Raw genomic sequence first — 116,396 nt, forward strand, 5'->3', positions numbered from 1 at the left:
TTCTCTTGGGTGGTTCTCAGTATAGGGAGAGCTGGGGCAGAGTTCTCTCCTGCCCAAGGCATTTAGCCATGTGTGGGGCCAGGGACAGGAAATGTCCTCCTCTGCAAAGGCGGACTCCCAATGCAGAACCAGTGGCACCCAAAGTCCTCAGAGAAACTCCAGGTGGCAGGAGAGGCTCATGGCTCTACCCTTCCACAGCAGGATGGGGAAGCCAGAGGAAGACCTGGGAGAGCTTCCCTGTCACTGAGGCCAAGGCTCACCAGCGAAGCAACTCCCTCTGCCTTGCAGGCCTATCCAAGCATGCCAGCCTAGCTCCTAAGTCCAGTGTCCTGGGTCCCTCAGGGTATGAAGGTGGTGGTCACAGGGAAAATGACCTTTAGAGGATTCTTGGGGGGCCTCAGATCAGCCCCTATATTCCCCATTACCACCCACCTTACCCCAGAGCCAGCTGAGTATGACCACTGCTAGTCACGTCTGCTTCTGGTGATGCCCTAGCACACAGGAGATGGTGACTCACTCAACAGGGCTCTGGATTCTGCTGAGGGTGTGATGGAAACACTTCTCTTTCTGTGTTTAGTTGAGCAAGTATTTATTGAGCACCGACTCTGCCAGGCACTGTGCTAGGTGCCCTCACTACCTGCTGTTCTCACAACGCAGTATCTGTTCAGAAATGAAAACCAAGAAGAGGAACGTTGTTGCAACCATACAAACAGAAGAACTGGGCACAGCCATGCTAGTGCCTGCCAGGACAGAAACTACCAGAAACTAGTTTCCTTCTCCTAGAGCCTCTGCTGAGAGGTCACTTAAGAGCCCTCAGTGTTTACCGACAGAAGTGGCTGTCTCCCTGCCCTCCTTGATTGAGCTGATGCTATTCAATGAAAGGAAAATGGCTGTTGTACACAGGATATTAATATTTGGATAAGAAAATAATTTTTCCTCCAGTTCATAGGGTTGCAACAGCCCTTAAGGAAGGAAAATACAAACATCCCTGCCCTGACTGCATGAGCGCTTAAGGTAGACTAGTTCTAGATTCCTGAGTCAGAGTCCTCCAGTTGTCCACAACCTCACAAGGCCAGAGAAGCAAGAGATTTCTATGCTGGAGAGGAGTGGGTGGACGGCACAACTGGTTTGGAAACACAAAAAACTGCACCTGAATTTACAGAAACAATGCAAACGGGAGTATGTCTGGTCCTGGCAGTGTCACACACACTTGGGACTCACGGTCTGATGGATGGAGCAGACCCTAGTTGTCAGAGCCCAGCTTGGAGAGCCCCCTCCGGAAGTCGTGGAGGTCGTCGATCTTCCCATCCAGCGCCTCCAGGAAGCTCTTCAGCTCCCCTTTCAGGTGACGCTGTCTGTGTTTACTCTCCTCCATGTCCGTCTTCAGAGACCGCACTTTGTCTTCCAGGGTTTGATTGTCTCTCTCTGCTGCCTACAGGACATGGGAAATGTGACTCGTCGGGGAGGGGCAGGCGCAAGCGGGGGCAGGGCGGAAAGGGTGGCTGGCTGGTCAAGAAGCCCCGGACACACGAAGCTGTGACCCCTTGAGCACCATTTGAAGAAGGGTCTGGAAAAAAGGAGAGTGTGGAGCAGAGCCATCCACTGGAACCTGCCAGAGCCAGACCAATCATTCACCATCAAACCTGTGGGTCTGGGCAGGGACCTCAGACCTCGGCGGCAGCCTGTGGCTGCTAGGTCAGTAGGGAGGAGCAGACATTGGTGGCAGAAGGCTCCTTTATCCTGCTGGTAGACGCAGTGGGTGGGTGACAAAGTCCCACTTTGGAACACGGAATACAGAGTCCTGCCCAAGAACCATCACCAAGGGCCCAGCAGAGAAGCTTTGACATCCGGGTCAAGACATTCAGCCCCACCCCAGCTGGTCGGCAGTCCCGCCCCGAGAGGAACAGGCAGTCTGTGCATTCTGACGCCCTCACCAGGCATTCTGCAGCGCTGGATCCCACAGCCCAATCAAGGCTCGCGGTACACAGGGCTCCAGCTACCAAAGGCAGGACAGCTGCGAGTCCTTAGAGAGCCTTAGCCTCTATGTCACATGGAGCTGTATTTGGTGTGTATAAACTGGGATTTTCTTGAAATGCACCCAGGAATCATTCACCAATACAGTCCTGGTGCTGGGCACCTCAGTAAAGCACTCATTGTATTTGTACTGGAGCCTGAAGTGGGGAGATCCTGGGAGTAAAGGAGGGCCTGAAAAGCCTTGTTTTGTGGATCAGCAAGCCAAGGCCAGAGAGGAAGGCCTCCTCAACAGATAATTGTCCACACTACGATTATGCACAGGACTTCTTTGTACCAGCACTGTTGAGCTACCCCCTGGGGCAGGGATGGCATGCAATTACTGCTGTCCTTGTATATTAGAAAATAGCTCTTTGCCGTCCCAGGTGAGAAGGGAGAGGGAGGGCAGTAGCCGGTAGCATGCCAACTGACACCTCACTGGCCCAGGACAGGTGCCCACCCCTTACCTCTAACTTCTCAGACACATATTCACACTCTGACATGAGCTGAGGTATAATTTCACTTTGCTTCCGGAGATCTTTCAACTCCTATGGGAGACAGAGATTTGAAAAAGAACATACATGGAAATCAGGTGTGATGTATCAAGCCTGGCCAGGGAAGAAGAGTTTGTGGGACAACTTGTCAACCAATGTCTGGAAACAGAGAGGCACACTTGTCATCCTTGGGACAGGGGGAAACACAAGCCTGGCCAGAGCATAAAACAAGACCCCGCCCTTGGCAAACGGGGTTGACAGTGTGACTTAAGTAAGAGTGCCTGTCTGGAAAGCATGAAGCTCTAGTTCAATCATGAGTACCATCAAAAAGAGAGAAAAGATGTGTTCTTGAAGACCGTCAACTTGTACATATACTGACCGAGGACACTGCTAGAAGATGTCCTGTCTGCATGAACAGGAATGATGACAGCACTATTCTGAAACTTCAGGTGGCTCCAAGGGCTTGATGACCACATGAGGTCTGCAGAGTACCTGAGGTTGTAGTTCTTGTTTACAGAGGGAAAATTGAGGCCCAGAGTGGTTTGGTAACTTGCCCATGGTCTCCACTGTGTGTGGAGTTAACTGCTCTACCTCCCAGAATATGATGACATATCAACTGTTCTCCATTCTAGAATATACAGAACGACTGTATCACAGCTATTGCTCTAGCTGCATTAATTTGATAACAGAACTCAAATTCTGATGACTGTAAGCATTACCCAACGGTTGTGTGAAGTTGGACTCACTCCTGGGTCTGAGAGGAGAGTGCAGTATCCATGCATCATGCTATGATCTTGACCTGGTGTCCAGGTAGCTGTTGGGGCCAGGGCCACACCACAGACCACCTGCCATGGGTGGAGGTCACCCCAAAGGCCCCGAAAAGCCTGTTCGCTCTGTTACTCACCGTCTCCTTCTCTCCGAGTTCTGATTCCAGCTCCTCGATTCTCCTCTTCAGCTGGGCATTCTTCTCCTTCTCTCTGTTTATCTCACTGCACTGCTCTTCTAGCTCATCGATCTTTAATAAAGCACAGACATTAAGGCAAGGAAGCTGGGCTACTTCAGTCATTAAAGAGCTCACTACCATCTCTCTCTCTCTTTCCTTTCTCTCTCTCTCTCTCTCTTTCTTTCTTCTTTTTTGCTGGTCCTGGGGTTTGAACTCAGGGCCTGGGCACTGTCCCTGAGATTCTTTTGGTCAAGGCTAGTGCTCTGCCACTTGAGGCACAGCTCCACTGCCAGGTTTTTTGAATAGTTAACTGGAGATAAGAGTCTCACAGACTTTCCTGTCCAGAGTGGCTTCTAACCATGATCCTCAGATCTCAGCCTCCTGAGTAGCTAGGATTACAGGTGTGAGCCACTCACACCCAGCTGCTTTCTTTTAAAATATAAAATTTTGCTTCTGCCGCAGCAGCCATTGGAAAATGGCAGCCACGGCTATGCGCTACCAAGCACACACCAAGTTCATGCAGGACATGATCTGTGAGGTGTGTGGCTTTACCCTGTATAAGCAGCATGTCATGGAGCTGCTCAAGGTGTCCAAAAACAAGCAGGTGCTCAAGTTCATCAAGAAATGGGTGGGGACGCACATCTGTGCCTAGGGGAAGTATGAGGAGCTAAGCAGCGTGCTGGCCCCCATGGAGGCTGTGGCAAAGGACTGAGACCTCGCTGCCCCCAATAAACCTCTGCTCCCCTCCATAGCTGTGGCTATGAACACAGCTCCCCACGGGGCTTCTGCCCTGTGTGCACAGGACGCCTTCCTTAAAACCAGCAGGGCCAGGGCCAGAGCTCAGGTCAGTCAGTCCCTCTGGCAGGTAGATCCGCCAGGCCTGACAGAGACCTGCAAAGTCAGCAGCTGGCCTGCTGCCCCTGATGGTCAGCACCCAACATAGCTGGAAAAGTGACGTGAGGTCATACCCCAGTGAAAGAGGGAGGGAAGAAGGGAGGGAGGGAGGAAGGGGGCAAAGGAAGAAGGGAGGACAGAAGAGGAAGGGAAGAAGGGAAGGAAGAAGGGAGGGAGGAAGGTAGGAAAAGAGGAAAGGAAGAAGGGAGGGAGGAAGAAAGGAAGGTAGGAAGGGAGGGAGGTAGAGAGGGAGGGAGGGAGGGAGGGAGGAAGGAAGGAGTAAGGGATTTGGATAGAAGTAGCTTTTGAATGAAGGCTCTTCCCCATACCTTGTATCTATTTTGTTTTTTTGTGGTTGGTCATGGGGCCTGAACTCTGGGCCTGGGCGCTGTCCCTCAGCTCTTCAGCTCACGGCTAGCGCTCTACCATTTGAGCTACAGCGCCACTTCTGGTTTTCTGTGGTTTTCTGTTTCTTCTTCTTCTATGGTTCTTTTTTTTTTTTTTTTTCTGCTTATGTGGTGCTGAGGAATCTAACCCAGGGCCTCATGCATGCAAGGCAAGTGCTCTACCACTGAGCCACCTTCCCAGCTCACTTCTGGTTTTCTGGTGGATTATTGGAGATAGAGTCTCATCGACTTTTGTGCCTGGGCTGGCTTTGAACTGGGATCCTCATATCTAGCCTCCTGAGTGGCTAGGATGACAGGCGTGAGCCACCGGTGCTCAGCTCTGCATCTATTTTCTCTCTTCTCTGGATCCCTGACCATGAAGTTGGAGGAACCCGGAGGAGGCCACTGCAAACAAAAGCAGCCCATGGCTGGCATGGAGAACATAGACATGCCACAAACTCCAGTTTATTCAGCTCTCCTTAGCAACAGTGTTACAAAACTGTTACTGTAAAGGCAGTAAGTGAGGGATTTAGATGGCTGAATTCCTGTAAGAAGGGCATGGAGATGGTAGGATATTCCAAGGGAAGGCAACAAGCCTTCCTCCTGCCCGAGGGGATGAGAGCCAAGTGAGAGCAAGGGTGAGGGAGGAGAGAGGACCCTGCCCAGTCAGCCCACTGCCTCCTCCCAGGCCAGGCCCACCTTGCTTCGGAGCCGGTCATTCTCGTCTCTGCAGATGGAGAACTGCCTCTTCCACTGCTCTACGCTGGCTGCAGACTCCTGCAGCGCCGTGGTCAGCCGGGCATTGCTCTCTCTCAGGGTCTGCAGCTCGATCTCCCACTTCTTCACATTGGCAGCACTGGGAGGGAGACATTGGGCCACAGAGATGGCAGTGGCAGGACAGGGAACAGGGCGCTGCTGCCCCTCAGCCCACCCCAGAGGAGGCTTACATTTTCATCCTCCAGAGATGCTGGTCAGAGGGCTTGGCACCACTTTAGGGTGGACATGTCATCACAACAGGCTACGTTTTTAAACAAACGCCTTCGAAGACACGTCTTAAGAGGGCAGGCTGTAGCGTGTGTATAGACCTTGCTGACCACTGCTGAGAACTCTCTTTCTAGAGTGAGCCTCGATCTGGGCTCTGAACTGCTGGGGGCCTGTAGGGCCTTGTGTTTCTGGAGAGCCACCAAAACCTCTCTGGAGACCTAGGACCCAAGTGTGAATAAATGTGACACAAAACAGCCTGGCTTCAGGCTGACAAGGGCCCTGCCGTAACCTGTGGCTTTTCAGAGCCCTCCAGGAATTTAGATTTTGAAGCCAGCATTTGGGGGGACAGGGGACAGTGACCGGGGGCCAATCCCTATGAGCAGATCTGGGCATCGAGGTTTATGGGATCAACTTATAAACCTAGAGGCTATGGCTCTGGGCACTGAGAGCTGAAGGCTTGCTTGTCACCCTGTAGTCTATGGACACCTGCACCTTCACCTCTACCTTCTCCTGGAAGACGCTGAACTGAGCAGGACTCTGGTTTGCCCAGTTACGGTTCCCTTCCCACCTGCTCTCCTCCCTCTCCTCTGAGCCCACACGTCTTGGTGCAGAGTGTGACCGGAACTGATGTGGCTGGGGCTGCATATGACAAGCTCATCAGAAAGTGTCTGTCTGGCTGAGGGCAGTCCATTTTCTGAAGGCTTTTCAATATTTTTTTTTTCTCTTTAAAGTAAGTGTAACTATGTCTGAATAACTTGTATTATCTTTCAGCTGATGGCCTTGGGATCCTAGGTATTGATTGGAAAATGTGTGCTTTCAGTTTCAAATACCACAGGCTGGAAAAATAGTAAGATGCTATTATCTGATGAATTTGAGCTGAGGATTTAAGCTGACTTAGGGAAGTGGCTTCATGCCTGTTCCTGTAACTCACTTGTTCATGAAACTTGGATTTGAAAATATTTATTTTTAGAGGTGAAACATTTTCATTCAGGCAGCCTACTGTGACTTACACATCCCAAAATAGTCCTCAATTGTCTGGCAAGCAGGGAAAGAAACTGGTCACAGTTTTATCTTTCAATGACAAAGACCCAGAGCTCAGAGGTCACTGAAGGGTAAGAGTCCCACTTCTCTGGAACTCCTGGGTCAGATCACAGGAGCTGAACCTCAAGCCCGGGGCATGGGTGCCCGCCATTTGGTGGCTGCACTGTAGAATGTGACTGGCCAAGATACTCCTGAAAAGAATCTGCAGTGGAAGGCTTTCAGTTGTGTCACCTTGGGCAGAGAGTTACTGCTGGGGCTCAGTTTTCTTGCCTGTACGATGGGGAAATTTAGACAGTGTGACTCCTAGAAGCTATAGCTCTTAAATGGGCATGTCTGAAGAAGAAAGTATCTCAGCCACAAAGAGGAGGATGAGGAAGATAGCCAAGTCCCTGGGCCTGGTGAGCAGAATGAGTCTGAAGGTACTTGTGGGCTAGTCCTACGACATAAACACAAGCACAGCTTGTTATTAAAAACAGGAACCGGGGCTGGGAAGGTGGCTCAGTGGTAGAGTGCTTGCCTTATGCATGAGGCCCTGGGTTCAATTCCTCAGCACCACATAAGCAGAAAAAGGTGGAAGTGGTGCTGTGGCTCAAGTGGTAGAGCGCTAGCCTTGAGCTGAAGAGCTGAGGGACAGCGCCCAGACCAGAGTTCAGGCAGGCCCAACGACCAACCAACAAAACAAAACAAAACAAACAAAAATAACCCAGGAATATAGCTCGCTACAGGGGACACTGGTCCCCAACAGTCTGTCACAGCTTCTTAGCACTCCCCAAAGGAAGGTCATTTTGTGTCTGAACTGGTAGACCTGCAGCTTAATCTTGTGACCCTTCTATGGTACTTGTGTATTTAATGTCACGTTAGATGTCACAAACACAGATAGCCGTATATGAACTAAAAATATATACTTAAAAGAGAGGCTGGGCTGGGTGCTGGTGGCTCATGCCTGTAATCCTATCTACTCAGGAAGCTGAAATCTGAGGATCAAAGTTCAAAGCCAACCCTGGGCAGGTAAGTCTATGAATATCCATGAGAATCTTCTCTTTAATTAACTAGCAGAAAGCTGGAAGCGGAGCTGTGGCTCCACTTTGCCTTAAGCAAAAAAGTCAATTGAGAATGAAAGGTCCTGAGATCAAGCCCTAGGAACACCCTACACAACGTAATCCATACACACATATATTACTGTTATAGTATACTTTTAAAAATACATTTTATCATATATATTTTAAAAGAATGTATCATTGATGTTTGAAATCATTTTAAAGTTTGCTTCATATAGCTCTGTACATTTGTCAAGTCTATTCCTATTTTAAGATTTCAGTTCATACTATAAAAAAAGTCTTCTTTAAATATATATCCTGTGTAATGAATTTGTATATATGAATGTTTTTGACTTTTGTGGGATTTTTTTATTATCCTTCATAATTTCACAGGTTTTCATATGCTTTTTTGATATTTAAAAACTCAATTTCATATAGAATAAATGATAAATGGGTCTCCTTAAAAACAGAGCAAAGCACTACTGCAAAGACACATCCCTGCTTTGTCACACTCAGCCCTCCCGCACACCCGTAGGCCCTCTCCCCTGCGCACACTCACAGGCCTTACACACGCTGACTGAGCAGGAGGCAAAAGGAACCCTTTGCACCTCAGCCTGAGAGGCTTCGAGATGGTAAACATGGGGGTCCGGGGTCTGGACTGCAGACCAGCCTCACCTCTGTGTCAGGGCGATCTTCAGCTTGTCGTTCTCGGACTTGAGGTGTGTGTCCGCTGCGCCCGCGTGAGAGGCCTTTTCATCGTCAGTCCCATTGACACTGGATGCCTGAGTACAAGACGGGGTTTCACACCCAGATTCCTGGCCAAATGAATTATCTGCACATGTTACTGCTTGTACTCACACTGGCAGCAAAGTAGACACTGTTTATGAGTGTGAACAAACCAATACATCTAATCACAATGCAGCCGAGACTAACCACAGGCGGATGGAGACACAACCACAGGGGAAAGACCCTGAGAAGTCCGCACACACTTACAAAATCGGTGCGTTTCACTGAAGAGAGAACATTTGGGGCCGCTGCTCAGAGCCATCTGACTAATACATACATACATACGTAAATAGTGCCAGTCCTGGGGCTTGATCAGGGCCTGGGTTGCTGTTCGTCCTTGAGCCTCTTTCTGCTCAAGGCTAGCACTCTACCACTTGAGCCACAGCTCTCCTTCCAGCTTTTTTGGGGGTGTAGTTTCAGTGGAGATAAGAGTTTCACAGACTTTCTTGCCTGGGGTGGCTTTGAACTGTGATTCTCAGATCTCAGCACTGGCACTGGCTCTTTACTCAAATTTTATAGACAAACCTTCCAAGCTGAAATATCAGGTCCCCCTAAATACCACAAGAACCTAAGCAATAGTGAAAGGAATAGAAAAGGAACAAACATTGAGTCAACGCAGAAATCCTAGGCCTATGGAGATTATCAACATAGTCATTAGGAAAACAGGAATGGCTGTGGAAGTGTGCCTTCTCCATCGCTGCTTAGCACTGCCTGAATGCTCTAACATGTGCTCTCCAGTAAGCCAAACATGAGGTGAAACCTTATCTGGTCCTGGATAAGATCTTAGAAAGATCTTATTTAGCATCCAATAAACATAAAGGCAAGGGAAGAGCCACAAAAGAACTGGTATGTAAATGTGACTTAGCATTTTGCTTTGCAAAAAAGTGCCAAAAACAAAAATAAAATAAAGCCTAGGAAGTATATTTATAGCAGATATTAAAAATAAACTGCCAATACCTTTTCTGTATTGAAGAGCTTTTAAGAGTCCTTATCTTTTAGAGTTACAAACTGAAACATTTATGATGGGAATAAGATAGCATCGGAACATGAGAAAGGGGTCAAAGCAGAAGGCATAGTTAAAACCATTGGTCATAATTTTTTTTTTTTTTTTGTTGGTCATGGGGCTTAAACTCTGGGCCTGGGCACTGTCCCTCAGTTCTTCAGCTCAGGGCAAGCACTCTACCACTTGAGCTACAGTGCCACTTCTGGTTTTCTAGCGGTTTATTGGAGATAGGAGTCTCACAGTCTTTCCTGCCCGGGCTGGTTTTGAACTGCGATCCTCAAATCTCAGCCTCCTGAGTAGCTAGGATTACAGGCATGAGCCACTAGCGCCCGGCTTGGTCATAAATTTCTAATTGTTAAAGCTGACCTATGAGCATGTGGGGGTTCGCATACAGTTTTGACTAGTTTTTGTATTTGTTCAAAATTGTTCATGTTAAAAAACTAATCATTGGGTGCTGGTGGCTCATGCCTATAATCTTTACCTACTCAAGGAGGCTGAGATCTGAGGACTATAGTTTGATATCAGCACAAGCAGGAAAGTCTGTGAGATTCATCTTCCAATTAAACACTAAAAAGCTGGAAGTGGAGCTGTGGCACTAGCAGAAAACTAGCTTTGAGCAAAAAAGCTCAGGGACAGCGCCCAGGCCCTGAGTCCAAGCCCCAGGACTAGAACACACACACACACACACACACCATATACACACAAATTGTCAAGTCCTTAGAAATCCATATGTGAACAGCTTAATTTTTTTAAAGAAGAAAAATGACTATGGGTAATACAAAAGGAAAACTGCATATAGCTGGTATGTGGTGTGTACCTATAATCCCAGCTCTATGAGAGGCATGAATATGTAAGGAAGATGTTGTCCAAAGCCAGGCTCAGGCACAACTGGCAGACCCTGTCTGAAAAGTAACTAAAGCAAAAAGGAATGGGGATGCTGCTCAGAAAGCTGTCTAGCAAGTTTGAGGCCCTGAGTTCAAACTACAGCACCATGAAAGAAGAAATGCATATCATTAATAGACATAAAAGCAATGTCACTAGAAAAGTAATATAAAGTGAAAGAAACAAGCTAATAAAATACATTTGTTCATCTGTCAAATTAACAAAGCTTTCTGGGTAAGGTGTAGGAAGAAAGAGCCTTCCTCATTGCTGGCGGGAGTGGGGCTGAACAGTCCCATAGGCTAAGTGTACAAGGTGTCTCAACACCCAATACCTTTAAGCCATACTTCCACTTCAACCATTTATGCTGCAGAAACCTTCAAAAGAGTCAGGCAAGATGGTTCTTCATGGTGTTATTTGTATTAATAAAAAAACAGAGCTGGGAACTGTTTTTTTGTTTGTTTTTTTCTTCCTAGCTACTCAGGAGGTTATGATCTGAGGATTATGATTCAAAGCCACCCAGTGTAGGAAAGTCCATGAGACTCTTATCTCCAACAAACCACTCAGAAAAAGCCAGAAGCAGCACTGCTGCTCAAGTGGTAGAGTGCTAACTTTGAACATGAGAGGCTCAGGGACAGCACCCAGGCCCAGAGTTCAAGCCCCAAGACTGGCAAAGAAAACAAAAGGTGCTGGTGTCTCACGGCTGTAATTCTAGCCTCTCAGGAGACTGGGATCTGAGGACTGAGGTTTGAAGCCAGCCTGGGAAATAAAGTCAATGAGACTCTCCTTTCCAATTAACTATAAAAACAAAAAAAGCTGGAAGTGGAGTTGTGGCTCAAGGAGTAGAGCCTTAGCCTTGAACACAAAAGCTCAGAGACAGTGCCTAAGCCTCATGACTGAAAAAAAAAAATCATTTTAGTTGGAGATAAAAATGACAGCATTCCTGCCGGGCGCTGGTGGCTCACGCCTGTAATCCTAGCTACTCAGGAGGCTGAGATCTGAGGATTGCGGTTCAAAGCCAGCCCGGGCAGGAGAGACCGTGAGACTCCTATCTCCAATAAACCACCAGAAAACCGGAAGTGGCACTGTAGCTCAAGTGGTAGAGCGCTCGTCTTGAGCTGAAGAGCTGAGGGACAGCGCCCAGGCCCAGAGTTCAAGCCCCACGACCGACAAAAAAAAAAAAAAAAGATAGCATTCCTAAAGTCTGAGTTGATATATGTGGTAGTGAGGGAAGGCTTGACAAGCCTGTATGCTGAACCAGAAAATGGAGACTTCAGGAGCAAAGGGTTGGAGTAAGCAGGGCATATCATGAAGATAGCCAGGAGTCTGTGCAGTGGGGCTGAGGTGTGCTGTAGAAGGTATGCAGATATTTGGGAGGCTGTCAAAGACCCGGGTGGGCCGTAAACCGAGAGCCCCAGATCTCAGCTTCTGGAGTAGTTAGGATTATGGGAGTGAGCTACCAGCACCAGGCAAAAATGAGCTCTTTTCAGCCAAAGTAAAATACTCAATTTCCTGGCAAAGCCAGACCCCCTGTAGCTAAGAGAGTACTGTTGGGAACACTGATAACGTTTAAATTCAGTGGCCACAGAACATCTCCAGCCCAGGATGAGCATTTACTCTAATGTCATTAACCATTTTCTGTCCTATAAGTACCACATTTTGAGAAGTTTAGGAGTTTCATAAAGGCATGTCAAATCCTCTTCCCTAGGAACAAACTCATAGTTGGAAAAAGCTTTCAAGATGTCCTACTGCTAAATAGGAATATCCTATTCCTTCCCAGGAGTGCTGAGGAATGAAGGTCTTGGTCACTGACTGATCACACTCCGATTGTCCCAGTGACAATGACTTACTTGCGAGTGATTACTTGAGGTCTCAGTTTTCTCCTGGGACTTGTCTCTGGCTAGTTTGGCAGCTTCTTTTACCTCCTGGAATTTCTCTGCAAACTGAACAGGAACAACAGATACTAAGGTTTTTATTAATCTTAGTCATGGGTGATATTCAAAACACATTTTTATTATTTGGCATCCATTTTATATACTGTATATACTGTACAAATCTAAAAAAATACATATAGGGACTTTTTTCCCCAGTATACACTGTTGGCCAAGGGAAAACACAAACTAATTTCAAAACTACTGATGTGAGTTTGATGATGAAATATTAAAAACAAATTACAGGGCGCCGGTGACTCACACCTGTAATTCTAGCTACTCAGAAGGCTGAGATCTGAGGAGTGCGGTTAAAGCCAGCCTGGGCACGAAAGTCTGTGAGACTCTTATATCCAATAAACCAGAAAACCAGAAGTGGCACTGTGGCTCAAGCGTAGAGTGCTAGCCTTGAGATGAAGAGCTGAGGGACAGCGCCCAGGCCTAGAGTTCATGACCAACAAACAAAACAAAACAAAATAAAAAACAAAGCAAAAAAACAAAAAAAGCAAATTAAGTGGCACTGTGGTTCAAGTAGTAGAGCACTACCCTTGAGCTGAAGAGTTCAGGGACAGTACCTAGGTCTAGACCTCAAGCCCCACAATCAAAAAAAAACAAAAAAACAAATTAATAAAACTTGCAGCTTGGGCTGGGAAGGTGGCTCAGTGGTAGAGTGCTTTCCTCGCATGCATGAGGTCCTGGGTTCAATTCCTCAGCACCACATAAGCAGAAAAAGCCAGAAGTGGCGCTGTGGCTTAAGTGGTAGAGCGCTTGCCTTGAGCTGAAGAGCTGAGGACAACACCCAGGCCCAGAGTTCAGGCCCCATGATCGACAAAAAAAAAAACCCAAAACCTTGCAGGTTAACAGTAGCTAATACAATCACAATGAGGGAAATACCGCCACACAACTGAAGGAATCAATGGAAATCCACCAACTCTACTGGAGAGATCCAGTAGCTCTAATGAGTCAATATCATGACTCAACATCATGATTTTAGAAGTAGGAACTGTTCCAGATTTTAAAAGCTTATGATACACAACAGCCTTTGTTTGCATCCTTAATCATCAGATAATTTGCTTTTACGTAGTTCAACAAGAGAAATGAAGCAACATGGTAGGATCAGTAACTTAAATCTAGGTGATTTAAAATGTCTGAATATTTCTGTAATCAACAAACTTCTAAAATGCTAGGGCAATCCTACCAATCCCTTGTTCACAGTCACTCACAGAGAAGGCAGCTGATTTTAATGAGCAAATATATTATCTGAACACAAATGCCAAGGAGAGGAAGATGTAGTTGCTGAGAAACAACAACAAAAGCAGCAGTTGCGAGGCTGCAGACAATGCTGAGGTCTCTGCAGAGGACTATGAGTGAGCACAGGCTCCGAGTGTCTTCACAAGGCAGTCAGTGAGCCCAGCCCTGGTCTAAGCAGAAAAGCTCAGCCTTTGTGCGGCTGCTGCAGCCAGGTGCTACCCATTTGACCACTCCAGAGCCGTCTGGAGGCGAGGCTCACTGCCTACAGCGGTGTAAAACCCATGAGGCTCAGCAGGGACAGAGACAGGATGGAGAAAGCCCTCCTTTCCATAAAAACAACATGTCTTGAACCCCTTGATGGCAGTGCTCCTGACTCAGTTCTCTGGACGCCCACTTCCTCCCAAACCTGGGGAAGAATAGCACTGATACATGGGGGGTGGGGGTTGGAGGGGGAGGGGGACATGCATTTATTCAGTGAGTGGAGGAGCTATAGATTGGCTTGCTGTCCCCTGGCTGATGAGAAAGGAAAGAGATTCGTACCCTCAAAGGAACTCCTAAGTCTACTGTAGAGGGTTTTGTTGACATGCAGACAGGATTGAATCAAAAAGAACATTTCAGGAAATAAGCTTAAAAGTAACAAAACAGGAAAAGCCCTGTCAAGTACATTACAACAAATACTCATTTAAAAGCTGTGTTATTCTTAACAGACACAAGGTCAAACAGAACAAACAGATGAGAACTGAGTCCTACCAGTAAAGACAAAAATTAGCTCATTACAGAGGAAGAACCATAACTCAATGAGGAAGACTTTTCAACATGTAACTGATATAACTTTTAGTAAATTAGGGGAGAGGAATTTAGATGCTTATCACAAACCACTGGTTTGGCAAGTTACTGATGGGTTAAAGAGGAAGTATGGGGGAGGGTATCAAATCTTAAGAAAGGCAGGCCCCCAAAGAACTGAACATCTCTTCAACTTGTATTTAAAGGGTGGAAGGACACTTTTCTAAAGTTGGGAAAAATAAAATCACAAAAGTGACAGGCAGGACTATAAAACAATTTAGGAGCACAGAAAAATGGCTATTATTTTTTTTTATGAAAGGGTTTGTACAAGATGAAAAGGAAAATATAAAAATCCTAAAAGATAAATAGCAAAATTCATGAGTAAGAATACAACTGAACAACTTACAGAAAAGATTGCTCAGCCTTGCTGGAAATTCAAATCAAAATAATGAGGCTCCATTCTTTGCTTGCTAAATTAGCAAGTGCTAAATACAATTATAAACTCCAGGGCTAGCAATACCTTCTTGGTAGTGTTGTGTTTTGGTACAGCCCCACTGAGAAGCAATTTGGAAATATGTATCACGGGTGAGAAAAACATTCATATGTACTGACTCACTGATATTGCTTCTGGGAAAACATTCTGTGAAAATAATTGCAAATATGAAAAAAAAGGCCTTGGATATAATGGTTGTAATCCTAGCATTAGCTACAATAATGGAAAACTGGAAGTGGTCCAGGGAACCTTGGGAGGATGATGGAGATGCTTCTCTTCATAGCCTCCAACTAAGAACAGCGAGATCAGTTACAAGAGGCACCAAATGACTGTCCTTCATGAAAACCCTCCAGCTCTGAAGTTCTCTGGTATTTCATATTTACTATAAAATAGCACACGTGCCAGTAATTTAGGAATTGTAGCTTACAAATAAGTATTTCCTAAAATTGATGGTCATGTTATTCAGATATACACACTAATCACCTATTTCTGATAGATCTCTATTCATCACATTTCTTTCTTTTAAAAAATGACTAGGGCTGGGAAGGTGGCTCAGTGGTAGAGCGCTTGCCTCGCACGCATGAGGCTCTGGATTGGATCCCTCAGCACCACATAAACAGAAAAAGCCGGAAGTGGCGCTGTGGCTCAAGTGGTAGAGCACTAGCCTTGAGCTGAAGAGCTGAGGGACAGCGCCCAGGCCCAGAGTTCAAGCCCCACGATGACGACCACCACCAAAAAAGAGCAGTGAAACCCATGGATCAAAAGATACTTAAATCACAAAGCTTCTGAAATATAGCAGCAAATTCCTGTGCTTTCATTTACTCATGTCATTTTCTGTCTGCAGTTTTTAGTGGTAATAGATTTTTATTCAAAGCCATCATCAACATCATCACTATTGATTGATTTTATGTGGCTTCTTTTCAGTATCGACCTTTGAAGACCTGTGCCAAACATAGTATTTACCTACTAAAAAATTATTTTTTCTTTTCTTTTAGCTTAACAAAATCTCAAATCTGTATGAACAGGAAATAGATGTTGGTCCAAGCTGACTATGGCAACCTACTCTTCTTAGTGACTTACTTTTTTGGAGGAGGGGGCTAGGAACTTGGCTGAGACTGGGATTTTGGAAGCCTGGCACAGGGGTCCCAGGGGAAGTGTTCTGCCAGACCTTCTTTCTATGAATGCAGATGTGATGCATAGAGCTTGAGAAGACATCCATCACCACAGGAAAACAACAAAGAATCAAAAACTATGCAGACTCTTGAGTACAGCGTCTTGAGAGCAAACACTGTGAAGCTGAGGGTAACCAGCAACCACCTGCCTCAGGACTTCTCTTTTGCACAAAATAAACCCATTTTAACTAGGTTTTCTATAATCTGTGGCTAAAGGCATTCTAACTAAAATAACAACTAATATCATCCCTCATTCAAAAAAAATTAGCCTGTAAGTCTGGTGCAGGTGGCTCATGCCTATAATCCTAGTTACTCAGGAGCCTGAGATCTGAGGATCTCAGTTCACAGCCAGCCTGGGCTGGAAAGCTTGTGAGATTCTTTTTTTTTTTTTTTTTGTCGGTCATGGGGCTTGAACTCTGGGCTTGGGTGCCATCCCTGCGCTCTTCAGCTCAAGGCAAGCACTCTACTGCTTAAGCCACAGCACCACTTCCAGTTTTCTAGTGGTTTATTGGAGATAAGAGACTCACGGACTTTTCTGCCGGGCTGTCTTGGAACCGTGATCCTCAGATCTCAGCCTCCTGAGTAGCTAGGATTACAGGAGTAAGCCACTGGCGCCTGGCTTTGTGAGATTCTTAACTCCAATATACCATCAGAAAACCAGAAGTGGCGCTGTGGCTCAAATGGTTGACAGCTAACTTTGAGCAAAAAGCAGCTCAGGGATACTGCCCAAGTCCTAGGACCAATACACCACCTCCTTCCACCCCACATACTAACACAACTTAGACCTTAAATCAGATGATGGGAAATTAGGGGATTGGGCCATGGTCTTACAACTACACTGAGTTACTGAAGTGAACATATGGGGAAACTGAGCTACAGAGAAATTGCACATGCGTCAGGGTTGAGATGGACCAGTCATAGAGGACTTGGTAGGCCAGCCTATACTGCTGTTCATCGAAGGAGGACTGTGTTTCCTCTTGTCTGTGATGAAAGGGATGAAGACATACTTACAACAGTGACACTTGGGACCAGATGCAAGGAAAATAACATCAATCACCAGCTCATTCTTATATTTATATCTCCCTCCTTTGGTCTCTCTTCATAAACGATTCCTTTGATCAGAGCAGAAGTTCCTTCACAACACTCTTCACTGGGCTGAGGTAGTTTGTCTTCCCCAGTGGCAGGCAACTGAGTCTTGGTTCACTTCTGGGAATGTAAGCTCCTGCTATTTTTGGGAAACGGTTGGAAGAACAAAGTTCTCCTGCACTACGTTTTTGTCTGCGGTTGTAAAGTGGTCCTTGTAATAAGAGCTGTTGGGACCAAGGCATCTATTTTCTTTGTAGGGGTTACAGAAAGAAGTGCATATAAAGTGTTTTTAAATGAAAATACCCACCCTGGGGTTTTTCTCCAGCCTAGAGCACGCGATGACTGCCTCCCTCTGAGGGTCTGTGGGTGGTGGCTCTGGGAAGTCAGGCGTACTCAGCCACTGCTGTCCCTCATCCGCATCTTGGGAACCCATTAGGCCCCAGCTCTTTCTGTGGTAGGTAACTGCCACTCGAGACCGCCAACCTCGATTCACAGTGATTTACCCCTGTGTCAGTGTGTGCTTAATCACCCCCTTCAGAAAAAGGGGAGAGCGGATCTGAAATATTTTGGACAAAGGAGACATCTAGGACCTTGAGAAGTCTCTGTGACTGTGACACTCGAGTCTCCGGCTGCTGGAGACTCTGTGACTCAGGAAGACGGACACTCCTTAATGATAGGACATTTTCATTTGGGAAAAATCAGAAGTGGCAGCCCTTGGAGGCAGGTGCAGCTCCAGGTCTCTCCAGCTCTCACAAAGAATTGGACTTTTAGCAACTTGTCCTGGTTTGTATCTAGAGTTCTCTTTTTAATTCTGTTCACGGAAGCTCCTCCACTTCACCCCTCCCCCTCCCCCACCCTCTCCCCCTCCTCCTCTTCTTCTTCGTTATGGGGCTTGAACTCTGGGCCTGGGCGCTGTCCCTCAGCTCTTCAGCTCAAGGCTAGTACCCTACCACTTGAGCCACAGCACCACTTCCTTTTTTTTTTCTTATGTGGAGCTGAGGAATCGAACCCAGGGCCTCAAGCATGTGAGGCAAGTGCTCTACCACTGAGCCAACCTCCCAGCCCCGGCCCTTCCTATTATTTTGATGCCACTGCTGATAGAAGGAATCTTTCCAGACCTCCAGGAAGAACATCTGGTTCAGAAACGGATCAGGAGCCTGTATGGATTTGGCTCAGCAAGGGCTCAGGAGCTCCTCCAGCAGCTGGGGGCCTCTGGGCAAGCGATTGGGGGGGGGGGGGGGAGAGTGCTGTGTGGGGACAGGGGCACTCTTCAGGGGGAAGCATGTGACCTCCAACACACTCAGACACAGGCCGTGTCTCTCTGACTCCTTCCGCTGACCATCACACTTGCTTCCCCCGTGTGCAGACTCTGCCCTCCCAGTACCTGCTCCTCTTGGGTGTCACCAGCACTACCCATCTGCACACCAGAGGCTCCTCTCCTCCCTCTTTACTTACCAAGCTCCGCCGACTTAGCTCGTCAACCTTTTTAAAATCTCTCCAGTTTGTACTCAACCCTTAATGAGCGAACCCTTAACGGTCAAATCTGACTTGTTGCCAGGGAAAAATATCTACCTAAGATGCAAATCTGACCCCTTTCCTTCTGGGCTTTTGACTTCTCAGGTCATAGGATAAAGTCCAGAAACCTAGCATGACCTTAGAAGGAGATTTCAGTAGCGACCCTCCAACAGCTGTCCTCTTACAGCACGTGGTCCTCAAAATCCAGCTGACAGGACCCAGATAAGCAAGGCAGCCCTCCCTGCGCTCGCTGGCCCTATGGGACACACAAAGCAGTGGCTGGCTGGCGAGGAGGACCAGAAGAACTGGCCTAGCTGCTTCCTCCTGTAGCCACACAAGGTCCTGAAGCAGCACTTGTTAGGAGTCAGTTTCCCTTCCTCAACCAACTGCCCCTTTTCCAAGGGACCTGCATGGCCAGAGGGGTGTGATGGGCAACCAAGAAGGAACCCTGCTCACTGAGAATGGCCGTACCCGCCAGGGGCAAGTCCTGAAGGAGAGTCCAACGCCACACCCGCCCCCAGCCCCTCGGGGAGTGCCGCGTACCTTTGTCAGCTGCTGCTCAGAGGAAAACCCCAGACCAAACACTGTGCTGGCTCTGCTGTCCGCCCACTGCCCAAACTTCTGTGACGTTTTGGTGAAAGTCATATTCGGTGTGATTGTGCTGTTTATTATCACCTGCAGGAAAACAGCCCAGAGTGGAAATGTAAACACAGAATCAGACATATCACTCCTTGAACCTTCTGCTGGCAAAGCCAGTGTGCTTCTGCCCTGTTCTATTTGGTTTGTCTTTCCAGCATACCTCTTGCTGAGGGAGATATACAACCAAAACAAGGGGCAATTTCAGACACTTAATAATGACTGTTAGTCTAAAATAAGATCCCCCAGAAAGCAAAAATGTTGACAAATAACATAGTACCTCCTTGTAAAATGAGCAAGATTTATTCTTTTTCTGATTCCTTCAGCAGTGACGGGACCATGGATCTGGTTTTGGACGTGTGAGATACCACTGGTGTGGTATCTCAGGAAGACAGCTGGGAAAGCTGCGTCCGAGTTCTCTCTGCCTTGCCCTTCCTCGACTGTCTTCAGTTCAGGGACTACAGGTATGTTCTTTTCAGTAATTTCTACAGTATGGGGACCTGCTTACACTTATTAGTCATGATCAATGAATGAAAACTGAAGCCCATGTCTTTTTTCTTTTTTTTTTTTTTTTGGTCGGTCGTGGGGCTTGAACTCTGGGCCTGGGCGCTGTCCTTCAGCTCTTCAGCTCAAAGCGAGCGCTCTACCACTTGAGCTACAGCGCCACTTCCGGTTTTCTGGTGGTTTATTGGAGATAGGAGTCTCACAGTCTCTCCTGCCCGGGCTGGCTTTGAACTGCGATCCTCAGATCTCAGCCTCCTGAGTAGCTAGGATTACAGGCATGAGCCACCAGCGCCCGGCTGCCCATGTCTTTTTTTCAATCGAGTGTTTCTGGCTTAAGGCTAACACACATTTTTAAAGAGAAGGTATGAATGTGATGACATGGCACAAGTCTGTGTGGTATCTTCGGCCATTGAAGTAGAAAGCTAAAAAATTTCTAATGTTCCACTTTTTATTTAATTTCTGTATTTTTGTCAATTTTGTGAAATGGTCATCACAGCATAAATAAGTATATTATTTAAATTTCTCTCTATAAAACAGCTAAAATATTAAATACTTGTTTTGGAAAAAGAAAAAAATAAAATAAGATCTCACACATTATCAGTGGGTGACTGTCTTTCCTAAGCAGAGAATAGTTTCCAGCCATGGCAAACACTCCTGGAAGAACAGCACCATTCATTTTGTTAAGTCGGTTGCAGCTCTAGTGTCCCAGCTCAAACCATTTAAAGTCCCCACAGCAATTGGGGCCTGCTGCTTCCCAACAGGAAGGAGAAGGTATGCTCTACTTAGGATAATTTGCAGAGGGTTAATTTAAGAAGAGACTAATTACACTGGTGTGAGCAGGGTATAAAGAAGCCATAAGGGATGGGGCAGGAGCTGTGGCAGCTGGCGGCACCCCATGGCCTAGAAGGAAGAAGGGATGGACAGGACTCAGGCACTGAGAGAGGAGGGTCAATTGGAGCAGGCTGCCTGGTAAGGCAGGGGCCTTTTGTTGAGGGCCACAGTCAGCACATGTGGACTCACGCAGTGGGGAGCTAAGGGGCAATTACCTCACCCTCTGATCTCCTCCTGCCATTGGCCAACTCAACAAGAAGTCCCGAGGACATAGGAGCCTGCTGATGTCACCTGCTCTCAGGGACCAGTCTGGGTAGAGGGCAGAGAGTGGACCAGGGCGGCACTCATCACATACTGCATGCACGCATTCATTCATCTCACGTTTTCTGGGCATTTGCTACATGTCAGTCAGGAGATCTGGCTGCCACTGGAGTGGAACCTGGAGGTCTAAACCCCAGCTCAGGAAGATGCCTCTGAGAAGATGGAGGTCGGTGGGTTCTGGCTCGGCCCCAGTCAAAAGGAAATGGCAGAACCAAGGAAGAGCTAGGGCAGGTACATGGCTGGGAGCTAGAACATCATGACTCACATGACCCCACTAAAAGCCAACGTAGCTGTCTCTCAATGATCAAGATCCTGGGAAGGCAAAGCAATACCTAGCCTTCTCCAGAAATTTTGTTTTTAAACTTGTTGTGGCTTTTACTTTTTTTTTTCTTTTCTTTTTTTGGTTGTGGGGGCTGAACTCTGGGCCTGGGTGCTGTCCCTCAGTGCCCTACCACTTTGAGCCACAGCACCACTTCCGGCTTTTTTTTGCTTACGTGGTGCTGAGGAATCGAACCTAGGGCCTCATGCATGCAAGGCAAGCGCTCTACCACTGAGCCACCTTCCCAGCCCAGCAGCTTTTACTTATACCTATACCCCTAGGTTCAATCCCTCTCCTCCTTCTCATTCCCCCACCCTACCCTGCCATCTCACTCTCTGAATGGAGAGAAGCTAACCAGAGCATAGGACACAGAGCATTCAAGATTGGCCCACACTAGCCATCCCAGCCTTGGTCACACTGGAATGGTAGCAGTGGCATTCTCTTTCTTTAAAACTTAACCGCTTCTAAGATACTTTCTCATAGTGTTTCATCTGATTGCGTTATGTACTTCCAAGGTAGTTATTGGTGGATGAAGTCAGTACACATGAGTTTGTTTTTTTTTTAAAATAGAGAATAAAAGAAACTGACACTCATTGAAAACCTACTGTGCGGTGGAACTTTCCAGATGCTTAATCTTTGACAGAAGGGGATTCATTTTACTCCAAAGAGGAAAGTATAATGGTGGGTGGGAGAGGAGATTCTATGTGCTTGAGAGCAATTTTACATTCTAGAAAATTCCAAACAAATTGGGTTTTGGATGTTCCTATCCCCCGAACTGCCACCACGAGGCAGGGCGTGGGACAGAACAGGAGCTGCTCAATGTTTGCAGAACACATGGCCTCTGAGGTCTCTTCCACTGTCGGTTTTCTGTGATCCCATGGATAACTGAGAAGCAAGGGCAGCAATGTCATCCAGAACACCCTGGAGAAGCACCTGCTCCCGGCAAGTCTCGCCCACAGGCACAGGAAGTCTCTCATAAGGATGGCAGTGATTAACACCTTCGATGAAGAGTGCCAACAGCACAATGAAATCAAGTGCTGAGTGGCTCAATTAACAAATGCGCTGGAAATGGTCTTCTTTATAATAGAGTTGGCTTTTCTGCCTCAAAATTCACCATGAATCATATGGCTATTGGTGTGAAGCTGCCTGGCTCTCTGCAGTGTTCTGAGAGGCTAGGGGCCGGGAGCTGCTCTTTTGTGGCTCTTCTGTCCCGTGTCCATGAACACAGCAAACACTGGTGGGATGACCACTGTCCTGTGAACTTGGTACACCTGCTGCAGCCCAGCAGCGGAGGTGGCCAGGCCTGACTCTCCTCCCTTCCTTGGTGTTGTCCACCCTGGCCTGGAACTGAAACTCCAATGATGAGCCATGTCTTCAAAGAGTTCAGTCTCTGGGAAGCCCTGAACACACAGATCTACACAATCCCCAGAGTTGAGCTGGAGAAAGGAAACTCTGAAGAAGAATGAAGAACGGGTCTGACTACAGACTCTTCCTCTGAGGAGCAGCACCTGTTGCACTCACACAGGTGAGACCTCCCAAGTAGAGCACGACAAATACTTGGACAGGGAAGAGAAGTTTCCGGAGCCTATGTGGAGAACAGCTGCAAAAGCTGCGGGCGGCAACACTTCCCCTCCTAGGATCCTGGAGAGCCCACTATCTCCACAGCAGCTGGGTCTGGTGTGACCTTTGCTCAAAACGACCACCAAGTCCCTTCCACATCAGCAACTTGTTTCAGAAGTGCATCTACTCCATTTGGCAGGAGCAGAGTGAGTTTCCTCAGCCAGCCAGCAGCAGCCCTCTGCATTAGGAGGGGTAAGTCCACCAGTACCATGCAGGAGCTCAAGGTCATAGATTTGATGTGGCTTGTCCAATGGCGGGAGACAGGGCCCAGGCCAACGGAACAGAAGTGAGGTTCTTGAGCCCCATAAGCTAAACTGTCATCTCACTTCAGAGCAAGACTGGAATCAAACGCATTATATCAAAGGGGGGTATCCTGATGTGAAATGTAAGCCAGCCCAGGAGTCTCACTCCAGTGACACAGCAGTCTACAACAGCGTTCTGTAGGCATGACAGCAGGCCTGACACTGTGTGGACCAGTGTTGGCCCAGGCATGTAGCAGGCAGCTCTGGAGACTGCACCCTACCCCGTCCGTAGGAGGGAGAGCCTGTGATCTGAGTATGCAGACAGCAGGAAGCAAGGCTGGGGCCGTCAGGAGGGGCAAGCCGGCAGCACTGGCAGTGCCAATAGCTGTCACTGCTCCGAAGGCCTTTCCTTCTCCATGCCCCACCATCTGCAGGCCAGCAGGACATACAGGATCTGTCTAGACCTGGGATGTTGGTCTTACTTGATGTACCTCATCAGTTAAGCAGGACTGGGCAGTGTTGGGGCCACATCCAGTGCTGTGTTCCAGTTTTCCAGACAAGAAACTTGCCCCATCCTCAACCCTAGAGTTCCAGTGATAGTAATCAAATGATTTGCTTTTTCCTGCCTCCTTCCTTCCCAGAGCCCCTGCTCCGCTTTGCAGAAGGACCCCATCTCAGCCCTCTGCTGCCCAGGGACACCAGGGACCATGGGATGGTGGTAAGAGTCTGGCTCTATCTCTGGATTTCAGTGGTGTCCCCTAGCCTAGAGTTCCAATTTTGACTTTTTTTTTTCCTTTTTAGGGGGGCCAGGTGTGAACTCAGTGCCTAACACTTGCTAGATTTTTTTTTGCTCGAGCCATACCTCAAGCCTGGCTTTTTGATGGTTATTTTGGAAACAGGGTCTTGTGACTTTTCTACCACAATCCTCTAGCTACTCATCCTCCTGAGTAGCTAGGATTATTGGCATGAGTCACTGGCGTCCAGCTCCAACTCCCACTGCTGAATAACTCTCTGGCCTGACAAATCCTTCACACTGAGCCTGCATTAGCTTTGCTCTGCAGCTAGGCTGCCTGCCCATCCTCCTCTATCCATCGGATTTCTCAGCCATCTCAACTGCCGTGACATCCCACGCTGACACAGCCTTCAGGAACTGCACAGCCACAATGGTACAGTGGCTGACACTTTGACAAATTACTGAAAGTCTAGCTAATAGGACCAAAGCACTTGCTCTAGAAAGCGTTCTTTCATCTATAGTAAAGCCCAATCTATCCTTGGATGACTCAACTGACAAAAGTACAAACCCCTCTAAAGATAGCAGATGAACTGACAGAATTTACAGATAAAAAGAAAGCAGGTCAGCTAGCTTCTCCATTCTCAACATCCTGGAGAGTCCAGGCAATTCTAGCTCAGAAGCAGAGAGAGGTGGTAATTACAACTGCAGCATCCCCATGTCTCCCAGAAGCAAAAAAAATAGAGGCTCTGCACTGGTGGCTCACTTGTAATCCTAGCTACTTGGGAGGCTGAGAAAGGTAGGGTCACAGTTTGAGGCCAGTCCAGACAAAAAGTCCATGGGGCCCTTTTTCAACCCACAGCTGGGAGTGGCGACATGCTCTTGCCATCCTATGTGGGAGGATGAGGCTAGGGTATTGCAGTTCAAGGCCTGCCTGGGCAAAAAAGGTTTGAGAGACCCCTTCTCAACCAAAAGCTAGGCACAGTGGCATATGCTTGCCATCTAGCTATGCGAAAAGCTAGAACAAGAGGATCTTAGCTCCAGGTCAGTCCAGGCAGAAGAGTCTGCAAGACTTCGATTTCAGTGAAAGAATGAGGGCCAGTGCCTGTCATTCCAGCTATGAGAAGAAGCCTAAAAACAAGTGAATCACAACTCAGGTACACACCTGGGGTTGGAAGTAAGGTTCTATCTTAAAAATAACCAGCATAGGCCAGGCACCCAGTGGTTCACGCCTGTAATCCTAGCTACTCAGGAGGCTGAGATCTGAGGATCAAGGTTGAAAGCCAGTCTGGCAGGAAAGTCCACGAGACTCTTATCTCCAATTGACCACCAGAAGTACAGCTGTGGCTCAAAGTGGTAGAACAATCTTGAGTAGAAAAAGCTCAGAGACAGCACCCAGACCCTGCATTCAAGCCCCACAATCAACAACAACAACAACAAAAACAGTTTCACGGGCAGTGAATATTGCCCAGCCTGGCTTCAAACTGCAATCCTCAGATCTCAGCTTCCTGAGTAGCTAAGATTACAGGCATGAGCCACTAGCACCCAGCTCAGGAGACTTTTTAAAAGTCTAAAATCCATGGATATATCTTGTCAAATATCCATTATATGATATTTGAAAAAAATAATCAGAAGTGTAAAAAAAAAGCCGGGTGCCGGTGGCTCACGCCTGTCATCCTAGCTACTCAGGAGGCTGAGATAGGGGAATTAAGGTTTGAAGCCAGCCCGGTTAGGAAAGTCCATGAGAATCTTTTTTTTTTTTTTTTTGGTGACAGTCCTGAGGCTTGAATTCAGGGCCAGGGCTCTGTCCCTGAGCATCTTTTGCTCAAGGCTAGGACTCTACCACTTGAGCCACAGTGCCACTTCTGGCTTTTTCTGCTTATGTGGCACTGAAGAACCAAATCCAGAACTTCATACATGGTAGGCAAATACTATACCACTAAGCCATTCCCAGCCCCAATGAGATTCTTATCTCTACTTAACTACCAAAAAAGCTGGAAGTGGAGCTGTGGCTCAAGTGGTAGAGTACTAGTTTTGAGGAAAACAAGCTCAGGGACAGTGCCCAGGCCCCGAGTTCAAGACTCAGGACTGGTGGTCACACACAGGCATGCACTCGGGTGCACGTGAATGCACACACACAGACATATTAACTAGCAAAAAAAAGGATTACAGGCATGGCTCAGTGGTAGAGCACTTAACCTGGCAAGCAGAAGACCCTGACACTGCCAAAAAATTACAACTAAATAAAGTTTAAAATGAAGGTGCCTTTCAAATATTCATTAATCAAAAATGAGGCACCACCTACTCTGTGCCAGGTACTTTCACGCCTCCTTCCTAACGCCCTGCTTGCTCCCTGTGCCATTGTGTCAACTGCCAACGTGGGAAAACTCTGCCTCTAAGTGAAAGGGTCACACAACACTACATACAGGTGTCAGGAAAGCTCCTCCACCGTCCGGGGAAGCTGGATCTCAGCACCAGCACCGGCCCACGGCACCTCCCTCACACCTGACCTGAGCCAGGCTGGGGCCTCTCAAATGAGGATTTCTGAGATGCCTTCTTGAGGAAAATGAAGGGTTGTGGCACAGGGACCAGGGGCCATGGTGACTTTCTCTGCAGTCATCTCTGTAGTGCTGAAAGCACAAAGGCACTCAGAACGTGAGCTGAAGGGAGGACTTGCCTTGAGATGGGGCGGCGTTAGACCAGGAGCTACATGGTGCTCTCATGCCCTACTGGGGATTTTCCTACGGCGCCTTCCCCATTCACTGCCCTCTGCAGAGTTGGGGGAGAAGCTCACACCGTTCTATTGTCCAGCTCCCAGCTTCCCTACATTCTGTGGCCTATACTACAGGTAAAAGTCAGGAAAGACTGAAGAGAAGAGACGAGAAGTCGACCAGAGGTCTAAGTAAGGCTGTGCCAGAACAAGAGTTACGGTCTTAAAACAGAAGACACATAAGTGAGACACTTCAGCGGCTGATTCAATTTACAAACTTAAATAGACATGTCCCTCCATTTTGTCTTCTATGTCAAATAATAGGGAAATAAAAGGGAAGGAAGTTTAGAGGGCAAATAAAGTTTGTCTTCAGACACAATGCATTTCTGGTAAGAACCTGTAAAAGGGTTCAGTACAATGGACACAGATAAAAGACAAAGAAAGACTATAAAGCAGATGGTCTGTGTTTACTTTTTTTTTTAAGACTTAGTGGTACTTCTGCTAGCATCACTTCCATATTATGTAGTAAAAATATGGAAGCTGGGTGCTGGTGGCTCACACCTGTCATCCTAGCTACTCAGGAGGCTGAGATCTGAGGATCGCAGTTCAAAGCCAGCCCAGGCAGGAAAGTCTGTGAGACTTTTATCTCCAAGTAACCACCAGAAGACCAGAAGTGGCGCTGTGGCTCAAGTGGTAGGGCATTCGCCTTGAGCTGAAGAGCTGAGGGACAGCGCCCAGGCCCACAGTTCAAGCTCCACAGCTGACATTAAAAAAAAAAAAAAAAAAAAAGAGGAAAAAACCAGCAAAAACAACATAATAACCAAAGAACTAGGGGGGAAAATGTTTGAAGAGACACTTCAAACTGATTTAATAGAATGTGACTCTCATGTCATACCAGATAAGATGAGGTCCTACTCAACACTGGCAAGGGTGCAATACACTGGCATCTCACACATGATGGGAGAAATTCTTGGCAAGCAATTTGACACCATGTATTCGGGGCCAAAAAAACGTTACTATGGCCTAGAATATTACTTCCAGGATCTATACTAGGGAAACAGTCAAGGAAAGCAATAGGTTTATGACAAACAGCTAGGGAAATCTGGTACATGAAAATGGCTCATTGTCTACAGTAGTTAAAAAAAAAAAAAAAAAGGAGGCCATTTAAATATCTAACCATGGTAGAGAAATTAAGAGCCCTTGATGTAACCATTACACAGGCATTAAAGTATTAGTTATGAAGACAGTGTGCTCACAGGGAAATCTCTTTTTGATCACAGAAACCCCAGCTGGGTATATGATTGCGCAGACCCCCGAGTAGAACTGTCATGTGAAGAAGCCACGATCGGGGTGTGCCTTCTTCCCTTCCTTTGTCAAATGCACCACTGTCCTGATAAGGACAGGTAAAGACCGCAAGGTCAGCAGCCGGGGCAGTACCTTGGCTCCATCCACACTGATGATCCGGTAGCTGTTTCTCGTGACATCGTAGAAGTAGGAAACAGTGACTGCTTGCTTGCTTGCAGGCACCCAGTTCTTCTTGGTGCTGGGGTCGATCTGGAAGACGTGCGCTCGGGTGGTGAAGATGGGCTGTTCTCTGCAACAAGACAGGCGTGTGAGTTGAGGGAACATGACCTAATGTATAATGATTTCTAGGCCACCTACAGCCCCCGAAAGATTTTAAATAGCTCATTGGTAAAGATACATATGCATGAGGACAATTAAAACAAGGAGAGGAAAGAGAAGAGGTAGAAACACCCGTAAGTCCTGTCTGCAACCTGCCGTGTGGCGCTGCCACCCGAGGCTGCAGGGGAGTGGCCCGGTAGCAACTGGCCTGCGCTGCACCACCTTGAGCTTCTGTGCCCCATCAAGTGCCTCACCCCTTCCCCAGCACCCACTTGCCATTTGCAGGACTTTGAACCAATTCATTTTAAAAACATTTTTAGACAAATTCATTCTGCGGAGATTCTGCAACAATGGAAGGGTCTTATATTTGCAGAAGCATACTATATTTCTACTAAGTACTCAATTTTTGTTTTTTAGTTTTCTTTCCTTTATCCACCCCCTCTGCCTGTTGTACTGGGGCTTGAACAGGTTTCACGCTTGCTGGTGGCTGGTTGACTTTTGAGATAAGGTCTCTCTTTTGCCCAGGACAGCCTCACTGGGATCCTCCATCAACACCCCAAGCTGCAGCTGGTGTGAGAGGTGTGTCAACATACCCTGTCTTGCAAGCCCTTGCCAGTATCAGCCTCCCAAATAGGTAGGATTACAAGCATGAGCCATAGGTACCTGGGCTGCAGCATTTCTTGAAGTACTGGGTTGAACTCAGGGACTGGCACTTGGTAGGCAGGCTCTGGCCATACCATCAAGCCCTCTTGTTGGAATCTGTTCAATTTACTTGTAGTTTACATTTAGGATCAACTTGGCCATAACTTTAATGTACCCTTACCTTGTAAAAACTTTTGAATTTTATGTAGAATTCATCAAAACCATCTCTCTATATCACTGCTGGGGCTTAACTCACATCCCCACAACTCTTCATGAGGCATGCTTGCTACATGCTAGCCACATTAACACAATATCTATCTATCTTTCTGTTTAGTGGTAAATTAGATCCTGACAATAAGCATTAAGAAATAAGAAAGATGATTAAGAACTGTAGCAGAATTCACTGCATGGCAAAAATTTAAAGGATCTACAATATATTGCAAAATACTCCTTTCTGAAGGTTCTATCAGGCAAATTGTCTCAAAACCCATTGAATGAGGGGAAGGGAAAAAACAAAATGCTTCAATAAGGATACAGATTGACTCATTGTAACAATGAGATGTATAAAACACTATATTGAAAACAAACTTTATAACTTCCGGGGAGAGGAGGTAGTTGTGGAGGTGGGAGGGAAGGGATGGTAGGGGAAAACAAAGGAGGAGGCAACAAGGCTCAATAGGAAATGTACTCATTACTTTGCTCAAGTAACTGTAACCCCTCTGTACAGCATTTTTACAATAAAAAACAAAACAAAACAAAAAAAAACACTGAAAGTGTCTAAAATAAGACAAAAGAATAACCAGCATGTAAAAATAAATGAATAAAATGCTTCAGATTTAATACTTTAGAGGTACAAAATTAAATGAAAAGCTTTAATTTTAGTTTAGTCAAATTAAAGTTTAAGATCCCTATGATGTCAAAAGAGATGGCATGAGAGAATAGAATCACAGGTCAAAGAATCTAAAGGGAAGGTGAACTTCAAGCGCTCTGCTCTCCAGCTGGAGTAGTTTTAGGCAGAACAGTCTTTGAGCCATCCTGCCCACATATTTGTTGTCGGAAAGAAAGCTCTCAAGAGGAAACTTCCTAGAAAAGCAATTTGCATTTAAGTTGCATGCAAGGAATACTGACCAATGCCATGACTACTGGCCCGGTTTTAGAGAAACACAGAAAGCTTTGCGACTACTTCTCAGAGGGCCATGACTGCCGCTTCAGTGCAGCCGCTCTAGAGGCCAGCATCCAGAGTAGGCAGGAACTAGCATTCCTCGATCACAGAACCTAGGAATAGAGAAAGTCCCTCTGGGACAATTCCCCCTCAAAATGAACAAGTTCACCCACCTACTCCATCCTACACCAACACCCTTCTAGCAACTGGGTGTGAGTGACAGAAATAAGAAGAGTAGTCACACCATCGTTTCTCACATCCGTTGTCAGGAGGTCAGGCTGTGGGAAACATACTCATGGCCATGTCTGAAGTCTGATGTCTGCATGGCTCAGCTGTGCCACTGTTAAACCAGCCTCATATTTTCCTAACCATCTAAGTGGACACTTCCTCCCAGAAGAGACCTCAGTCACTACAGAAAAATTTCAAGGGAATACAATTATACTTAAGTCTTTGCCTCGCTCTCCCACAGTACTGACCCTAGGCCACGAGTCATAGGCCCTTGCTGGGAGGGACACAGGCTTTCAGACATTCCTTCCAATGCCCCACACCAAGCAGGGACTGGATCTAAGCTTTCATGACAAGAACTAGGGGAAACTTACTAAAAATACAAGTTCCCAGGCCCTACCACCGCACTCCTGAAAGCGTCTTCAGGGAAGGAGCCGGGGAGATCTGCTTCTCACAAGAGTTACAGATGTTTGTTATCCTCAAGGAAGGTGAGAAGATGGTCACATTGACCAGATGACTCAGGGGAAAAAAGGAGGAAACACCCGCGAGTGCCTGTACCCAGCACCCCCCGCCTGCCATGTGCTACAACATGCCCTTAGCAGGTCTCCAACAGCTCTACGGACAACCGTGGGGCCAAGAGCAGGACCCCTGGATGTGAAAGCGTAGAGGACATGAAGGGAGGCAGAGATACCTTGCTCAGAAAGAAGTGTGCGGAGGGAGTGCAGGTGGCCAGGCAGGTTCCTCTGCAAGTTCTCCGTGTCCCTGAGGCTTACAGGAACGAGGAAGCGAGGAAAGCAAAGTAGAGAGAGACGGAGGGCAGGGGCAGAGGAGGTCAGACAATGGTAGAGCTTTCTGATGAGGTATCCCTTAACAAGACTTGAAGGTCAAGGTGGACATCCAGAGGCCCCATCTCCAAATCTGCCTTCCCAGCTCAGTGGGATGCCCTGGGGACCACAATCAGAAGTGGAACGATGCGGTGAGGCCTGGGGGGTTCAAGCTGGACATACTCTTGGTCACCAAAGACCGTCTGCAAGGGAAGTGGCTGCTAGGAGAGACCAAGAGGGACCCCGCAGTCAGTCCTGCCTGTCCTGCTCTGAGGTGATCACACTGGCCGGGAGCTCTGGGGCGATCACACAGGCAGGGAGCTCTGGGGTGATCACACTGGCAGGGAGCTCTGGGGCGATCACACTGGCAGGGAGCTCTGGGGCGATCACACTGGCAGGGAGCTCTGGGGTGATCACACTGGCCAGGAGCTCTGGGGTGATCACACTGGCAGGGAGCTCTGGGGTGATCACACTGGCAGGGAGCTATGGTCTCCTCCTGAGGCCCTTGGGCAAAGAGGGGAAGCTGCACAGCCAGTCTGACACAGCTCTGTGCCTGGGAGCCACCCGCAGGACTGGGATTGCCACATGAATAACCACATCCAAAGGCACCAGGGAGTGCTACTCTTCAGAAATTCAAAAGTCAAATGTTATTTCAAGAGAGGGCAAAAAAGCAAAGATACGAAGAAGAGCCAGGAGCTGACATTTGCTGAGTGCACACGTGATCTCTCATTTAGGCACCCAGGTGGCTCAGAGAGGCCAGCCACCGTCCTGGGTCACAGCACGTGGCATGGCTGTCAGCTCTTAACCATGGTATATACTCCCTTCCTGCCTGTGGCACATGCCACCTGCTGACGGGGCTTCCCTTGCGTCTTAGGGGGAACTGTGATTTGTCTTTAGCCGTCAGAATGTGGTAAAGGTGATAGGTTTGCACAACTGGGTTACACAGGATGGTGACTTCTATCTTCCTAGAAGACTCAATAAATCTTGTTATATTTGATAAAAGAGATCTGCTAGGTTATCAGAATGTGAGCGAAGACTCCAGCCAACAAATGGAGAAGAACTGAGGCCACTAGTTCTTCCTGTAGGAGCTGAAATTCTGCCAGTTACGACGTGAGCTTGGAAGCACATCCTCCTTCAGAGGAGGAAACTTCAGCCTGGAATATCACTCTGAATTACAGCCCATATAAGACCCAGGAGCAGAGGAGCATGCTCAGGTAAGTCCTAACAGAGTCCTGACCCACAAAAAAGGCTTTATTTTGAGCAGCTAAGTTTATGGCAATTCATTACACAGCAATAAATAACCTGCACATTGTGCTCTACACAAAGTTTACTGCACACCACAGAGATTACATAGATCCTTATTTAATTCTCTGAACAGGACTCTGAGTGACCATTACCCATGCAGGTATCTAAAGGTTACAAGATGATTTCAGACAACTTGATGTCTTTTCTGTTTTGTTTTCAGTGCTGAAGTTTGAATTAACCTCATATTTACTAGGCAGGAGGAGCTCTACCATTTGAGCCATGTCCTCAGCCCCTTTTTCTATACCAATACTTGCGTATGAACTCAAGAGCCTGGGCACTGACCCCTAGCTTTTCACTCGGGGCTAGTGCTCTACCATTTGCGCTATGGACCCACTTCTGTTTTTTTTTTGTTGGCTTACTAGAGATAAGAATCTCATGTATTTTGCCCAGGCTGACTTCCAACATGATCCTCAGATTTCAGACTCCTAAATGGCTAGGATTACAGGCATGAGACACTAGCTACCAGCTTGTTCTGGGTATTTTTGAGATAGGATCTCACTTTTAGCCTGGACCATAGTCCTCCTATGTATGCTTCCAATGTAGCCAGTGTGACAGGTGGACATCACCATGCTCAACTTTTTCTGTTGAGATGGAATCTTGTGAATTTCTTTTGTCTGGGCTGGACTTGAACCATGACCCTCCCAATCTCAACCTCCTGAGTAGGTGTGAGCCACTATGCCCAGCTAAATCTTGGTATCTTTAAGAAGAAAGACCAGAGATATTTACAAGATTCAGAGAAATAGACACCAGCTTTAAAAATATTTTTTTGCCTAACCTGAGAAAATAAAAGATCTGGAACTAGGACATAGGAGTCAGTTCCTATCAGTGTGCAAATCAGTATAAATAGAAAGAGTCAACAGAATCCGAACTTTCCAACCCAGGAGGCCACATTTCTTTCCCTGCAGGGAGAAACGGAAGAGCATGTGTATCAGAGAACAGAAACTACCTTCATATCCAATTTTATTCTCCTTCCTTTGGTGTTCAATGTTCAGGAGTATATTTCAAACACACCCCCGTTCCCTCTTCACGGCTTTAAATAGAAAGCAGATGTTTCTGCATGGCAAAATGCTTCTTTAAGCCGACAATATAACCTACTGTTCCCTTGTATGGTCTTTTAAGAACTGAATAAACACCAATTGCTGTTCATTGAACACATTCTGGAACCTGACAGTAATTGTCCCCAAGAATAATTAGACATTCTGTGCAACATACGCATATTTGGAATTTGAAACCTCTCTGCAGAGAGACCACTCCTGCTTTGAATGATTTCTGGCTCTGTGTGAAATGATTTGCAAAGAACTGGCATGACCACTTTGTGCAGAAAAAAAAAGAAAAATATTTAAACTTGTCATCATCCTTCAGTTTCAGTGCTCAGTGCCAGGCATTTTTCTGATACAAATCTATAGAACCTCAGGTCTCTTTATTTTGCCTACTTCCTTTTGATTTGAATTGCATCAAACTATTCAGCTATTATTTTTAAACACTATTTCAAAATTTCACAAGGTGCTCCAATTAGTCTTGAACCCCTTCCAACAGCCCCATGTTGCCCCACGCAGCCTTCCCTAGCTCAGATGGGCTGCCAGGCTTCCTGGCTCGGCCCCTCATGGGCCTAGCTCCAAGAGCTCTACACCAGCGTGTAGGCCCCTGCCCCACAGGCTTCTGCTCGCTTTTCTTCCTTTCTTGGCAGTGCTGGGATTCTCTTGGACCTCACACTTCCTGGGTAAGTACTCTACCACTGAGTTACATCCCCAGCTCTCTTGCCACCTACTTCCAGGCTTACTTGGCACTCTTGATCCTTGTGCCTCTGCTTCAGGACTTGCTGGGATTAAAGGTATGTGCCACCATGCCTGGCTTTCTGCTGCTTTCTTCTAGCATGTCAGAATCATCCGTACTCTGACATTTTTCATGGCAGTGTATGTGCCCTTTGTTGGGCCTAAAGCCTCCTTCCCACCCTAATTCAAGAGAGCACAAAAACAGCATTGGGGGGGCAGTTTGTATTTTTCCTTCACTCTAACATATCTGCGCACAGAGATGTTTCACACTACACTGAACTGAAATTACGTACAGATCACTATGTCATACTTGATGGGAAGCTGTGACCTGGCAACATCGATTTTAATATAAACAAATAAGATAAAGAGCAATCAGGAACAGGATCAGGAACCCGAAGCAGGTGTTGCTCTCCATGATGCTGTCTCTGCACCTGGACAGATCACTTCACTCTGTGTGGCGGATGGAAATATAACCACCTCAGGGTTTAAGACTGAATGTGATGTGTGCAAAGTGCCTTCCTGTTATTAACAGCAGCCAGGTGACTGTGCCTCAGAGAATCCAGTCCTCTCTCCTTACAAAGGAATCTCTAAACTGTGTTTTCATAATTTAGATTTTTTTTCAGCATTGAAAAAATTAGAATCTGGCCACTGGCGGCTCACGCCTGTAATCCTAGCTACTCAGGAGGCTGAGATCTGAGGATTGTAGTTCAAAGCTAACCCAGGCAGAAAAGTCTGTGAAGACTATCTCAATAAACTACTAAGAAAAAGCTGGACGTGGTGCTGTGGCTCGAGTGGTAGAGCACTAGCCTCGAGTAAAAGAAGCTCAGGGACAGAGCCCAGGGCCTTCTTTCAAGCCCCAGAACAAGTACAGGAAGGAAGGAAGGAAGGAAAGAAAGAAAGAAAGAGAGAGAGAAAGAAAGAAAGAGAGAGAGAGAGAAAGAAAGAAAGAAAGAGAGAAAGAAAGAGAGAGAGAAAGAGAGAAAGAAAGAAAGAAAGAGAAAGAGAAAGAGAGAAAGAGAAAGAAAGAAAAAGAGAGAGAAAGAGAGAGAGAAAGAGAGAGAGAAAGAGAAAGAAAGAAAGGAAGGAAGAAAGGAAAGAAAGAGAAAGGAAGGAAGGAAGGAAGGAAGAAAGGAAGGAAGGAAGGCAAAAAAGAAAAAAAGGAAACAAAAGGAAAAATTTAGATGTCTGGGACGTTTTCCGTTTATCAGCAATTTAATTAACAGTGTTAGTGTTAGTGTCAGACAGAGGGGTTTCCACCCCTAGTCTCCTGGAGCACAGCAGGGGAGAGTAGAAGACAACCTGAGAAGGTGGAGGCGACCACGCCACACTTGGATTTGGGATAAAGTTATTTTTTTATTTTTCCCAGGAATCATGCTTTTTTAAAAATTAGAACTGCATGGTGTGAAGGGTTGGTAACTTGCCAAGTCAATTACAAGAGCTGCAGAACACAAAACCACAGGTGCAGACATATTTCCAAAGGTGCTCATAATGCTTTCACTGACGCTACCTGCTGGTCTCTGGGCTAATGAGCCATTTTATATGCATATTCCAATAAAACTTTATTTACAAAAGCAGGTGGCATGTATAGAGCTGTCAATCTGGGAGATAAAAATACAGGATTTCCGGCTCCATTTAAATTTTATATAAACAATGAATGATTCAGGAGTTTTAAAGTGAGATAGAACTCAGATGCAATTAAATTCACTCTTGTACAGAACTCACGTCAGTGGCTTCTACTCACAGATTGTGAAACCATCACTACTTCCACCGCGGATAAGAAGGCAAGATGGTGCAGCTGCTTTGGAAATCAGCCTGTCCGTTCCACAAATGGTTTAGATACAGAGTCATTATAAAACTAGAAATTCCATTCCTAGGTATATACCCAAGAACCAAGAAAACATTTGTCTATATAAATTTAGCATATGAATACTTGTAGCAGCATTATTGATAGTTGCCCAAAGGTGGAAAGCAACATGAGTAACTACTGGCTGGAGTATGGAGACACAAAGTCCAACTGTCCCAATAAGAGAAGTCAGTACTTCTTGCCTCTCAAGTTAAAGAGCAAGTGCAGGGCCACCTGGGCAGACAGAGCAGGAGCGAGACCCTCCGAGCTCTGTAGCTCAGAGGGCAGCGGGTGAACACGAAGCCTGGAGGGGGCAGAGCTGGGTGGGGAGCTGGCACCAAAGGCCGGAACCCCACGCCGCCCCTCGCACCAGATGCTTGGCTCAATAGTGCCAAACCTTGAGCTGCTCTGGAAAAGGTCACACTCCTTGCTTTTAGTTCTCATCTGGTTTTTTTTTTTTTTTTTGGTCGGTCGTGGGGCTTGAACTCTGGGCCTGGGCGCTGTCCCTCAGCTCTTCAGCTCAAGGCGAGTGCTCTACCACTTGAGCTACAGCCCCACTTCCGGTTTTCTGGTGGTTTATTGGAGATAGGAGTCTCTCGGTCTCTCCTGCCCGGGCTGGCTTTGAACCACGATCCTCAGATCTCAGCCTCCTGAGTAGCTAGGATTACAGGCGTGAGCCACCAGCGCCCGGCCTGGTTTTGTTTTTAATTTACTAATTTCCAACCTTAGTGATCAAGAAGTGCCCATTTATTACCCACATTTTCTCCACTGTCCCGTTATTGAAAGATTTTTTCATCTTCCAGGTAATTAATATCCATGAAAGAAAACTTGTTTCCTCATATTTTTAATGGTCTGAGTTACAGGTGACTGCCAAAAAGTTTTCTAATATGCAGAAACTTGCCAAAGCGGCCTCAAGAATCGATAGGGTTCTAGCCAAAAATGAAGGAGATTCAAGCATCCTAAAAGCAGAACAATTGCTCTTTGTCTTGGGAAATAATGAAGCTCCATCCTGCTGTCTCGAGTTTCTGGTTTGGAACACCATTTCTTTCACACCCAAGGGCACACACAGCACAGGATGCCAAAGACACATGCAAGAAGGTGCAAGCAAAGAGGATCCATCTCTATGGGGACAGAAGCAAGTCCTAGAATATTCATAAGGAGAAGTTGTGTGCTCCAATTGTTTATCATATAAACCCTTCAAGGAAGAAAACCTATACTAACCACGGGCTGTTACAGAGCCACCGTGCCTGTAAGCCAGGAGTCAGGCACCACACCGATCAGCATCTCCCACTGGTGCCTAGCTTTCCCATTTTACTCAGATATTAGAACCCATCTTCTCTGTCTCTGTCTCTCTGCTTCTCTTTCTTGATTTTAACCTACAATGTAACTGGCAGGCTGAAAAGGGGATCTCATGTACGACCAGGCTGGCTTCAAACTGCTATCTCCTGATCTCAACCTTCCACCATAGGTAGATTACAGGCATCAGAACCTTCTTAGCAGACAAGACTTGATAGTCTTCCTGAGCACTCCTCCAGAGTCTTTTTGCGCTCACCTCCATAGCTACATGATACCCGATTGAATACCTCCAGTCCAGGGTCTTTCCTGAACCCCAAGCTCACAGCGGCCCTCCTTGCTGGTGATCTCCCTCACACCACCGTAGACATCGTGGCAGCAGAAGCGTCCTCTGTCTCTGTCTCTCCGCACTGCTCCACAGCACAGTGGCTACCACTGGGTCGCAGTTATGCTAAGCTGGACTTGAGTGGCTGTGCAATGTACAATTCTCAGGGTGTCCAATCTTTCATGAACGAGCATAAAGATTTGAAATGCCTTGTATGTCAGTCAATTGCCTGGCACATAACAGACACGTGGAAGATGACTTGAGAAAGAAGTGTCTTTTTTGAATTTGTACAATGATGTCATGTGAGCTGGAGTGGCCTGCTGAAGGAATATGTTCTACCCTTTAGGAGCAGGACAGCTCTCATGGTGACTGGAATCACCAGACTAGATGATATGAACCACCTTGTCCACTTGCTTGCACAAATATTTTCCATGTGTCCCTGATGCTAGAAAGATGAGGAAACACCAACCTACATTACATTAGCCTTGCTGTGTTGCTGGATCTCTCTGTTGGCAGAAAAACTAGCTTAAGTTTCGCCTGTTTGTAGTAGTAAATCAACATGACCGCTTTACCCAAGATCTCCTTCTGCCACAGACCCTGCTCAGAATTCCCTCTAGCCTGCTCATTAACACAGGACCACGGACAGGCTGGTCTGATGGCCAGGCTCAGCACAAACACGCTCAGGCTACTTAGGGGATGGTCAGTACCTAAGCCTGTCCACCACCTCCCTTCAGCGTTCAGCTGTCATCTTGCATTGGGGACTCCTCCCATTAAACACCACTATATATTATTATGAGTACAATAATTCAATTCTCTCACTAGCAACAAAGAGGCTGCAGGGATCAAAGTGACCTCCGATTCCAGACTTAATTTACAAAGGTCAACCAGAAGTTAACTGGAATGTCCAGCACCAGAAAGAGTCAAGTCAATAAATTAACACAATGAAGTACCATGTAACAATTTTAAAGAGAACATTGTTTGACTTGCTAATATTGTTCCCTGGCAGAGGTAAGAAGCACTCTAGGATTCTAGTTTTTTTGTTTTGTTTTGTTAGTTGTGGACTTGAACTCTGGGCCTGGGTACTGTCCCTGAGCTCTTTAGCTCAAAGTGAGTTCTCTATCACTTGAGCCACAGAGCCACTTCCAGTTTTTTGGTGGTTAATTGAAGATAAGAGTGTCATGGACTTTCCTGCCTGGGTTAGCTTTGAACTGCAATCCTCAGATCCTCAGATCTCAGCCTCCTGAGTAGCTAGGATGACAGGTGTGAGCCACCGGTTCCTGGCAGGATTCCAGTTCTTTTACCCATAGTTCCAATTCAAGACCTAAGTGCTATTCAGAGGAGAAAGTTCCTGGCATAAAGGCCAAAGGGAAACTTTTTTTTTTTTTGGGGGGGGGAGGGGGTTGGTCGTGGGGCCTGAACTCTGGGCCTGGGCGTTGTCCCTCTGCTCTTCAGCTTTTCAGCTAGCGCTCCACCACTTGAGCCACAGCACCACTTCTGGCTTTTTCTGCTTATGTGGTGCTGAGGAATCAAACCCAGGGCCTCATGCATGCAAGGCAAGTGCTCTACCACTGAGCCACCTTCCCAGCCCAAAGGGAAACTTCTTTCTAGCACTCTCCCACTTATCTTAGTGTGCTTAATGTTTGGAACATAAGGTGCTTGAGACAGCATTTATTTATTTACTTCTTTTTCTAAGGAGAAAAGAAGCAGTCCACCTGCCCACAGCCTGAGTCTTGTAAATGGTCACTGGGCCCACCTGGAATGTAGCCCAGGACCTATCCTGAAAGTATTTTTTTATGAATGGGGTCTGCTTTGGACAGGCAGTGTTCTAAGGTCCATGTGCCACTTTCTGTCTAGGAGTTCTTTTCATTAAATCCCTAGAAGCCACTAGTTATTTCTTCCTCTCTCATGGCCTTCACTGTTTTTCTGGTATAGATCTATAGGATATGTGGGAAATCAACTTTAAAGTCCTTGCTTGAGAGTAACAACTTTTACTTCCCCGCCTCTTTTGGTTTGGGTAGATGCACTCATTTCTTGGGGCTGCTCTACCAAATTACCACGACCTTGGTAGTTTAATGAAACAACAGAATCCTGCCAGGCGGGGGTGGCTCACACCTGTCGCCCTAGCTACTCAGGAGGCTGAGATCTGAGGACTGTGGCCTGAAACCAGCTTGGGCAGAAAAGTCCCTCAGATTTTTTTTTTTTGGGGTCCGGTCATGGGGCCTGAACTCTGGGCCTGGGCGCTGTCCCTCAGCTCTTCAGCTCAAGGCTAGCGCTCTACCACTTGAGCCACAGCGCCACTTCCAGCTTTTTTTTTTTTGCTTATGTGGTGCTGAGGAATTGAACCCAGGGCCTCATGCATGCAAGGCAAGATTCTTATTTCCAATTAAGCACCAAAAAAGCCAGAAGTAGAAGTGGAGCTATGGCTCAAGTGGTAGAGTACTAACCTTGAACAAAAAAGCTAAAGGACATACCTAGACCCTGAGGTCAAGCCTGAGGTCAAGCTTCAGAGAAGAACCAATTCCCTGCCTTGTCCAAAGCTGGCTCCTAGGCTCCAGGTCTTTTCTTTACCCTCAACATCTGTGATAATATATCCTCGGGTTTCCCTCTGAGGAAGGCCTTGCGTCCCCTGCATCTTAGGCCTGTGTGTGGTGAGCACCGTCCCCCCGTCCCCCCCGCCCCCCGCTTCACGGCAACTTCACTGGCCCTGGGTGACACAGATTGATCTCCCCAGTCTAAACTCTTCAGTCTAGTGACATCGGCACTCTTTTATCTCCGACTAACATTTACAGGCTTCAGAGGTTAGAGCTGGTGTCTGAGGACAGCTCCCAGCCCCCATGATGGGCAGGGAGCACCCTCTTCAAAGGAGCCACTAGGAACACCTTGAATCCCTGTCTCTCACATCCGCCTTGCTAGCTGTGAGCATGGTGCGTTCTGGGCTCCTTCTCTTCCTGACTCTTCAATGCTCGGGTGATCTCCCTTCCTTACCACCGCAGCTCAAGGAAGACTTTCTTGTAGAAGGCCACGCCCCCACTCCCAGTCATGGCTGTTCCTCATTTGCTTTGTGTTTTGTAAGTGCAGTGATCCCAGGGCCTCCGCAGCACTCATTCCTGTGCTCACTAACTTGCGGGCTCACCTTGGACTTCCGGCAGGGGGAACTGGCCTTCTCCCTCCTACCCGGGCCTCCTCCGCGTTCTATATCTGATACTGCCATTTTTCACTTGACATCAGAAATCTGCCAATCGCTCAACTACTGATAATTCCCTCCTATTCATCTGGCTGACCTGGGATTATATTTTTCATAATCTCTTTATTACCATTTTAATGGATTCTGGGGAGAGAAGGTATAAATACACCCAAGCTCTGAATCTTCCATCTTGACCTCTAGGATAATATCATGAATTTTTTTTTTTTAAGTTGCATATGCTTAAAAGACAATAGACCTTCTGTTCCACGTCCATGGGAGGGTGGAGGTGGGGTGGGGTGTCAGGTTTGGACTCACACCCATCTTGCCACCCGGCCCCACCTACCACACACAGAGCCCTTCCTTGTAAAGCACCACTGCTGCTCAAATAGATTTGCAGGTTAAGGACCTGGTGGTGAGCTTCCTCTCTCCAGGGATTTAAAGAAAAAAATCAGTTCTTCCCTATAATGCTAGACACACGTATTGTGTCAAGTCAAGATCACCTTTTCAGGTTCTATCAGCCTAAGAGAACCCTTTTACTCAAAAGCAAAAACTGCATGATACATTCCTGCTTTACAAAGGTTTAAAAATAAATGTGAGTATTTGAAGGAGCATAAAAATAGTGTGTGTCCTCAGCTCTCCAAAGCCCCACAGCATTAGGTGTTGGGGCTGGGAGGAAGCCCGAGGGGCCACATTGAATAGGAGGTCCTTTCCATCTAAAACATGTAAGACGCAGCACAGGGAGCCTTTATTGTGCGCTTGATTCCCTTGTATGACACCACGCCAGCCAAGCCCCATTCACACTCACCACAGGGGCCACCTTGCCCAGCTGTAATAAATGGGCTGTGAAAACAGCCACTGACCTGAAGTCCAGCCCTCGTCCAGGCTTTGCCTCTAGCTGCCTTTGCAATCTCCTCCTCAGTTCCTGTACCCAGCCTACAGGCTCACCTGAAGGGAGGCAATGCGTATGTCCTGCCTGTGTCTTTCCGTGAGCCGCGCCCTCCCCAGAAAAGCTTCTTGCTCCTGTCACCGCCCTCAAGCAGCCCATCCCATCAGTCCTTCATAGCCAAGTGCAGACTGGTTGCTTCCTCCATCTGAGCACCAGACTTCACCACCCAACTGGATCTCTCCCTGGAGTCTGGCTTCCTCTGGGCTTCCCTGTGTCCCTTCTGAGCCACAGGAGTACCGTGCCCACCCGCTCAGGTGGGATGAGGTCCTCACTCTGGAACCCTGCAGTACTTCAAGAGGACATGCTTCAGAATAGCCAAAACAATTCTAGGGAAAAAAAGACAATATGGAGGGATCTTGATGCCGAACTTCAAACTCTACTACAGAGCCGTAATAACAAAGACGGCATGGTACTGGCACAAAAACAGACCCGAAGACCAATGGTATAGAAGATCCAGAAATAAATCCACAGGCCTACAGCCAGCTGATATTTGACAAAGGAGCCAAAGACATCCAGTGGAAGAAACACAGCCTCTTCAACCACTGGTGCTGGGAAAACTGGGTGGCCACATGCAGAAAACTAAAAGTGGACCCCAGCCTATCACCATGCACCAACATCAACTCAAAATGGATTAAAGACCTTAACATTAAACCTGAATCTCTGAAACTACTGCAGGACAGAGTAGGAGAGACACTTGAACTTATAAGCACAGGAAGGAACTTCCTGAACAGAGTCCCAGGGTCACAAGTTGGAGAGAGACTCGACAAATGGGACTACCTTAAAATAAAAAGCTTCTGCACAGCTAAATCTATCGCAACCAAGCTAGAAAGACAACCAACTAATTGGGAAAAAATATTTACCAGCAATATATCAGGCAAGGGGTTAACATCCAGTATATACAGGGAACTCAAGAAACTAATCCCTCCCAAGCCTAACAAACCAATTACTAAATGGGCAAGGGAACTAAAGAGAGACTTCTCAGATGAAGAAATAAAAATGGCAAAGAAACACATGAGGAAATGTTCATCATCCCTGGTGGTGAAGGAAATGCAAATAAAGACAACCCTGAGATACCACCTTACCCCAGTCAGAATGTCCCACATCCTCAAGTCAGCCAACGACAAATGCTGGAGGGGATGTGGAGAAAGAGGAACCCTATTACACTGCTGGTGGGAATGTACACTTATACAACCACTTTGGAAAGCAGTCTGGAGGGTCCTTAGAAAGCTAAAGATTGACCTCCCTTACGACCCAGTCATACCACTTCTAGGCATCTACCCTGAACAACAGGAACCAATATACAAGGACAGGTGCACCTCCATGTTTATTGCAGCACTGTTCACAATAGCTAGGATATGGAAACAACCTAGATGCCCCACCACAGATGAATGGATCCAAAAATTGTGGTATCTATACACAATGGAATATTATGTAGCCATTAGAAATGACAAAATAATGGCATTTGCAGGGAAATGGATGGAGCTAGAAGAAATCATGTTGAGTGAGGTAAGCCAAGTGCAAAGAGACAAACAGCACATGGTCTCCCTGATAAGTGGATGCTAAATCCAAAATGTTAGGTGATACGACAAAATTAACAGGACTTAAGAAACAAAGGACTTCCACTCATCTGGTTGAGTCACTACTAAATAACCCCATGCTGCTGATCACATGTATGGTATATATGTGCACACCGGAGGGGAAACCAGGAAGACGACACAGAACTAGAGGGAATCAGGGAAAAACATACAACAGCGGGACCCATCAGCTGCACTGGACATTGATCAAAATGATCTAAGCATCTCAATGGCAGCGACGGGAGGGAGGGAACAAGTGGGAAAGAGGGAACAGCTGATGCTATGCAAAACAAAAGAAATGTACATATTACCCAATGTGGAAGAAATAACTGTATCGCAAAGCTCACAGAACTCATAATGTTATAGACTGTGATAGACAATATGTCCTATGAAAGTTAGAATGTGTTTGTGACTTTAACTAAGCATCACTATTTCACAATACTGTGAAATTTGGGAATTATGTAACCACTTAATCACAATAAAAAATGTGAAGAAAAAAAAAAAGAGGACATGCTTAACACAGTGGCCAGAGCTCTGAGTAGAACCCAGGCTTAGTGGGACCCTACAGAACTCCAAAGCCAGATCAGCAGCTCCTTGCTGGATGGCACTGCGGGCTGAGAACCGCTCTCTACAGCAGGCTGGCTGGGCATGGGCACGCAGGGCAGGCGTCTCCACGTGGCACCCAAGGGCATGCTGAGGAGTGCTGACCTTCTCAGTCCCAGGCACCTTTGACCATGGCTATCAGCAACGTCCTCTGCCTGTCCTGCACAAGTGACCTTTTGTAGTGTCCCCGGCCTGGCCTGAAGGGGGGTAGAAATGAAGTTCAGGGCTGTGCCTATGTCTCGCATGCTGTATTAGAGCCAGATCCAAGAGCACCAGGCACCCAGAAAGCTGTGTCAGCAAGGAGACAGGAGAGAAGGGTGCCGAGAGGGAGGACATAGGGAGAAGGAGGCAAACACCCACTGAGTTCCTTTTGTACGTTGAATTCAGAAGGAAAGCACACAGAATATTAGTGCATCTTCAGTAAGGAGAAGTGAAAGAACAGCATGTTTTTGTCACTGCAAAGTGCTCTGGCTGCTGTGTGGGTAACAGATGAGGGGCTACGGTACTGGGTCTTCTAGAGTTTCTAGTCTCCTCTGAAAGATTTGAAGCTCCACTTTTAGCAGAACAGGGCCACCAGCAGGTGTCCCGACAGCTGAGGCTCACGTGTGCTGGCCTGAGCCTGGCCCCAGTACAGCCCTTGCTTGTTCCCAGGCAAGGACATGTTGCAGGCTCCTCCAAAAGGCCACGCGGCCTGCGTGCCAACCTGTCTGTGCCACTTCATTATGTCTCCTCTGAGTGTCAATTTCCCACCCTCAGATATGCACACTTCCATCTCAGAGCTTCAAGCATGAGTTCTGTGTTCCTCTCACTGAGCTCTGCTCCGGCAAGGTCTCCGCCGAACCCCGGGGAAGGCGGCTCCAGCTCCTGGAGACCCCAGTGTTCACTAATCATTTGTTATGGGCATCAAGCATACGCATGGCTCACCCAGTCTTCCCAACAGCCGAGATAAGTCAGCAGCTACATCTTCATCTTACAGAGGAAATTAGGAAAGAGAAAAGGATTAAGTTGCTTAAGTCTGCAGAGAGCTATTAAGTGCTCTCGCTTATGTCCCCTAACCAGCACTGTGCTCCGGGCTCCCTTTACCTGTGCTCCACTGTGCGTCATGAAGTTACGCCCCACACCTTGTCTCCCTCCCGCTCCTCTCAGACCCCCTGGCCCTTTGCCTCTCTGGCTACCGTCACGTAGACTGAAGTCCTCTTGAAGTGCTTGGTTTTATCTGGGTAACACATTCATTCTTTTGCATCTTCGCCAAGACTGACGTTCCAGGAATTACCCAGAAATCCCAACTCCTGCCATCAGACTTCACCTGCTACTCCTCACTGCTGCATCAACTACCAACCGCCCTGTTTACAGTTCTTCGTTTCTTGGTGATTAATTCTTCATGACTTTAACACACAGACAGATGGTCCCTTACAACTGGCCTCTCAGTCTTGGACTTCTCTTTGCCCTGCCTCAGCCTGTCTAACTACCCTAACCTGTCATTATCCATCTGTGATGTTCACTTCATGGCTGCACCCTCTGAAATGGACGCACATGACCTAGTCCATTCAGGCTGCTATCACAAAATACTGGGTATTCTGTAATGGCTGGGTAGCTTACAAGCAATAGGAGCTTATTTCTCATAGCTCTGGACACCCACGGCACTGGCACTCTGAAGGGTTTGATGAGGGCTACTTTCTGGTTCATCAAAGGTGCCTTCAAGCTATGTCCCATCCCCATGGAAGGGGGAAGGCAGCTCTCAGACTTTTATTTCTGTCTGAGACCATTGTCAGTATCTAATGCTTTTTCTGACTGGCTGGTGTTCTACCACCTGAGCCATGCCTCCAACCCCTTGGGATTTCTGTTGAAGAGTATTAATCTCATTCCTGTTCTGTGCTCCTGGTCGTATCATGTCCCAGATGTTCCAGCCCCCAATGCCATCATATATGACTCCATTTCAATGTGAATTTTGCAGGGACACCCAGTACAGCACACATACAGTAGCTTCCCTACCCAGCCCATATGTCCAGTAGTATGTTACCTGCATTCTAATATGTATGCCATAAAAATATTCATTTGTTATGTTTTAGTTTACTGTGTGTGTCATTAGAATGTAAGTTTCATGAAGGTAAGAATTCTTATTTATCTGGTTCCAGTGCCTAGAACACATCTCTCAGCAAAACTCAGGAAAGGAATGAATTATAAATAAAGTAATTACAATTCAATACCCATTTTCCCTGTTATCTCTAAGTCTATAACTACAGGGCCAAACCTGTCTTAGTCACCCCTGGAGGCTCACAGTAATGCCAGTTAATTGAGTGAATGGATGAAGGAGCAGCTCTGGGCTGTAAGAAGGGCTGGGCTCAGTCTACTGGGTGCAAAGGCACCCCCCCATCCCTATCTGCTGGCATGCAGCTTCTGCTCCCACTGCTGCTGCTTTTTACACAGGTGACCTAAATAAAACTACTGATTCTAATATGCCCAAGCAGAAAACATCAGAGGCCCTTAGAGCATCAGAGACTTGAGCACACAGTGTTTTCTGCATTGGCCACATATATATTTGATCCCAATGACGTGGGGGAAACTAATTTTACCAATTACCAAGGTGAGTTTCAAGGGCTACCTGAAAATATTCTAAAAACAAATTACCTAAAAGACCTCAACCATGAACTTCCTGCAATAAACAGGTAGCGAGATGCAACCCAGGTTTCAGATCATAAATTCAGCCTTGATTTCCTCACCAAGCTGTACTCACAATTCCAGGTTATGTAGGCATTTAGCAGGGAGAAGACTTTGCTCCAGGAGAAAGCGCAGACAAAACCAAACCATCAATTTTGCTAAGATGTACAGAGAACTGAATACTGCTGCTTTAGCCCGACTTCTGCTGATGGCTGGCTTGAACCTCCATGTTGTGTAAAGATGCTAGACTGGGGAAACCAATCCTGAAAGCTGTAGTACCAAAAGCATCTTCTTGCTCAAGGCTTTTAGCACAGCAAATGCAACAGAAAAGCTCTTGTGTATCTCAGAGATAAATAATGCCTATAACTATCCAAAGCAAATACATTGACTTGTATGTAAAATTCTGATTCACAGCTGAAAAAGTGAGCAATGTGAGCCTTGGAGAGCTACTACTACGCTCTGTGATGAGATTAATATCAACCCACCCATCAGACACAGATCCAGACCAACAGGTTCACATTTGTGACATTCAGATTCCTACTGCAGAATCTGAAAAATACCTTAATAAATGTGACTGCAAAACACAATCCAACAAAACAGAAGATAGTCATTCTGAGAATCTCTGTTGAAGTCTGAGGAAAAAAGGGTCAGAAAAAACAGAGATGGAGGGATAAGAAAGAGAAGATAATGGAATGGCTCAGCATGTTCTAGGAAGAAGAAATCTGCATATGATGCAGTCACAAATGAGAACAAATTCCTACGTTAAACCTTGGCTTTTCAAGGTGAGCTGACAGAACTTCCCTGAGGCACATCTCTGCTTTCTTTTTTAAATCTCAAGTTGTACTTTTGAAAGAAAAGCTGTTTTCTGTAAAACAACTATAAAAGCCTTATAAAATATGAACCTGCTCAGGAGGCTGAGATCTGAGGATCGTGGTTCAAAGCCAGCCCGGGCAGGAGAGACCGTGAGACTCCTATCTCCAATAAACCACCAGAAAACCAGAAGTGGCGTTGCAGCTCAAGTGGTAGAGCGCTCGCCTTGAGCTGAAGAGCTGAGTGAGGGACAGTGCCCAGGCCCAGAGTTCAAGCTCCACGACCGACCAAAAAAAAAAAAAAAAACCTGCCAGGCACTGGCAGGTGGCTCACGCCTATAATCCTAGCTACTGAGGAGGCTCCGAGGATCTCGGTTCAAAGCCAGACCAGGCACCAAAGTCTGTGAGACTCTTATCTCCAATAAACCACTCACAAAACCGAAAGTGGCGCTGTGGCTCAAGTGGTAGAGCACTTGCCTTGAGAGCTGAAGAGCTGAGGGACAGCACCCAGGCCCAGAGTTCAAGCCCCACAACTGACAAAAAAAAAAAAACAACCCTTAGAGTGAGTTGCTTTAGAGCTGGACAACATATATAACCCTACACTCCATTCTGTGTCCTGGCTATATAACTTCAACCAAGCAACTTGACCTCTTTGAACTTCTATTTCCCTCTCCATGACCTATGACCTATGACATGTGACATTTAAATAACCTATAAAGGTAATCAGTAACTATTTGTTTCCTTATCTTGGCAGAACACCTTTCCACAGAAACCAAGGGCGGTCTCACAATGACTATTGCTGTACAACCTCAAAGACCAGGGTGCTGTGGAACCACAGAAGGGGCTGGAGGCTCAGGCCTCTCCCATGGATCGTCCTCTGATGATGAGGGGCAAATCAGACCAATGGAGACCTCACAGCTAGTAAATCATGAATTATCCTCTGTGATAATTCCACACTTGTGGCAATTTAACCAAATGCTTGAAAAGCCACATGGATTTTTGCTCTGAAGCCAGCCTGCTGGGGCCCCAGGCTGGCTCTGCCCTTGAGAGGCCCCCAGGGCCTGCCCTTGAGAGGCCCCCAGGGCCTGCCCTTGAGAGGCCCCCAGGGCCTGCCCTTGAGAGGCCCCCAGGGCGTACTGCACAACTGATCTGCGTCAGAACAGCCACACTCAGTGTACTCCACTTAATTATTTAAAGCATGAGGCATTGTTTCCTGGAGGTGGGGAGTAAAGCTTTCAGAGTATTCAAAATTCATGGGAGAAGCCAAGGAGTGGCTTTTTATAGCACCTACTTGCAAGTGATATGGTTAGCTTTCAATCAGACCCCAATTCCAGTTTTCCAGAATATTCAGCCTGGGAAGGACACAATTATGTTTTGTTTTCTAGCCCACTGAAAAATAAAGGAAAAATGAAGCTGGGTAGCGGAGGTCTGACAAAGCTAAACTAGTGGTTCTGCTCTCCTGGGAATCACCTTTCAGCTTACTGAGTCAGGTTTTCTGGGCACCAACGCGAGAAGAAGCCCTGGCCACTTGGGGACACACTGCATGGGGTTTGCAGGGCTCCCTCCAAGAGGTAAAGCTGTTTGTCCCAGGCCTGGTGAGCTTGGTTTAACACGTGCCTCACTTGATGTCCTGTCAGGGAGCAGGACTTGATGCCAGAGGTGCTTAGGTGGGTAGCTGGGCACATGAAGTAGGCTTAGCACCCTGAACAGTGTGTGAGGGTGAGCGACTCAACCCTAACCATGCCATAGTAACAGGATCCCACCATGAGCTGGGGCTCACTCTCTCCCTTAATGAGATTGAACTTATTGTTTCTAGGAAGGGAAGGCAGACAGGCCTTCAGGGCACCAGATGTCCTCAGGGCCATGTCCCTCTGAGAGAGAGGCTCAGTCAGCCTCTCTGGGGGATGAGGGAGCTCACAACAGTTTACTGAGAACAAGAAGCTATACACAAAGTAAAACCCACAGGCCACCTCCTCTGCCACCTGCCCTGTGCACACCACACCCGTAACAGCTCTGGTACTTGCCCTGTGTACAACACCTGTAACACCTCCGCCACCTGCCCTGTACACATCACATGTAACACTACTGCCACCTGCCCTGTGCACACCACACCTGTAACACCTCCACCACCTGCCCTATACATACCACACCTGTAACAGCTCCACCACCTGCCCTGTGTACACCACACCTGTAACACCTCCACCTGCCCTGTACATACCACATCTGTAACACCTCCACCTGCCCTGTACATACCACATCTGTAACACCTCCACCACCTGCCCTGTGCACATCACATGTAACACTTCTGCCATCTGCCCTGTGCACACCACACCTGTAACTCCTCCACCACCTGCCCTGTGCACACCATACCTGTAACACCTCCACCTGCCCTGTGTACACCATACCTGTAATGCCACGCCGACCCCAGTAGTGTCTGCTTAGCATGGGAAACCATCTATCAGACCATGATAGGGGCTTCAGAGACCTACCTCTGAGTTTTGGGACTTCACCGAAGTCTACCTCAGAGAATGGGGCTTTACAGAAACCTATCTCCAAGTTTTGGGACTTCACCGAAGTCTACCTCGGAGAATAGGGCTTCTAAGAGGCCTACTCCTGGGAAAAGGCTGGCAAACCCCTGGGAAAAGATGTGTTTCTGCCTTTCTTCACTTGTATAAGAGTGCCTATTAATCTTTTACTGTTTCTACTGCTCTTTGTACTTGCTCATTGTCAACGTTCCCTTATTCAAAGCCTTTTCTAATATGTGATGAGTGTCTTAAAAATATGACTAACTCACCAGAGTTAAGTGCTAACCTAAAACCCCTCTTATGGAGGCTAGGAGACAAGTTATAAGTAAATATAAAAGTATTGGGGGTTTCACAAAGTCACTTTAGCAGAAGGAATTTTTTTGTAAGGGACTTACAAGAAGCTGTAGGCTCAGCTAGAGCAGAAAGAATGTATGGCAATTGCTGAGACAATTATTTAGGAGAAAGAATTTCCTGCTATTTACTAAGAGATTTGCTAGGTCTCCTTGAAGTTTACTATTAAAGAAGAGACAAGAAAAATCTTATGGGAAAAGTTACGGCCTCTATAAAGATAGGTAATGGTTAATTGGTGACAAACATCAAAACACAAACCCATTGTATTCCTTAGAGATAAGCCGGAGACAAATGCCTAAATGCCTAGCAGGTGACCAGCTGGTGACCACCCAAGAATGAAGCCCTGCAGCAAGATTGTGTAACCTTTTGCCCTTTCTCATGGAGACTTTTGCTATAAAAGTTTGTTATCCTCTGCATTAAATCGCACTCAGCATCCACTCCTAATGTGTGTGAGTTGTCTGTTTGCCATCTCCCCACCTATTCCAGGTTCCTCCCCGAGGTGTCCTCCGTCGTCCCGACAGAACCCGGTCCACGGCACTGTAACACTTCCACCACCTGCCCTGTGCACACCACACCTGTAACACCACCACCTGCCCTGTGTACACCACACCTGTAACAGCTCCACCTGCCCTGTGCACACCACACCTGTAACACCTCCACCTGCCCTGTGCACACACCTGTAACACCTCCACCTGCCCTGTGCACACCACACCTGTAACACCTCCACCTGCCCTGTGCACACCACACCTGTAACACCTCCACCTGCCCTGTGCACACCACACCTGTAACACCTCCACCTGCCCTGTGCACACCACACCTGTAACACCTCCACCTGCCCTGTGTACACCACACCTGTAACACCACCACCTGCCCTGTGCACACCACACCTGTAACAGCTCCACCTGCCCTGTGCACACCACACCTGTAACACCTCCACCTGCCCTGTGCACACCACACCTGTAACAGCTCCACCACCTGCCCTGTGCACACCACACCTGTAACACCTCCACCTGCCCTGTGCACACCACACCTGTAACACCTCCACCTGCCCTGTGCACACCACACCTGTAACACCTCCACCTGCCCTGTGTACACCATACCTGTAACACCTCCACCTGCCCTGTGCACACCACACCTGTAACACCTCCACCTGCCCTGTGCACACACTACACCTGCAATACACCTGCCACCTGCCCTGTGCACACCACACCTGTAACAGCTCCACCACCTGCCCTGTGCACACCACACCTGTAACAGCTCCACCACCTGCCCTGTGCACACCACACCTGTAACACCTCCACCTGCCCTGTGCACACCACACCTGTAACACCACCACCTGCCCTGTGCACACCACACCTGTAACACCTCCACCTGCCCTGTGCACACCACACCTGTAACACCTCCACCTGCCCTGTGCACACACTACACCTGCAACACGCCTGCCACCTGCCCTGTGCACACCACCTGTAAGTCTCCATGCCACTGCCAGAGCCTACCAGCTAGGTCAGTGCAGCTGGTGATCTACATGGCTCTCTCATTCTTCAGTCCTCAACTGCTGGTTCATGACCTCTTTTCTCTAGGCTAAATATGGTTAGGTCCTTAAGCAAATAGGCCTTACCTCTAGCGAGTCGGCAACTAAAAATCTGTGGCTGTCCTATCAGAAAAGTATATACTTATCTACAACTCTATCCGGGGGAGGGGTGCTGCCAGATCCCCCCAAACCCCTCCTCCCAACCATCTTTCCCCCAGCCTCCCCGCCACTTGTGGGGCTTGAAGACAGTGCCTGGGCGCTATCCTTGAGTGTTTGTACTCAAAACTAGCGCTCTACCACTTGATCCACAGTGTCACTTCTGGCTTTCTGGTGGGTAACTGGAGAGAAGAGTCTCACGACTTTCCTGCCCAGGCTGGCTTTGAACCATGATCCTCAAATTTCAGTCTTCTGAGTAGCTAGGATGACAGGCATGCGCCTCTGGTACCCGGCAAAATGGTAATCTAGGTTTGTGTTTTTGTTGTTGTTGTTTTTTTGTTGGTTATGGGGCTTGAACTCAGGGCCTGAGCGCTGTCCCTGAGGCTTTTTGCTCAAGGCCAGTGCTCTCCCTCGAGGCACAGCACCGCTGCCTGCAACCACCTTCCCAGAGCACACACCACGCCCACCCTCTCACCACCTCTCCTGGAAAGGCCCCTGCAGTATCCCCATCTGGAGCTTTCATACTTCAGCTAAAGTCTTCAAATGTTAATCAGTATTAGGGCAACTGCTTTACCAGGCTGCCTTACAAGGAGCTCACCACCACCAGAAATCCCTGTTAAAAAAAAAAAAGCTGGGAAGGTGGCTCAGTGGTAAAGTGCTTGCCTTGCATGCATGAGGCCCTGGGTTCGATTGCTGAGCATCACAAAAGCAGAAAAAGCCGAAAGTGTCACTGTGGCTCAAGTGGTAGAGCGCTAGCCTTGAGCTGAAGAGCTGAGCGACAGCGCCCAGGCCCCGAGTTCAGGCCCCACGACCAGCAAAAAATAAAAAAAAGAGCCGAGCACTGGTGGCTCACGCCTGTCATCCTAGCTACTCAGGAGGCTGAGATCTGAGTATCACAGTTCAAAGCCAGCCCGGGCAGGAAACTCCATGAGACTCTTATCTCCAATAAGCCACTAGAAAACCGGAAGTGGCGCTGTGGCTCAAGCAGTAGAGCTCTTGCCTTGAGCTGAAGAGTGTGGGGACAGCGCCCAAGCCCAAAGTTCAAGCCCCACAACCGACCAAAAAAAAAAAAAAAATGTTGATTGCTGGTAGTTTTTGCTTTATAAACCTAGCTATTTAGGAAGCTGAGATCTGAGGATTCAAAGCCAGCCAGGACAAGAAAGTCCGTGAGCACAAGGTTACTGGACTGGGCTGAAAATGGGATCCAGCCTGTATAAGTGCTATTCATTAGTTAGAAAAAAAGAACAAAGTACTTAAACAAACAAAAGAGAAAGTCAATGAGACTCTAATCTCCAATTAACCACCAAAAAGCCAGAAGTGGAGCTGCCTGCTTAAGTGGCAGAGCAATTAAGCCTGAACACAAAAGTTTAAACAGTGTCCAGACCCTGAATTCAAGCCCCAGGACAAGCATCAAAAGTACATACATGCACACATACATACATTTTAGTCACCAGAGGAGCTAGGTTCAGTCCACTACAGTAATTGCTTCCCAAGTCAGAGCTGGGGGAGGGCTTGTGAGTGAGGAGAGGGAGTGGAAGGGCTTCTGCTCAGGCTGGTGGTAGGACTAAGTCTCCCCAAGTCCTCCTCACACTTATGACGGATCTGCCACACTCCTATACTCAAGATGTTTTTGGGCCCCACTATCGAAAAAAGTGTTTATGGGTGTTGCTTTACCTGGGGAAGAACCAGATGGCATCACGTGGGGCCCCTCTTCACATCCCCTGATCTGAGCTGGTCCTCTCCTCTCCTCTCCTCCCAAATCCTGGACTCACTGAGAATCCTGGAAACCAGCAGGCACTAGCACTGCTGGCCATACTCATTCTGCTCTCCTTCCTGCCTTAACGGAAGCCAGTGAGTCCCAGAGGACAGCCTCCACCCATGCACACAGCTGTTCTGTCTTCTTGCCCACCAAGTACAGAACAGAAAGGGAGGGTCCCAGCCCTGAGAGGCCGTTCCTGCCACTGCAGCCTCTCACCTGGACCAGGTCCCTCTGCTTCCTCACGCCAATGTCTTCTTCAAATGCCACTCAGTGACCTTCACGAACAGTCATGTTCTGCCCCTCTCCACCTTGAAATATGAGCTGCCCTCTCCCTCCTCGGCCCACATGGCCACCCCCCTGGCTCCCTCAGTCCTGTTTTCCCCACCTAGCTTTCCATTCTTCCCGGAGGGCCCACAGTCAGCCCACCATCTTACCGCTGTGATCAACCCAGGAGAAAACCGCCTCCCCAGCCCGACAAACCACCTAGTAGATGCATCCTGCCATCTGTCTTCTTCCACATCCAGAACAAGCGGCAGGCTCCAGCGCAAGGCTGGCTGGGAGAGCTCCCCTTCTCTGACCTCAGTAGCCCACAGGTCAGCTTCTCCGGAAGGCTTGCTGCTCCCATTTCATGGTATAAGTTCTCCGCTAACTCCCCACACCCTGTCCTCCAGCCACGGGTGGGCTCGTCCGGCATGTTCCCACCACACCCAAGCTTACCGGCCCCACCCTCGGGTGGCCCCACCCTCAAGGTGGCCTCCTTTCCAGAGGAGGAGCCTCCCTGCCCCCTCCCAGGGGTAGTCCTCTCCGGCAGCACCCCTCCACATCTGCGCACACACGCCGTGTTCTCCCTCTCCAAATGCCGCCTTCCGTTCCCTACAGCTCCATGCCATCATCCTATGGTCCCTCAACCCCACATCTCCACACAACTCCCCCTTCCCTGCCTCCCATTTGCCGTCCAGCTCTTCAGGTTCCTGGCCAGGCCTCAATCCTGAGCGGGCTCCGGTCAGAGGCACCAGCAGCTGCCACACCAACTCCACCCATTCCCCAGCCTTCCTCCTTGAGAGGTCATGTCAGGCTGGGTTACAGCCTGCTTGAAATGTCAAGCTAATGAGGATAAAGTAATGAATCATCACTGCTTAGGTGGTGCCTTGTAAGTAGCTTATGTCAAATATCCATTATGTGTGCGGACCATTGCTGGATGACTGAGGATGTGTTTCAGCATGGTCACACAGCAAACACCTACCAGTCCTCCCGGCTGCAGTCGGTGACATACCATCTAAATAGCCTCATTTGCATTAAGACTCAGGTTCCATCTACAACACTTTCTCATTTTTAGACAATTGGACTTTAAGAGACAAGGTTTGGCTGGGGTTGTGCTCAGGTGGTCGTGGGCCTGCTGAGCAGGTGCAGGGCCCTGAGTTCAACCTTCAGTGCCACCAAGAAAGGAAGCAAAGAAAGGATGAAGGAAGAAAGGGAAGGAGAGAGGAGAGGAGGGAGACAAAAAGAGGGCAGGGAAAGGGAGGACAGAGGACAGGAGAGAAGAGGAGAAACGAGTTTGCTACGATCTGGCTTCTCTGACCCTCAGCTTTGGGCTGAGGGACAGCGACAGGGGGATGCAATCAGCCCACCTTCCATGGGACACAGGATGTCTCAGGGTGTGGGAGGAAGGTCGATGGAGATACCCCCCCCCACACACACAGCACCGCCTCTGACACAAGGGTCACGCTAACACTGCAGGTCAATCTCCCTCCAACAGATTACCCGCTCCCATGGAGCAAGGACATCTAAGTCTTGTTGAGGTTAATAAACTTACAGATCTCATTACTCCAACAGGCCATGCTGGCAAGAATTTTTAATGTATTTTTTAAAGCCTATAAGAATTATTGACAGAACAATGACTGGCTAATGGGAGGTGCTGAGGGCAGAGACGTGACTGACAGCACTGGGTGGGCCCTTCTGCTCGTGCAGAATGCCTCTGGCTGTGGATGGCGAAATGTTCATTGGATCAGGTGGCCACCCACCAGGACTGGGACTAGAGCAATGGTCTGTCTCCATAGCCTGTGGTCTGCCTCGTGAGGCTGGGCTCCATCTCCAGCACCCCAAAATAAATAAGTGCATAGAACACTGGTGCTCTGCCTCCTATTCTATCTCTGGGGATGACCCCCTTCAGCAGGTTGATGCCTTCTCTCAAGCTCCGTGAGGGTTTTCTCCAGCCTCTGGTCTCATGACCTCTTTTCTTTCTCTAATGTCTTCAGCCTCCTGCCTACTTCCCCCAGACCTCCAGTGTGTCCCCCTTACAGAGCAAACATCAACCTGCTTCCACCCTGGCTTACCCTCACATCCACTTCATCTCCAGCCAAATCTCTCAATCACCCTTTCAATCCCTTTCAATAAATTTTGCCTGCAAATATACTTGGCTTCTACTCTTGGCGGAAGCTGCTCTCAAAACCCATCAGTGCCCCATAGTTCCTTCCCAGTGATAGCAGGTGCACCCTCTTACCCCTTCCCAGTGATAGCAGGTGCACCTTCTTACTCCTTCCCAGTGATAGCAGGTGCACCTTCTTACTCCTTCCCAGTGATAGCAGGTGCACCTTCTTACCCCTTCCCAGTGATAGCAGGTGCACCTTCTTACTCCTTCCCAGTGATAGCAGGTGCACCTTCTTACTCCTTCCCAGTGATAGCAGGTGCACCTTCTTACTCCTTCCCAGTGATAGCAGGTGCACCTTCTTACCCCCCCTTCCCAGTGATAGCAGGTGCACCTTCTTACCCCCCCTTCCCAGTGATAGCAGGTGCACCTTCTTACCCCCCCTTCCCAGTGATAGCAGGTGCACCTTCTTACTCCTTCCCAGTGATAGCAGGTGCACCTTCTTACTCCTTCCCAGTGATAGCAGGTGCACCTTCTTACCCCTTCCCAGTGATAGCAGGTGCACCCTCTTACCCCTTCCCAGTGATAGCAGGTGCACCCTCTTACCCCTTCCCAGTGATAGCAGGTGCACCCTCTTACTCTTTCCCAGTGATAGCAGGTGCACCCTCTTACTCCTTCCCAGTGATAGCAGGTGCACCCTCTTACTCCTTCCCAGTGATAGCAGGTGCACCTTCTTACTCCTTCCCAGTGATAGCAGGTGCACCTTCTTACTCCTTCCCAGTGATAGCAGGTGCACCTTCTTACTCCTTCCCAGTGATAGCAGGTACACCTTCTTACTCCTTCCCAGTGATAGCAGGTGCACCCTCTTACTCCTTCCCAGTGATAGCAGGTGCACCCTCTTACTCCTTCCCAGTGATAGCAGGTGCACCCTCTTACTCCTTCCCAGTGATAGCAGTGCACCCTCTTACTCCTTCCCAGTGATAGCAGGTGCACCTTCTTAGTCTCTCCTGCCACCAAGCTTGCGGCATCCTCTGACACTGCGGGGGACCGCATGTGTCTCCTTACAGCCTCTTCTCCTGCAGCTTCTACCTCCCATCAGCTTTCATCTGTTTCTCATTACCTCATCGTCTCAGTCACTGGCTTGTTTTTCTTCCATTTAGTTGGGAGTCCTGGATGGCCAGAGTTCATGCTTTCTTTTTAACTCACTTTCTTTTTCCTTCTCACTTTCTTAACTCGCTCTCTCTTTGGGTACTCAAATCCATCTCAGAGGTGATAGTTCCAAGTCTGTCACCCACAAGACTAAGTCCTTGTACCTTAATACAAAGATCTGACACACATGCAGAAGCTGGATCTAAAACACACTGGGATATTCACACACAGAGAGATCAAGAAGGGGCTCGGCCTACCCTCATGGGTCACTGGACTGAGATTTTTCCACCAGGGCCAAGAACAGGGTCTGGTATAGTCCCTAGTGTAGATGGGAACCCACTCAAACTGCAGCCCTCCTTTGACTAGGAAACGTGGTACCTTAAAGGGCTTTTAAACTCCCACTTTCAGGCTAAGTGATGAGCTTGTGGGCAATGCCTTATCCTAAGTTTACCTACAAAGAGGAAGAAAGTCTATGGTCTCTAATTACTTAGAGGAATAATAAGAGGACTATCGACCAGGTTTATGAATAAAAAATGTTTTTTTTTTTAATCTCTCCAGTCTTTGACAAATGTCTAAATGTGTTCCCCACAAGCGTATTTTAGGCACATTTTCTAAAAAGCTAATTTGAAATATAATTTAAATAATTTGTACCAGGATGATAGCAGATGACTAACAGCAGCACCTCGGTGGCGGCAGAACCAAAGACTGGAGACTTCGTCAAGCTTTCCGAGCTTTCCCCCGGCCGCTTCCCACACAGACCACAACCCACTGGGAAACGGTGCTGGGTCTCACCTCCCGACCTGTACTACGACGACGAAGGGGCAGCCTGCATGGGTAATGCCTAGAAGCGCACTGCTTAAAAGAACAGGTTATCAAACCAACACAAACCAAAAGCTCTCTGCCCCAACTCCTCATAATAGGTCTTTGCTCAACGTATTTTCATGATGGAAAAGAAGTTCAAGATCTATAAGGTCAGGACTTGGTATACCAGACACATTATTCAGGGGTCTAAGAAATCCCTTTTCTCTACTGTAAATATGCTGTGACTTCTGTTTGCTTCGTGTCTGACAAGGTGAGTTTTTCTTGTCAAATGGCAAAAGAATTGCTGCCTCTACTTCCTGTGTCAAAGGAAAGTCCTTTTCTAAAGGTTCTGGAGGCCCGTGTTGGCTGAGGCACCACATCATTATATTTTACCCAGGGCTTACTGTTGTTGTTTTTCCCCCAACAACTAAAGCAAGGAATATAGTGAAAGCCCTTCCTGCGTACACATCCCTGTCCATCCTCTCCCTGAAGGAACTGTCTTTAGAAGAAAGGGGTGATTTACACCAAAGAGCTCTTGAAGCACAGGGGGCCTTCTAGGAACCTGGGCGCTTTCTCCTTACCAACAACATCATCATCCTAGTCTTACAGCAGAATTACTCGGCTCTTGCAGCTCCAAACAAGGAGAAACAATTTGAGCAGCTGGGTCTTGGTCCACCAAGTGCCCTTAGCAACAGCGCTCCATCCCTGATGCTCACTACGTACGGTTCACTAAGGAGCGGTGGTGACTCACCCAAATTACACAGGCACTGCCAATTACCCAGTGTTAATTGTAATCTCAGTCTCTCCTAGCCTGCCTTTCTTCCTTCCTTTCTTTCTGTAATTCATTTAAAACAAACAGCTGCTTTAAAGAATTGTCACAAGTATCTTTTTTAAAAAAATACCTGCATTCCCTGCAGAATGTACCTGTGTTCATCCTTCCTAGAAAGGATGTATGCATACAAAAAATGCACCAAATTTAGCAGCATGACAAATTAGAAGTAGGTGTGGACTTAATGACAATGTATTTTTTTAGCTATTCATATGGAAAGATGGCCACACAAGATATTTTAAGTTATATCTGTGTTACAAAACAGATCTCTAAGATGATTCTCTTAAAAATATATTTGCCCTATGTAGATACATCTAGACATATAATCATATATACACAGAGAAAGCCTATAAAGGTATCAAATGTTGGCTGAGGTTGTCTCTAAGATGTGGGATAACAAGCAATTTTCACTTCTTTCTGCTGTGTGTGAGTGTGTGTGTGTGTGTGTGTGTGTGAACATGTAATGCTTTTATAATTAGGCAAAAGCAAAGCTATTTTTCATTTTGTTATAAAAAAGTGATAAATGAGAAAGATTAAAGACGATACAAGAATAGGACCATAAAATGAGCTAGAAAGGAAAGTCATGAATGACTTCTGGTATTTGCTAGAGAAAAGAAGCCTAGTCCTTTACACACACTGCTGAGTCCACCAGGAGAAAGCAAGTCATTTGCTCGGCAGGGGGCTCCCCTTCAGGGCCTTTGCACAAGTCCTTGGCCATCCCTACCATCTTTGAGGCTAGGAGTTCCGTGCTGCTCCAAGAATGACCTTTCCCAGAGTGGGTCACCCTGAAGACACTGGTGAGCCAAGGCGCTCTACCTCATCTCCACTGTTCCCCTCACTCCGCTCCAGACACGTGGGCCTCTTCCCCTTCCTTAACATCCCCTCAGGGCCTTCGAACTTGCCATTCACACTGCCAGGAACATTCTTCCCTCACACACCTATGTGGTTCATGCTTTCCCCTTCAGCTCTTTAATGCTGCCTCCGTGATGTCTTCCAAAATGGGACCCTTTATCTAAAATTTATCCTACCTCAACCTTTTTTGTTTCTTTATCCTTTAGGATTATCTAATAAACTATGTTTACAAACAATTTTTTAAAAAAAAACAGAGTATTTATTCACATGTATTCATGTACTCATTCAATATACATATGTACTGCCTCTCCTTTCCAAATTTTGTGTACTGTATTTTAAATACCTTGGACTCAGTGGGAGATGGTTAGCTAAATGAGACAGGGTGCCGGGCACTGGTGGCTCACGCCTGTAATCCTAGCTACTCAGGAGGCTGAGATCTGAGGATCACGGTTCAAAGCCAGCCCGGGCAGGAGAGACTGTGAGACTCCTATCTCCAATAAACCACCAGAAAACCGGAAGTGGCGCGGTAGCTCAAGTGGTAGAGCGCTTGCCTTGAGCTGAAGAGCTGAGGGACAGCGCCCAGGCCCAGAGTTCAAGTCCCATGACCGACAAAAAAAAAAAAAAATGAGACAGGGTGACCCTAAATGCCAGCAGCTCCCGGCACCTCCTCATAGCGTAGTGGGGCATCTTCCCTAAATCCCCCATTACATGGGAACGGTTCCACCTTCTCCTCTACTCTATGGACTGGAACACTTTGTTTAAATTCACAGCATCTGAACATAAAGATGGTACTTGTGCATGTGGCTTATCTTCCTAATATATAAATGCTACAGAGGCAATATCTATCAGTGGGTCTGCTCCTCTCTGCCTTCCCAACAGTCTTCCAGGGCCTTAGAGATGTTCAGAAGACCCACAACAGGACCAAGAGAAGACAAGCTTACTTCAATATATCAGAATGACTGTATTAGTTATAGTGAACTCGACAATCCAAAGAAAATCCCTATTAATTGGTAGAAATTGCATAGCTTGTTGTGAATGGAAAATGAAAGCATCAGAAGAAAGTTAATCAGTATAGATTACTGAAAGGCAGCCTGAGGTGTTAGATAGCCAAGACTGTGGCATTGCTACACTGCAAGGTAATCTCCACTAAACAAAATAAATTAGGATAAAAGGAAGCCAAACAGAATATAGTAGATCTTGTTTATAAATACTGACAAATCAGCTAACTATCACAGCAGCAGACAAGCTGGCTTTTCTGTTGGCCTTTTATGAGAGGATAAAGTGGTAATTTACAATCAGAATACTCCAGTGACAGCAGACAGCCTGAAAATTAACCCACATCACAATAAAAGCTAAAGAGCTTGCTTTAGCATTAAAGAAAAACTGAGTCCAAGTGTGAGCTCTTTCTCTCTTGGCCCTTACTACTCCCAATTAAGCAAGCTATATAAAAAGTAATCCAAAAATTATCATAAGATCCAGGCTAACAGCCAAGTAAGTCTGCCCACCACATTCAAGCACTAACTCAATCAAAAACATTTATTTTGGGCCTATTAGGAGCTACCAGGCTAGGGGAGGGGATACAATGGTGGAAAATGTAAGGCCCTATCTTTGCAGGAATTTACCAGAAAAAGAGGTTATAAATAAGTGAACAAAGCCCAGATGATTGCAGGTGTGTGGTGGCAGGCAACTACAGGACACAAAGGTGGGCTGCACTGTGTAGCTGTGAGAGTGTTCTGGATGGGATGGCGGAAAGGCTCAGTGCATGCATGACCCTGAGGGCTAAATCTTAAGGAAGTGAAGGTCATGTTTCCAGAGGCTGGGTCTGAATAGTCCGGGCATGAATAGTCTGGGTAGAGGAGGTGGCACGTTCCGAGGTGCCAGGCAGAGCAAGAGAAAGAGAGGAGGCCAAGAATCAGTAGACTGCAAGAAGGAACAGTGGTGGTATCTGGGAGGCTGGAGAGATGGGCAGCAGCCAGTGCCTGGTCTGCTGAAGGGTGTGTAAAGGGACATGATCTGATTTGAGCATCTAAAAGCCAGTCTCTCCAGTTCCTGTGTGCCAGATAGACTAGGAGCAACCTGCAGTGGAAGCTGGCAGGCAGGTTAGGTCTGTCCAGGAAGGAAGGAGGCAAGGGTGGCTAGGACTACAGTAGGGACTACCATGGCGGAGAGAGGTACACCCACTGCAGATACATTCTGCAAATAGAATCCACAGGACTGTTTGGAAGCCTGGACAAGGTGCACAGGAAAGGAATGAAGAGTAATACTTGAAGTTAGCAAATGAATACAGAGCTGTTACCTGGAATGAGAAGACAGAGGCAAGGTGAGAACTGAAAGGAATAGCAAGAGCTCTAGGTGCAACAGACAAGAGTTGGAAGTCCTGAAAAAGGTCTGTGTTGAAAATTAAAACCGCGGGCTATCTGCTGACAGACAGTATTGAAAGCTGCGGGGGACTGTGTGCTTGTGTTTCCCAGGTAAACATGGCTAAAAGCTTGTAGAATACGTGGAAAAGGAAGACATGGTCTGAGAGAAAAATAAGAGAATGTCCCAAAGAATCCAGCAGAGTCCAAGCACTCTCAAAGCAGGTAGTGATGGTCTGATGAAAGATGTTTGAGATGGCAGCTGCGGTGACATCCTAGCACTGCCAAGAGAGCACGCAATGTGCGGTAAAGGGTGAAAATGAGACAAAGATAAAGAGAAATGGGAAGATTCTTTTACACTAGCAGGGACAGACCAAGATGGAGGAACTAGAGGCTGAAGGCAGGTGAGAAAAGGAAAGGAAGAGAAGCAAAGGCAGCACCAACAGCAAAGGGTTGGCCTGGTAGATCTTTAAAACCTGAACAAGCCACATGCTGGTGGCTCACGTTTGTAATCCTAGCTATTCAGGAGGCTGAGATCTGAGGATCACGATTCAAAGCCAGCCTGGGCAGGAAAGCCCGTGAGACATTTATCTCCATTTAACCACCAAAAGACCAGAAGTTGAGCTGTGGCTCAAGTCATAGAGTGCTAGTGTTGAATTTAAAAACTCAGGGACAATGTCTTTGTCTTGAGTTCAAGTCCGAGGACTGGTACAAAAACACACAAATAAACAAAAAAAAAAACCCCTACAAATCAAAACAACAACAACAACAACAAACTGAGAAATGCCCTATGGGACAGATGTTCAATAAGAATGTATACATGATTTCAGATCCCACTAAATAGTAACTGGGCCTTTTGTTCTCTGAACCCTCAAAAGAGTTACCTCAAGTTTCTTTGAATAAAATATATTCTGTGATGAATAAAAGCTATATTGATGTTTTTACTTGAATGCTGGCCAGCGTGCAGGTATTATCAGACATCAAAATCCTGTCGACACCGTTGTAACTGTTCAAGATAAGACAAATGATACACTGAAGTCAGCTTTTTAAAAAGGTATTTAAAGCCGCTGGTGGCTCACGCCTGTAATCCTAGCTACTCAGGAGGCTGAGATCTGAGGATCGCGGTTCAAAGCCAGCCTGGGCAAGAAAGACCGTGAGACTCCTATCTCCAATAAACCACCAGAAAACCGGAAGTGGCGCTGTAGCTCAAGTGGTAGAGTGCTTGTCTTGAGCTGAAGAGCTGAGGGACAGCGCCCAGGCCCAGAGTTCAAGCCCCACAACCGAAAAAATAAATAAATAAAATAAAAAGGTATTTAAAATATCATTTAAAAATATGCTATCAGTGGACCTTATAAACAGTGAATATTTAGAGTTTTGATTCTGTATCATTTGAATACAAGATAATTTTGTTACAAAAAAAAAAGCCACAAAAAGGGCTGAGAGTAAGTTTGTGATGGAATAACATTATCTAGGAAGAAAGAATCGACAGAGAAAGAGGACCAGTTCCTAAGCAACCTCAAAGTAGCAGCCAACAGCAGACTGAAAAGGTACCATCAGGAAAGAAAGAGGAGAGCCAAAGGACTGTGGTCTTGGAGGAGCTGAGAAGGGAAATGGTCACAGAGGAAAGAGTGGCCCTTTGTGTAGCCCAGAGATAGAGCAGATGAAGGTAGAGATCTGGCAGTTTGAGTGCAGAAGGTGGAAGGTAAACACATGGAGGACTTAGAGTGGGTGGAGACAGTGGGTCTGACATCTCTGAGATGTGTTTAGAAGAGGAACAGAGGAGAGGTATGTAGGATGGAGAGGAGAGCTCCTTTTGAAGACTGGAGAGGCAGACACTGGGCAGTTCAATCTGGCAGCCACTAGCCACACACAGTTTTGAAATGTAAATTAAAACTTCAGACCCTTAGTCTTACAAGCCACATTCCAAGTGCCCCATTGCCCTACATCGCTGGGAGCTGCTGGGTGGACCTGGCAGGTACAAAACATTTCTAGCACTGCAGAGAGTTCGACTGGACAGTGCCCAACCAAAACATGCTCCTATTTTTGATGGAAAAGACTGGAGAGGGAGGAAGTTAGGGAAGAAAGTGGTCCTCTGAAAAGGGGAGAGGGGCTAGATGCAGGCTAGACTGGGAGGAGTGAGCCTCTGCAGGACAGCAGGAAGGAGCGGGTAGAAAGAAGTGATGGCAGACACGCAGGACTATAGAGAGATGCTCCCTGAGTCCACTGCTGTTCTGTCAACGAAGAGGAGGCAAAGGTGAGAGAAAGAAAGGAAAGCAGAGCAGGTATGGAACAGCTGCCCGGGGGAGGGACACAGAAGCCCTCGGGAGATACCACACACTTAACACAGAACGCTTCACAGCAGAGGAGTGGGAAGTGACGGTAAACGTGTGCAGAGGGAAAGCATCCTCAAGGCGGGGAAGGTCATGGCAGATGCTGTGTTGCTGACCTTACATCCTGGTCATGTCTCACAGCAGGGCCCTGACAGAAGCTGTAGGACCACAGCAAGGTTTGCCACGTGCTGCCCTTGCTTGGTTCTTCCCCCTCGGTCCTACACAACTCTCACAAAGGATGACATTGGTTCTATTTTTGGCTAAAATGGCTCCCTCCACCTCCTCTGTCTAAACTATTTATCCAGCCTTGAGCTCTGTCTCAATTTAATAACTGCACAGAAATAGCTATGTTAAAAATGGCAGAGGTAGGTAAAAGTTACCAATCAGTCCTTACCTGTAAGAAGTAACATACCTTTACTCAGCGATATTAAAATTACATGAAAGATACGTTCTGTTTACACAAAATCCCCAAGCGACTCTTCTCTAATAATCCACAAAAATGTTGTCATTTTCTTTATGCTTTTATGAGTAAACATTTTCATTTTCGCAGAACTATTTGATCACAGCCATAATTTCAGTATTTGTTTTTTGCCAGTGTGCTAGGTTGGTTTGGGGTTGGGGGGGGGGGGAAGGGATAGAGTTTAAAATTACCAGGTTCAGATTCCTTTTATCTTCCATCTTGAGACCTGCATTTGCCAATTCTTCACCAAAGTTGTTTAAGTATGAAAGAGGCTGCCTCTTTCATCCTGAGCTGGGGACCCCTGGGAGCGCGGCAGGAAAGCAGCCTCCCAGCTGGGCTTCCTCTGGTAAACCGCCCGCAGCTGCCTTGTGCGTGGTCTTTGCATGAATGAGCACCAGATACTTGAGCCAACTTCTTCGACCCTGGTCCACCCCCCAGCCCCAGCCCCAGCCTTCCCTCCTGGCAATTAACTGCCCACCTCTGCTGCTCCCAAACAGCCCCGATCAGGTGCAAGTGAGAAACCTACCCGGAGGGGGAGAGGGCGCGGCGGGGCCGCCCTCCCCAGCGCACTCGGCCTGTCTGCGTAGCGCCCCACGCCGCCCGGACAAGGCATCTGCGGGCGGGCGGGCGGGCGAGGTGCTGCGTGGAGCACCGTGGCTCGGCGCCGAGGCAGGGTCGGGAGCTCGGGGACAGCTCCGCGCCTTTCCCCGGCACGCACGGCCAGCACTCCCTCGCCCTGAACCGGGGCGAGGTCTCCGGGCTACTCTGGCCTCAGTTTCCTTGGCGGTGAAATGAGCACCCTGCCCGGCGCCCGGGCTGCGCGGTCGGGCGCCGGGACCCGCTCCGGCTGGGGTCCCAGCGCAGCCCCAGCCTCGCCCGGCTCCCACAGGTCCCGCGCCGCGGGGCCCCGTCACCTGGGGTCTCCCTCCCCGGAGCACACGGAGACCAGCCGGCCTCCCACACTCCTCCCGCAGCCGGGCCGCGGCTCCGAGGGGCGAGTCCGCGCGCAGGCCGGGCGCCCGGCCCCCCCCCCGAGCGCGGGCGCGCGGGACTCACCCCATGTCCGGCGCTGCTCCGGCGGCCGCCCCGGCGGGGCCCTGGCGCGCTCTCCGCGGCTCGGCAGCCGCCCTCCGCGCGGCACACGCGGCGGCCCGCGAGCGCCCGGCTCAGCCCCGGCGCCGCTCCATTCGCCGGGCTGCGCGGCCAGGGCCGCCGCCGGGCGCGGGCGGGCGGGGCCGGGGAGCCGGGGGCAGGGCCACCGCGCCCGCCGCCCCGCCCCGCGCCTTACGCAACCCGCAGCCCCGCCGCCCAGACGCGAGCCGGGGGACCCCGGGCGGGCTGGAGCGGACCGGCGGGGCCCGTGTCCGGGCTGAGGGGACCCGGCCGGGCTGAGGGCCCCGTGTCCGGGCTGAGGGGACCCGGCCGGGCTGAGGGCCCCGTGTCCGGGCTGAGGGGACCCGGCCGGGCCCCTCCCTGCACATCGTGTGGCCCAGGCCGGCGGGGGCGCCTCCCCGAGGGCCCTGCACCCAGGACTTGAATGCGAGGCCAGCGGGCTCCGCCCCTCCGCGGGCGCCAACCACGGCCCACTCCCTCCCCGGCTCAGCACCAAGCTGCCTGGTGTCCTGTCCCGTGTGGGATGAATGAATGAATGAATGAGCACGCAGGGCAGGGCGCTCTGCTGAATAAATGAATGAATGAACACATAGGGCAGGGGCGCTGCTGAATGAATGAATGAATAAATGAGCACACAGGGCAGGGCGCTCTGCTGAATGAATGAATGAGCACACAGGGCACTCTGCTGAATGAATGAATGAGCACACAGGGCAGGGCGCTCTGCTGAATGAATGAATGAGCACACAGAGCAGGGCGCTCTGCTGAATGAATGAATGAATAAATGAGCACACAGGGCAGGGCGCTCTGCTGAATGAATGAATGAGCACACAGGGCACTCTGCTGAATGAATGAATGAATGAGCACACAGGGCAGGGCGCTCTGCTGAATGAATGAATGAGCACACAGAGCAGGGCGCTCTGCTGAATGAATGAATGAATAAATGAGCACACAGGGCAGGGCGCTCTGCTGAATGAATGAATGAGCACACAGGGCAGGGCTCTGCTGAATGAATGAATGAGCACACAGGGCAGGGCTCTGCTGAATGAATGAACACACAGGGCAGGGGCTCTGCTGAATGAATGAATGAGCACACAGGGCAGGGGCTCTGCTGAATGAATGAATGAGCACACAGGGCAGGGCTCTGCTGAATGAATGAACACACAGGGCAGGGGCTCTGCTGAATGAATGAATGAGCACACAGGGCAGGATGCCCCCACCTCCAGGTCTCACTCTCAGACCTCCTCTGGGGCCCAGTCTAGTGAGAATGAATGAATTCCCTAACAGGTCAAACCAGTCTCAGAATCCAATTTCCCGGACTGGCCTCTGGGGCAGAGTCCAACCTGCAGGCCTGGGGCGGGGAGTGGAGGCCCCTTCTCACAGCCAGCCGTGGGCTGACAGTGGGACTGAAGAAGACAGCAGGGGGCTGGGAAGGTGGCTCAGGGGTAGAGCGCTTGCCTTGCATGCATGAGGCCCTGGGTTCGATTCCACAGCACCACATGAATAGAAAAGGCCAGAGTGGCGCCGTGGCTCAAGTGCTAGCCTTGAGCTGAAGACCTGAGGGACAGTGCCCAGGCCCAGAGGTCAGGCCCCACAACCACCACCACCAACAAAAGACACCTAAAGGAAACCAAGATAAACAGATACAAGGTGGTGACCAAAAATATCAGATGTCCAAAACGGGCAGCGGCAGCACCAGGCTGCTAGATGCCTGCCATTTACCTTTAATAAACTTCTACTTATCAGTTAGCCCTCTTTACCAACCCATAGCTTGAAGAACATCATCCATGACATTTTGGTGGCCCTCACAGGGCGACTTGGAGGAATGTATTCCTTTCTCATCAGGACGTTTGGTAGTACTGCACTCAGGTCTCAGCCAGGACAATTCCCCAGTCACACCTGGAGTACATAGATGGACTTTTCCCCCCAAGGCAGGGTAGAAGAGACAGATGAATTGATGGAGAAAACACAGTGGAAAACATAGGCCTAATTCCTGGAGAAGAGCTTGGAAGAAGAGCTGACAGAATTCTGAGAATCCAAGGCATATAGAATGAAAATACGCACTTTAAATCAGCTCTTCCCAACCCTGGCTGTACATCAAAATCACTAGAGAGCCTTGACAAGACACCAGCCCAGAGCCCCTTCTCCAGAGTGTAACAGGCCACAATGCTTTAAATGCCCGGGTACTTCCAGTATGCAGCCAATGAAGAATTTCTGCTCTAAGCCTCCCAGTATCTAAAGAGAAGCAAATGTGAGCCCCAGAGCCCCAGGAGCTTGGAATTGGTGAGTACAAAAATACACACACCCTCACTCATTGGCTAGACTTCCCTGAGTTAGGTCTCTGAAAAAGTAAGAGATCTGAAGAATTTGTGAATGTGCAGCATGGCCTGCAATCACCGAGAAGAAACAATTAATTCCAGTTGGTTAATCCTCAGACATACTGGAACACTATGGATTATTTGCCTCTGTACAGCTGATTTGAGTCAGATTCAAACAGGCAAAGCTACAATGCAGAGCCATGCCTGAGGTGCACTCAATAAAACGGAGGATGAATTAAGAGGCTGGCAGAGTCCTGTGATGCTGAGATTTCTGACTAACAATGCTGGGCATCTCTATTAACAGTTAGGATTCAGGAGGGAAGAAGCAGCAGTACCCCAGAGGTAACTGGATGGGTAAAATTCTGGATAAGCTGAGATACAGGATTGTGAGTAACATGGAGGAGTTAAACTTGGGTGGGGAAGGTAGCTCAGAGCTCAGTGGCAGAGTACTTGTCTAACATATACCATGTCCTGGGTTCAATCTCCAGTACAGAGGGTGACACGGAAAGAAGAAAGAGGGGGAGGGGGAAAGGGAGGGAGACTTGGAGAAGGTAGTAGGGGAGCTAGTGTAACTCAAGTACATCCTTTAGAAGGGAGACTTGGGAGCCATCACTAAGACTACATCTGGATGCACAGCATGTGGAATGAATGTAGGTGGGAAGCATGGACGGGATTACCAGGAATGAAATGGAATCTAGAAGAGCAAGAGAGGCCATTAGTGTATCCTGGGAGTCATTCTATTTTAGATGTGGATCAATCTTGTTTCAGTTTGATTTAGCTACATCAAATATCAACGTTTGAAAAACTGTACTTATTCTTGGCCAGTAAACTAAGAGGATACAAAAACAAACAAACAAAAAGTAAATAATACAAAACAGAAACAAGTAGGCTTCCAATTCATTTCAGTGCAGCAAATATTTACTGAACGCCTACTATGTGACAGGTTATCTGCAGATGGCTCGGTTGGCATGGCTGACTGGCATGGGCAGCTTACCAGGCACTCTGCCCCACTCCTACTCCCTTCCCAGCCCCATCTTGGGGATCTCAGTGGTTCTGGTTCCTAGAATCTTTGCCTCTAACACTGCTCAGCAGAACTACCAGTTCCAAGTGAGGAGCCCTTGCAAACCTGGGGTCCTTGGGGTAAACAGAATCTTCCAGGAAACTACCCATTTCATAGAAGCTGCCCAGGCTCTTGGCTCTGTCTTACCAAGTCCTTGCCTGTGCTAGATTAGGCTCCTTCCGAATCTTGGCTTTGCTTCCAAGACCTACCTCGGGTTCTTTCCATCTCCTGCAAAGCGCAGAGAAGCAAGACTGGACCTCAGCCCAGAAATGAGTATGCAAAGGTGATAGCAAGTTCTAATCCCCTCCCTAACCACAACAATGACCCACAATAGTGTTGGCAAAAAGTGGACATGATGGTGAATACCTGTAGTCTCAGCTACTCAAGAAGCGTAGGCAAAACAATCATTGAGTTTATGAGTTTGAGGCCAGCCCAGGTCACAAAGCAAGAACCAGCCCACACAAATGGCTGGTTTAACCACCCTTAGCTTTTTAGAACAGGTAAGAGGCTCAATATAAAAGGCACCAAAATGGCAATAATACTAACTTATCAAACTACTTCTTCTAAAATTACTTATTAACACAGGAAGGGACTGCATATATGAAAATAGCATAGTGAGGAGCCAGAGGCATGGCTCTAGCAAGTGCAAGGCCCTGGGGTTAAGCCCCAAAGAGGGAGAAGAAACCCATTAAAAACTGTGAAGGAGAAGGAGTGAGAGGAGGAGGAGGAGGAGGAGGAGGAGGAGGAGGAGGAAGAGGAAAAGAGAAAGAAGAGGACAAGGAGGAGGAGGGGGGGAGTAGGAAAGAATAATAATGGTGAGGATGGAAACAGGAGTATGTGGAAACATCACAATCAAATCTCCTTATATTGGTTAACATTAATAAAAATGTAATAAAACAAGAATGGCAAGGCTGACTTCTAGAAAGAGGCAAACACACTCAAAATATTCTTTTTTTTTTTTTTGTTGGTCCTGGGGCTTGAACTCTGGGCCTGGGCGCTGTCCCTCAGCTCTTCAGCTCGAGGCGAGCGCTCTACCACTTGAGCTACAGTGCCACTTCCGGTTTTCTGGTGGTTTATTGGAGATAGGAGTCTCACGGTCTCTCCTGCCCCGGCTGGCTTTGAACCGCGATCCTCAGATCTCAGCCTCCTGAGTAGCTAGGATTACAGGCGTGAGCCACCAGCGCCCGGCTCAAAATATTCTAGCTCAGACCAACAACAGGCGAAGCCCTGAGCTTGACAGACGTGCTAGGATTCTAAAACCCCTAAGTAAGACCAGGGGACCCCTTGTCCTCTCGACTGCATTATCACCCCAAGTCAGGTGACGGAATTAACTGACAGGATATAAGAGTACCAGGAGGAACGGACTGAGTAGCAACTTGGGCAGTGTTTCCCTTACTTGCTTTACCATGAGTCATTCAGGGCATTTACTAAATACGCAGATACAGTTCTTCTGGAGGATGGCATAAGAAACTGTGTCTAAAAAGCCAGGAGTGATTTGCATGAGGCAAATTTAAGGAAGAAACTGGAGGGTTCACCAGCTAGGAGGGGCTGAGTGAGCTGACTGAGGCTGGGAAGGCCTCATGACCTGCTCCCGGTCTGAGCTACTGTGATGACCATGCTGCTTTTACAAACCCTGTCAGGCTCCTTGGGCCCCCTAAGACTCCTGGGGGGCCTTCTGAATGTGCATATCTGGCCCGTCTCCCTCTACTGTCCTCCACAGAAGGACATCCAACACTATTGCCAAAGGCCTTGGATGATCCTCTGTTCTGGCAGTCTGACCCCAGGCTGGCTCCCTGCAGGGAAGGGATGACAAGGTGATGTACCCTAATTTAGAACAAAAGAGCCATGCATTCACAGGCCAGGTACTAATTAGGGAATGACTACAGATAGCTGGTGGCATCATGGTATTTACCTTTGGATCCAGCTGGATCATTTTATGGAAATAATTGGAAAGCTTATAGCTACCAAATCTGAGGTCAGTGTTTATAGAGAAGACACTGGATATCAACTATAATCATCAGAACTTACATTTCACCCTTGGAGGCCCCTTCTGAGCCAACCAGCAGAATGGAGCCTGGAGCCTCATTCACACCAGGTTACTCCAGCAGCCCCCACAACTGCATCCATCACAAAATAAGACAACCACTCCTGCCTGTAACCACCCTAAAGGACAATAGGTCAGAACAGGCAAAACAGTCTGAGGAATGAATGCCATCTAACTAGGGACTTGTAAGTTCCTTGGAGCCAGGAAGACTTGGTTTTCAATTAAACTTGTTTTTTTATGCCGATATTGGGACTTGAACTCAAGGCCATGACACTATCCTTTCGCTTTTTCTCGTAAAGCTGATGCTCTACCACTTAAGCTCTACTTCCAGCTTTTTGGTGGTTAACTAGAGATAAAAGAGTCCCATGGTCTTTCCTATACAGGCTGACTTCAACAATTCTCAAATATTGGCCTCCTCAGTAACTAGAATTACAGGTGTGCTTAGCAATAATAATTTCTGAAACAGCCTGCCTAGTTTGTGTGAGGCCTTGAGTTCAAGCCTGAGCACTGAAAACAAATTTAAAAATACTTATATGTACATTATAAACAGAGAGGGAAAGAGGGAGAGTATGTAGGATAAAAACAGAGAAGACTGAACTTCACAATGTCTTCTGGACAGTTAGCTATACTCTGTGATGCCTATGTACTATGTACTGATTCCTTTGTGTTAGGAACATTAAAACCTGTATCACCAGTCTAGGCAATGTGCAAAAGTCAGGAAGGGTTGGGGAGAATTGGGGGGTATTGAAAGCAAATAGTTTCAGAGGATTCAAGGTAGGTCCATGTTTTGGGGACAGAGAAGTCCCTTATCACCAGTGACCTTACTGTAAGGGCCCTGACAGACAGGACACTTTCTTTCCAAACAATGTAATTCTCACTGAAAATGGACCTAATACCAGGTCTCACACTACCCTCAAGGCTGAACTGGACTCTGCTGACTCACACATCTTTGCTTCCCATACAATTCAGTCAACGACAGCACGGTTGTTCTTCCTACTGGAGAATCTATTTCAGGGGCAGGCAGTGGACTGTGCTATTATTACCTGTGGCCCAGCACAATACTTTAGAGCATTCATTCCAAATGTTAAGAGAACACACAAATGAACTAGAATGACATCTTGTTTAGTAAATCCTGAGATGAATTTCCTTTCTAATGAAGCCAGCTGTCTAAGGAGAGAAGTCAAAATCAAGAGCTGCTTCTTCATCTTGCCTCGTGGCTTTGCATGGAGCTGGTGTTCACAGCCTTTAACCAGCTAAAACGTGGGTAAAAATCTTTCTAGCTCCTGCTTCACAGAATATGGCCCTAAATAAGCAAATCTTCCCTTTCGCAGAGTTCCATTCTGTTTGGCATATATTTACTAAACATCCACTGTGTTCCATGCCTGTGTGGGGATATAGAAGGAGAAAGCTACAGTCTATACTCCCAGTAACATCTGGATACTGAGATCAAAAGAAGGGTGCGGCCTGGACCACTGATGAGAAATATATCTCTTACAATAAATCAGTGAATTGGCATCTGAGAACAGCATGAGCTTGGTTAACAAACATCAATTATTGATAACAAGCATCCCTGGCTTTCTGGACACTCCACTCACAGATGGGGACTGGATTATGCTGCAGGTTCAGCTGTTAAAAATCATGTAAGAGGGAAGATAGGTGCTCATGTGCTCCTTCTAGACGTCCTGACTGGTACTGGGCACCAGGGCACAGTTCTTGTTTCAAGTACCAGTGCTCTGCTCCTTCTCAAGTGTTCTGAACTGTGTGTGTATGGGAGAGAGAGACAGAGACAGACAAGAGACACACAGAGAGAAACTGTCAGTGAAGCAGATCTAACTAAGCTAAAGATACCATTTCATTTTGGAACTGTTTTCTTAAAAAAAAAAAAAAAGGCTGGGAAGGTGGCTCAGTGGTAGAGTGCTTGCCTTGCATGCATGAGGCCCTGGGTTCGATTCCTCAGCACCACATAAGCAGAAAAAGCTGGAAGTGGTGCTGTGGCTCAAGTGGTAGAGCCCTAGCCTTGAGTTGAAGAGCTGAGGGACAGCGCCCAGGCCCTGAGTTCAGTGTAGTAATTGTAGCACTGAAGGACCCCTGCCTGATGGTTAGCTAGCTTTACTCTGTCATTGGTCTTCAGATGCAACTTTTAACAAGAAGCTTTTAAAATTCAACTAGTTTTGTCAACAATTCCTAGAAATAAAACTTTGATTCGGCCATTAAACTCTGACTCTGCTAAAATCATGCATCAAACACTCTACTCTGTGTGGAGCAGGAGGAGGCCCGCCCTTTTATCATGGCTGCTCTTGGCATGATAATTCCCATCTCCTTGAGGGATCTGTTAGGAGGGAGACTACAGTTTTTGTTATCATCTCTTGCTCCCAGAGGTTTTCCAGGCCAGAGTCTTCTCTTTTGTGTCCTGTCTTGCTCCCAGAGGTTTTCCAGGCCAGAGTCTTCTCTTTTGTGTCCTGTGGCTATTCCACGGTATTCTCCCAAATGCTTCAGGCTCACATACTGGAGCTTGATCCAGAGTCCCTTCCTCTTTCTCCCCTTTACCTCCTCCTTCTTTGCCTCTTTCTCTTTTTTTTTTTTTTTTAATTTTTGATCGGTTGTGGGCCTGAACTCTGGGCCTGGGCGCTGTCCCTCAGCTCTTCAGCTCAAGGCAAGCGCTCTACCACTTGAACCACAGCACCACTTCCGGCTTTTTCTGTTTATGTGGTGCTGAGGAATCAAACCCAGGGCCTCATGCATGCAAGGCAAGCGCTCTACCACTGAGCCACCTTCCCAGCCCCTGCCTCTTTCTTTAAGGTATAATGTACCTACCAGTGTATGTGGGTTCATGATTTTTTGTAAATTTGTGGTGCTCTAAATGGTTTTAGGACATTTTTATCACCCTCTAAGGATACTTCATGTATATTTTGTTGTTTTTTTTTTTTTTTTTGTCTGTAGGTCGTGGGGCTTGAACTCTGGGCCTGGGCGCTGTCCCTCAGCTCTTCAGCTCAAGGCGAGTGTTCTACCACTTGAGCTACAGTGCCACTTCCGGTTTTCTGAGTGTTTATTGGAAATAAGAGTTTCACAGACTTTCCTGCCTAGGCTGGCTTTGAACTGCGATCCTCAGATCTCAGCCTCCTGAGTAGCTAGGATTACAGGCGTGAGCCATCAGTGCCCAGCTTCATGTATATTTTGTAAACAATCCCTCTTCTGTCTCTCACTCCAAGTAACCATAGGAGTGTTTTCTGTCTCTCTCAGGGCTACTTTCTTCTCCTTCTTCTTCTTTCTTCTTCTTCTGCCAGTCCTGGGGCTTGACTCAGGGCCTAGATATTGTCCCTGAGCTTCTTCTGCTCACGGCTAGCACTCTACCATGTGAGCCATAGCTCCACTTCCAGCTTTTTCTGTTTATGTGGTACTAAGGAATTGAACCCAGGGTTTCATGCATGCTAGGCAAGCACTCTACCACTGAGCCACATCCCCAGCCCTCAGAGCTATTTTCATGGACACATTTTAGCCTTAACTATCCAAGAACTCATGTACCTCTACCTGGGGGTAGAGTGGCCCCTAGCTAAAAACTCAATTTTTGGAGTTCAGTGCAGTTTTGTGCCTGTGTGTCCTGGCCAGGCTGACATGGGAAGCCCAGTTGGAAAGCCCAGTTGCAGACTTCGTAAAGTGGGAACACATGGAAATGGAGCTTGCCTCGGGTGCTGCACACTGGAGCATCCAGGAGCATCCCGCCTGGGATGGGGATTTCAGCTCCAGGAGAGATGGCCTCCTGAGTAGCAGAATGCTAGCATTCTATGGAGATACAAGTTGCTTCTGGGCACAAAACAATGAACCCACAAGTATACATAACTTGGGCATGGTGGGCTTCCAACCATGTGTGAGCTGTTTGTCGATATATTCAATAATTTTGGGGACATCTCTGTGGTGCACAAACAAAGCAGACAAAAAGAGGCAGGCGGACAGGCCTCCTGTCTTCTGCCCTGTTTTTCTTTTGATTCAGGAGTAAACTAAGACAAACAGTGAGTATAAAACAAGCGGTCTCCTGAATAAGAGACTACAAGTTCTGGTTCAAGCAGTGCCTAAAATGAAAGCAATTGCCCTTGCTTCCATTAATGCCATAAAACATCTTCATTGTAATCATTTGCTACAGAGCAATCTAGAGTAACCTGCTATAGGACTAGCCAAAAAACCCAAAAATTCTCCTTTGCAAAGGACTCCTTATGTGGGCAGACACTGGGGTAAACTGGATTAGGATTTCTGTAATCTCTGATCCATGCAATTAAAAGCATGGAAGAGTAAAGATATTCATCTAAACACTGTCTCATAAAACTTGAAATGTTTTCTTGGAAAAAATATTTATGCAACTTACAATAACTAAGTTACTAGCACTCATATACCATCTTTTTTCAATGAAGCCTAAAGTATTTTATAATGCAATCATTTTCACAATAAACTTACGAACCTGAGAGGCAGCAAGGATAACGATTCCTATTTTGCTGAAGATGTAATCAAGGAAGGGAAGAATTAGACTTTTCCAGATCAGAAAGAGCAAGAAGGCTGCCATTCCCTTTTTTTTTCCCTGGCTGTGGGGCTTGAACTCAGGGCCTGGGAGCTGTTCTCAGCTATTTGGCTCAAGGCTAGTGTTCTACCACTTTCAGCCACACCACCACTTCTGGTTTTCTAGTAGATAATTGGAGGTAAGAGTCTAAGGGACTTTCTTGCCTGGGCTGGTTTTGAATTGAACATACAGATCTCAGCATGAGCCACCAGCACCCAGTTACATTTTTCTTTAGTAATCCACCAATGTGCTTATTAGCCTTTCAGGATGCTTGTGGAGGGGGAGCAAGAATTACCTCGTATTTTTCAAATAATATTTATTGATAGACCTAGAAAGTGATTTGAAGTATTTCATGACATTAGAAAGGACATTTTGTGTTGAATCTGTTATCAAAATTAAAGGATTATTGAGTTTAAATATAAAATTGAATCTAAGAACTCGTTTATCTTTTATTATAAATTATAATTATTATAAACTTGTTAATAAACTGGGTATTTATTAATCTACCTCACTGTTGTTTTTTGTTTGCTTGTTTTGTTTTCTGGTACTGGGCTTGAACTCAGGTCCTCAAACACCAGTCAGGTTTTCCACCCATGGCTGGTAAAAATCTACCATTTGAACCACACTTCTAGTTCTAGCTTTTGCCAGTTAATTGGAAATGAGTCTCTCAGATTGGTTTTCCTGAGCTGGCTTCACGCTGTTATCCTGAGATCTTAGCCTCCTGGGTAGTTAAGATTATAAATGTAAACCACAGGTGCCAGACCTTTAGTTTTTATAAAATTTAAAAGCTACGTAACCAATATAATCCAAGAAACCTAATTAAAGCTATTTTCTAGTTTTGATTAATTTCCCTGGAGTAGTAATTAAAGCTGACAGAACACTCACACCTCATTGGGTTGGAAGGTGGGAAGACTAGGAACAATGTGCTTGGGTTTGCTATAAGTAAAAGCAGTACTTCAATTCCTTCTTATTTTATGTGAAAACTAAGTAAGATAGTGTCAATAAATAAGGATATTTGCCTTTTAAAGTGAAAGGTATTCATACAGAAAAATATTTGGTTGTTAGAAGGATGTTCCATTAGAATGATTTTTAGATAAGGCAAATTTTTAGATAAGGCAAATTGGAGAAACCAACAAGCTATGTGCTTTCTGAGGTGTTTCCATGTCAAATGCTTGGTGTTAAAATTGTACTTTTTCTATGAAAAAAAAAAAAAACTGGTCTACAACTCCCATCTTTCCAAATAATCCCAACTCCTAATACTAGATTGTAAAGCATCTTCCTTTTTTCCTGTTACAATGTCCTTCTCCAATATATATATATATATATATATATATATATATATTTTTTTTTTTTTTTTGGGGGGGGGGGGCGTCTGGTCGTGGGGCCTGAACTCTGGGCCTGGGCGCTGTCCCTCAGCTCTTCAGCTCAAGGCTAGCGTTCTACCACCTGAGCCACAGCGCCACTTCCGGCTTTTTTTCTTTTTGCTTATGTGGTGCTGAGGAATCGAACCCAGGGCCTCAGGCATGCAGGGCAAGCGCTCTACCACTGAGCCACCTTCCCAGCCCTCTCCTATATTTTTGCTTCCTATATATGGGCAATTCTTGTTTAACTCTTGGCCTTCTGCTCTTCTCTATAAATACGTTCTTCCCTAATCTTTCCATCATACACACCAGTGACTTCAACTGCGGTTCTTCATGGTGAATCATGCATGTATTTGGTACAGTTGTTCCTGAGCTTTAGTCCTGTATTTCTAACAACCCTGGGCAAATTCTAGGTGGTCTATCATCTTGAATTTTGCAAACCTGCTTGTGCTATGAGTTCATTTCTGCTATAAAATTTACACTATTGATACTTTTCAGGCCAAATTCCCAGGCTCATGAATTAGAATCTACCCTGGTTCCTGCCTATATTTTTCTCCTATCATCCAGTCAGCTACTAAGTTGGTCATGAGATAGGGTAAATTACTACTAGACACTAAAACTGTCCTGTCTTCCCATCAATACCATCCTGTACACTGTTGCAGCTACTGTTCCTAAAATGGCTTGTACCATTAGTAGTCACACACTTTCTACTTCTACTTTATCTGAAGAACAGTATTATACGTGGTGCCTCAGCCTGGCGTCGGTGGCTCAAGCCTGTAATCCTTGCTACTCAGGAAGCTGAGATCTGAGGATTGCAGTTCAAAGCCAGCCCAGGCAGTAAAGTCCTTGAGACTCTTATCTCAAATAAATCACTAGAAAACTGGAGGTGATGCTCAAGGGGTAGAGCACTTGCCTTGAGCTGAAGAGGGCAGGGACAGCGCCCAAGCCCAGAGTTCAAGCCCCTGACTGACAAAAAAAAAAGATATATATATTATATACCATATATATATATATATATATATATATATATATATATACATACATACATATGTGGTGCCATGCAGGAAATATTACATAAAGGTCGGTTTACTGTTTAAAAGAAAGACTTGTATCTAAGTCATTAGAAAGTACTGCAGATATTCAGTAAGAGTAAATATTAGTTCTAAGCCCAGAGCCAGGGGCTCATGCCTGTAATTCAAGCTGTTCAGGTGGCTGAGATCTAAGCATCACAGTTTAAATACAGCTCAGGCCTTAGGAAAACCCAGGGGACTCTTATCTTCAATTAACTACCAGGAGCCAGAAGTAAGCTGTGGCTCAAAGTGGTAGGGCGCTAGCCTTGAGCAAAAGAGCTTAAGGACAGCGCTCAGACCAAGTTCAAGCTCCACTACCAGCACAAAAAAAAAAAAAGAGAGAGAGAAAAGAAGTTCCAGATGGAGATGTCACTTGCTACAATTCTAAGGAAGGGATACAATTTCAGTATCTAGAGATGTGTGCCCATGTGCATGGTCTGTGTGTTTAACTCCAAGCAGAAAGAAACACCATGGTGAGAGGAAGGGGAAACCAATGCAACAGTGATACTCACGAGACAGTAAGTTGGAAAGGATCTGTACAACTTGGGGGGGCTGAGAGGGAAAGTGGGAGTGTTCGCCAAATTAAGTCCTTTCTATAGCTTAGTCCACTCCTTCCCTTCACAGTTTAGCATGCTCCCTTCCTAGAACACTAGGCCCATGTAGTAAAGGCAGTAAATAACCAGCCTTTACCTTGGGATGGCACTTCTCTGGGGCAGCTACCACCATACAAGGCAGCAAGAGCCCCTTAGAGTGACCTTCAGGTCTGGGCAGTTGCAGGGCCCCTTATCTACTACTTGGGCAGCAGCCATATATCCTAGCCTTCTATGATGAAGCCCCTGGCCCACTCGTCCACACCAGGGTCTCTGCCTCCCCTAGCCCTTTCTAAATTCCCTAGGTAATATAGGTCACCTCAGACAATAGCCGGTGCTTCTTCTCACTTCTCCCTTGTGAGGAGTCTTGCAGGCCTCCTTTCCTGGCAATAATCTTTGTTCCCTGTACCTGGATGTCTGCGTGGTTCTCTGGCAATGTCAAATAATCTTTCATTTAATCTTTCAGGGAGAAAAATGGGGGAGGGGTTAAAAAGTTTGACAAGAAACGTACTTACGTAACTATAACCACTCTGTATATCACCTTGGCAATAAAATTCTTTTTTAAAAAAAGGTACACCATGGCGCTGGGAAGTTGGCTCAGTGGTAGAGCGCTTGCCTCGCATGCATGAGGCCCTGGATTCGATTCCTCAGCATCACATAAGCAGAAAAAGCTGGAAGTGGCACTGTGGCTCACATGGTAGAGCGCTAGCCTTGAGCTGAAGAGCTGAGGGACAGCGCCCAGGCCCAGAGTTCAGGCCCCGCGACCAGACCCCCCCCCCCCCCAAAAAAAAAGGTACACCAACAATCTAGATGAGGAACGAGTGGATCAGGTCCTGTATGTGTAATCTGCTTTTGCACAGACAGAGGAGGCTGAGAAAGAACTGACCTTTGACCTGCACCATGCAGGGAACGGGGCGACTTGGGTGCCAGGTGGGGGCTACGGTGTGGGGAGAGCACGGTCGTCAGATTCAACACAAGTTGGCGACGGATGGAAGCAAGAACTGGAGGCGGACAGGTATGGGAAAGGTCGGACACGGGCGGGAAGGCCCAGCGGGTGCGGGCAGGAAGAGCCGGGCTGGCGGGAAGGGCCAGGCGGGAAGGGCCAGGGGGCGTGGGAAGGCCTAAGCAGGCATAGGCAGGAGGGGCGGGGCGGGCACGCGAGGGCGGGCAGGACGGGAAGGCCCCGCGGGCGAGGGCGGGAAGGCCGAGGCCAGTGTGGGCAAGAAGGCCTGGGCAGGCGCGGGAAGGCCCCGCGGGCGAGGGCGGGAAGGCCCGGGCGGGGCGTGGGCAAGAAGGCCTGGGCAGGCGCGGGAACCCGAGGCTGGTGTGGGCAAGAAGACCTGGGTAGGCGCGGGAAGGCCTGAGCGGGCGAGGGCGGGAAGGCCCGGGCGGGGCGTGGGAGGGAGGGAAGGCCCGTGAGGGAGCGCGGGAGGGCCGGGCGGGCGGGGTGAGGGGGCGCGGGAGGGCCGGGCGGGCGGGGTGAGGGGGCGCGGGCGGGCCGGGCGGGCGGGGTGAGGGGGCGCGGGCGGGCCGGGCGGGCGGGGTGAGGGGGCGCGGGCGGGCCGGGCGGGCGGGGTGAGGGGGCGCGGGGTGAGGGGGCGCGGGCGGGCCGGGCGGGCGGGGTGAGGGGGCGCGGGCGGGCCGGGCGGGCGGGGTGAGGGGGCGCGGGGTGAGGGGGCGCGGGCGGGCCGGGCGGGCGGGGTGAGGGGGCGCGGGAGGGCCGGGCGGGCGGGGTGAGGGGGCGCGGGGTGAGGGGGCGCGGGAGGGCCGGGCGGGCGGGGTGAGGGGGCGCGGGAGGGCCGGGCGGGCGGGGTGAGGGGGCGCGGGGTGAGGGGGCGCGGGAGGGCCGGGCGGGCCGGGCGGGCGGGGTGAGGGGGCGCGGGAGGGCCGGGCGGGCGGGGTGAGGGGGCGCGGGAGGGCCGGGCGGGCGGGGTGAGGGGGCGCGGGAGGGCCGGGCGGGCGGGGTGAGGGGGCGCGGGAGGGCCGGGCGGGCGGGGTGAGGGGGCGCGGGAGGGCCGGGCGGGCGGGGTGAGGGGGCGCGGGAGGGCCGGGCGGGCGGGGTGAGGGGGCGCGGGAGGGCCGGGCGGGCGGGGTGAGGGGGCGCGGGGTGAGGGGGCGCGGGAGGGCCGGGCGGGCGGGGTGAGGGGGCGCGGGGTGAGGGGGCGCGGGAGGGCCGGGCGGGCGGCCCCGCGCGCCTTCCCCTCGGGGACCGCGGCTCCCGGCACCTCGCGCCGCCGCTCAGAGGCCGGCCTGCCGAACGAGAACAAAATCCGCGGCAAACTGGGTATCGCGAGACTCGGAGGGGGGGGGGGGGCAGCGGCCGGAAGCGGAAGTCAGCCGGCGGGAGGCACCGGTCGCCGTGGAGAGGGGCGGGGCGGAGGCCGCTGCGTCCGCGCGTCGCTGGGAGGTTCGGCCGAGCCCGGGCCCGGCCTGTGGGGTGAGTACGGGGGGTCGGGGGTCGGGGGCCCGGCGCCCGCCTCCCCCCCGCGGCTCCGGGGCCGAGATCCGAGTTCGCAGACGGCCCGGCCGGAGCTGCGGCTCTGGTGGAGCGCCCGCGGAGCCACGTCGCGTTCACGCGTCGAGGAGGGCTGGGGGGGAGGGTCTCCCCGCGAGGAGGGTCACCGCGGGGAGGGTCCCCGCGGGGGGGGGAGGGTCTCCCCGCGAGGAAGGTCACCGCGGGGGGGGTCACCCCGCGAGGAGGGTCCCCGCGGGGGGGAGGGTCTCCCCGCGAGGAGGGTCCCCGCGGGGGGGAGGGTCTCCCCGCGAGGAGGGTCACCCCGCGAGGAGGGTCCCCGCGGGGGGGGTCACCCCGCGAGGAGGGTCACCCCGCGAGGAGGGTCCCCGCGGGGGGGGTCACCCCGCGAGGAGGGTCCCCGCGGGGGGAGGGTCTCCCCGCGAGGAGGGTCCCCGCGGGGGGGGTCACCCCGCGAGGAGGGTCCCCGCGGGGGGGGAGGGTCACCCCGCGAGGAGGGTCCCCGCGGGGGGGAGGGTCTCCCCGCGAGGAGGGTCACCGCGGGGGGGAGGGTCACCCCGCGAGGAGGGTCCCCGCGGGGGGGAGGGTCTCCCCGCGAGGAGGGTCACCGCGGGGGGAGGGTCACCGCGGGGGTGGGTCTCCCCGCGGGGAGGGTCCCCGCGGGGGGGAGGGTCACCGCGGGGGGAGGGTCACCGCGGGGGTGGGTCTCCCCGCGAGGAGGGTCCCCGCGGGGGGGAGGGTCCCCGCGGAGGTACTCCCGTCACGAACCTTACTAGGAGCCTTGGCCTTAAACCTGCAGTCTGGAGCTGCCAGCGGCCTTGGGGCCGCCTTGCCGGCTTGATTGGGCTCCCACGACCCGCCCGCCCTCCACCGGCTCTCCACCTCCCCGCTGCGCACGCAGCTCCGCCGCCCATCAGAAAAAGCACCGTTCACACCCGCATCTCTCCCCAGGCCCCCGCCCCGCCCCCCTCAGGCACGTGCGGCGGAGTCTGACTCGGATCCCGGCCGCGCCGCGCAACGCTGCTTTTCGCTGTATCTTAGGTTCCTGATGAGCACCGGGTCTGGAATAGAGCAGCTTTGGAAGTTTAGTGCATGTCTAAACATCTTCAGGGTTTTTTGGCCGGACCTGGGGCACGAACTCTACTCCTTGGGCCAAGCTCCGCTTCGGCTTTTTTGGTAGTTAACTGGAGAATCTCAATGGCTTTATCGCCCGGGCCAGTTTCAAACCTAGCGCTGCTTCCGGCTTTTTCTAAGTGGTTAATTGGAGATGACCCTCAGATCTCAGCCTCCTGAGTAGCTAGGATGACAGGCGTGAGCCACTGGCGCCCCACTACAGTACTTTTTTTTTTTTTTTTTTTTTTGCGGGTCGTGGGGCCTGAACTCTGGGCCTGGGCGCTGTCCCTCTCTACCTCTGGCGCCACAGCGCCACTTCCAGCTATTTCTGCTTATGTGGTGCTGAGGATTAGAACCCAGTGCCTCAGGCATGCAAGGCAAGCGCTCTACCACTGAGCCACCTTCCCAGCCTGACTACAGTACTTTTTTAAAGGGATTCTTATGGACATCTTGTCAAAAATTGCTCATACTTGTTTTTCATTATCTGATAAGGTAACACTAAATTTTTCTAACAGATACATCTTAAACACCATACAGAATTTCAGGATGACTGACACTTCTAAAGCTGTTCCAAATTTCGAAGAGATGTTTGCAAGTAGATTCACAAAGGACGACAAAGAGTACCAGGAGTACTTGAGACACCCTCCGGAATCTCCCCCAATTATTGAGGAGTGGAATAGCAGAGCCGGTGGGAACCACAGAAACAGAGGCAATCGGTAAGTGTGACTTCAGAGTAAACACGGATCTATCTGGGAGAGGACGTAAGGCCCGGCCGTGAGGGCAGCAGTGCCTGGGACAGAGTACCATCAGTGTTTGCCTTGAGGTATGTACTCTTCGTGGTTGAAGTACTGAGGATTGGACCCAGGGCCTTCTGCATGCTAGGCAAACACTCTGCCACTGGAGCCACACCACTAATCTCTGTCCTGGGCAGGATAGTACACATCTGTAATCTTAGCACTCAGGAGACTGAGGCTGGAGTCACAAGTTCATGACCCGCCTGTGCTGAGTAGCTTAACTCTTAACTTCAAAACAAGTAAATGGCCCATGAAAGAAAAAAATATTAACCCTTTTTTTGTAGACTAGTGTTTTTCTTTGCAAATATTTTTTTCCTGTGTTTATTGCTGGTCCTGAGGCTTGAACTCAGGGCCTGAATGCTGTCCCCTTTTTGCTTGAGGCTAGCACTCTACCACTTGAACCCAGCTCTACTTCTGGCTTTTTGGTTCTTAATTGGAGAAGAGTCTCACAGACTTTCTTGCCCAGGCTGGCTTCAAACCACGATCTTCAGATCTTTACCTCTTGAGCAGCCAGGTTTATCAGCCTGAGTCACCAACACCCAGCTCTATAGTGTGGTTTTTTTGGGTTTTGATCTGAAACGAACTTGAACTTGCTGTTTGACACTTGCTTTCACTTATTTGGTGCTCTACTATATCTGAGCTACACCTCCAACCCAAGTATAGTTTTATTGGTCAGTTGTGGGGCTTGAACTCTGGGTCTGGGTGCTGTCCGGGACCTCTTTAGTTCAAGGAGAGCGCTCTACCATTTTGAGCCACAGCGCCACTTTTGGTTTTCTGGTGGTTAATTGGAGATGAGAGTCTCACAGATTTTCCTGCCCCGACTGGTTTTGAACTATCCTCAGACCTCAGCCTCCTGACGAGCAAGGATTACAGGCGTGAGCCACTGGTGCCTGGCCCAAGTAAATATAATTTTAAAACTACAGTCTGTGTACTTGATTCCATAAAGAAGGCATTGGGGAATGACATGAGTTGATTCTAATCAAAATTATTAAATACATAAATGGACATATTAAAACGAATCCCCCCTTGTATACCTAATTGATGCTAAAGAAAAAAGGTACTGTTTTGATTTTGCTATACTTTGCAAAGAAGTTTTAAAAGGTAGAACTTACATTTAATAATTCAAAATAAAAGCATAACTTACCATATTGATGCTATATAATTTAGAAGCTTTCTGTTTGCTTCAGAACTGTTGTGTGGCTTGGATTCAGTAGTTCCCCTTTTCCAGTGAAGTGTATCTAATGCCACGTTTGAAATCTTAGGAAAGCTTTGACTTAACTAGTGCTGTAACATTTTGTAGATTAGAAAATCCAGAAGTCAAATGCACTGAGCTAGGTTTCTCACGTGTATGCATGTGTGTTTTTCTTGCAGGTTGCAGGATAACAGACAGTTTAGAGGTAGGGACAGCAGACGGGGATGGCCAAGCGACAATCGAGCTAATCAGTGGCACGGGCGATCCTGGGGCAACAATTACCCTCGGCACGGACAGGAGCCTTACTACCCCCAGCAGTGTGGACAGCATGGCTATGGCCAACAGCCTCCCTATGGCTACTACTGAGGACGTGCACGCGCAGTTCAGAGAAGCCATTTGCGTTGCCAGCATGAGTCTATGTGCTGCATGCTGGTTATTTTCCATCCTATTTCAGGGCCTGGGCTGGTAATTTTTTGGAATTTAAAACTAAAAAAAAAAAAAAAATCTTCCTAGAATGAGGTTATGGTTGCTGGAATACGAATCCCATCCAAAACTCTGTGAGTTACACTGCTTGGCTTCTTGGATTCATTAATCCTACGGCTTCATAGTGCTCTGGGTTTGCTATGTTTTCCATGTTTGATCTACAGAAGTTCTGCTTTCAACACAGAAATAAAAACTTGAAAATAACAGAAAATGCTTGCTTTTACTTTGTAGGGTAAAGGAATAACCACATTCCTAGTTGGGTTTTGTTTTGACCTTCTCCAGCAGTTTGCAGTGAATCTGTGAAGGCAGTCAGACGACCCTGACGAGCCTTCAGACCCGCCTTGTGGTATCACCAAGCCAGAGGAACAGCATTCGGGCTGTTTGGAGTCTGGTGTTTCAGTGTTTTCAATGTATGGTGCTAAATCTCTGATTGATTGATTGATTGTATGTATGTATGTATGTGTGTGTGTACGTACGTGTGTGTACATACATGCCATTCCCCTCATGTTTGTACACTTACATATATTTTCCTGTCATGAGCCTCCTCATAAACAATTAAAAAAATCCTTCGAAGATGTACCTCTCAGTCTTGCTTTTATTTTTTTTCAGCTTCCTTTTTCAATTTCTCTAAGATCTCTTCTGGTGTTGTAGAGACCAAAAGCTTCACCACCTTTTCGCGAGATTTACCACCCTGAGCCAAAAGGAAAAACATGAAATGTTCCAAGCTGGTGAGGACAGCAGTGTCACAGATGGTTTTCCCTTTTTCTTCTGAGGTTCTGGGTTTGAACTCAGAGCCTTGGGCTTCCAGGGTAGGGGCTCTGCTGCTGCTTGAGCTGTGTCTGCACCCTAAGTAAGCTTTCCTAAGAGCTGAGCTACACTGTCCTGCCACTTCTGCTTCTACCGGTATACCTCCATTTCCATAGTAATAAAACTTCAGCATTTAAAAGTTCAGAATGAAAACCAGCCGGGCGCTGGTGGCTCACGCCTGTAATCCTAGCTACTCAGGAGGCTGAGATCTGAGGATCGCGGTTCAAAGCCAGCCCGGGCAGGAGAGACCGTGAGACTCCTATCTCCAATAAACCACCAGAAAACCGGAAGTGGCGCTGTAGCTCAAGTGGTAGAGCGCTTGCCTTGAGCTGAAGAGCTGAGGGACAGCGCCCAGGCCCAGAGTTCAAGCCCCATGACCGACAAAAAAAAAATACCAAAACAGTTACAATTTAGTAGCTTTGCACAAAAGTAATTCTAAATATAAACAAATTGCTATTTTTATTTTATATTTTTTTGGATAGGTAGAGCTCTACTACTTGAGCCACAGTGCCACTTCCATTTTTTTGTTTATGTGGTACTGAGGAATCAAACCCAGGGCTTCATGGATGCAAGGCAAGCACTCTACCACTGAGCTACCTTCCCAGCCCCAAATTGCTATTATTTATATTGTTGCATATTTTTGGAAAATCCTAAATCCAAAATAACCACCTATCTGAATGCTATGATTTCACAACCAATGAAAAGATGTGTATTTACATGTGTTGAAAAAGATAAAAAACTAAGCAGGGCCAGGCACCAGTGGCTCTAACCTAATCCTGACTACTTGGGAGGCTGAGATCTGAGGTTTGTGGTCTGAAGTCAGTCCAGGCAGGAAAGGCCAGGATACTTTTATCTCCAATTAACCACCTAAAAACTGGAAGTGAAAAAAATTTTTTTGCTGGGCACTGGTGGCTTATGCTTATCATCCTAGCTACTCAGGAGGCTGAGATCTGAAGATAGTGGTTCAAAAGCAGCCCAGGGCTGGGAAGGTGGCTCAGTGGTAGAGTGCTTGCCTTGCATGCCTGAGGCCCTGGGTTCCATTCCTCAGCACCACATAAGCAAAAAGAAAAGCCGGAAGTGGCACTGTGGCTCAAGTGGTAGAGCGCTAGCCTTGAACTGAAGAGCTGAGGGACAGCGCCCAGGCCCCGAGTTCAAGTCTCACGACCAACCAGAAAAAAGAAAAACGAAGTGGAACTGTGGCTCAAGTGGTAGAGTAAGCACTAGCTTTGAGCAAAAAAAAAAAAATTCAGGAACAGTGCCCAGGCTCTGACTTCAAGCCCCACAACCAACAAAACAAAGCAGCTGATCAGATGGAATTTTAGGAGTAGTTTGTCTATCGAGGACTTAAATGCCACTCAGATTGAGCTGCAAGATGTAGCCCTGGAAAACCGCTTTAGAAACACAGCTGTGGCCGGCTCCCCTTCCTGCAGTCTACTTCCGTATACCTAGGGTGGTGTAGCCAGGAGTCAGCCCCCGTGGTATCGAGGACTTAGGGACCTGCTGTCTTCCTACCGAGCAAAGCCAATGGGTGAACCGGAAATCCCTGCTGACCTTGCTCAGGGAGATGAGCAACAGGAACAATGTCTGTTTTTTTTTTTTTATTTGTGTGGCCATGTCTTGTAGGAAGAAGTGAGCAAGGATCACCTAACAACAGGTTCAGGGAACAAATCTTGAAAGGAGGACACGGGGAACATGGTGGCAACCGGGGAAGTCTACCAGGGGTCTGGTGAGGACTGAGAAACGGAAATGAAGGAAGCTCAAGAATCCAGCGAGGTTTGAATGAATCTGAGCCAAAAGCACCCAACCGGCTTTCCAAATTATTGGAAACAAATCACTACTATAGCAATACCGACAGGACGGCGCCAGGTGTTTATACGGAGGCTCACCTTCTCCAGAACCACATCGCTCTTCCTGAGGTCCAGGACCTTGGAAAGGAACCGGCAGAGCTCGGCGTTGGCCTCTCCCTCGGTGGGCGGGGCTGCGACGGCCACGCCCACCGCGTCGGTCGTCACATCTGGAATGAAACGCGGGGGGTCTTAGCGTCCAGGAACTTGTTCTCCTCGCAGTCAGTTTGCATTGGCCCGGCCCAACGGGGTTCACCGAGTCCCTGTCGGATGGAGCAATGGCCGCTCCAGCTGCCCGCGCGGCAGGGAGTATCAACCGTACGGTCTCCCGGACCGACAGGCCGCGGCTGGGGCTCGACTCTGGGCAGCGGGAGTGCACTCGGTCTAACGGCCAGGGCTCCGCAGGGGGAGCGGCGCTTCCCACACGGGCGCTGCGGGCTTCCACCTCGGGGAAGGCGGCGCGGGCCGGGAGCAGGTGCCTGGCTTCGGCGATGTGAGCGGAGCTGTGCGGTGATGGCTCGCAGTCCCGGCGGCGGCGGGGCCCGGCCGACCCCGACCCTCAGTCCTCCAGCCCCGCCCCCTCCCCCAGGCCCCGCCCCCTCCCCCAGGCCCCGCCCCCGCTGTCCTCCGTCCCCGCCCCCTCAGTCCTCCGGCCCCGCCCCCGTCCCCCCAGGCCCCGCCCCCGTCCCCCCCAGGCCCCGCCCCCCGTCCTCCGGCCCCGCCCATCCGTCCTCCGGCCCCCCGCCCCCTCCCCCAGGCCCCGCCCCCCGTCCAGGCCCCCCGTCCTCCGCCCCCGCCCCCCTCCGGCCCCGCCCCGCCCCCCTCCCCCAGGCCCCGCCCCCCCGTCCTCCGGCCCCGCCTCCTCCGTCCTCCGGCCCCGCCCCCTCCGTCCTCCGGCCCCGCCCCCTCCGTCCTCCGGCCCCGCGGGCGCCCACAGTACCCGTGACGGCGTTGTGTCTGGAGCCGGGTTTGGCCCGGACGGCTACGGTGACAGCACCCCCCGGGCCGGCCGCCACGGGGCCCGCGGGAGGGAGCGGCCGCTCGGGCTCCTCGCCCCGGCTCTTGCCCTGCAAGGACAACGCCGCGCACACGTTACGTCTCCCTACGCGCGGCGGCGCTCGCCCGCGGCCCCCGAGTGCGTCTCCACGGCCTCCGGGCTCACCCCGAGCCCGCCGGCGCGGCCCCGCGGAGCTTCCCGGCGAGGACGGGCGCGGGTCCGGAGCGCGGACGCAGAGCGGGGCCGCGCCTCCGTCCCTCCCCCCCACCGGGCTCTCCACCGGCCTTGCCTTGCCCGCCGCCCCGGCCTTCTTGGGCATCGCGGCGCCGGAAGGCCGAACGGAGCCCCGCGCGCCCGCTCGCGCTCCGAGACGCCTCAGCCCGCGGCCCAGCCGTAGCATCGCCGGCCGGGCGGCGCCGGGCCGCGTCCCGCCCCCGGAAGGGCCTCTGCGCCTGCGCGAGCGGCGGTAACTAGCCTCTGCGCCTGCGCACTGCCCGGACTGGCCGGGCCGCCCCCGGTCCACTCGTCACCCCACCGCCCAGCTCCGCGGCGGGGACCGATCGCGGGACCCGAGCGTGAGCCCGAGGTGCCCGGGGCTACAGAGCGGCGCCGGCCCCGAGGTACCGAGGAGTCACCGACAGCCCTCAGGGCCCGGGCCGGGCAGGGGCGGCCGAGGGAGGGAGGGAGGCCGGGGCCCGCCGCGTGGACGCCCCGCCCCGCCCTGTGTCCACCCGGGCCAAACCGAAGCCCCATTTCCCGTTGCCCCTGACTGCCGCACGTTACCCGCCCTTCCGGAGCCCCGACTTGCCCGCCCCGCGGGGCCTCGCAAAGCGCGGGACGCCGGCGGCCGCCTCCGCCCGGGCCCGCCCCGCGTGACGAGCCGCGGCGAGGTGCCCCTCCTCCGGGCCCCGCCCCCGGCCCCGACTCCGCCCCGCGTGACGAGCCGCGGCGAGGTGCGCCTCCTCCGGGCCCCGCCCCGGCCCCGACTCCGCCCCGCGTGACGAGCCGCGGCGAGGTGCGCCTCCTCCGGGCCCCGCCCCGGCCCCGCCCCCGACCCCGCCCCGCGTGACGAGCCGCGGCGAGGTGCGCCTCCTCCGGGCCCCGCCCCGGCCCCGACCCCGACCCCGCCCCGCGTGACGAGCCGCGGCGAGGTGCCCCTCCTCCGGGCCCCGACCCCGCCCGGCCCCGCCCCCGACTCCGCCCCGCGTGACGAGCCGCGGCGAGGTGCGCCTCCTCCGGGCCCCGCCCCGGCCCCGACCCCGACTGGCCCCGCCCCCGACTCCTTCCCGCGTGACGAGCCGCAGCGAGGTGCCCCTCCTCCGGGCCCCGACCCCGCCCGGCCCCGCCCCCGACTCCGCCCCGCCCCCGACTCCTTCCCGCGTGACGAGCCGCGGCGAGATGCGCCTCCTCCGAGCCCCGCCCCCGACTCCGCCCGGCCCCGCCCCCGACTCCGCCCCGCGTGACGAGCCGAGGCGAGGTGCACCTCCTCCGGGCCCCGCCCCGACTCCGCCCCGCGTGACGAGCCGCAGCGAGGTGCACCTCCTCCGGGCCCCGCCCTCCTCCGGGCTGGCCCCGCCCTCCTCCGAGCCCCCCCCCCCCCCCCCCCCCCCCCCCGCCCCCCGCGCCCGGGCCCGGGCTCTGGCAGCTCAGTGAGAAAGAATCCAGTCTCAGACTGCACATTGAGGTCCTCTTTTATATCACATTATTGTGAGTATACAAACTCACGCACATCTACAAAACTGCACTATGTAATACATCGCTAGGCTATTATAAAACATCCTTCTCTAAGCGCACTGGACATTTTTAATGCATTGGGCATTTATTAGACCTATGTTTAGGGTTGTTTCAAATGCTAACAACCAGGTGTTTCAAAACCCAAAAAATAAAGTCCATTTTAACTTTCCGAAATTAGTTAATAAGAATTCTGTAGGAATACTGACCCATCTTGCTAACCTTTAAAATAGTTAAAACAATTTTTTTTAAACTCTGCTATATAAACCAAATATCTTTCAATTTCAAAACCATTGAAAGACCATGAGTCAGCTGATCTATGAAATTATTCAAGATAAGGCTGAACTATCTGTGCTTTTCTTTATACAATTAACCCCAGTTCTCTTTCCCCCTACGGTATAAGAAAATGAAAATTCTGCTTTCAAATCATGCAGAGATTTAAATCAGCATTTTTCTACTTCCTCTAAGAAACTAAAATGTTTCTTATCCTACAATTATAAATAGTCATGACACTCATACTATTTTTTTTTTTTTGTGGTGGGTTATTTATGCTTTTGAGATGAGCCTGTATGGTACCACTTAGCACTATGTATAAAATATTATTTCTGGTATCTGCCCATCTTCGATGGAGGTCCCATTGTTATTGCCAGGGGAACTGAAGAAGAAGAAAACAGTCTTGTTCGCAGCAGGTGTCTCGTGTACCACTTTCTTCAATCCTTTTGTGCCGTAGTGAGAGTCTGGACCCTACACAAGAACGAAAGGCTCCTTAGCGGCCGGGCGCTGGTGGCTCACGCCTGTAATCCTAGCTACTCAGGAGGCTGAGATCTGAGGATCGAGGTTCAAAGCCAGCCCGGGCAGGAGAGACCGTGAGACTCCTATCTCCAATAAGCCACCAGAAAACCGGAAGTGGCACTGTAGCTCAAGTGGTAGAGTGCTCGCCTTGAGCTGAAGAGCTGAGGGACAGCGCCCAGGCCCAGAGTTCAAGCCCCACGACCGACAAAAAAAAAAAAAAAAAAAAAAGGCTCCTTAGCAATTTCATACAGGAGAATGTGGAGTTGCAGCAACTGATCTGCTAGTCTACTATGTTCACTAGGTCAAGTTGAGGTGCTCGAACTCAGGACCAGGGCGCTGTCCCTGAGCTCTTTTGCTCAAGGCTAGTGCTCTAGCACTCTGGTTTTTTGGGTGGTTAATTGGAGTTAAGAGTCTCACAGATGTTCCTGCCTGGGCCGGCTTTGAACTGCAGTCCTCCAATCTCAGTCTCCTGAGAATATAAAACTCTTAAGTACTTATTGTAAATGAAGATCTAGCTAACACGCTTATTTACAAGAGAAAAACACCAGAATGCAGAGCTCCACCACTGGAGAGCCGTGGCATGCCTCAGCTCAGCTCTATCAACCCCAACTTTCCAACACACTTCTGAGGAAGACCTTTCTTCTTAGCACAGTGGTGGTGAGCAGCAATGCTACCTAAAATCAGCAGAATACATAGGCGCCTCATTTTAAAGAACAGCTATCCTGTCTGTGCCTGTCAGCTTCTGGAACATTCCGAGTGGCTCTTACTTTGAGTGTTGCACAGGCGGTGTAGCACACGTTGGGCAGGATCTCTATAGGTTCTTTGAACATGACCCTGAAGGTGTTAGCAGTCCCATCACAACTAAATCCGGTGTCATTTTGTCCCAGGGTTTGTTTCTTTTCATATTCAATGATCTGTAATTTTTAAGAGAAGTTACACATAGGTTAATCAAAGTTTTGTAGAAAATAATACAAAGCACTAGCAGTTTGCTCAACAGACTAATAGGTTCTCTGGCCTATTTTCTCTACATATCTCTCATCCCCAAAGATGGCTTTCAGCAAGCCGTCAAAATGGCTGCCACCTCGCAGTGAGGATGGGAACTGTGTCAACAGGGCCGGGCTCAGGAGAGAGGGCTCCCGTCAAAAACAAACAGCTTGGTATGTGGAATTTAGATGTCTGAGGAAAATGAGCAAACTTTCCTCCTTGCCAGCTGTGTCCTGTCCCTGTGCATCAACGTCAGAGTGTTTTTCTAAGATGGGAAAGATCTTCAAGGCAGCATCATGCCAGTGAATGTTCCACTCTGTGCCAGGAACGGGTATGAGCAGACAGGTAGGGTGCCAAGTGAACCCAGCAGGTGCACCGAGTGAACCGTGCAGAAAGCTAAGTGGCCCAACCGAGGGAAACCTGCTGATCCGTGGGAGGGACCTCGGAGTCCTGAGGACAGTAGTAAAAGCTCCTATGTCACTTAGCAAGTGCCAGGAGGGCTTCCATGTGGGGGGAGGCCAAGCATGCAGAGGCCGATGACAAACCCGCCTTTCTGCATGCATTACATCAAACAGTAAGATGAACTCACAGGTGAAGCCTGAGTGCCACAGGCTGGACAGTTGCTGCAGGAAAAGGAAGCCCCCTAGGGCTGCAATCTCCATTCTGAGCACAGGCACCATCACACAGGTGCATTTGTGAACACCGAGCCATGGCTGCGCCAGTTAAGTGTGCATATTTACATACACAAATCAGTAAAAGCCAAACTAAAACATGAATGCAAGTGGCCCGGAGCAGTCACAAGATCTGGCACAGGATCTGGCTGTGGCAGATCTTTCAATTCTGGGGAAGCAGATCTTTCAATTCTGGGGAAACAAATCTTTACTTTGCCTTGTCTGAAGGTTACTGTGAGACTCAAATGATAAAACAAGACTGTGGCAGCAGACTGCCACGCACCTTCCCTGTGTCTCAACTGGTCCCCACAAAGTTATGCTGTGGGTGCCAGCTTCATGTTGGCAGGTGAACCCAGCACAGCCTCAGGCAGTGGTACACAGGCCTGAGAGTATAGTGGAGGAGCAGAGGGCATGCCTGGACACCTCCCAAGTCCTGAGTGATCCGCAGGGCAACACACAAGCACATGTGTGCACACACAGACACCGAGGCTCACTCACTCATCCCCCGCAAAGGTACTGAGATGGAAACCTCTGAAAAACGCCAGAGCCATCACCCCTAACAGGGGTCCTGCCAGCATGTGCACACTCAGTGCCAGGCTGGGGGGTCTGCTCAGACACTCCAAGTGGTGGGAAGCAATGAGAGGAGCAGGCGGAAGGGCGCTGAGGTGCTGATGGGCCCGGGGTGCCAGGGCTCTGTCACGCACCCAGAGTTTCCAGGGTGGAAGGGCGCTGAGGTGCCAGGGCTCTGTCACGCACCCAGAGTTTCCAGGGTGGAAGGGCGCTGGGGTGCCAGGGCTCTGTCACGCACCCAGAGTTTCCAGGGTGGAAGGGCGCTGGGGTGCCAGGGCTCTGTCACACACCCAGAGTTTCCAGGGTGGAAGGGCGCTGGGGTGCCAGGGCTCTGTCACGCACCCAGAGTTTCCAGGGTGGAAGGGCGCTGGGGTGCCAGGGCTCTGTCATGCACCCAGAGTTTCCAGGGTGGAAGGGCGCTGAGGTGCTGATGGGCCCGGGGTGCCAGGGCTCTGTCACGCACCCAGAGTTTCCAGGGTGGAAGGGCGCTGAGGTGCCAGGGCTCTGTCACGCACCCAGAGTTTCCAGGGTGGAAGGGCGCTTAGGTGCCAAGGCTCTGTCATGCATCCTGAGTTTTCTGAGGCCCAAACTAAAATCTCTAAGTGTACAAGGCTGCGAACTGGTTACTTGGACAATCACTGGGATGTGGACATCTCCCTGCTGCTGAATCTGTCTGTACCTGTATGTTCACTTGGTAATCCGTGGGACCATGAATAGACCCATACAAGCCAAACCCGACCACGGAGATTCTTCTGTTTACGGTGAACCTGAGAGAGAAGCCACACATTAAAAACCCCACGCAGATTCATATTCTGGAGGTTTCTAATTCTTCAAGTTATCTGGAACATCCTAGTTTACTCTCAAAAAGGAAAAATACCACAAATCAGGTACCCTTGGCAACATCACCTTGTCTGCTTATAAAAAAACAAAAGCAAAAACTTATGCCTGGCACCGGTGGCTCACACCTGTAATCCTAGCTACTCGCAGGAGGCTGAGATCTGAGGAGCGTGGTTCAAAGCCAGCCTGGGCAGGGAAGTCCTCAAAGAAAACCGGAAGTGGCGCTGTGGCTCAAGTGGTAGAGCGCTAGCCTTGAGCTGAAGAGCTGAGGGACAGTGTCCAGGCCCAGAGTTCAGGCCCCACAACCGGACTCCCCCCCCCCAAAAAAAAAAAACAAGACTAGGGGACATGGCTCAAGGGGTAGAACGCTTGCTTAATATGCTCAAGGCCCTGGGTTCAATACCCAGTGGGCCCCCCCCCCCCCCAAAAAAAAAGACTGAAGACTGTCTATGGAGGGCTATCATGTTTGGCTGGCAGGGAAATAACGGTCAAGGTGGTTTCTACATGCCCTGGCTAGCCTAATGCAACCCTGTGATAAGAGCGAACTAAGAACACTGGTAGTGGGAGCCGGGACTGGGACCAGGTCATACACCTGGACGTAAATACAGCTTTTCTAACTATACTAGTGACAAAGTCCAGCCACGACAAAGGGCGGGCCTCCTCCTGTGCCACACAGAGGAGAGAGTTTCGATGCATGATTTTAGCAGAGTCAGAGTTTAATGGCCAGGATTTTAATTTTATTTCTAGGAATCATTTACAAAACTAGTTGAATTTTAAAAGCTTCTTGTTAAAGTTGCATCTGAAGACCAATGACAGAGTAAAGCTAGCTAACCATCCAGGCTGAGGATCTTCAGTGCTACAATTACTACACTGAACTCGGCCTAGGGGCTGCCCCTCAGCTCTTCACCTCAAAGAGCGTCACTTCTGGCTTTTTCTGCTTATGTGGTGCTGAGGATTTGAACCCAGAGCCTCATGCATGCAAGGCAAGCACTCTACTACTGAGCCACCTTCCCAGCCACCAGTTTTCTAATTTCTCCATCCACTTCCTTCCTTACTCTCCTAAGAGTTCTTTTAATATCCATTTTCTAGCTACGTGTACTGAATGCTAAAAGTTCTTTACTTCTACTCTATTTACTAAAAGCAGTTAAATACCATCTTTTCCTACATGTGCAGCTTTGGCCTCATTACAAATGCAAAGTCTACAAATGCATTTTAACCCAAACCAAACTCTTCATTTCTAGTTTTATGGAAACTGGTAATGATTCTATTTTTACCTTTAATCTGAAGATTAATTCCTCAACAGGATTATATGCATAATTTTGGGGGGGTGGTTCAATCCATTCAGAGCTTGCAAAAATGTAAACTGAACCTGGGTGGCGTGGCTCATCCTTGTCATCCTAGCTACTCAGGAGGCTGAGATCTGAGGATCTGGCCACTCAAAGCCAGTCTAAGAGTCTACAAGATTCCATCTCCAGTTAACCAACAAACTGCTAACTCAAGGTGCAGCTCATGTAGTAAGCAGCAGCCATGAGTGAGCAAGCGAGTACTAGCGCCAGACCCCCAAAGCGTGCTGAGCCCCCACCGGGCAGTAGCTACTCCAACAAACACAAACAACACATTAGGCTTAGTCAAACTAAATTAATTAAATACCAGCCTTATGCCTCTAAAGATAATGCCTGAAGCCATCGGCAGCAGTGACCCAAAGTCTTGATAGCCAAGTGAGCCCAGGGGTTCAAAACCAGTCAGTGAGACCCCATCTCACAAACAAACCAGACATGGTGGTTTGTGGTCTGAGGCGAGGCTGGCAAGAATGTGAGATTTTCTTTAAAGCATAACGAAAGCAAAAAAAACAAAGAAGGCAAGATCATGGCTCAAGAGGTAGACTGCCTGCCTAGCAAGTGCAAAGCCTCTAGTTTGAACTCCAGTACCGAGGGGGAATGGAAGTCCACCCCCCCCCCCCCCCCCCCCGGCAGGCCACCTGATCCGGTCGCTGGTCCCGCTGTAGCCCCAGCGACTCTCCACCTGCTGGAACCTGCTGACGCAGCACTCCTTGCCACGCAGGCAGCAGCGGGGGCGGTCCACGTAGCCCACGCGGGGCTTCGGGTTCACGGTGAAGTGGAGGAAGAGCGTTACCACCTCCCGGTCCGACAGGATCCCAGACTGAGCGGGGCCTGAGGGACAGACACAGAATAAATCCCAGCCAGAAAAACCACCCAACGAAAGTGCTGTCAGGACACCTGCCTGCCACGTGCAAAATCCTAGGTTCAAACCCAAGCACAGAAAAAACAAAACACAAAAACCATGTGTGTGAAGTGCTCTGAGGAAAAATATACGTGTGTATATGGACGCATGCACACACACACACACACAAACGTTATTCTTAAGTCTCAAAAAGTCACAAGAACTAATCAAACAATCCCCACAAATTATATTCAAAAGGAATCAAATTTAAAGGAAAAAAATGCAGAAAATTAATAAAATTGAAGACTTATTTTGATAATGGCTTTTAATAAAGCCAGAAATTGGTTCTTGGGGGGGGAGGGGGCAACACTCCTGACGTTTGATGAGATCAATTTTGGTAATTTCAAGGGGAGAATTTACAGTCACACCTGTCACAAACCAGCCATAAAAATACTAAAAAAAAAAAGTTAAGTTATGGATTCGGTCTGGTGATATACAGGAGAGACAGTTGCAGACGGTCCCGGCCGCAGCCCTGTAACACAGCCTGGAGGCGGCTCACCCGCTGCAAACTCCTCAATCGTCATCAGAGGGAAACGGATCAAGGACAGTGCTTTTCCTAGGACTTTCTGCTTGTTGGTGAAAGTCACAGGCAACTGCTGTCTTTGACATTCTGCTTCTGCCCAGCGCACAACAGCTCCAAAAAGTCGGCTTTCTCGAATACTGAGTGTGTCTCTTTCTAGAACTGCACACAGTGTGTCTGTAGGGAAAAAATAAAAATAAATTAGGAATACTTTGCTCTTAAAGCAACATTCATAGACGTGTGCATATTGTCAGTGAAAAGCAGGATAGGTGTTATACTGGAAAATACTAAAAATACTAAGCTCCACACCATGTTCTTAAAAAAAAAAATTAGTGTACTGGTTAACATTCAAATTTATCACTTGCTATACCTGAAGGCTTAGGTATAGAATCCCTTTATACACTTATGCCACATACTTCGCAAACTCAAGTCTCTGCAATATGATAAAATGAGCCACCAAAAAGGCTCCACAGGAATCAAGTAAGCGGCCAAGTGCAAAGATTACAACTCACTCAGCTGGTGGCAAACGTTCACTCTGAAGCACTGGTAGTGGGCTGGGCACGAGCGTGTGCGCTGACAGGCTCGTCCTGAGAGCTTACCTTCCAGAGGGGAGAGGCACATGACACTGGACCGAGGGCTCACAGCACAGGCCACACAGGAACACACACACAAGCTCCCAGCAGCCAAGACATGTGGGCGGGGGAGGAACCCAATAGATACCCAGCAAAAGAGCCTTCCAGAATGCTCCTGGAGGAAGACGTGCACACCAACACCAAAGCCGTGCGGCACACAGGAGTGGCGCTGCAGAAAGAGGTGGGCAGGCGAGGGGGAGAGCTGCAGAGCCGGAGTCCAACGGTGACAGTGGGGTGCTGAGGAGGCTGCAGGGAGGCCAGAGCGGAGGCCAGAGGGGACAGGAAGCTAGCCCCACGGCAGAGTAGAACTCCTCTGCAGGAAAGCGGGGGCAGGGGTGGGTCAGGTCAGCTGAGATGAACCCTCAGATGGGAAAACACGGGCACTGTGGACGCACCAGAGCAAAGCAGCAAACTACCATCTAACGGGGCATTTTCCATCCAGTGGGAAAAAACGACTTTCAATCTACATGTTTCTACTGTTTGCTAATAACCTAAGTGAACACAAGCACAGTACATTTACAGAATGAGTGTCACAGTAAGAAATTACAGCTCAGAGCCTAATAAGGGTCCCAAAACATGGAAGACTATGCTTTATAGACATGATATGATCTTGGGTCTTAACTAGATTTTAATTTTAGTTCTACTCTGTAATCTCAGCTACATGGAAGGCCAGTAATTCCAGACATTTGGACTGTAGGTGGATGTAAGAAGGACAGGATCCAAATAAAAATGTTAAGTAAGTGGATACCAATGGCTCAGGCCTGTAATTCTAGCTAGTTAGAAGGCCAAGAATGGAAGGTTAGTGGTTCAAGACCACCTTGGGTAGAGTAGTTCAAAAGATCCTTTCTCAACCCATAGCTGGGCATAGCAGCACACTTGTCATCCCAGTTATGGTAAAAAGACTCAAGCAGGTGCATCAGAGTCCAGGGTGGGCCTTACAGGTAGCATGGTCTGCTTAGAGTTCAGGGTGGCCTTACAGGTGGCACGTGTCTGCTTAGAGTTCAGGGTGGCCTTACAGGTGGCATGTGTCTGCTCAGCAATAACAAGGACCTGATTCAAACCCTGCCCTGGCAAAAAAAAAAAAAAGACCTTAACCGACAACTGGTTACGTAAGTCTAAGGCCCACAAGGTAAGAACTATAAAGATTTAAAACTGCCGGGCACGTTGGCTCACGCCTGTCATCCTAGCTACTTAGGAGGCTGAGATCTGAGGATCACGGTTCAAAGCCAGCCCGGGCAGAAAAGTCCGTGAAACTCTTTATCTCCAATAAACCACTCGAAAACCGGAAGTGGCGCTGTGGCTCAAGCAATAGAGCGCTTGCCTTGAGCTGAAGAGTACAGGGATGGTGCCCAGGCCCAGAGTTCAAGCCCCATGACCGACCAAAAAAAGATTTAAAACCACAGGCTTAGTTGGCTCCTGCCTGTAATCCTGGCTACTCAAAGGCAGAGATCTGAGGACCGAGGCTCCAGGCCTGCCCAGGTAGACAAATCTTTGAGACTCTATCTCCAGTTAACAGGTAGAAAGAATTGAATGCGTGGCCCAAGTGGCAGACACCAGCCACAAGCAAAAAAGCCACGAGCTTAAAGCCCTGAGTTCAAACCCTGGTACCAGAAAAAACAAAAACAAAAAAGAACCAGAGGCCTGGACTGGTGTCCTCCCCCTCTGCGGGACATGTCCTGGTCCTCCCACACAAGCTGCCCAGGCCCGCTGGTGTTCTCCGACTCCATGCTTTGTGCACCTCCTTCCACTGGCGGCCACTGTCCTCTCCTCTTCACTGTTCAAATACTGACCAGTTCTTTTCTCCCCACTCGTGCTGGGAATCAAGCCCAGGCTCAGGCATGACAGGAAAGCCTTCTACCACTGCCACACACCAGCCTAAACACTGTCCATTCTCTGGGATCAGAGTATCCGCCATTAAGATTTTCCTAACAGTATCCAGGCACGGGTGACTCACACCTGCTAGCTACTCAGAAGGCAAAGACCTAAGAACCACGGTTCAAAGCCAGCCCAGGCAGAAAAGTCCATGAGACTTTCATCTCCAATTAACCACCAGAAAAAAGGATGTGGTGCTGTGGCTCAAGTGGTAGAGCGCTGGCCTTGAAATGAAGAGCTGAGGGACAGCGCCAGGCCCAGAGTTCAAGCCCCATAACTGACAAAAAGAAAAAAAAAGAAACACTTCCTAACACTACCCCAGCTAGACGTAATTACATCTTTCTGGAGCTGCAGTCATTTTCTATCCAGCCTACAGAAGGGAAAGGTCACATTTAGCTGACATCTCACTCACTGGGGTCACAGTCTACTTGTTTGATGCTGGGGAATGTCAGCGTTGTAAATCGTCTGTTCATGTATGTTCTCCTTTGATTCTCCAATTAAAGGTCTCCTTTAATTGGAAATGTTGACCTCCTCTCGAAATTTCCTCAGGGGACTAGCACAACAACACCCACACTGTGAGCACTCCATAGACTGTAAATGAAAGCGCGAACTCGCGGAGGTAGACTTCTAGAAGTCCCTTGGAAGCTCCTGTTTACACACATGCCTTGTCTCCGACGGGCGGGCAGGGAGAGCAGGCTGTACTTACAGTGGGGAGCTCAGCTCCTGGGACTCACCTATATCAATGTCAGTGAACCCCTCTGCACTGAGTGCGTCCACCGTGCTCTTGTCTATCGTGTCTAGACAGAGACTAGCAAGCTGAGGTTCATCAAATAATCGAGCCTAAACACATAAAGACACAGTTATCTTACTTTCATAGTTACTTCAGAGTTGACGCTATAAATTGGTTTGTAATATACTAACACCTATTTATAATTAGATCTGTAACTCATTCTACAACTAGAACATGAAAGAGGGAAAAATATAAATTCCTCACTGAGATCCCAGATTCACACTAGTATTACCAATCCTGTTATTCATGTGTGCACTATTTCTTACACATTGGAGTCTGATCTTCAACAAACTGTAGGTAGGAGAGACATCATCCAGTGTGCACGTAAAGTTGACAGGTGCACTGCCCTGCCTGCAGTCCCAGACCCCCAGTCTCCACCCCTTCAGTACTGCTTCACGGGTGTGCGCCCCGGTGTCGGGTCCATCCTTGGGCTTCTGTTAGTGAAGGGAATTGAACCAAGGGCCTGAGGTTGCTGGGCTGGCCCTCTACAACCAAGCCAGGCCACCAGCCCCTTCTCCAAAGGCTTGTTTTCAGATCTGGAGTCTCACTTGTGACACTGGGGCTGGCCTGAGCAGGGCGCCACCCACTCCTGCGCCCCGACGTGGCTGGGAAGACTGGTGCGGCCCTGTGCAGTCTTTTTATGCCACCACCACTCCCCCCCCCCCCCCCCAGGTCTGGCCTCATCTGCGATTACAGGCGCAAGCCACGGAGCTGAGTCTGTGCTTCCACGTCTTCACGGTCACAGTGAGCCAGCCTGCCTTTTACTCTAAACAGCTCTCTACACTTCATAACACGTTCCTAAGGACTGAGTACACAGACAATGCATTTTGCTACACTATTAGCTTAGTGTCTGACATAATTATGCAATAATGTCCAAGGGATCTTCTTTTCCCTATAACTACAAATACTCAGTTAGATAGATTTTTTCACGTTTTCTATATGATTGCATGAACACTGAACTAGGAACGTGAGCTCTGGGCCCTGGCTTCATCCTGCTGTGAGAGTTTAGACAGCTCATTATCAGCCTAGGTTTTCATCTTCCCATCTGTAAAATGAGAATTGAACTAGAAGTCTTTAGCAATCATTTTCTATACTAAAATTCAAGAGAATTACATTTGTTTTGCTTGAAACAGGTCTCCCTGTGTGGCTGCCCACGCTGGTCTTTAACGGACTCAGGAGACCCTCAGCCTGACAGGTGCTGGTACTCAGGTGCCCACTACATCAGGCAGGATCAGTTTATCAACTCAGAATTTAAGAACAATCTGTACAGCATCCTACAACTGAGAAGCAACCTGTATCTCAAGTATGAAATCCTGGCATTTAGCAAATGCTAAATAACATGTTAAAAAATGGTGTCTCCACAGGTATTTCCAGTTTGTTAAATATCAGCATAGTTTACACATCTGCAGTATGCACTGTACAGCCAGAAATGAAAAACCATCATAGTCCTCACACCTACAGTAAGCATTCTCAACTAAGAATGAAAAAAGGCTGAAAACGTGGGAAACTTCACAGAACAACTCTCTCGTTATAAAAGAACCCGGACCCATCCCAGCTCCACTCTCTGGGTATCCACAACTCTGCCTTGCGTTGACCTGCACTTCCACTGAAAATCTTCTCTTCTGACATACTTTCCCGAGCATATTGTAAGAACAGCTCCACCCACATTAGGCGTCTCCACTCACCTGTGTGAGCATCATGAAGGCCTTGTCTGCCCTAAGAGGCCTGGTGAGAAACTCCACTCACCTGCGTGAGCAACATGAAGGCGTTGTCTGCCCTAAGGTGCTTGGTGAGAAACTCCACGCAGTGCGCCTCCAAGGCTGGGACGGCGTACTTCTTAGCAGTGTACAGCGTAGTCATCACTGTTTCCGGGCCTATCTGAACTTCATCTGAATACAGAAATCTGGAAGGCAATTGGAAATTTGCAGAGACTTCAGCAAGCAATCTATCAGAGTCAAGCCTTGGAGGATTATTTTAAGATAACAAACTGAAAAACAGTCTGAAATTTGCATCAGATCTGGCAGCCTATGAGACATGTGCAGGTCACTCCGTTCTTACTCTCTCCTGAGGAGGAGTGTCCCATTTTACAGAGAAAGCTAAAGTTAAATACCACGAGACACAATCCCTATGCCAATTTTTTATCCTAGGCAGGAAAGTTCATGAGACTCCTATCTCCAATAAATTTCCAAAAGTCAGACGTGGAGCTGTGGCTCAAGGGTAGAGCACCAGCCTTGAAACCTTGCGCAAAAAAAAAAAAAAAAAAGCTCAGGAACGGCACCCAGGTTCTGCATTCAAACCCTAAAAAGAGCACAATAAAACAAAAACAACAAAGAAAGCCCACCTAGTTTGAGAATGATTAAAACTGTCATAATGCTAACAGAAGTAGCCATTAGGCAGTAATACATAACTAATCTTTTGAGAAGTACTCCAATAAATCATGGCTGCCAGGATGTATGCTTACATAGATTTGTTCTGGCATGAATCTGAGCCTGGTGACTCCCTCCAACCAATCTAAAGTGGTAGGGTAATAGTGTTAGTCTGAGGCCCAACTTTAAGGATGCCGAGAAACACCTGCTTTTCTGTTGGGACTGCGTCTCTCTGCTGAGGAGACCGACTAGAAAGGGCGTGTGAGGGGATCAGAGGACAGAGGGTTAGGAGATCTCCTGATGGCTGCAGCCCAGATGCCATCCGGTCCAAACAGACCACCCGAAGACACTGGTCCACCCACACCCGGGGGAGGGGGAGGGCAACTGGGGCTGGAGAGGCCTTAGGTGTAGGAGTGATCTGTTCTGTGGAGTCTGAGCCTGTGGCCAGCAGCCAGTGGCCTGTAGAGGAGGCAATGGTGTAGAGGGCAGGCAGGGCAGGAGGAGGAGGTGAGGAGGGCAGGAGGAGGAGGTGAGGAGGGCAGGCAGGGCAGGAGGAGGAGGTGAGGAGGGCAGGAGGAGGAGGTGAGGAGGGCAGGAGGAGGAGGTGAGGGGGGGCGGGGCAGGAGGAGAAGGAGGTGAGGAGGGCGGGGCAGGAGGAGGAGGTGAGGAGGGCAGGCAGGGCAGGAGGAGGAGGTGAGGAGGGCAGGAGGAGGAGGTGAGGGGGGCAGGGCAGGAGGAGAAGGAGGTGAGGGGGGCGGGCAGGAGGAGGAGGTGAGGAGGGCGGGGCAGGAGGAGGAGGTGAGGAGGGCGGGGCAGGAGGAGGAGGTGAGGGGGGCGGGGCAGGAGGAGGAGGTGAGGAGGGCGGGGCAGGAGGAGGAGGTGAGGGGGGCGGGGCAGGAGGAGGAGGTGAGGGGGGGCGGGCAGGAGGAGGAGGTGAGGGGGCGGGGCAGGAGGAGGAGGTGAGGGGGGCGGGGCAGGAGGAGGAGGTGAGGGGGGCGGGGCAGGAGGAGGAGGTGAGGGGGCGGGGCAGGAGGAGGAGGTGAGGGGGGGCGGGCAGGAGGAGGAGGTGAGGGGGGCGGGCAGGAGGAGGAGGTGAGGGGGGCGGGGCAGGAGGAGGAGGTGAGGGGGCGGCGGGCAGGAGGAGGAGGTGAGGGGGGGCGGGCAGGAGGAGGAGGTGAGGAGGGGCAGGAGGAGGTGAGGGGGCGGGGCAGGAGGAGGAGGTGAGGGGGGCGGGGCAGGAGGAGGAGGTGAGGGGGGCGGGGCAGGAGGAGGAGGTGAGGGGGGCGGGCAGGAGGAGGAGGTGAGGGGGGCGGGGCAGGAGGAGGTGAGGGGGCGGGGCAGGAGGAGGAGGTGAGGGGGGGCGGGCAGGAGGAGGAGGTGAGGGGGGCGGGGCAGGAGGAGGAGGTGAGGAGGGCAGGAGGAGGAGGTGAGGGGGGGCGGGCAGGAGGAGGAGGTGAGGAGGGCAGGAGGAGGAGGTGAGGGGGGGCGGGCAGGAGGAGGAGGTGAGGAGGGCAGGAGGAGGAGGTGAGGGGGCGGGGCAGGAGGAGGAGGTGAGGGGGGGCGGGCAGGAGGAGGAGGTGAGGAGGGCAGGAGGAGGAGGTGAGGGGGCGGGGCAGGAGGAGGAGGTGAGGGGGGCGGGGCAGGAGGAGGAGGTGAGGGGGCGGGGCAGGAGGAGGAGGTGAGGGGGGGCGGGGCAGGAGGAGGAGGTGAGGGGGGCGGGGCAGGAGGAGGAGGTGAGGGGGGGCGGGGCAGGAGGAGGAGGTGAGGGGGGGCGGGCAGGAGGAGGAGGTGAGGAGGGCAGGAGGAGGAGGTGAGGGGGGGCGGGCAGGAGGAGGAGGTGAGGAGGGCAGGAGGAGGAGGTGAGGGGGGCGGGGCAGGAGGAGGAGGTGAGGGGGGCGGGGCAGGAGGAGGAGGTGAGGGGGGCGGGGCAGGAGGAGGAGGTGAGGGGGGCGGGGCAGGAGGAGGAGGTGAGGGGGGCGGGGCAGGAGGAGGAGGTGAGGGGGGCGGGGCAGGAGGAGGAGGTGAGGGGGGCGGGGCAGGAGGAGGAGGTGAGGGGGGGCGGGCAGGAGGAGGAGGTGAGGGGGGGCGGGCAGGAGGAGGAGGTGAGGGGGGGGGGGGCAGGAGGAGGAGGTGAGGGGGGCGGGGCAGGAGGAGGAGGTGAGGGGGGCGGGGCAGGAGGAGGTGAGGGGGGCGTGGCAGGAGGAGGAGGTGAGGGGGGCGGGCAGGAGGAGGAGGTGAGGGGGGGCGGGCAGGAGGAGGAGGTGAGGGGGGCGGGGCAGGAGGAGGAGGTGAGGGGGGCGGGCAGGAGGAGGAGGTGAGGGGGGCGGGGCAGGAGGAGGTGAGGGGGGCGGGGCAGGAGGAGGAGCTCTGTGGGGGGGCGGGCAGGAGGAGGAGGTGAGGGGGGCGGGCAGGAGGAGGAGGTGAGGGGGGCGGGGCAGGAGGAGGAGGTGAGGGGGGCGGGCAGGAGGAGGAGGTGAGGGGGGCGGGGCAGGAGGAGGTGAGGGGGGCGGGGCAGGAGGAGGAGCTGTGTGGGGGGGCGGGCAGGAGGAGGAGGTGAGGGGGGCGGGGCAGGAGGAGGAGGTGAGGGGGGCAGGAGGAGGAGGTGAGGAGGGCAGGAGGAGGAGGTGAGGGGGGCGGGGCAGGAGGAGGAGGTGAGGAGGGCGGGGCAGGAGGAGGAGGTGAGGGGGGCGGGCAGGAGGAGGAGGTGAGGGGGGCGGGGCAGGAGGAGGTGAGGGGGGCGGGGCAGGAGGAGGAGCTCTGTGGGGGGGCGGGCAGGAGGAGGAGGTGAGGGGGGCGGGCAGGAGGAGGAGGTGAGGGGGGCGGGGCAGGAGGAGGAGGTGAGGGGGGCGGGCAGGAGGAGGAGGTGAGGGGGGCGGGGCAGGAGGAGGTGAGGGGGGCGGGGCAGGAGGAGGAGCTGTGTGGGGGGGCGGGCAGGAGGAGGAGGTGAGGGGGGCGGGGCAGGAGGAGGAGGTGAGGGGGGCGGGGCAGGAGGAGGTGAGGGGGGCGGGGCAGGAGGAGGAGGTGAGGGGGGGCGGGGCAGGAGGAGGAGGTGAGGGGGGCGGGGCAAGAGGAGGAGGTGAGGAGGGCAGGAGGAGGAGCTGAGGGGGGCGGGGCAGGAGGAGGAGGTGAGGGGGCGGGGCAGGAGGAGGAGGTGAGGGGGGCGGGCAGGAGGAGGAGGTGAGGGGGGCGGGCAGGAGGAGGAGGTGAGGGGGGCGGGCAGGAGGAGGAGGTGAGGGGGGGGCGGGCAGGAGGAGGAGGTGAGGGGGGCGGGGCAGGAGGAGGAGGTGAGGAGGGCAGGAGGAGGAGGTGAGGGGGCGGGCAGGAGGAGGAGGTGAGGAGGGCAGGAGGAGGAGGTGAGGGGGGCGGGGCAGGAGGAGGAGGTGAGGAGGGCGGGGCAGGAGGAGGAGGTGAGGGGGGCGGGCAGGAGGAGGAGGTGAGGGGGGGCGGGGCAGGAGGAGGTGAGGGGGGCGGGGCAGGAGGAGGAGCTGTGTGGGGGGGCGGGCAGGAGGAGGAGGTGAGGGGGGCGGGGCAGGAGGAGGAGGTGAGGGGGGCGGGGCAGGAGGAGGTGAGGGGGGCGGGGCAGGAGGAGGAGGTGAGGGGGGGCGGGGCAGGAGGAGGAGGTGAGGGGGGCGGGGCAAGAGGAGGAGGTGAGGAGGGCAGGAGGAGGAGCTGAGGGGGGCGGGGCAGGAGGAGGAGGTGAGGGGGGCGGGGCAGGAGGAGGAGGTGAGGAGGGCGGGGCAGGAGGAGGAGGTGAGGGGGCGGGCAGGAGGAGGAGGTGAGGGGGGCGGGGCAGGAGGAGGTGAGGGGGGCGGGGCAGGAGGAGGAGCTGTGTGGGGGGGCGGGGCAGGAGGAGGAGCTGTGTGGGGGGGCGGGGCAGGAGGAGGAGGTGAGGGGGGCGGGCAGGAGGAGGAGGTGAGGGGGGCGGGGCAGGAGGAGGAGGTGAGGGGGGCGGGCAGGAGGAGGAGGTGAGGGGGGGCGGGCAGGAGGAGGAGGTGAGGGGGGCGGGCAGGAGGAGGAGGTGAGGGGGGCGGGGCAGGCGGAGGAGGTGAGGGGGGCGGGGCAGGAGGAGGAGGTGAGGGGGGCGGGGCAGGAGGAGGAGGTGAGGAGGGCAGGAGGAGGAGGTGAGGGGGGCGGGGCAGGAGGAGGAGGTGAGGAGGAGGAGGAGGAGGAGGTGAGGGGGGCGGGGCAGGAGGAGGAGGTGAGGGGGGGCGGGCAGGAGGAGGTGAGGGGGGCGGGGCAGGAGGAGGAGGTGAGGGGGGCGGGGCAGGAGGAGGAGGTGAGGAGGGCGGGGCAGGAGGAGGAGGTGAGGGGGGCGGGGCAGGAGGAGGTGAGGGGGGCGGGGCAGGAGGAGGAGGTGAGGGGGGCGGGGCAGGAGGAGGTGAGGGGGGCGGGGCAGGAGGAGGAGCTGTGGGGGGCGGGGCAGGAGGAGGAGGTGAGGAGGAGGAGGAGGAGATGAGGGGGCGGGCAGGAGGAGGAGGTGAGGAGGAGGAGGAGGAGGAGGTGAGGGGGGCGGGGCAGGAGGAGGAGGTGAGGAGGAGGAGGAGGAGATGAGGGGGGCGGGCAGGAGGAGGAGGTGAGGAGGAGGAGGAGGAGATGAGGGGGCGGGCAGGAGGAGGAGGTGAGGAGGAGGAGGAGGAGGAGGTGAGGGGGGCGGGCAGGAGGAGGAGGTGAGGAGGAGGAGGAGGAGGAGGTGAGGGGGGCGGGGCAGGCGGAGGAGGTGAGGGGGGCGGGGCAGGAGGAGGAGGTGAGGGGGGGCGGGCAGGAGGAGGAGGTGAGGAGGAGGAGGAGGAGGAGGTGAGGGGGGCGGGGCAGGAGGAGGAGGTGAGGGGGGCGGGGCAGGAGGAGGAGGTGAGGAGGAGGAGGAGGAGATGAGGGGGCGGGCAGGAGGAGGAGGTGAGGAGGAGGAGGAGGAGGAGGAGGTGAGGGGGGCGGGGCAGGCGGAGGAGGTGAGGGGGGCGGGGCAGGAGGAGAAGGTGAGGAGGAGGAGGAGGAGATGAGGGGGGCGGGCAGGAGGAGGAGGTGAGGAGGAGGAGGAGGAGGAGGTGAGGGGGCGGGCAGGAGGAGGAGGTGAGGAGGAGGAGGAGGAGGAGGTGAGGGGGGCGGGGCAGGCGGAGGAGGTGAGGGGGGGCGGGGCAGGAGGAGGAGGTGAGGAGGAGGAGGAGGAGGAGGTGAGGGGGCGGGCAGGAGGAGGTGAGGAGGAGGAGGAGGAGGAGCTGAGGGGGGCGGGGCAGGAGGAGGAGGTGAGGGGGGCGGGGCAGGAGGAGGAGGTGAGGGGGGCGGGGCAGGAGGAGGAGGTGAGGAGGAGGAGGAGGAGATGAGGGGGCGGGCAGGAGGAGGAGGTGAGGAGGAGGAGGAGGAGGAGGAGGTGAGGGGGGCGGGGCAGGCGGAGGAGGTGAGGGGGGCGGGGCAGGAGGAGAAGGTGAGGAGGAGGAGGAGGAGATGAGGGGGCGGGCAGGAGGAGGAGGTGAGGAGGAGGAGGAGGAGGAGGAGGTGAGGGGGGCGGGGCAGGAGGAGGAGGTGAGGAGGAGGAGGAGGAGGAGGTGAGGGGGCGGGCAGGAGGAGGAGGTGAGGAGGAGGAGGAGGAGGAGGTGAGGGGGGCGGGGCAGGCGGAGGAGGTGAGGGGGGGCGGGGCAGGAGGAGGAGGTGAGGGGGGGCGGGGCAGGAGGAGGAGGTGAGGGGGGGCGGGCAGGAGGAGGAGGTGAGGGGGGCGGGGCAGGCGGAGGAGGTGAGGGGGGGGCGGGGCAGGAGGAGGAGGTGAGGGGGGCGGGGCAGGCGGAGGAGGTGAGGGGGGGCGGGGCAGGAGGAGGAGGTGAGGGGGGCGGGCAGGAGGAGGAGGTGAGGGGGGCGGGGCAGGCGGAGGAGGTGAGGGGGGGCGGGGCAGGAGGAGGAGGTGAGGGGGGCGGGGCAGGCGGAGGAGGTGAGGGGGGGCGGGGCAGGAGGAGGAGGTGAGGGGGGCGGGGCAGGCGGAGGAGGTGAGGGGGGCGGGGCAGGCGGAGGAGGTGAGGGGGGCGGGCAGGAGGAGGAGGTGAGGAGGAGGAGGAGGAGGAGGTGAGGGGGGCGGGCAGGAGGAGGAGGTGAGGAGGAGGAGGAGGAGGAGGTGAGGGGGGCGGGGCAGGCGGAGGAGGTGAGGGGGGGCGGGGCAGGAGGAGGAGGTGAGGGGGGCGGGGCAGGCGGAGGAGGTGAGGGGGGCGGGGGCAGGCGGAGGAGGTGAGGGGGGCGGGCAGGAGGAGGAGGTGAGGAGGAGGAGGAGGAGGAGGTGAGGGGGGCGGGCAGGAGGAGGAGGTGAGGGGGGGCGGGGCAGGCGGAGGAGGTGAGGGGGGGCGGGGCAGGCGGAGGAGGTGAGGGGGGCGGGGCAGGCGGAGGAGGTGAGGGGGGCGGGGCAGGCGGAGGAGGTGAGGGGGGCGGGCAGGAGGAGGAGGTGAGGAGGAGGAGGAGGAGGAGATGAGGGGGGCGGGCAGGAGGAGGAGGTGAGGAGGAGGAGGAGGAGGAGGTCGGGTCCACTCACGAGCGGGCGCCGGCGCTGCCCGGGCAGAGCGCGTGCGCGTGTGAGCCTCGTGTGCGCGTGCACGCGCGCCCCCGTGACCTCCCCGCGGACGGCTCCAGGCTCCACCCGCCTTCTCGCGGCTCCGACCCCGTCAACGCCCCGCCCCGACCCGGACAAAAAGGCGTTACACCCGACAAAGGCGCGGGGCGCCGCGAAGCCCCACCCGAGCGCTCGCGCGGGGGCCGCGGCCCGTTAACGCCGGCGGGGCGCGCGGCGGGCGCGGGGTCAGCGGGTCGCCCCGCCCGGCCCCGGCCCTGCCGGCCTCGCCCCCTGCAGGCCCCGCCCCCGGCCGGCAGGCCCCGCCCCCGGCCGGCAGGCCCCGCCCCCGGCCGGCAGGCCCCGCCCCCGGCCGGCAGCCCCCGCCGGCCCCGCCCCGGTCGGCAGGCCCCGCCCCTGGCCGCCGGCCCCGCCCCCGGCCGGCAGGCCCCGCCCCCCGCCCGCGCTCACCGCAGCAGCGCGAGGAACGCCGCGGGCTCCACGTCCGGCAGCTCGATCTCCGCCGACGTGGTGGCCATGCCGCCGTTGAACATGGCGTCGAAGACGGCGCTGCCGGCCGCCAGCACGAAGCGGTGCGCGGGGATGCGCTGCGCGGGCGCGCGCGGCGCGGCGCCGGCGGCGGCGCGGGCCTTGCCCAGCACGAAGCGCACGTCGCTGAGCAGCTCCGAGTTGAAGAGGAAGGCGAAGCGCTCCCGCAGCGACGCCTTGGTCGCCTGCCAGTTGTAGAGCGGCTCCCGCGCCAGCGGCAGCAGCGCCCCGGGCGGCGCCGGCGGCGGGCCCGGCTCCGCCTCGGCCCCCGGCGCCTGCTCCGCCGCGGCCGCCGGCCCCAGCGAGGCCATGGTGCGCCGTGCGGGCCCCGGGCTCAGGGAGCGAGCGCCCGCCGCCGCGCCGCCATCGCCCGGCCGTCCGCGGAGGCCGGCGCCGCCGCCCCCTCCCGCCTTCCGGAAGAGGCGTGTCCGGCGGCCGCGCGCGCGCCCGGCCCTGCGCGCGCGCCCCCGCGCCGCCCTCCTCCCCCGCCCGCGCAGGCGCGCCGCCGCGTCCCCGGCCGTCCCGCGCGCCCCCACCCGAGCCCGGAGGCGCGGCGCCGCCCGGGGAGGGGCCCCGGGGCTGCGCCCGGGGGCCGTGGGGACCCCCGTGGCCCGGAGAGCCCCGGCCCCGACCCCTGCCCCTCCCCCGTCCCTGACCCCTCCCCTTGCCCCCCCCCCCCCCGCTTCTGACCCCTCCCCTCCCCCTTGCCCCGCCTCTGACCCCCCTCCCCGGCTCTGCCCCTCCCCCCCACTCCCCCTCTCCTCCCTCTTGCCCTCCTCTCCCCCCACCCCTCTCTCCTGCCCCTGCCCCCCTTTCCCTGCCTCGTCCCCCCCCCTCCGGACCCCCGCCCTCTTCCCCCCTCCGCCCTCTTCTCCAGCTTAACTTCTTGGGTAGAAGCGTTTGCTCCTTTTGTAGGAAGAGCCAAAAGCCCTCAGCCATCTGACCGCAGTGGCCAAGGGCTTCTGCCCACCTGCAGGAAGCGCGGGAAGGCGTAAGGTAAATTGGCTTACACTCTAGGAGTACTGAGAGTAGTTCCAGCCTAGCTACTCAGGAGTCTGAGAGCTGAGGATCGCAGTTCAGCCGGGGCAGGAAAGGCCGCGAGACTATTACATCTGAGTAGCTAGGATGACAGGCGCGAGCCACCGGTCCTTCCTGATGAAGCTGGACTTTAAAAAACAAAGCAATCTGGTGGTGGTACAGAAGAATTGAAGTAACTCCATCTTGAGGCAGCAGCCATTCTGTCATTTATGTTAAATTATGAGTGACCCAGAGCAAACAAATTCCAGGAACTGACCTGTCTGTGTTGAAGTTAACCCAAGTTCACATAAATCCCAAGGACAGTTATCTGTGGCCACAAACCCCTCACTTCTCAGATACCCCCTACTGCCCTTTACTGCCCTGGCCCAGATGGTCTAATAACTCCCTATCACCCTTTACCGCCCTAGAGTGTCTTGTTAACACATCTGGTTGCTGTAACTTTGTGGTTTTTGCCTTTATAAGCCCTGTGAAATTTCAGCTTGGGGCCTTCCTCCTAACCTCCGCTGTGTCGCTGTGTGGGATGAGGCCTGAGCTGCAGCCCGCTTGAATAAAGCCTTGCTTTTGCATTTCGGAAGGTCTGACTCTCAGTGGTCTTCTTGGTGAGGGTCCTGTGACCGGGGCACAACAGTACTGGGGTTTGAACTCAGGGGTTTGTGCTTATTAGGCGGTGCTCTGCCAGTTGAGTCACGCTTCCAATACTTTGCTTTAGCTATTTTTCAAATAGGCTCTCTCATTTTGTGTGTCCCAGATGATCTGTACCTAGATCCTACTTACACTTCCTAAAGATGACCCATGTCATCCCTGAAGATTTTTCTAGGCTGGTTTCAAACCAAGATCCTCCTATCTCCTCCTTCGTAGCCAGGATTACAGGAGTAAGGAGCACCCAGCTTGAGTTGATTTTGACACATGACAAGACACCCAGGACCACAGCCTGTTACTCTCCCCGAAGAATGTGATCATTCAGCAGCCGGGAGCCTACTGGGGCCTGCTCAGCTCAAAATAAAACTGAATCTGCTGCCTGCTGATTTTTAAAATGCAGCAGCAAAGGCAATTTGCTGTACCCTAGACTAAATCCAGCTTCTGTGATGCCCTCCTTCCTTTGCTTGCCACCGCTTTCTGGAATCCAGCCTAGGGAAAGTTCTGTATGTCACCAAGTGTGCTAGTTTATAATTAGAACAAATGAGAGAACTTGGAAGAAAAGGGTCTACTGGCCAAAAATAAATAAAAAAATGTTTTAGTGGAACTCTAGAAAAAGCAGTCAGGAGAGAAGAAGGAGAGGTCTAATTTAGGGAGCTAGTGAATGCCAAGAGAGGGAAGACATTCAAAAAGCACAAAAGGCAGCCACTAAACCCTCACGATTTTTGTATTTGAAGAGCACACGGACACACAGCAGGTACTGGATTACCATCCTTGTGAAAGGGTGAGTATCCTAGGTATTAATAGAAGCTAAGGTCGGAAGACTGCAGAGACTGGTAAGCACGGGAAAGAATACCCTCCACCCCAGGGCTGGATTAAGCCTGGGGCCCAGGGGCGGAGCTCCTGGGAGGAAGGGAGAGGTGAAATGGAAAGAGCCAGTGTTAAAGGAGGAGTTGTCCCGGAGCCAGGAGGAAGGGTGGGCGTTGGGCAGCTGGCATCTAATGAGGGAGACCTGGGAGAAAATGCGGCACTCACTTGTGAGCCTCTTAGACCCCAGGATGGCACAACAAGAGTCGGTCAGTCTGCAGTGCTCAGGCCTCTTGGCCAGGGGCCAGATGGACATGGTGGCCATGATTCAGGGAACTGGTGGAGTCAGTGGAAGGCAGGCTGAGGCTGGGCCAGCTGGAGGGCAGCCTCAGGCTCCGACCAAGTGGAAGAAAACTGGGCCACAGGTTGCCCCTTCCACAGAGGTCAGCTATGGATAGCAGGAGACAGGGACAGGGACAGCTGCCTGTCAGCCACGGGCAGCCTGCGTGCACCCAGGGGCTGGCACACAGCCTGGGCACGGCCAGGTCCCGGGTCCCGGTACTAGCAGCAGAGATTAGCTGGAGGAGGAAGGTGGGATCTGGGACGGGTCTTCTGGCACATGAGACAGCCTCACTTTGAAGCACTGGCTACCCGCCCACCTGCCAGACACTGAGGGAACAAACGAACTGGAAATGCGTCTAACGGCCGCCAGGCTCACCACTCCTCCAAGGACCTCCACTTGTTTGTTCTTCTGAATATTGCCTTGCATACGCGGGCCCTTCTCTCAGGCTTCCTTTTTTCTTCCTTTTTTTAAATGGGCTCGAGACTTTGCTGACTTGAACTTTTCCTCCGTCACTGAGGGGAATCTGAGAAGGAAACTTCATTGTCATCCCCTGTGCTACCCAATCATACGTCCACCTGCCCAAACACAGGCCCTTTTGTCAAGAGATATTCTTTCATGTGTTTCCTAAGCAGAGAAGCAGCAGGTGACAAACACTGTCCTGTAATTCTGCAGTGACAGAAACACGACCTTCCACAAAAAAGCATCCATGGACAGAAATGAAATGCAGAGGCAGCTGGGCTCTCAGAGCACACCACTCCGGAACATGCCGCCTCTAGTTTCAGGGCAACAGAGAGGGACCAGACCAGGCGGATCACGTGAACACAGTCCATGGAACTTTGTCCATCTCTGCTTATTTCCCAGCTAACAGAAACTCCATCTGTCCACCTCTCCACTAGGTCTGCTGGCCCCTTTCCTGCCAGCCTCACAAAGTCGCTTCCCACCTTTGTCCTTGAGTTCATCATCCCCTGTGGTCTTCTATTTTCTTTGTTGTGATTTTATTTATTTAGTCATTCTAGGGCTTGAAGTTAGAGCCTGGGTGCTGTCCTTGAGCTTTTTGCTCAAGGCTAGCTCTCTACCTCTTTGAGTCACTGTGCCACTTCTGGTTTTTCTGAGGGCTAATTGGAGATAAGAGTCTGCCTGGGCTGGCTTCAAACTGTAATCCTCAAATCTCAGCCTCCAGAGTAGCTAGGATTATAGGCGTGAGCCTGGCTTGCTCTGCTTATTTTTGAGATGAGTTTGCTTGTTGCCTGGGCCTTCCTGGATTGCAGTCTCCTATTTACACTTTCTGCCATAATCTGGGATGGTTAATATATGCCCCCAGGACAACTGTTGGTTGAGATGGCATCTCATAAACTTCCTGTCCTGCCTAGCCCAAACCACAACCTTCCCTTCCTCTACTTCCTAAGCAGCTAGTATTAAATTAGGCATGAGCCACTGTCCCCAGCTCAAAGCGCCGCTGCCCCCCCCCAATAACCATAGCGGCTAATACAGGAGATAGCATGGGATGCACACTTAATAGATGCCTATTGGATAGGTGCATTTTAATTTGACTGTTAGGTGAAGGGTTTAGTTAGAGCTCCAGCATTCAGAGGGCCGGATCAAATACACAAGTTATGTTCTTACCAACTTATTTCTACTTCCCACATTTAAGGCCATTTTTGCCCACACTGGAGACAAGGAAGCGGTAAGCTAGTGGGTGAGTAACGTGACGATGCCCTCACACAGAAAATACCAAAGAGCCCCCTCCCCCAACACTGGCTGAGGGACCCACAGAGGCTCCCGCCACGGTCTAGGCCTCTACATTGGCCCTTTGCCATTCCCGCCATCCTCTGAAGCACTGCCCTCCGCAGCTCTTCTCTGTTCCTTGGGTCCTCGTTTTGTAAGCACGCCGCTGCAGTCACGTTAACCGCCTTCTGTGGCTCTCCACTTCTGCAGCTGAGCACTTCAGGAGAGGCTGGAGGAACACAAGCAGCTGACAGTTGGGTTCTTCTCACATTTGGCAATCCTTGGCTTCCTGCGGAGGGGAGGTGGTGGTGAGGCTGCTGGCCAGCGTCCCCGCAGTTGGCTGTTCTAGGCTGACACTCGTCTACAGGTTTGAGCATCTGTGAAAGCAGCCGGGGTCTATCAAAAGGTAGATGTCGTTTTAGAGTACCTGGACCAGAAGCAAGCAGCGGGGTTCCCATCCCCACAGTGGGCCGGGTGGGCTTTATGTGGAGGGGTTGGACTGCAGGGGTCCCTTTGGGGGCCTGTACCCCTCCTCAGACACTTTCTGTGTAGCTCCTCCACTTGGAAGGCCAGGCTTCTGACCAGCCTGGGATGTGGAGGCCTCGGTTTCCCCGAGTCACAGCTCACATGGCTCTTCACGTATCCTCACCCGCTCCTTGATCCAGGGGTTCTTATCACGGCGTTCTCCATGTCAGCCATCCACTGACTCCACTGACGCATGAAAACCCCTTCACAATGTAGTGGCTTAAAACATCATCAACTTACTGCTCTCGTGATCCTCACGACAAGGCGGTTTTGCCCGTGTGCTGTTGGTGCTAGGTGCTGGAGGGCCTAGAATGACCTCTGGTGATGGACTGGCAGGGCAGGGCAGCCATCAGCGGGGGCCTGGTGTTCCCGGTGCTGGCTTCGAGCTTCTCGCAGTTGGGTTCCAAGAAGGAACGTGTCCACTCTGAGGAGCCTCAGCTCACGCTGGTAGCAACAGGAAATGGGGGCCATGCGGTCAAGCACAGAGTGGGGCCCGCATGCCTCGCTGGGGCCCGGGAACAGGTGCCACGATCTTCAGAACAAAATTCAAAGCTGTTTCTTTTTAATTTTTGTGTTGGTACGGAGGCCTGCAACTCAGGGCTTTGTGCTCTGGCTGTTTTTTTTCTCAAGGCTGGCACTCTATTACTTGAATCATACTCCTGTTTTTTTTTTTTTTGCTGGTCATGGTGCTTGAATTCTGGGCCTGGGCGCTGTCCCTCAGCTCTTCAGCTCTAGGTGAGGGCTCTACCACGTGAGTCACAGCGCCACTTCCAGTTTTCGAGTGGTTTATTGGAGATAAGAGTCTCACAGAGGGGCTGGGAAGGTGGCTCAGTGGTAGAGCGCTTGCCTTGCATGCCTGAGGCCCTGGGTTCGATTCCTCAGCACCATATAAACAAAAAGAAAAAAGCTGGAAGTGGCTCTGTGGCTCAAGTGGTAGAGCGCTAGCCTTGAGCTGAAGAGCTGAGGGACAGCGCCCAGACCCAAAAAAAAAAGAATCTCACAGACTTTCCTGCCCGGGCTGGCTTTGAACCAATATCCTCAGATCTTAGCCTCCTGAGTAGCTAGGATTACAGGAGTGAGCCACCAGTGCCTGGCTCCTGTTTTTAGCCATGCTTCTTGCATGTCTTACCACCATGCAACGGAACATTTGGGAATGCTGGGTGGGTCTGCAAACATGCCAGTCACCTGCCTGGCACTGAAGGACAGCGCTGGCATTTGATTTATATTTACTGCAGGAATAGCTAGGGAATGATGATATGATACATGTTCCCTTTAAGGGAAGACAAAGCCCCCCCACCCCCTCAGTTTTAAGGGTTCTGTAGTTTATCTCAGGGACACTGAATGTCATAATGATTCTGTTTCCCTTTGCACTTTGGTTACTAAGAACCAGGACAAAACTGCAGATCTCCTTCCTTGGCAGCTGCACAGAACCTTTGAAAACTATTTTACATACTAACACTTCACTTTATTCTCTTTCTATCTCTACATTGGGTGTGTGTGTGTGTGTGTGTGCACGTGCACGTGTGCCAGTACTGGGGCTTGAACTCAGGGCCTGGGCATTGTCCCCGAGCTCAAGGCTAGTCCTCTTGAGCCA

General features: G+C 50.9%; 4 protein-coding genes across 10 annotated transcripts; 1 reads left to right on the forward strand and 3 right to left on the reverse strand.

Moving 5' to 3' along the window:
- Positions 1-521: 521 nt before the first annotated feature.
- Homer2 (homer scaffold protein 2) lies at positions 522-80,012 on the reverse strand. 5 transcript variants are annotated; one of them, XM_042671768.1, is made up of 10 exons: positions 65,908-66,026; positions 28,036-28,192; positions 19,229-19,360; positions 12,308-12,400; positions 8,465-8,604; positions 5,427-5,583; positions 3,409-3,519; positions 2,478-2,558; positions 1,222-1,432; positions 524-660 (listed from the first exon to the last, which is right to left on the reverse strand). In XM_042671768.1, the coding sequence occupies exons 1-9, from the start codon at positions 65,910-65,912 to the stop codon at positions 1,244-1,246; spliced, it is 1,065 nt and encodes a 354-aa protein (XP_042527702.1). In that variant the 5' UTR covers positions 65,913-66,026; the 3' UTR covers positions 524-660; positions 1,222-1,243. The 5 variants fall into 5 exon arrangements, with proteins under 5 accessions (XP_042527704.1, XP_042527702.1, XP_042527705.1 ...); XM_042671771.1 differs by lacking the exon at positions 65,908-66,026 and adding an exon at positions 79,837-80,012 and having other exon boundaries at positions 525-1,432; XM_042671769.1 differs by having other exon boundaries at positions 525-1,432; positions 8,465-8,571.
- Positions 80,013-80,214: 202 nt separating this feature from the next.
- Ramac (RNA guanine-7 methyltransferase activating subunit) lies at positions 80,215-85,494 on the forward strand. Of its 3 annotated transcripts, none has more exons than XM_042671773.1 (3): positions 80,215-80,294; positions 83,052-83,252; positions 84,702-85,494. In XM_042671773.1, the coding sequence occupies exons 2-3, from the start codon at positions 83,083-83,085 to the stop codon at positions 84,886-84,888; spliced, it is 357 nt and encodes a 118-aa protein (XP_042527707.1). In that variant the 5' UTR covers positions 80,215-80,294; positions 83,052-83,082; the 3' UTR covers positions 84,889-85,494. The 3 variants fall into 3 exon arrangements, with proteins under 3 accessions (XP_042527707.1, XP_042527709.1, XP_042527708.1); XM_042671775.1 differs by lacking the exon at positions 80,215-80,294 and adding an exon at positions 81,305-81,387 and having other exon boundaries at positions 83,074-83,252; XM_042671774.1 differs by lacking the exon at positions 80,215-80,294 and adding an exon at positions 81,306-81,387.
- An 88-nt stretch (positions 85,495-85,582) lies between these two features.
- Positions 85,583-89,117, reverse strand: CUNH15orf40 (chromosome unknown C15orf40 homolog). The gene is made up of 4 exons (XM_042671772.1): positions 88,943-89,117; positions 88,597-88,723; positions 87,699-87,826; positions 85,583-85,696 (listed from the first exon to the last, which is right to left on the reverse strand). Exons 1-4 carry the CDS (start codon positions 89,051-89,053, stop codon positions 85,601-85,603), a joined length of 462 nt encoding a protein of 153 aa, XP_042527706.1. The 5' UTR covers positions 89,054-89,117; the 3' UTR covers positions 85,583-85,600.
- A 1,209-nt stretch (positions 89,118-90,326) lies between these two features.
- Btbd1 (BTB domain containing 1) lies at positions 90,327-110,104 on the reverse strand. The gene is made up of 8 exons (XM_042671764.1): positions 109,651-110,104; positions 102,040-102,196; positions 100,238-100,343; positions 96,979-97,176; positions 96,217-96,409; positions 94,081-94,168; positions 91,944-92,090; positions 90,327-91,128 (listed from the first exon to the last, which is right to left on the reverse strand). The coding sequence occupies exons 1-8, from the start codon at positions 110,037-110,039 to the stop codon at positions 90,970-90,972; spliced, it is 1,437 nt and encodes a 478-aa protein (XP_042527698.1). The 5' UTR covers positions 110,040-110,104; the 3' UTR covers positions 90,327-90,969.
- Between the last annotated feature and the right edge of the window lie 6,292 nt (positions 110,105-116,396).

This window comes from Dipodomys spectabilis, unplaced genomic scaffold (genome assembly GCF_019054845.1).
Source record: "Dipodomys spectabilis isolate Male_0828 unplaced genomic scaffold, ASM1905484v1 ptg000668l, whole genome shotgun sequence".
Classification (NCBI taxonomy): Eukaryota; Metazoa; Chordata; class Mammalia; order Rodentia; family Heteromyidae; genus Dipodomys; species Dipodomys spectabilis.

Coding starts and splice junctions, on each gene's coding strand:
- Btbd1 (XM_042671764.1), bottom strand. CDS start 110,039: ATGGCCTCGCTGGGGCCGGCGGCCGCGGCGGAGCAGGCGCCGGGGGCC. Junction 100,344..102,039: donor CCTTCATGTTGCTCACGCAG/GTGAGTGGAGTT, acceptor TTATGTGTTTAG/GCTCGATTATTTGATGAACC. Junction 92,091..94,080: donor ATTACCAAGTGAACATACAG/GTACAGACAGAT, acceptor TAAAAATTACAG/ATCATTGAATATGAAAAGAA.
- CUNH15orf40 (XM_042671772.1), bottom strand. CDS start 89,053: ATGCTACGGCTGGGCCGCGGGCTGAGGCGTCTCGGAGCGCGAGCGGGC. Junction 87,827..88,596: donor CAGACACAACGCCGTCACGG/GTACTGTGGGCG, acceptor GTTTCATTCCAG/ATGTGACGACCGACGCGGTG. Junction 85,697..87,698: donor GCGATGTGGTTCTGGAGAAG/GTGAGCCTCCGT, acceptor CTTTTGGCTCAG/GGTGGTAAATCTCGCGAAAA.
- Homer2 (XM_042671768.1), bottom strand. Junction 19,361..28,035: donor TCAGTGTGGATGGAGCCAAG/GTACTGCCCCGG, acceptor GTTTTCCTGCAG/GTGATAATAAACAGCACAAT. Junction 3,520..5,426: donor ATGACCGGCTCCGAAGCAAG/GTGGGCCTGGCC, acceptor GCTTTATTAAAG/ATCGATGAGCTAGAAGAGCA.
- Ramac (XM_042671773.1), top strand. CDS start 83,083: ATGACTGACACTTCTAAAGCTGTTCCAAATTTCGAAGAGATGTTTGCA. Junction 83,253..84,701: donor CACAGAAACAGAGGCAATCG/GTAAGTGTGACT, acceptor TTTTTCTTGCAG/GTTGCAGGATAACAGACAGT.